The sequence below is a fragment of the Lissotriton vulgaris genome, chromosome 10 (assembly GCF_964263255.1).
Source record: "Lissotriton vulgaris chromosome 10, aLisVul1.2, whole genome shotgun sequence".
NCBI classification, from domain to species: domain Eukaryota; kingdom Metazoa; phylum Chordata; class Amphibia; order Caudata; family Salamandridae; genus Lissotriton; species Lissotriton vulgaris.
The window spans coordinates 811,326,616-811,470,794 of record NC_141698.1 but is presented as its reverse complement, the minus strand read 5'-3'; positions in this window follow the sequence as shown (position 1 = coordinate 811,470,794).

The window sequence follows — 144,179 nt, the reverse complement described above, 5'->3', positions numbered from 1 at the left end:
TCCTGGCAGTTTTTGTTGATCAAAACTGAAGGCCGAATTCAGAGTTCATGGGAACGCTGTGTGTCGGAAAGCTTCTAAAAAGTTATTGTTTCTCTGTGGGTGAGAACATCGTATCAGACAGGCTCTCAAAGAATTGGTCTACAAATTCAGGTGATAGTTCAACCAAATTAGATAGCGCTGTTACTTGGCAGGTGTGAGAATGATTGCTGTCATCGAAGGCAGGACCAGCAATGCTCACAGAACGTTGTACCTGGATGATGTTGCTTTTGTCACTCGCTCCACTGATACCACTTGGCTGTAGTACAGGAGTCTCCACAAATGCCGTCATCAGGATTGGTAGCCGCTGGGGACAACACAATGCGTGAGCCGTTATTGGACTGAGCAAAGTATCGACGTCCATTGGTACTGCTGATGGAAGTGAAAGACAGATGTCCAACACGCATTCATCGCCGCAAAGCATACACCGTAGCACAGGTAAAATGCAATTTTGCCATATCGGTCTGAATGAAAGGAACCAGGTCATGTTTAGATCTCTCAGCCTGGCCAATCCGAGGACGTTAGTTATCCTGTCCCTGTAGCGCATTGCTAGGATTGTCTCTTCCATTCCCATGGGAGCTATGTCTGAGCCGAGGCTTGCCATAACGTAGCAGAAGGATCAAAAATAGAATCCCTGCAACGAGTCCCAAAAATAGTGGAATGCCGCCAAAAATGGAGTGCACAAAATTAGGAAAGATTCCCAAAATTGCCTGGAAGGGTGTTAGCAGTCCCGTAAAGACTGTCTTAAATATGCCTGGGATGCTTGTTGCACTAGACATGTTAAGGAGTTGGCTGAACATTTCTACGAAATGCACGGGGCAATTTGTTGATAAAAGGTCATGAACTTCAGTAGCCGTCCTTGCGACTAGAAGATCATACGTCTCTTTAGATGACGTTATAGGCACTGTTGTCTGTAAAAGTACAGATTTCATTTTGCTTAATGTATCAATTCGTATAGAATAGAGATTCAGACGAGGCCAGAGGGGAGTCACTATGTCTGGAGGCCCGCTCGGAAACAATGCTTGCATACAACATTTGACCATGGACGTTACTTGTATTAGATAACTTTTCCCTGGCGTCAGGCCACAACATCTGTGATCCGTTCTAAGAATGTAACTCCCGTTTGCGAGTTGCATAAAGAAGGGCTCTATCTGAGTTGCAGGTGTGACTAGCTGGTGGCATGAAAGGTTGTTTGAATTTCCATCACATGCTCCGTGTAAATTAATACCCTGACACAAAAGTATACCGCTTAGTGAGTGTTTACAATTTTCACCACTAAGAAATACATTTTTGTCGCCGTCACTATAGCAAGAATGAGTGTATGGTAATTTCCATTCGGATTTTACATATCCCTTACCCAATTGTTCATATTGGCCAGCAGGTATGTACTCAAGGCACTTTTTAAATCGGAAAGTTGTTATCGGAATTGTGATAATTCCGTGTATTATCCATTCAATGACAGGACTCTCTGACATTGTCAATGATAATCTCTCGAGTTTTTCGATGCTCAGGATTGTATAGTCTGCTCCTTTCTGTGCCAAACTGATCTGTTTATCAGTAAGGTTAAAACTGGAAAATAATGACGTTGTGTTGATTAAACGCCAAGGCACATAGCCTGAACGAAGATTTTGCAGCGTCCAGCCTAATTCTATAATAGAGCGTAATTGAGATTGGCCATGTTGTAACATTAGCAAATCTCTGTCTATCACATCAAAGGCAGAGGATACAATATTGTCCAAAGAATATATTCTGGAAGACAGAGTCATTAACCCATTGTCTACCACAGAAAGTGATTTCTCCAAATTAATACGATCAATTTCTCGTATTTTTTCAGCAGTTTCAATTTGCTTTACTTTGCAAGCCTCGTTGTAAGTAGCATAGATACTGGTCGCTATGAAACGCTTTTGACGCTGTTTGCGTGGTCCAAGAATGAAATCGCGCAAATCAGCACCATCTTTTAGTAAAGACAAGTGTTGCTTAATTTCAGCCAGTGTGGATAAAGTTAGCCATTCAAGGTAGAGTTTCCCTACACTGTATGTTGTTATAATCCCTGGATGTTGTCTCTGGGAGTATCTAGGGTCTAATCTGGTCATTTTTAACCCCTGTGTTTTATTCAGGAATCTATCTTGACAGCTATTTGTGTCTGTAGGCCAGATTAACCACTTTTTCCAATCAGGATTTGTCCTGTTGAAATGTAAAATTTGTGACACGTCTAACTCAATATCAGCTGTTGTATTCTCAGGTATTGGCTTTGGAATAGACGGTGTTTTAAGGTCTTTGATCTTAGCTAGGCCAAGACAGGATGTTTGGTGTACAGTGTCATTTAAAAATAACATTTGTTCTGGTATCATGCAGGTTCTAAATAGTGCTTCTATGCCTTGCACCTGCCAATCTTTTGTACCCCAAATTGTTTTCGATTCAATATTATTTTTCCAATAATCAAAACCAAATGTCATCATTTTGTCATAAAATGCTTCTGAATATATCAATTTAGAATTTGTCAGCATTGTTTTCGTTCCTGTTTTATCTAACAGTTTATAATAAAACGTTTCTGCATTACTTGTGTTAAACCCTGAGAAGTATTTGAATTTCTCAAAAAATGCTTTAGAACTGCTTTTAGGTGGTGTAGAACAATGTTCCCATTGATTATACATAAAAACATTTCTAGGCTGTGCAGATTTATGCAAGTAATGATCCCCATAGTGGGTGTAACAGAATAACTGCTCATAACTAGATGAACCTTGTAAATAATCATGATCTGTGAATCTAGCTGACATTACTAAATCAGACATCATGTCATTAATACTGTTAAAGTCCCAATCATCAGAGAATGTACTAGGTGTCACAAAGTCACTTAAGGAAACCTTTAGTTGATGAGGATACTTCAGGATTTCGACCGGACCATATATCTCATAGTCTGTTTTCTCCCATACTACCCCACCAGGTATTGAAATTGCTGTGACATTTACTGTTGACAGTTCTCTTTTCTTCACGTGGGATGATCTGTGTGGTTTCAGGACTAGGTTGATGTTCTGACTTGCTGTGTCCATTCAATTGTAATGAACTTCCCTAAAATTAAAACTAAAATTAGGCATAGTAGGAGTATGAATACCCCTGAGATAATCCAATGCTCAATCAACGGTGAATCCAGATATAGTTCTTTGATTTGTTGAAGGAGTCCTGTTGTATTTTCTTTAGAATACTTTTTTGTTTCTGGCATCACTTCGGGGTCGTTAAAATCTTTAGAGAAGTTGTCGAAGTTGATGAAATAACCAGAGGCAGTTCTGTCAATTGATGGGATTGTTCTTTCAATCTGTCTCTCGGTAGCACTTTCTGATGCCACATTAGTGTAGACTGGTGTTGTTTCTTGACGAACTGTTTCAATCTGTGTTTCAAGAGGCACGAGTTCCATGGCATTATTGCATAGTCCTTCATTGTGCACTGCAGGCTGATCGAATGTGATTAGTCTTTCAGTTTGAACCTCTTGGATTGTTGCAAGTTTGGGTATTCTGTTGTTTCTTGGGAGTCCACTGGGCCTACTGTTGATTATAGGCCACATGCTTGTGGTTTTACCAGATCGATAGACACGACTCTGTTCTCCTTTTTACCAGCAAGGGGCGGTAGCACAACTGATCTTGTTCCGGTGACTGCTAAGACAGGTACTGCTTTTCTGTAAGAAGGCCCAAATTCCTTCTTAACCGCGATCTTTTCTCTGACTAGATCCCCAATCTTTGGAATCCAGACAGGCCTTGCTGGGGCTGTTGCGGGTGGTGCCTCGTCAGTGGTACTTGGCTGTTGCTTTAACTTTATGTTGCTTAATGATTTTCTTGTTTCATTCAGTTCCTGTAAAACAGCCAAACGATCTTTTACATCAAAGTCTGTTGTTTTTTCTTGTACCACTGACATCTGACTATCGAGGTCCTGAACGTTCATTCTAATTCCGAACAATAGTTCGTATGGGCTGAAACCTTTTAGAGAATTTCTTGGCATGTTGTTAAGACTAGTCTGGACACTTATTAAATGTTTGACCCACCCAGCGCCTGAACCTAATACCTTCGCTGTTATAGATTGCTTTATGTCCCGTTTTTTTCTTTCTACCACACTATTCCCTTCCGGGGTATGACGGACAAGAATACCGCAACCCAATTCCCATGCTAGCCATGGCCTCCTTATAAGCTCGAGAGCTGAAAGCAGGACCCTGGTCAGAATGGAACGTGGTAATTGCGTATATGCCGATATGGACTCGCAAATCTTTTATAACCGTTCTAGCGTCAGCCGAGCGCTGGGGACCTCATTTTTTAAGTGCTTTTCGTCTTAACTGTTAATAGGGCGCAGGATGGGGTGTAGGCAGCGTTACGCTCTTTCTGATGGGTAGCCGGTAGCAAGGTTCGCTACTGCGATCCCTATTGCAGTTTTCACAGTTGTTTGCATATATTTGGTGTTCTACACTCATTCCCGGCCACCAGAATACTGATTGTAATTCAGTCAGTGATTCCTTGATCTCTCTGTGCCTTAGACCCAAACCCATGTGTGCGTCTGCTATTAAAAATATTCTCCTGTTCGTGTTTGGAATTACTCTGTCCCCCACTCCAGGGATTCGAGCAAAAGGAACGGAGTTTGCATCGATTATGTATGCATAATTGAGTGGATAGTTTACGGGTAGTGCTGCACAGTCGCCTTTTACGGTCGTTTTTACTGCCAGCATAGTTTCCCCGTCTATGTATTTATCTGTACCCTTTTTTGTGGCTACGGAAGCCGGGTTAGTTGCTTCCGCTATGGCTGTATTAGCCAATGAATTCCCTGCAACGTGAACGCCATCACGTTGAAGACTCTGTGCGTGAATCACGTGAGTCTTTTGTAGTTCTTTGTGTAAAAGAGCTACCTCGTTCCAGAGCTTTTTATGCTTTATTGTGGCACCTGTGTCATCTTTGTAGTCGTTTTCGATCCAACTCTGCAGTTTATTGTTGTAAGAGTTGACGCAAAAATGAGAATCGCACACTATAAGTGTGGGGAATTCGCGTTCTGCATTTTCGAGCGCCATCTTTAAACATCTGATTTCAGTTCTTTGAACCGAACAGTACTTTACTGATTCAGTTTTTGTTATTTTCGGTTTGATTTTACCGCACAGCCAACGACATTTAATAATCGCACATGCTGCATCGTAGGATTTTCTCTCTACGTTGAAATGCTGTACAAAGCTATCTGTATAGATTATACAGGCGTATTGTGGGAGAGGCAGAATTTCGATTGGCAGAGGATATTCTTCTTCATATTCTAAATCATTCAGTTCTTCAAATTGCGGGGCGAAATAGTATTTCACATCTTCCGCTCCTAGAGAATCTATACACTGTATCCATTCCGGATCCAGTGACACTGTAGGCAGGTTTACTGGGCTGAATAGCGCCTCGAAGGCGGATTCCGCTGTAAGGATATTAATCCGTTTGCCGTGTGCTAGTTCTCGTTCATTTGCTAATGCGATTTGCACTGCGTTCACAGTTCTTTCTGTGTGACTGAATGTTTTTTCTGCTTGTGTGTACAAGTGAAATTTAATTGAAATAGGTACCTTTTCTCCCTCATTAGAGGTCAGGTACGTGAATCCGCATCTTCCTGGGATGACTCGGATTACAAGATCGATCGTGTTGTCACGTGTATCTAATTTTGTTTTTGCTAACATGTCTGTTTGCAGTGATCTCAAAATTTCTGTGTGTTTTTGAGTCCAATTGATTTGTTTAAAATCAGGTTTAATTAGTTCGTAGAGAGGTTTAACCCTTTCTGCGTAATTTAGTAAGTAAGTTCTTCCGAAATTCAGAAAACCTAGTATTGATTGTAAATTCTTCAGCGTTTTTGGAGCTTGGAGTACAGCGCACTTCTCTAAGAAGTTGTCCGCTAGGCTTTTCCCTTCACTTGATAATTCGTACCCTAAAAACAGTACTGTCAGATGGGCAATTCGGGACTTTTTAAAGTTGAATTTGTAACCCTCTGCTGCGAACCCAAGTATAATGGTGTTCACTCTTTTCAAGTGAGTATCCAAGTCGTCGTCTGTGAGATAAATATCATCTACGTAAGATAATGCTTCATCATCATAGATTTGTAGTAACTCTGTTACCCTAGCTGAGAATAGTCCTGGGCTGTTCTTGAACCCCTGTGGGAGACGACAGAATTTTTTCTGCGACCCAAATGCAGAGAAAGCGGTCAAATATCTGCTTTCTGGTGCAATGTTTTGACAAAAGAAACCATTAGAAATGTCTAATGTCGTTTTATATTTTTTCCTAACTATGTTATTCATTAGGGCTGCACTATGCGAGTTTTGTACTGCAAAGGTTTTGCAACACGTATTAAGATGTCTGTAGTCCAAAACTAGACGATATGAATTGTCTGGCTTGGAGACAGGAAACAAAGGATTGTTCATTTGAGAGGTGCATGTTTCAATCACCCCCTGGTACTCAAGTTGATCTAAGATCTCCCTGACTTGTTTTTTAGCTTCTTGCTTTATGGGATACTGCCGTTGGGCAGTTGGTTCACTTTTTAGTTGGATTTTGTGAGGAGGAGAATCCTCATCCCATCCTACATGATTTTTATATAATGCAGGTGCCTGGGCTACTGCCCATTTCCTTGCATATGTATATTTTTTATGAATCGGAATGTGATTCGAGAAGGCAGCCATAATCACTTCTTCGCCACGAGGGCACTCCCTGACAAACTCTGGGGGCCAATCTTTTTCAGCTAACAGAATATCATAGCCTTTTGAGAGCTTATCCCAAAATAGACCCTTAATTTTCCTAGTCTTATCACCCTCTATAGGCAATGTTATTTCGTATATTTTATGGGGCTCGCTAAGTCTGGCGTCGGCAGTTTCAACCTGAATGAATTCATTCGTGTCCACTGTCTCCAGATGACTCATCAAGATCTTGCGCGCTATACTGATCTCTGCTGCACTGTCCAACATTGTCAATGCCCACTCCCCGTTTTTCAACTGTGTCCTCAGTATTCTCGGCATGGTTGATTACTCTAATACTGGCTACCTTCTTTTTCTGAAATTGAGATTTTTTATTTTGAGCAGGTTCCTTGTCTTTGGACTTGGTGTGCTCTCCTGGGTCTGACCGTCCTCTTCTTTCCGAATTCTGTGGAGAAGATCGAGAGGGACGTGTATCAATACTTTGATATCTATCAGTTTTTTTTATATTATCCCTATTTCTAAGGTTATATCTTTTCTCAGAGGGCTCCCGTTGGGGAGACTGGCGTTCTCGAGTCGGAGTTCTCTCCCTCCGTCGAGGAGACCTTCCTCTGGACTGGAAAACTTTTTCCTTGGGAGTGGATTGTTTATTTCCATCCCAGCTCTTTTTAGGAGTGTTTAAATTATTTTTAATAAATAATTTTTCAGGATTTTCGAGCAGTTGGGGCTTAACTGGTTTCCCACCCAAGCTGTCTCTACCTAATTCTTCATAGCATTTTTCTATGATTTTGGCAAGCTCAACAGGATCTTTTATATCTGTTTCCTTCAACTTCTGGCGGATCGCCACAGATGCTGCTTCTCCCTTTATGTTGGCTAATAATATAGCCGTGACCTGCTTGAAGTCTTTCAGTAATTTCATACCTAGATTTAAAGCGGGCTCTGGACCGAATTCATTTTGAATCTGTTTTAGCACTTCTGGTATTACCGCCATAGATGGAACACCGTGTGTTTTTGTGTAAATGGAAGCAAAGACTGTACCCCAAGTGTCGCAGTCCTCCACGTGTGGTGCGATTCCCATAGGAAGGCAGATGGTCAAGATTCTGTGTTTCTCAATAGGGGTAGTATCAGGAAATACTGCCTCTATTTGAGTGATTTTCTGGGCTAACCAGAAAGGAATTTGTTCCCGTTTTGCGGGTGTTTTACCAAGACATGACTGTATGTTCTGTGGTGTAATTTTATTTGTGTTCCCCTGGTGAGGGGTCAGCTGGTGTGAATTAACAGCTGGCTGGACTGTTGCAGTCCGCATTACATATTGGACTAATTGCCTATGTATTTTTATTAATGTGTTTAGCTGTGCTAACAGCTCTTCCTTAGACATTTTTGCAATGTCAGGATGTGGTGTGTAGCTGGCTAGAACCGGCCACGTGGCTCCTGGTCTACCTAGTGGACCGAGCCTAGTTATGTGATCATTGTGTTTTAGGGCGCCATTAAACCAGAGCAGGTGCTCTTGAAATTTAAGTGGAATTTCAATCTCCTCGAAAGGAGCATACTCTTCCGGAGGTTTCTCTATTTTGTAATAGTGAAACTCTTGTGTTATAGCGTTTACCGCTGGAAAGTTTATCCATGAATAGAATACCTCTGTCTGCCGATACTCGTGAGCCTCTATCACGAAAATTACTGTACCACCTTGTGGTGTCAGTCCGTTCTCTATAAGTTTTAAAGTTATAGATCTTCTTAAGTGGACCGGGATGATAATAGCATCCGGGTCTGTGTATTCAGGACCTTGCTGAGTCGCATCTGCTGCGGCCCCAGTGGTTCCGTTATTTTCTACTGACATTGTATAAATGCAGGTTTTGCAGAGTAGGTCTCCAAGGAGACAAAGATTAGATGCACAATATTTTGGAACACTGTATCCTTCAACGTTGAATAAACCAGAGCTTTACATAGGAATCTCTTCCTACTAAGGTCGGGCGGATTTTAACCTTTCACCCACTCCAGACGTCTATTGGAGTATTTACGGGAGAAAGGGGTCTGTGAAATATGCACGACTGAGTTACTCTATAAGTCTTGCGTTAGTTTATCGCCTTGCCCCACGTTGGGCGCCATGTAGTGTAGTTCCTAGTTTCCCACTAGGCCCTGCGCATTGGAATAACATAAACAGTAGTATCGACGTGGAACTGCGGATATTCCAGGCCTCCACTGACTATGCTAAACTTAATTGGGTTGTGTTACCAACTAGCTCAGAGGTCACTGGAAACTTTCTTCTCTGCATAGGAAGTGATCAGCTTCCTTGGCACAGACAAGAAGGGATTCAGTTTTCCAACAACCGTGCAACATGACAACTTTGCTCCTCAGATCAAGAGTCGATCTCTAGGGTCGTGTGAAACAATAGACATGTATTTCACTCAGTCAGTCTAATGCAGTTTACTTTCACAAGATGTAGAGAATAGAGAGACGGGCGTTAGTCAATAAAGGGTTAACATTTATTGAACAGTCTTTCTTCTCGTACAAGAGAAATGTATTGCCACAATTGCAATAATTGTTATTATAAAAAGTACGTACAGTAAGATAAGTATTGCGAAATAGAACTGTAAAAGCATTGATATGGTTTCTTAGCCATACAATGGTTTAAAAGTAATAAAACATATATACAGTCATATATACATTTGGCTAACGTACTCAACTGGTGCTTCTAACTAAGCCTACCCCAGTGTGCCTGACCTAAGCCTAACACGTGAGAAGGGGAGTAAGTAAGTAGCTTTAAGTTAAGTTGGTTTTGCCAAGGTTTGTTTCAAGAATTCTCGTCTAAGGGTTTAGTCAACACCATACCTCTGAATAGAATGATGGAGGATTGGTATCTCCTTCAGGGGTCTCTCTCAATATCCCAGTCACCTGCGAGGGTAGACCGGAAGCGCCGGGACTGGATTTCTCTGCACGAGAAAGGCAGCGGCTTCTCTTCAGCGCGTCGAGGAAGGAGGGGTGACAGCGTCCGCGGGCAGCTGGAATCTGCTGGATGTCTTCGCAGAGGACGGCTGTACAGCTCCTTAAGCGTACTGCACCATAGTTCGCGCTGTAGCGGCGATAATGGTAATCAGCAGCTTCACCACCACAGGATAGCAGGCTGCAGCGACAGAGTGCTAGTTTTTACCAACACAGGGTCATGCAGGCAGCTGGCATCAGCAACAGTAGCTTGCAGCTCACAGCTCACAGCTCACAGCTCACATTGCTTAAGGCAACGTTGGTAATATTTATACCTGACAGGTGCCGGGTTTGACGCAAGTTTGCTGGACATAAGACGTCAATTAAAGATGTCACTAGGAAGTGACAGTTATCAGTTGCTCATTAGAGTTCCATTACTAATCAAAACATAGCAAGCGGGGATTTCCAGGTTTGCTAAGTTTTTATCTTGTTGAAGAACTCGGAGTGTTATCTAGGAATATCAGATAGTGACTGCTGCTCTGTCATTGCACTAATTGGTCGCAAAGGAAGTAGCAGAGAGTCATGCTGGAATGTGGCTCTGTTCGTGTGAGGCCAGAGATGACTTTTCAGAAAATCGCACTTGAACGGTTATGCCAATATAGGGAATAAATGGATTTATAGCCGAATAGGGGCATAAGGTCACAGTATCGATCAGGAACCTAGATAAGCACGCAACACTGGGTCCAGATTCTCCAAGCCACAAGTAGTGAGTGAGCTCCTGAACGCGCTTCTGGCACACGCGTGGAATTGATAAAGAAAACGTCTCCTCTCGAAGAAATAAGCAGGAGCCTCGAAGGGGATTTGCAGGACAATATATATATATATATGTCGCCACCAATGCCGGTAGTCCAGGGCTATAACTTCGCGGCCGTCGCTCCTAAAAAAACTGCGTTTTTTGTAATATCCTGCAGCAAACCTTCTGGGTTCAGAAAGTAGTCGGGACACTCTGGGATGCTTCAAAATAACTTTATTTGCAACAGATGGTTAACCATCTGTTGCAAATAAAGTTATTTTGAAGCATCCCGGAGTGTCCCGACTACTTTCTGAACCCAGAAGGTTTTCTGCAGGATATAGATATATATATATATATATATATATATATATATATATATATATATATATATATATTCACTAAGATTTTGTCCACCTTTAAAATGATGTCATTTGAGATCTCATCAGTGATGTCACTGACGATGTCATGAATGATGTAATATGTGACATCATCAGCAGTGGATTGCGGGTGCGCGAAATATAGTTAGTACAACTAACTTTATAGGAGCAATTTCAATGGTTTTTTAAACGCTAATACCTAACTATATATGACCTGAAACCTATGTTTTTTTTTGTGAATTTGCAAGGTTTTTTAAATGCTAATACCTAACTATGTAAGGCTTGAAACGTATGTTTTTTTTCAGTGAATATATATATTTAATATAATATATATATAATTTTTATTTTCAAGTTTTTTCTTTATATGATTACAGGGTCCGCGCACCGTGAACACTCTGAGCTCTTACCCCGACAAATTTTTTAAGTTTCTAAAACATAATATCTACATTTTTAACGTAGATTTTAAAGGTAGACAAAATCTGCTTTAATGTTGAAAATGGTTTTTTTAAACTTTTAACAACAGTATATTACTTTTTTAAGTAGTAACACATCTCGCAAGGGTACATCACACATGCACGCAACGTAAGAGCTCCGTCCGCGCCCCGTAAAAGCTTCGAGCTTTTACCCCCGAAAGTTTTATAAACTTTAAATCGTTATATCTACGTATTCATTGAACAATGTAAAGGTACACATTATCTGGGATAATAAAAAACACGTTAATTTAAACTTTTAAAGACCATATATAACTTTATTTTAGCAATTATAAATCTCGCAAGCGTGCGTACTACATGAAATCATCCTAAGATGACGTTAGCGCTCCGTAAATGGACCGTAAACGCAACGTAAGCTTACGTAAGCTCTCCGTAAACGCTCCGTAAGCTTACGTCCAACCATGTGACCTTAAAACAAAAGATTTAATTGGTTTATAATACTTCCTACTCCAATAGTTGAAAGACCCCTCCCATGTTCATCATTCTTCTTTGACTTTTAGAGAAGCAACACCTTTTTTCTACAGCTCCTAGCTACAGAACAATACTTCCAAATGGCTGAACATCCAGAGTCTGACCATTCTTCTAATGAAGACTTTGTTGAAGAGGACCCTCGCCCAAGTAAGAAGAAGGAGTCCATAGTCTGGAAGTTTTCAGCTTTCCAGAACATCAGAAGAAAGTAAATGCACCGCTGGTCTCCTGCAAGATCTGTGACCCAGTGTTATCTAGAGGAAATCCGAATAAGAAATATTAATTCGGAACCCACAGCATGGAACGGCATGTAAAAAATATACACCCCAACAATTGAAGTAGAGCTGTGGTGCAAAGATCTCAGGAGCAGGACTCTTCTCCTAGTACATCTACAGCAAGAACCGGAGTACCACCAATGCCATGTTTAATGGTGGCGAACATTCAGCCAGAACTGAAAAATTTAATGACGCAATGCATACATTGCAAGAAATTAGTAGCCTTCAAGAGTCCATTGAAGTAATTTTGCAGAAGAACAGGAACCACAGATGCAACAATTGTTTTGTGTAAAAAGTACATTCTTCTACTTCATCGTCAGAAGAGTTTGTTCCTGAAACCCCTAGAACACAGAGAGAGTCCATAGTACGGAAATTTAAAAAAAAACAGAAAGAGAGAAAAAGGTAAATGCGCCTTTTGTCACATGTAAAATCTGTCACACAGTACTTTCAAGAGGGAATCCTCAGAAACAGTACAGCTTTGAAACTTATAGCATGGAATGCCATGTCTGGAATATACACCCTAACAATTGGAGTAAAGCTGTAATAAAAAGATCATCAGACTAGCAGGGCTCTGCTCCCAGCACTTCTTCTGAAGCAACAGCACCACCAATGCAAGCATCAATGGTTGCAAATATCCAACCTGAACTTAAGAATTTCATGATGCAATGCATTCGTTGTCAGAAACTAATAACCTTTGCACAAGAGTCCATTCAAGTTATCCTGCAAAAAAACAGGAAGAACAGGTGTATTACCAGGAGCATTTTTTCTTTTCTCTGAAGATTGTCTTCTGGATGAATCTTCTATCTCAGTCCTCTTGATTGATAACGTTTGCTTATAAACTCTTTGTTTGTGGTTCTTGGTGGGCATAATCTATTATGACTTTGTAGATATTTACAATCTGTTGAAAAGAAAAATATGACATATTATAGGCCACTACTAACATAGCACATAGCAATTACATTAACTAAACAATAGAAACACTAGTTCACATCTCTCTTTGTGTATCTCATATCACTCTCTGCCTGCACCATCTCCCTCTTTGCATGTCTCATCTCACTCTCTCCTTCCACCATCTCTCTGTTTGTATGTGTGTGTCATCTCAATCTCTGCCTACACCATCTGTCTGTTTGTGTGTGTGTGTCTCATCTCACTCTCTGTGTCTAAAACGATTTACCATTCTAAATGTTTTTTGGTTGAAATGTCTGGCTTTAAGTTTTTTGACAAGAAACACACTGAGTGGGTATGTGAATTAAGGAATTATATTTTCATCTTTTTCCATAATGTTAGCTGTGTGTGCTCACAGTTTGTATCTTTTAGCTTACAGGGCACACTTCTTTTTAAAGTGTTTCTCATGCTTGGATTCAATGCTGGTACAGAGATAGTGCTAATAGTTTAATTTGGCTTGTAAATATGCTCCTTTTTTACAAGCGCCTTGCGCAACCTTTAACATGGGTGCAAGCAGTGAATATATGGAGAGGGATAGAATTAGCAGATAGAAAACAATATGAAATGGTGTGGGAGATGCAAAAAGAATTTCACTAATGGCATCAATTGAGATGGAATATAAGATAAAAAGGGGCATATTTACAAGCCCCTTAACATGGGTACAAGCAGTAAATGCATGCAGAGTGATAAAATTGGCACACAGACAAGAATATGAAATGCTGTGAGAGATGCGTAAAGGATTTTACTAATGGCATAAATTGAGATACAAAATACAAAAAAGAGAGGCATATTTACAAGCCTCTTGCGCAATGTTTGACATGGGTGCAAGCAGAAAATGCATGCAGAGTAATAAAATTGGCACACAGACAAGAATATGAAATACCTTGAGAGATGCGTAGGGGAACATGTAAATAAATCTGTTTCTGCATACATGAGAGACTATGGAATGAGTTGTATATACCACAACAACTTGCGTTACAACATGCAAGGCATCTATAGGACAGATGGTGTACATTTCACTGATGAAGGGAATAGAGTCTATATCTGTAACATCAGACTCTGCATTGGTACTTACTTGTAGGTACCAAAAAAACCACAATGAACACACGGCTCTTTTTAGAGCCAACTAACATGTAAACACGCAAATATGATTTTTAACTTTATTTTTTTATTAATTTTTACCGAGGTCCGCCCACCGAGCACTCGCCGCGCACTCCACGTGCACGGACATATCGTGTTTTCTGTTATTTTATTAAAAATAAACATTATTTTTAACATTAGGAGTCCTTGAAGGACCCCCCTGAGAAGGCCTAAGGGGTCAGGGACACTCTACCCTACCCACGTTTTTAAGTTATATTTTTCACTCTCTTCTGAAACCACAAAATGGCGGCGATAGGGTTCGCGCACCGTGCATTTACCGAGCACTCACAGTGCGCGAACCTATTGGAATTTAAAAAAATAAATAAAACTAAATGGAAATGGACATCGTCTCCTATGTAGATACCTTGTATGTTGTAATGCAAGTTATTGTGGTATATTGAATCCATACTGTAGTCTTTCAGGAAAGCAGAAAAAGATTTGTTCACATGATTCCTTCCTTTCTCAATGTGTGGTCAGAATTGGCGTAGGGCGTCATGAGTTCCTACTCTGGTGAACTCACTACTTACTTATTTTGTAAACTTGTGAATCAGAGACAGTCAGTGAAAGAAAGGATGCAGGACATGAAAAACACAAAATTGTACCAATTTGCTACTACCTCATAAATTACATTTAAATAAGTATAATTTTCAAAAAAATATTCTTTACTAAATTAACATATATTTATCAGAATTTTCAAAATCTAAAAGAACTTGTAGCATTTCTTCATCAGGAATTTCATCCGTCAAAGTGTCTGAAAATGATTCGTCAAACTCAACAATGTCTACACATTCCATTAATTCTATATCTAGTGTTTCATCCAAAAAATCTGCCATGGTATCTTCTTCATGTTCTTCATGATTTGTTTCATCTATAGGATCAATATACACCACAGAATAAGTTGCCTCAATAAACGTTGCTGTTATTTCAAAGAAGATGTTGGTTGGCTCCTCATTTTCGTTCATCATTTTATGTTAGTGTACTTTTAAAAGAAAGAGAAACAGCGCTTAGGAAGAGTGAGATAGGGCAGAGAAAAACTATTAAATTCTATTAGAAGAGTCACTACTGTGTCAATCTCACACCAGAAATTGAACACCAAAATTTCAAAACTACCTCAGACACTATAGTCATAAAATGGCCGTGTTTCCCTGGACAGTGTATAGTTTCAAGCAAGAATTAGAAATATAAAGCACTGCATCTGATGTTGCCCTACCCAATCCATACGTATAACAGAAAAACATTAAATAAATAACAGAAAACATTTTTCCTATTAACTTAAAGTGAACAACAGAGTTCTCCTTACAAATTAACAACTCACCTTCTAGAAAATTGTTGAACAGTAAATTCTGTCTCAATCTAACACCTCAGAAGTATACCTCAAACACTAAAATCTCAAAATGGCTGTGTTTACCTCTCATTTTTCATACATATTCAAATACCCAGCCAATCACATTTTATCACACACAAAATCAAAATCAAAGTAACATTTTAATTGGTTCAAATTATCAACACTTTCAAACTCACATAATGTTCAACCTACCCCCAATGTTCTCTACCAATTACCATATTAACTCTCCACAAAACACCTACCTAAACCCAAAGGTGAAAGAGTCATCACTCAATGTTGCACTCAACCAACATCTAAACACTGAAACTTGTTATTTTAATGTATTTCTTTTTTGTCTTTTTGAGCCGAAGTCCGCGCACGGTGCGCGGACCCAGCGATTTTTAAAAATTTTATTTTTTATTTTTTTCACTTTCTTCGGGGTCCTTTACAGACCCCATGACAACACCTAGGGGGCTCAGGAATCTCTACCCTGCCTCCTTCTCAACTATTACACTTCTGTTGACAACCACTATCATCTGCCACAAAAACAAGATAGCGGACAACACTTCCTCGTTTCAAATGACTGGAATGTTGACAGATGTCCAACTGCCAATTAGAATTCCGCGCACGCACGCTAAGGTCTGCGCACGTGCAAGGACAGTGCAAGGACGGAGCAAGCCCGTGCGCGCACCGTGTCCCGCCCATAAATATATAATTTGAAAAAAGTCGATTCTCTCAACAATTACTGAAGGGATTTTCACCAAATATACAAAAGGCACTTCTGCATACCAGGCTTTACCACTTTGCCAAGTTTGGTGTAGTTCCATTCAGCCGTTCGGGCTGTAGCTGTGTCTAAAGGTCCTATGGAAAATTGCATTGGACTCAATTTCACATTCAATTTTCTCAAAAACTACTGGAGGGATTTACACTAAACATAGAAAAGGCACTGCTGCATACGAATCCCTACCATTTTGCCAAATCTGGTGTAATTCAGTTCAGCCGTTCGAGCTGTAGCCTTGTCAGAATGTCCCTATGGAAATTACAATGGGGAAAATAGGTTTTGGGACCCCCTTTTTGTCTCAGCCCCCGCTTGATGAATCTCCCCGAAACTTTCAGGGAAGGAGCGAGTCAAATTTAAGGAAAATTACAGGCAGATCCCTCAATCGGCGCCAAAGTTATTCCCAATAGAATGTTCGGAATTTCCTATGGTAACTAGGTCCTAACTATATATACCTATTGGCGACCGCCAGTAGGTAATATATATATATATATATATATATATATATATATATATATATATATATATATATATATATATATATTCACTAAGATTTTGTCCACCTTTAAAATGATGTCATTTGAGATCTCATCAGTGATGTCACTGACGATGTCATGAATGATGTAATATGTGACATCATCAGCAGTGGATTGCGGGTGCGCGAAATATAGTTAGTACAACTAACTTTATAGGAGCAATTTCAATGGTTTTTTAAACGCTAATACCTAACTATATATGACCTGAAACCTATGTTTTTTTTTGTGAATTTGCAAGGTTTTTTAAATGCTAATACCTAACTATGTAAGGCTTGAAACGTATGTTTTTTTTCAGTGAATATATATATTTAATATAATATATATATAATTTTTATTTTCAAGTTTTTTCTTTATATGATTACAGGGTCCGCGCACCGTGAACACTCTGAGCTCTTACCCCGACAAATTTTTTACGTTTCTAAAACATAATATCTACATTTTTAACGTAGATTTTAAAGGTAGACAAAATCTGCTTTAATGTTGAAAATGGTATATATATATATCCACAACTCCATTCACTGGTCGTTCGAACACAGCAGCGGGTGCCTCCGTCAGGTGGGTGAAACCTTCTTGCCTCGCTAGCATAGTAAACACACGGAGCACTTCGGGACAAGTCAACATGATGGCTTTATTTCGGCAAATGCATTTCGGTTAATTGTACCTTCTTCAGTGCCAAGCCTCTAGTTAGTCCTCTGCTCAGCCCCCAAATTTGACATACTTCTAATCACCTCATTGGCGGGGCTTCAATCAGTTCAAAGCGGCAGTTCCTCCAATAGGAAACAAGAACGGAAGCAGCGTGAACTCCATGTTCCATAATGCACCAATAATTGTTTTTCGTTCTTGTTATTCATAATTTAAACAACATTCCTGTCGCTTTGCTCGATGTGAAGCCCTTGCATTCTTGTCGGATTTGAGCAGGTTCCCCTCGCTTCCCGTTGATGACACCAAACGCAGACGCTTGTGGGTGACCCTCCTATGAACGGAGCACCCCAGGCTTGACTAGTCCGCGCCTTCCGACACCAAGCGCTGGTTTAGCGGGGGTTCAAACATACCAATTTATATCCACAACTCCATTCACCGGTCGTTCGAACACAGCAGCGGGTGCCTCCGTCAGGTGGGTGAAACCTTCTCGCCTCGCTAGCACAGTAAACACACGGAGCACTTCGGGACAAGTCAACATGATGGCTTTATTTCGGCAAATGCATTTCGGTTAATTGTACCTTCTTCAGTGCCAAGCCTCTAGTTAGTCCTCTGCTCAGCCCCCAAATTTGACATACTTCTAATCACCTCATTGGCGGGGCTTCAATCAGTTCAAAGCGGCAGTTCCTCCAATAGGAAACAAGAACGGAAGCAGCGTGAACTCCATGTTCCATAATGCACCAATAATTGTTTTTCGTTCTTGTTATTCATAATTTAAACAACATTCCTGTCGCTTTGCTCGATGTGAAGCCCTTGCATTCTTGTCGGATTTGAGCAGGTTCCCCTCGCTTCCAAAAGGGGTGCTTTTTGTGTGTATATGATTAAACGGCCGATCCCGGTCGTGGAGGAGCCCTGCTACTGAGAGGTGGACCTTGCTGCAGTTATTTGGCAAGCAGCGCGAAGGGCAGGAAGGACGTGTTGCAGGTTTGAACATGCAGCGCAGTGTTTGTTTGACAATTTACGGACCCACTGTGGTATTTTAATTCTGAACATTGACATTTTGAAGGAGCAGCTAACAGTAGCGATATTTGGCACTACTATTACCAGCAGGCTCTGGGTGAGCCTACGCCCACTGGGGCAGGTGATAATGATTTAAATGAGGCCGGTGCTCCACGCAGTGTTTTGAAGCCTCTGAAGAAATGCTGCAAAGCATGAAACGCGTCAGGCTTACAGATTCTGGACATTGTTTTCCTGACCTGCGCGGTTATCCTGCTAAATAAATACGAACATTTACCTACCTGCAAGTCTGGCTCTTCCAAAAGGGGTGCTTTTTGTGTGTATATGATTAAACGGCCGATCCCGGTCGTGGAGAAGCCCTGCTACTGAGAGGTGGACCTTGCTGCAGTTATTTGGCAAGCAGCGCGAAGGGCAGGAAGGACGTGTTGCAGGTTTGAACTTGCAGCGCAGTGTTTGTTTGACAATTTACGGACCCACTGTGGTATTTTAATTCTGAACATTGACATTTTGAAGGAGCAGCTAACTGTAGCGATATTTGGCCCTACTATTACCAGCAGGCTCTGGGTGAGCCCACGCCCACTGGGGCAGGTGATAATGATTTAAATGAGGCCGGTGCTCCACGCAGTGTTTTGAAGCCTCTGAAGAAATGCTGCAAAGCATGAAACGCGTCAGGCTTACAGATTCTGGACATTGTTTTCCTGCACTGCGCGGTTATCCTGCTGAATAAACACGAGCGTTTACCTACCTGCAAGTCTGGCTCTTCCAAAAGGGGTGCTTTTTGTGTGTATATGATTAAACGGCCGATCCCGGTCGTGGAGGAGCCCTGCTACTGAGAGGTGGACCTTGCTGCAGTTATTTGGCAAGCAGCGCGAAGGGCAGGAAGGACGTGTTGCAGGTTTGAACATGCAGCGCAGTGTTTGTTTGACAATTTACGGACCCACTGTGGTATTTTAATTCTGAACATTGACATTGTGAAGGAGCAGCTAAGTGTAGCGATATTTGGCACTACTATTACCAGCAGGCTCTGGGTGAGCCCACGCCCACTGGGGCAGGTGATAATGATTTAAATGAGGCCGGTGCTCCACGCAGAGTTTTGAAGCCTCTGAAGAAATGCTGTAAAGCATGAAACGCGTCAGGCTTACAGATTCTGGACATTGTTTTCCTGCACTGCACTGTTATCCTGCTAAATAAACACAAATGTTTACCTACCTGCAAGTCTGGCTCTTCCAAAAGGGGTGCTTTTTGTGTGTATATATATATCTATATATATCTATATATATATATATATATATATATATATATATATATATATCTATATATATATATATAGATATATATATATATATATATATATATATATATATATATATCCTCCTCCAGTCCTGCCCTCTTAATAAAGGAACAGGTCCGACACATGCACTAGGAGCAATCCAGGAAACTTTATTGGCACCATCAAGAAGACACTGGTAGGTAACACGTGGCAGACGCGTTTCGGCATTTTGCCTTAATCATTGCCCTTATAGTGTTCTCTGCAGTTCTTAGCGTTAGGGGTCCATGCTGCTAGTCACACTCCCATTGGAGCCTGGTTTAATCCAGTTCTCGAGGCATCACCTTTTCACCGCCTCCAGTGTAGTCCTCGCAATGCTTGATGGTCTTTGTGGTCCCCACACCACTGTGTCGATTAAAACCTCCGCCAGCAGAGTTTCATGTGGAAATTCTCGGACTTGGGTCCATTTTCGAGTCCAGGCACTGTCTTTGCCCCAGATATTCAGCTCACGAATTTCAACACATGCTGCTGCGGAATTACTTTCATGGCATCAATCGTCTCCCGGATTTCGTCCCAGTCCAGCACAGATTGTGCTGCTCTCTCCCCGATACCAAAATACAATCCTGGGCGGGGGGGCGCCACTGTGTGCATTCAGCACGCAACACCACGAAAGGATGCCGGCATCAGTGGAGCACCAGACCGAGAGGCGTGCCGGATATGCAGCGCCGACAGCTGCTTAACATCCTCCTCCAGTCCTGCCCTCTTAATAAAGGAACAGGTCCGACACATGCATTAGGAGCAATCCAGGAAACTTTATTGGCACCATCAAGAAGACACTGGTAGGTAACACGTGGCAGACGCGTTTCGGCATTTTGCCTTAATCATTGCCCTTATAGTGTTCTCTGCAGTTCTTAGCGTTAGGGGTCCATGCTGCTAGTCACACTCCCATTGGAGCCTGGTTTAATCCAGTTCTCGAGGCATCACCTTTTCACCGCCTCCATTGTAGTCCTCGCAATGCTTGATGGTCTTTGTGGTCCCCACACCACTGTGTCGATTAAAACCTCCGCCAGCAGAGTTTCATGTGGAAATTCTCGGACTTGGGTCCATTTTTGAGTCCAGGCACTGTCTTTGCCCCAGATATTCAGCTCACGAATTTCAACACATGCTGCTGCGGAATTACTTCCATGGCGTCAATCGTCTCCCAGATTTAGTCCCAGTCCAGCACAGATTGTGCTGCTCTCTCCCCGATACCAAAATACAATCCTGGGCGGGGGGGCGCCACTGTGTGCATTCAGCACGCAACACCACGAAAGGATGCCGGCATCAGTGGAGCACCAGACCGAGAGGCGTGCCGGATATGCAGCGCCGACAGCTGCTTAACATCCTCCTCCAGTCCTGCCCTCTTAATAAAGGAACAGGTCCGACACATGCACTAGGAGCAATCCAGGAAGCTTAATTGGCACCATCAAGAAGACACTGGTAGGTAACACGTGGCAGACGCGTTTCGGCATTTTGCCTTAATCATTGCCCTTATAGTGTTCTCTGCAGTTCTTAGCGTTAGGGGTCCATGCTGCTAGTCACACTCCCATTGGAGCCTGGTTTAATCCAGTTCTCGAGGCATCACCTTTTCACCGCCTCCATTGTAGTCCTCGCAATGCTTGATGGTCTTTGTGGTCCCCACACCACTGTGTCGATTAAAACCTCCGCCAGCAGAGTTTCATGTGGAAATTCTCGGACTTGGGTCCATTTTCGAGTCCAGGCACTGTCTTTGCCCCAGATATTCAGCTCACGAATTTCAACACATGCTGCTGCGGAATTACTTCCATGGCGTCAATCGTCTCCCGGATTTCGTCCCAGTCCAGCACAGATTGTGCTGCTCTCTCCCCGATACCAAAATACAATCCTGGGCGGGGGGGGCGCCACTGTGTGCATTCAGCACGCAACACCACGAAAGGATGCCGGCATCAGTGGAGCACCAGACCGAGAGGCGTGCCGGATATGCAGCGCCGACAGCTGCTTAACATCCTCCTCCAGTCCTGCCCTCTTAATAAAGGAACAGGTCCGACATATGCGCTAGGAGCAATCCAGGAAACTTTATTGGCACCATCAAGAAGACACTGGTAGGTAACACGTGGCAGACGCGTTTCGGCATTTTGCCTTAATCATTGCCCTTATAGTGTTCTCTGCAGTTCTTAGCGTTAGGGGTCCATGCTGCTAGTCACACTCCCATTGGAGCCTGGTTTAATCCAGTTCTCGAGGCATCACCTTTTCACCGCCTCCATTGTAGTCCTCGCAATGCTTGATGGTCTTTGTGGTCCCCACACCACTGTGTCGATTAAAACCTCCGCCAGCAGAGTTTCATGTGGAAATTCTCGGACTTGGGTCCATTTTCGAGTCCAGGCACTGTCTTTGCCCCAGATATTCAGCTCACGAATTTCAACACATGCTGCTGCGGAATTACTTCCATGGCGTCAATCGTTTCCCGGATTTCGTCCCAGTCCAGCACAGATTGTGTTGCTCTCTCCCCGATACCAAAATACAATCCTGGGCGGGGGGGCGCCACTGTGTGCATTCAGCACGCAACACCACGAAAGGATGCCGGCATCAGTGGAGCACCAGACCGAGAGGCGTTCCGGATATGCAGCGCCGACAGCTGCTTAACATCCTCCTCCAGTCCTGCCCTCTTAATAAAGGAACAGGTCCGACACATGCACTAGGAGCAATCCAGGAAACTTTATTGGCACCATCAAGAAGACACTGGTAGGTAACACGTGGCAGACGCGTTTCGGCATTTTGCCTTAATCATTGCCCTTATAGTGTTCTCTGCAGTTCTTAGCGTTAGGGGTCCATGCTGCTAGTCACACTCCCATTGGAGCCTGGTTTAATCCAGTTCTCGAGGCATCACCTTTTCACCGCCTCCATTGTAGTCCTCGCAATGCTTGATGGTCTTTGTGGTCCCCACACCACTGTGTCGATTAAAACCTCCGCCAGCAGAGTTTCATGTGGAAATTCTCGGACTTGGGTCCATTTTTGAGTCCAGGCACTGTCTTTGCCCCAGATATTCAGCTCACGAATTTCAACACATGCTGCTGCGGAATTACTTCCATGGCGTCAATCGTCTCCCAGATTTCGTCCCAGTCCAGCACAGATTGTGCTGCTCTCTCCCCGATACCAAAATACAATCCTGGGCGGGGGGGCGCCACTGTGTGCATTCAGCACGCAACACCACGAAAGGATGCCGGCATCAGTGGAGCACCAGACCGAGAGGCGTGCCGGATATGCAGCGCCGACAGCTGCTTAACATCCTCCTCCAGTCCTGCCCTCTTAATAAAGGAACAGGTCCGACGTATGCACTAGGAGCAATCCAGGAAACTTTATTGGCACCATCAAGAAGACACTGGTAGGTAACACGTGGCAGACGCGTTTTGGCATTTTGCCTTAATCATTGCCCTTATAGTGTTCTCTGCAGTTCTTAGCGTTAGGGGTCCATGCTGCTAGTCACACTCCCATTGGAGCCTGGTTTAATCCAGTTCTCGAGGCATCACCTTTTCACCGCCTCCATTGTAGTCCTCGCAATGCTTGATGGTCTTTGTGGTCCCCACACCACTGTGTCGATTAAAACCTCCGCCAGCAGAGTTTCATGTGGAAATTCTCGGACTTGGGTCCATTTTCGAGTCCAGGCACTGTCTTTGCCCCAGATATTCAGCTCACGAATTTCAACACATGCTGCTGCGGAATTACTTCCATGGCGTCAATCGTCTCCCGGATTTCGTCCCAGTCCAGCATAGATTGTGCTGCTCTCTCCCCGATATCCTGGGCGGGGGGGGCGCCACTGTGTGCATTCAGCACGCAACACCACGAAAGGATGCCGGCATCAGTGGAGCACCAGACCGAGAGGCGTGCCGGATATGCAGCGCCGACAGCTGCTTAACATCCTCCTCCAGTCCTGCCCTCTTAATAAAGGAACAGGTCCGACATATGCACTAGGAGCAATCCAGGAAACTTTATTGGCACCATCAAGAAGACACTGGTAGGTAACACGTGGCAGACGCGTTTCGGCATTTTGCCTTAATCATTGCCCTTATAGTGTTCTCTGCAGTTCTTAGCGTTAGGGGTCCATGCTGCTAGTCACACTCCCATTGGAGCCTGGTTTAATCCAGTTCTCGAGGCATCACCTTTTCACCGCCTCCATTGTAGTCCTCGCAATGCTTGATGGTCTTTGTGGTCCCCACACCACTGTGTCGATTAAAACCTCCGCCAGCAGAGTTTCATGTGGAAATTCTCGGACTTGGGTCCATTTTCGAGTCCAGGCACTGTCTTTGCCCCAGATATTCAGCTCACGAATTTCAACACATGCTGCTGCGGAATTACTTCCATGGCGTCAATCGTCTCCCGGATTTCGTCCCAGTCCAGCACAGATTGTGCTGCTCTCTCCCCGATACCAAAATACAATCCTGGGCGGGGGGGGCGCCACTGTGTGCATTCAGCACGCAACACCACGAAAGGATGCCGGCATCAGTGGAGCACCAGACCGAGAGGCGTGCCGGATATGCAGCGCCGACAGCTGCTTAACATCCTCCTCCAGTCCTGCCCTCTTAATAAAGGAACAGGTCCGACATATGCGCTAGGAGCAATCCAGGAAACTTTATTGGCACCATCAAGAAGACACTGGTAGGTAACACGTGGCAGAGGCGTTTCGGCATTTTGCCTTAATCATTGCCCTTATAGTGTTCTCTGCAGTTCTTAGCGTTAGGGGTCCATGCTGCTAGTCACACTCCCATTGGAGCCTGGTTTAATCCAGTTCTCGAGGCATCACCTTTTCACCGCCTCCATTGTAGTCCTCGCAATGCTTGATGGTCTTTGTGGTCCCCACACCACTGTGTCGATTAAAACCTCCGCCAGCAGAGTTTCATGTGGAAATTCTCGGACTTGGGTCCATTTTCGAGTCCAGGCACTGTCTTTGCCCCAGATATTCAGCTCACGAATTTCAACACATGCTGCTGCGGAATTACTTCCATGGCGTCAATCGTTTCCCGGATTTCGTCCCAGTCCAGCACAGATTGTGCTGCTCTCTCCCCGATACCAAAATACAATCCTGGGTGGGGGGGCGCCACTGTGTGCATTCAGCACGCAACACCACGAAAGGATGCCGGCATCAGTGGAGCACCAGACCGAGAGGCGTTCCGGATATGCAGCGCCGACAGCTGCTTAACATCCTCCTCCAGTCCTGCCCTCTTAATAAAGGAACAGGTCCGACACATGCACTAGGAGCAATCCAGGAAACTTTATTGGCACCATCAAGAAGACACTGGTAGGTAACACGTGGCAGACGCGTTTCGGCATTTTGCCTTAATCATTGCCCTTATAGTGTTCTCTACAGTTCTTAGCGTTAGGGGTCCATGCTGCTAGTCACACTCCCATTGGAGCCTGGTTTAATCCAGTTCTCGAGGCATCACCTTTTCACCGCCTCCATTGTAGTCCTCGCAATGCTTGATGGTCTTTGTGGTCCCCACACCACTGTGTCGATTAAAACCTCCGCCAGCAGAGTTTCATGTGGAAATTCTCGGACTTGGGTCCATTTTTGAGTCCAGGCACTGTCTTTGCCCCAGATATTCAGCTCACGAATTTCAACACATGCTGCTGCGGAATTACTTCCATGGCGTCAATCGTCTCCCAGATTTCGTCCCAGTCCAGCACAGATTGTGCTGCTCTCTCCCCGATACCAAAATACAATCCTGGGCGGGGGGGCGCCACTGTGTGCATTCAGCACGCAACACCACGAAAGGATGCCGGCATCAGTGGAGCACCAGACCGAGAGTCGTGCCGGATATGCAGCGCCGACAGCTGCTTAACATCCTCCTCCAGTCCTGCCCTCTTAATAAAGGAACAGGTCCGACGTATGCACTAGGAGCAATCCAGGAAACTTTATTGGCACCATCAAGAAGACACTGGTAGGTAACACGTGGCAGACGCGTTTTGGCATTTTGCCTTAATCATTGCCCTTATAGTGTTCTCTGCAGTTCTTAGCGTTAGGGGTCCATGCTGCTAGTCACACTCCCATTGGAGCCTGGTTTAATCCAGTTCTCGAGGCATCACCTTTTCACCGCCTCCATTGTAGTCCTCGCAATGCTTGATGGTCTTTGTGGTCCCCACACCACTGTGTCGATTAAAACCTCCGCCAGCAGAGTTTCATGTGGAAATTCTCGGACTTGGGTCCATTTTCGAGTCCAGGCACTGTCTTTGCCCCAGATATTCAGCTCACGAATTTCAACACATGCTGCTGCGGAATTACTTCCATGGCGTCAATCGTCTCCCGGATTTCGTCCCAGTCCAGCACAGATTGTGCTGCTCTCTCCCCGATACCAAAATACAATCCTGGGCGGGGGGGGCGCCACTGTGTGCATTCAGCACGCAACACCACGAAAGGATGCCGGCATCAGTGGAGCACCAGACCGAGAGGCGTGCCGGATATGCAGCGCCGACAGCTGCTTAACATCCTCCTCCAGTCCTGCCCTCTTAATAAAGGAACAGGTCCGACATATGCACTAGGAGCAATCCAGGAAACTTTATTGGCACCATCAAGAAGACACTGGTAGGTAACACGTGGCAGACGCGTTTCGGCATTTTGCCTTAATCATTGCCCTTATAGTGTTCTCTGCAGTTCTTAGCGTTAGGGGTCCATGCTGCTAGTCACACTCCCATTGGAGCCTGGTTTAATCCAGTTCTCGAGGCATCACCTTTTCACCGCCTCCATTGTAGTCCTCGCAATGCTTGATGGTCTTTGTGGTCCCCACACCACTGTGTCGATTAAAACCTCCGCCAGCAGAGTTTTGACGTAAATAATTAATTTACTCTCTTAATTTCTATGCAGGTAAGTACTTAATCAATAATAACTCAGATCGGATGAAAAAAGACAGAGTCCGTGGTGTTAGAGTTTCTAAGGGTTTTATTCCTCATAAAGGAATGGTCAAGACCAGGATATCATGTTCTGAACACCACAGGGGTGTCAGAAGGGATAGAGCGCTTCCGTTTATTAACAATACATAGCTTATATACTTGATTTATACCATAAGAAGTAATGTAAGAGGCGTAACAGCTGAGAGAAGACAGGATAACAGTATACACGTGGTACTAGTACGTAATCAAGAGGCGTGAACTAGGCGTGAATCAGAGGTGTGTGCTAGAAACGTCACTGATAGGTGACGCAAGTGGGTGGCACCAAGGGGTGGTGCTAACAGAATTGTTGCGATGTCAGCAGAAATCGGAAGCTTGGATGCGCGCGCAGCTGCATGACGTGTGATTGACGGGGTGCAGGGGACTTGACATTTACACTGACGGAAAGAGACAGAAGTCTGGCATGTCAGATCAACTTGTACTTCTATCATATCTGATATCTGATGTTTAGGAACCATACTATCTGGGCGAAAAGGTCTCTAGGGCAGGAGCTATTCTATGCTAACTGTGGATGCGTGTATAAGCGCCTAAGTGTCTGAATGTGAAGCGTGGGGGCACGGGGCCTTCCATGGAGGCATGGTAACAGAGGCTATGAATTACTTGCATTGAGACAGGTCGGCCCTTTGGCTCTGCAGCTGGAGAGGATGTTTACTGGAGCTAGTAGGCAGGAATGCATTCTCGAGGAACGGGACAGATAACTCGAAGGTTATAGTCAGTCTTGGCAGAAAGCAGGCTGAGCTGAGCGCGAGGGGCCGCGCTGAAAGTAAGTCAGAGTTCACGGGTACAGAGGTAGCCTGGGCAGAGGCTGTCAGAGTCAAGAGCCAGGAAAGAGGCTCGATGGCAGAAAGTCAGGGCCTACTCTGTCAGAGCAGGAAAAACATGTAAAGTGTATTACAAAAAGACGGTGGCATAGCATACTTAGGAACGGGCTATATAATCCATTCAGGGTGGATCTGAAAGAGGACAAGTTAACGTTGGACGCAAATGTATTTACGTCTTCATAACTGGTACAGAAGGGAAGTTACATGCACTTAAAGCTGGTACATGGAGTCGGTGGGGTACGCGCTAGGGAACATAACATGACCAAAAATTTATATTTCCTCATTCCCTCCTTGTTCCCTACGGACCCTTCATGATATATCGATCCTCATAAATCTATCAGATTGTTCTTGTAACATCATTTGTTCTTCCTTCTTTTGTTTACGTTTTGAGAGAAAACTGGAATGTTCAATACATGACGTGGCACACAGTCCACAAATCGCTGGCCCACACTGTAGGCACAGGCAGCAACTGAATACTAGGACTAGGCCAATGCCTAGGAAGGATAGGATCTTCCATCCCCAAGCGGTTAACGTTGTCCAGAACCAACCGGACCAAGTCCAGGTGCCTGGATTCTGATGTATCTGATTTGCAATTTTATGGAGACGGGTGATAGCTTGATATACAGATGGTGCGTTTTGTGGTATGAAAACACAGCAACTTGACCCGATGACCTTACAGGCTCCACCTCTATCTGCCAAGATGACGTCAATAACAAGACGATTCTGAAGGACAACAACCCGCATGGCGGACTGCTCTTCGGTTAAGTTACCTAAGGCGGAGGCAGTTTCATTCACTACTGCTTCAAGTGTTCTAGTTAATCTGCGTATTAATTTACTATTCTGAACAGGTCCTAAGAAGAAAAAGAATCCTTTATTAAAGTCGGTGTACTGTTCCCATGCCGTTTCTGTGTAGTCGACAAGTGGGATATCTCTTCTGTGTCTATTCTTTACTAGATTAGTATTTCTGTGGTAATCAGGAGGAGCTAGAAAAACAGGTGGCAGAAGGAATGCAATGTAACAGGTACCATCCCAATCTGGAGGTAGACGAATGTATGCGGTATGACCACAAACAAAGTAAGAATGACTAATAGCTTTGAAGGACGATTTTCCATGATCACTGAATTCGACCACAGTAGTGCATTTACTATGACCTAAGTGTACTGAACCTTTCTTCTTGATGCATAATTCACCAGTGACTGGCAGTACTGACATAATTGGTAGAACTGGTGCAGCTTCGGACTCGACAGTAAGAATCATAAGGCTAATTGTATAATTACCTAATCCATATACTTCATTTTCTAGATCAGTTCCTATTCTAGTGGGGAGTCCCTCCTTATCTGGGTAACAGACGTCGAGCAGGACCAAGTTCAGGTTTCCCCAAACCCAACCCCCATCGAAAACAGCAATATCGGGATCTAAAGAATTAATTATTTTAAACCATGCTCCGCAGGAGCCATTGTGAGTGAATGGGTACGGAAAGAGGGGCAGAGCTCCCTTGTAATTCTGGTAGGGAGGGAGTCGGCCACATATCCAGCAGTCTGTAGCATTGTTAGTTTGATGGGAATGGTGTAGCATACTAATGAATGTATTGTTGCGCAGCGCAAGTCTGTAGGAAAGCTCGTGTGGAGGTAACTTGCTAAAAGTGTGTTCAGCAGAGACATTATAGGCAGAATGTTCACGCTTGAAAATAGGATAATAGATGGGTAATACGATGCTGACAATAATAATTAGAATACTGAGAATAAACATGATTAATAGTGTCACTATACAGTGACTACGAAGTGATTTACAATATGTACGTTTCTTGGCCTCTCTCTCTCTCTCTCTATCTCGATCTAGGGGATACATGTCAGAGACTATTTAACCGATTCACCTAGGGGAGGACTTAAACAATTAAACTGTCTGACTTGCTAGATCGGAGTTTCATGCGATAATTTTCTTGAGGAGTCTTTTCTCGTTCAGATTCTGTAAAGTCTTTTTGTTCGACACAGTCTTTGGTGGGGGTGGACGAGTCTCGGTCAGGTTTCAGTCCAGAGAATTTTTTTATATGACTCGTGTGGACCCACCCCTTTCTTCCTTCGATTTTCACGGCCGTCCTTGTTGTAAGAAGTACGGTTTTCGGAGACTTCCAGCGGGGCTCCAGCGGACTTTTCCTGTCGAAGTTGCGGACGAACACAAGGTCACCAGGACGGACGTCGTGTGGCTTTACATCAGTGTTGTCAGGGAAGGCTGCGGCAACCTGTGAACGACATGATTGGAGTGCAGACATCAAGGAGGCAAGGTAATCTGTCAACATATTAGAATCAACATCAGTAATCTTTTTCGGAATGGGCGTCCCCCACATATTCGGTGGTCTGCCAAAGACCACCTCGTACGGGGATAGCCCTGATCTCGAATGGGCGACCATCCTCATGTAGAATAGTGCCACTGGCAGGGCGACTATCCAGTCGACCCCTTTCTCCTGACATATTTTGGCAAGGCGGATCTTTAATGTCTGGTTATGCCTTTCTACAAGGCCTGCTGCTTCGGGATGTCGGACACAATGGAACTTCCACTGGTATCCCAGTAATAAGGAAACTTCTTTCATTAATGCAGATGAGAATGGCTGACCGTTATCTGAGTACACGACACGAGGCAAGCCGTATCGTGGGAAGAATTCACGAACCAGCTGCTTAGCAGTGGTCGGAGCAGTGTAATCTGGGACTGGGTATGCTTCGGTCCAGCGGGACAGAGCACAGACAATTACGAGAACATATTTAAATCCTCGACAACGGTCCATCTGGATATAATCCATCTGGAGGACTTCAAAAGGGTGATCGGGAGGATGAAATCCACCTTGCTCTACAGGGACGCTTTTACCTGGATTGAACTGACAACAGATCATGCAAGTACGCACTTTCTGTTTTGCGGCTGCTCGTAAGTGTTTATTGTTCCAGAGATTTTGCAAACTGTCTAACATTGCTTTCTCTCCTAGATGTGCAGGACTATGTGCTGTATTTATCATGACTTGAACCATAGAATCAGGGAGAAACCATGTAGATTTTCCCTTCGTCATCCACCCTTGATCTGTCTGGATCCCTCCTAGTTCGATCCATTTCTTTATTTCTTCTGGAGTAGCATGTGTCTGAATGTCAATAACATCTAGTGTGGGATCCCTGACTGTCATACAGTTTGTCGGATCTGTTGTCTTTGTCGTATCAGTTGTCTGAGTGTGAGTCAGTGCTGTATGTTTTGCTGTCTGGTCTGCCAGGTCGTTACCCTGGGAAACAGAGTCTGTGACTTTAATATGTGCTTTACACTTCATAACGGATATGGCTGAAGGCAGATGTATTGCTTCTAACAGTGCTTGAATGAGAGGACCGTGTTGTATCTTGGCACCATGAGAGGTCAGAAAACCTCGTTCTTGCCACAGCATGCCGAAGTCGTGTACGACTCCGAACGCATAACGGGAATCTGTGTATATGTTGACATTTCTGTTCTTGGCTAGAATACAGGCTCGGGTCAGAGCTGTGAGCTCTGCTGCTTGAGCAGACAGTGTATCAATACGATGTGTCTCTTTAACTTCAGTTTCAGTGGTCACGGCATACGCGGCCACTAATTCTCCTGTACTTGTTCTCATACATGAACCATCCACATAAAGTGTCAGGTCTGGATTTGTCAATGGAACATCTGTTAAATCTCGTCGGGGCTTTGTTACTGCATTAATGATCTCTATGCAATCATGCGGAGCTGGATCTGTCATAACTGTAGGTAACAGTGTTGCTGGGTTCAGGATGCTGCAGCGTCTGATTTCTATGTGTGGCTGGAATAGCGTTAATTCGTAACCTGTCAGTCGTGCTATAGTCAAGTGTTGAGTTTGAGTTCTGTTTAACAGAACCTCTACAGAGTGTGGAACTTGTACTGTTAACTGATGACCTAGAACAATTGAATCGCTCTGTCTGATTGCTAACGCTGTTGCTGCTACTGACTTTAAGCACGCAGGGAGTGCCTGGGCTACTGAGTCCAATGTACTTGAAAAATAAGCGCAAGGCTTATGTGAACCTGCTTGATCTTGAGTGAGGACAGACAATGCTGTACCGTCACGTTCTGTAACAAAAAGTGTAAACGGTTTGCTGTAACATGGTGTCGCTAAAACTGGTGCTTGGCATAATGCTTTCTTTAATTCCTCAAAGGCTTGTGTGTGTTCCTGAGTCCAAGGGAGGGCAGGCGAAGTTGCTGCCTCCTGCGTCGTTAACTGGATGAGTGGTTTAGCTAGAAATGCATATTGAGGAATCCATTGTCTGCAGTACGAGGTGAGGCCTATAAAGGCCCGCACTTCCTTTTGTGTCTGGGGTCGTGGCATATTTACAATTAACTGAATGCGATCGGGAGTGAGCTGTCTCCCCACTTTGGACAGCAAGTGACCCAAGTACACAACTTGCTGAACACAGAATTGTAGCTTCGAAGGAGACACCTTGTGTCCCTTGTCGGCCAGGAAATGTAAAACTGTCAATGATGCTTGTTCACATTCGGGCTCACTTCGTGCGGTGATCAGTAGATCATCGACGTATTGCAGTAAAGCGGTGTCAACTGGCATTTGAACACAATCTAGTTGTCTTTTCAGTGCTTGACTATAGATGCTGGGGCTTTCTGTGAATCCTTGAGGTGCGCGGGAAAATTTGAAACTTCGTCCATTTAAACTAAATCCGAAGAGATATTGGCTCTCCGGGTCAATAGGTACACTGAAGAAAGCGTTCTTGAGGTCAATTACAGTAAAGAACGTTGCTTCTGAATCAATAGCAGTCAATAGGGAAGAGATATCGGGGACCACAGGGTACTGCGGTACAATGCATTTATTCAGCTCTCGAAGATCAATCACCAGCCGATATACTGGCGGTGCATTGGGGTCTGTACGTTTAAGAATTGGAATGATGGGTGAATTACAGATATTGGAGTCGGTCTCTACGACCACTCCCTGGGCAATAAGCTCTTCAATGATTTTCAGTAAAGCCACTACAGCATCGGGTGGTAACTTGTATTGTCTGATTCTGGGTAGAACAACTCCTGTCTTGAGTGTAACACGGTATGGAGTGATATGCATACAACCTACGTCGGCTGGGCCTTTTGCCCATAAGTGATCTGGTACATTTTTCAATCTGACATCAAAATCACGTAAAACATAATGACCCTTGAAATCCCGTAGAAAGAGTCTGACTCCCTCCGGGGAACAGCATATTATAGCTCCTAGAGCCTTCAGTGTTTTAATTCCTAACAGATTTTCTGGGCATGATTTCGTAAGTAACAAATCTGTAACTCGGGATAATGGACCCACGGCCAACGGTACTGGTTCCGATACTTCATTTACAATAGGCTGTCCTGAAAAACCAAGGGAAACATTCTGTGAGCCTGAGAGGGGTGCCCCTGGGACTTCATTGTGACTGATGGTAGTGCGACTTGCCCCTGTGTCAATTAAAAACTTTCTGTCTTTTCCCAATACGTGACTGTGTACATAAGGACCTTCTTGATCTACAGGAATTTCAATAAGAGGCAAACCACCTTCCCTCTCTAGGCTGTTTCATGTGTATCGGGGGTAATCTGGATATGCAGATTGGGCATACTGGTACATCTGTTGTGAGACTTGCTGAGTCGCGGCAATGGGCTGTGGCTGTGGTACTGCTACTGTCTGTGCTGTGTGAGATGGAGCATGCATAGGCTGTGTATTCTGTGTTGGCTGTACATTCTGTGAGGTCTGTTGATGATCATGTTCATGTCTAGGCGGATGCGGTCTTTCTTTAGTTTTACCTGTTGAGATGTTATGTTTCAGGACTGGGCATTCATGTACATAGTGACCTGGCTGCTTGCAGTAATTACATGTCCCTTTAACGGGGGCTGTAGGGTGATTGGTCTGGGCCCCACCTTTTCTTTGACCGTCGGCTGGGACCGACTGAGCTACCAGCATTTTCATTTTTGTGTCCTTCATACGCTTCTGTTCCTGATCTTGTTCTTCTCTAATTCTGTTCTGATGATATTGTAACATTTTCAACATCTGGGATGGCGTATTTGCCTGCCAAGTACTTTCAACCTTGTACACTCTATTTTTAACTAATGGTAGGGAATTCTCGACTAATTTTGATACAAAAAGGTGTGGATATGACTCGCTGCTGGGTTGTAGGCCACTATTTATAATGAAACATTTCTCGAATCTTGAATAGAAGTCACTAGTATCTTCATCTTGTTTCTGTTTACAGGACGAGATGGCGTCCCAATCTTCCTTTCTAGTTGTCAATAATCTTGGTAAAACCTGTACTATTAATCCAGGCAATGCTTTAGTCCTATCCCCAAGGCCTACCCCTGGGATTCGTTTGCTTTCTTCGTCTTCTATTTCTGCCCATGCTATCTTAGACTCTCCCACCTCCCAATCCTTTTCCTTTAATTTCTCGTAAATGCCCGTGGGCAACAGTACTTTCAACATTTTCATAATATCATCATACGTGTAATCTCCCATCAGTAACATGTCTTTGAGCTCTCTGTGAAAACCTGCAGGGTCTTTATCGTGACACGGGACTAATTTCTTCATTTCTAACAGTTCTAACTTAGTCAGTGGTGTGTGGACATATACACGCCTCAAGACTTGATCCGCACCCATAACTGGGTGTACTTCTCGTAAGGGGTTCTGACTTTCAATGCCACTCCGGCATTGCATGTGATACGTTTTTCTTTCTGGAGGCGGGGCGGGAACATATTCAGAACTTATGAAGGTGTTATATTTACGTCGTTGTTCTAGAATTATTTGTATTAACTTGGTACTGAAACCTCTCCATCTATCCATGAGTAGTGCTTCTAATGTTTCGTGTAAGGGACCTGGATCGGAATGGTTGTTTCTGAACTTGATGAGGAGGTGCTGAATCATGTATACCCCTGCTAATTTCTGCTCGTCTGGGGAAAGGTTCAAGAATGTCTGTGCTAACGTATCGTCATTATATATGTCTGGGTTTTCGGCCCATAACACGGCTGACCGGGCTAGTTCCTGTTCATCCATAGAATTGAGTACATGGTACCCCATTCGGTCTCGAAGCCTTTTATCAGTTTCCTGGAACTGATGTTCAGAAGAATTTGGGTTTGTTAAAGCAGAGAGAAAAACTCTCTTGTTTTCCGGACGGATGCCTTTCCTAAGGTAGTTTCCCTTACCTACATACGCTATAGTATCTGTAGACCTTCCTTGTTCTGTAAGTTCTTCTTCCTCCTCGGAGGAAGCTTTATCATTCCCTTCCTGGTGTGCAATTAATACTGCCTTTCTAATTTTCTGGGACATACTGGCTATGCAAGCCCCCTTGTCATGTTTTCCTTCGGCTATATTTTGACCCCACTTTGTTAGTCCATCTAATTCACTTTGATCTGTCTCGGGCCTGTCTCGTTCTCTTATTAGACAATTTATGAAAAATCGTAATATCTGGGCTTGAATGTCAACTTTCTGTTTATGCATGGCATCTTTGACACTGTCAGGGTCTTTCCCTGTCTGTATAAACTCGTATATTCTATCGAGACGCTCCTTCATTCCTACATAGCATAGCAAGATATCAGTGGCAGATCTTAACCGTAAGGATGCCAATATCATTAGATCGTTTCTTCCGGGTACTGGATCATATCTACAAACTGACATGTTTTCCTTTAATGCGTCAAGGCGGGGGGACTGGAACGTGAAAGGATTCTGCGTGTCCCTTAAATTGAATCTGTGTGTTAATGGCGGGGTCTGAGGACCCGCAGTCGCACCTCCTGAGGCGGATGCTTGGGCATTATCTCTCCGCGGAGTCTGGATCTGAACTTGAATTTGTCGTTTAGTAGGATCAGGTAGGACCTGTTTCGGTAAGTCAATCTTGAGTGCGGGAAGTGGCGGAGCTGGCGGAACAGGGGAAGTCTGTCGCGGTACTGGCGGAACATGATCTGGGGGCGTAGTGCCACCCCCATCCCTGTCAGTAGGCAGGGCACGAACAGGCAGATTGGCGTAAGCTGGGGCTACATCCTCTAAATATGAATTTAAGAATACGTCTTTAGTAGTTTTATGCATTACTTTAGTTGGAACTAATGGTGTCGGTAAGTTTTTCGGTATTTCTGCTAGGGCTTCAGATGTGCCATCTGCTGCAAGATACATACCGTTTACAAGATTATTTCGGGCACGGTCTATTTGTTCTGTTTTTACTCGGATCCCTTCAGTAACTAATTCGTTTTCTTGGTCTTTCTCTGATTCTTTAAGTCTGTCTTCTCTACGGAGTGCTTTGTCAGCACGCTTACGTGATTCCTTACGCCAGAATTCTATGGCGTCCTTCTGAGATTGTCTAGCTTTCTTTTTCCATAATGCTTCTTCTACCCTCATGATGCATTCGGCATCCCATGTTCCGGTGACAGGCCATCTGTGTCTTTCGTCTAGGTGTTTGGTGTAATCGGCCCATAAATCTAGATATAATATGGCATCTATGCCATGCTTCTGGTACATAAAATTGCCGGGAGTGTCCCTAGGTGGAATAGGAATTTCTTCCTCCAGTATCCCTTTCCTAGTTCCTATCTGCTTTAACTTGTTGAAAAACGGCATTTTGCTTACTTATTACTGAATGCTCAATCCCTATTCCTTAATACTCTTGACAGCTAGGTTATACGAGAAACACAATAATACACGTTAAACAGTCACATTCATACCACAACATTAATCACATAAGAACATTGAAGACATAGATAACTACCCCCCTATACTGGATGTACTGCTAAACAGTACCGATACACTGGTGTAACAGTGCAGAAATTCGGAATACTAGATATACTGCTAAACAGTACAGATACACTGCCTAAAAACAGTGCAGACCGGACTTGCGTACCCAAACCCGTCTAGATACGACCCAGCAATGGTACTCACCGGGAAGCACGGAAACAGAAGGCCTCGGAAAACTCGACTGGACTCGACTCGGTACTTCGGAAAACTTCGGAAGACTTCGGAAAACTTCGGAAAACTTCGGAAAACTTCGGAAACCTGGTGGGCCTCTTGACACCTCGGACCTTGCTTCTTTCGGCTAGGCTCTGGTCGGGATCCTCCGCACTCCTCACCGCCTCGTCTGGGCACTGATCGCAGTCTTCGTCACCTCCGTGGGTCAGAGGGAGATGCAGGAAATCCTGCCAGTACGCGTATGTTCCATCTAACTGATGGCAGGGGACATAGCTTGCAACGCACCAACCGGCGCGTGAGGTGGGGGAGGGGTCCCTATTCGGGCGCCAAAATGACGTAAATAATTAATTTACTCTCTTAATTTCTATGCAGGTAAGTACTTAATCAATAATAACTCAGATCGGATGAAAAAAGACAGAGTCCGTGGTGTTAGAGTTTCTAAGGGTTTTATTCCTCATAAAGGAATGGTCAAGACCAGGATATCATGTTCTGAACACCACAGGGGTGTCAGAAGGGATAGAGCGCTTCCGTTTATTAACAATACATAGCTTATATACTTGATTTATACCATAAGAAGTAATGTAAGAGGCGTAACAGCTGAGAGAAGACAGGATAACAGTATACACGTGGTACTAGTACGTAATCAAGAGGCGTGAACTAGGCGTGAATCAGAGGTGTGTGCTAGAAACGTCACTGATAGGTGACGCAAGTGGGTGGCACCAAGGGGTGGTGCTAACAGAATTGTTGCGATGTCAGCAGAAATCGGAAGCTTGGATGCGCGCGCAGCTGCATGACGTGTGATTGACGGGGTGCAGGGGACTTGACATTTACACTGACGGAAAGAGACAGAAGTCTGGCATGTCAGATCAACTTGTACTTCTATCATATCTGATATCTGATGTTTAGGAACCATACTATCTGGGCGAAAAGGTCTCTAGGGCAGGAGCTATTCTATGCTAACTGTGGATGCGTGTATAAGCGCCTAAGTGTCTGAATGTGAAGCGTGGGGGCACGGGGCCTTCCATGGAGGCATGGTAACAGAGGCTATGAATTACTTGCATTGAGACAGGTCGGCCCTTTGGCTCTGCAGCTGGAGAGGATGTTTACTGGAGCTAGTAGGCAGGAATGCATTCTCGAGGAACGGGACAGATAACTCGAAGGTTATAGTCAGTCTTGGCAGAAAGCAGGCTGAGCTGAGCGCGAGGGGCCGCGCTGAAAGTAAGTCAGAGTTCACGGGTACAGAGGTAGCCTGGGCAGAGGCTGTCAGAGTCAAGAGCCAGGAAAGAGGCTCGATGGCAGAAAGTCAGGGCCTACTCTGTCAGAGCAGGAAAAACATGTAAAGTGTATTACAAAAAGACGGTGGCATAGCATACTTAGGAACGGGCTATATAATCCATTCAGGGTGGATCTGAAAGAGGACAAGTTAACGTTGGACGCAAATGTATTTACATCTTCATAACTGGTACAGAAGGGAAGTTACATGCACTTAAAGCTGGTACATGGAGTCGGTGGGGTACGCGCTAGGGAACATAACATGACCAAAAATTTATATTTCCTCAGTTTCATGTGGAAATTCTCGGACTTGGGTCCATTTTCGAGTCCAGGCACTGTCTTTGCCCCAGATATTCAGCTCACGAATTTCAACACATGCTGCTGCGGAATTACTTCCATGGCGTCAATCGTCTCCCGGATTTCGTCCCAGTCCAGCACAGATTGTGCTGCTCTCTCCCCGATACCAAAATACAATCCTGGGCGGGGGGGCGCCACTGTGTGCATTCAGCACGCAACACCACAAAAGGATGCCGGCATCAGTGGAGCACCAGACCGAGAGGCGTGCCGGATATGCAGCGCCGACAGCTGCTTAACATCCTCCTCCAGTCCTGCCCTCTTAATAAAGGAACAGGTCCGACACATGCACTAGGAGCAATCCAGGAAACTTTATTGGCACCATCAAGAAGACACTGGTAGGTAACACGTGGCAGACGCGTTTCGGCATTTTGCCTTAATCATTGCCCTTATAGTGTTCTCTGCAGTTCTTAGCGTTAGGGGTCCATGCTGCTAGTCACACTCCCATTGGAGCCTGGTTTAATCCAGTTCTCGAGGCATCACCTTTTCACCGCCTCCATTGTAGTCCTCGCAATGCTTGATGGTCTTTGTGGTCCCCACACCACTGTGTCGATTAAAACCTACGCCAGCAGAGTTTCATGTGGAAATTCTCGGACTTGGGTCCATTTCTCGAGTCCAGGCACTGTCTTTGCCCCAGTTATTCAGCTCACGAATTTCAACACATGCTGCTGCGGAATTACTTCCATGGCGTCAATCGTCTCCCGGATTTCGTCCCAGTCCAGCACAGATTGTGCTGCTCTCTCCCTGATACCAAATACATATATATATATATAGATATATATATATTCCTCACAAATGTTCCCATCGCAGAGGGAACGCTTCCTGTTGGTGCCCGCGTTCGAGACCGGGAACGTGTCTCCTTTCAATTCGGAAACAAAAAACTTACGCGGCACACTTCTCGGCAGTAGTTATTTTCTTTTATTTCAGGTCAAATCGCAAAAACTCCTACGCGTTTCGAACAAACATTCTTGGTCACAGCAGTGTTCTATGTTAGTCCCTTTTCAATTTCCACATTTTATACTCAATCTCATTACATTAGTAGAACAATGCATTGTGGGCCATGTAGTTATCATATATTTTACATGTCATTTTGTTTCATTTTTCTTTCATTTTTCAGGGTAATGGTGGGGTCGCATATCATTAAGTGGTGCACTATTACACGTTTACTCTTAAGTAGAATATATTACGTGTTACACTGAATAACAAAAATTATCTTTGTGTATCTTAACATACTAATGCCTTTCACTAAATGATGTCACCTTTGTTCCTCGGGCTGAGTGCCCTTTTTCCCACCTTTTTACCCTTAAGTTGTTTTGTGTAATTGACCTTGTTCTACTTTATACTACTATTATTGCTAGAATTGCCTTCTGAACCAAACTGTACATAACACCATATTAATAAAGTTTTTCATTGTCATTTCTACAAGTGGACATGCATCTCCTCATCTGCATTCAATCCCAAAGGATGTTTTGTTTTAAACTTAATTATCAGTTTAGACTCCAGTCTTCTTAGTTTGAGTAGTCTATCTCCCCCTCGTTCCTGTTTGGGGATTGTTGCAAGGCCTAGATACTTTATATCTTGCCAAGTCTTTCCAGCATGGGTTCTAATATGTTTGGCCATGGCATATGCATTGTCCAGATTTTGAATTGCCCGGATATGTTCTAGTATCCTCTTTTTTAATGGACACTTTGTACTGCCTATATATTCTTTCCCACAGTAACATTTCAACATATAGACTACAAATGTTGTCTCACACGTTATTTTGGTCTTGATCACAAAGTCCTTGCCTGAGGGATCTTTTAAGGTAGTTGTATTTTGTCCAATTTTACATGCTTTGCATGTCATGCATTTTGTGAATCCATTACTTCTTTTTTGAAGCCAATCTGCAGATTTCTTTGTTGTTGAAAAATGACTTTGCACCAAATGGTCTGAAAGATTTGGCGCTCTTCGATATGAGATTAGTGGCCCAGTTCCAATTTCAGGTCCTATGTCTGGCTCTTTTTTAAGTATATGCCAGTACTTCGATAATATTTTCTGAATTTTGTAACTTTCTTTTGTGTAAGTTGCGATCATTCGTGGTTGTTCTTCTTTTCCTTGCTTAGTTTGCATATGCTTATCATAGTCTATTGTACTGTCATCTTGGATTTCCTTATTCAATGTTTCTATTCTTGATTTCAATCTTGCTTTTTGTTCCCCCTGAATGATGTCAATGTGTTTGTATCCACGTTCTGTAAAACGATCTTTTGTATCTTTGAATATCTTTTCCATTTCCTCATTTGTTGAGCAGTTTCTTCTCATACGGAGAAATTCTCCATATGGTATGCTCTTTTTTAGTTTATGGGGATGAAAACTTGATCCATGGAGGATGCTGATTGTTGCAGTCTGTTTCCTGTGTGTGGTTGTCTCTATTTTGTTGTTTGCTATAAAGACCTTTATGTCCAAAAATTTGATTTCCTTGGGACTGATATTGGATGTAAATTTTAATTCATCTTCATTGTTGTTAAGGATATTGAAGAAGGTCTCAAATTCTGTTGATGTTCCTTTCCATAGAAGAAACAGATCATCTATGAAGCGCACCCATAGTGCTACCTTGGCCATATGTTGGTCGTTTTCCTCTCTCCAAGCTATGCTCCTCTCCCACCACCCCATCATGAGGTTAGCATAGCTTGGAGAGAAGGAAACTCCCATGGCAGTTCCACACTTTTGCTGGTACATTTTCTGGTTGAAAAGGAATACATTATTATATAGACACATCCTGATCATATCAATTATCATTTTTGAATGTTCTCTCTCTGTGATTGACCTTTGTTTCAGGAAGAATTCGATGGCACTGATTCCCTTTTCATGGCTTATGGAGGTGTAGAGTGACACCACATCTATTGTTACTAAGAGATAGGATGTATGCCAATCTGTGTACATTAACAATTTCAAAAAATCCCCAGTGTCCTTGATGTAGGATGTTAATGTTGGTACTATGGGGGCAATAAAATGGTCTACATAATTTGCAACATTTTCATATAATCCACCACAATTTGAGATTATAGGCCTCCCGGGGGGTCTGTTGAGTGTTTTATGCACTTTTGGTAAAAAGTACATAGTCGGTGTAACTGGATTTTCCACCATTAGATATTTCTTTTCATTTTCCGTGATTAAACCTTTCTGTAGCCAATGATTCAATTGTATTTCCAGCTCCGTTATGAATTCAGGAATAGGGTTCTTTGTTAATAATTCATAGTTCTATTTTTCTTTTATTTTTTATTTTTTCATTCAATTGGCGAAGGGCTTCATCGATAAATGCTGTTTGTCCATTACAATGATGTTTCCACCCTTATCCGCAGGTTTAATTTCAATCATGGTGTTGTTTTTTAAGGATTGGATTACTGCTCGTTCTTTTTTTGTTAGATTTTCTTTCATATTTGAGTGAATATTGTTTTTGCATTTCCTCTAAATCACTCATTACCAAATCATAAAATTGGTCAATTTTGTTGCCAGGATGTAGAATTGGATAGAATTTCGACTTTGCTTTAAAGGTGGTTTTTATGTGTTTATCAGTTGTAATTTCCATTTGATTCAAAATTTGGGTATCTGTTATTTGGGAACCTGTCACTTGATTTGCAAGGTCATAGGCGATGCGTATATGTGGTACATTTTCAATGTTGTATATATCACAGCCTGATTCAGTGACTTGATCTTGGATAGGTTGTGATATTGGTTGTTCCATCTCTCCTGCACCTGCATTTGTCTGATTTCCTCGAGATATTTCTCAGTTTTCTACTGATTCAGAGTTTGTTGTTTTTTTGGCAAAGAACTTTTTTAACTTAAGTTTTCTTATATATTTGTAAAGGTCTATCTTTGTATCGACTTGCTCATGGTGGATTTCCGGACAAAATGAGAGACCTTTGTTTAATAGTTTGATTTCTTCCTTGGAAAGATTATATCTTGACAAATTTATCACCAGGTATGGTGTTCCTTTTTGTTTTGTAATTAGCTTTTCCCTGGTCTGGATCTCAGATTGTATCGCCCTCCTTTGTCGGTTCCCTCGTCTTGTTTTGCGTTTTGTTTTCCTGAATATTGGGAGCCTCTTCCTCTCGCTCTTTGTCTCCGATATCCTCGTCCACTTGGATTGTAACGTGGTGTCTGCTGCTCGTGATAGAGCAGCTCCATCTCCTCTAAAAAAGAAAACCTACGTATACCAGTCGCTCTTTGTTCACCCTCGCTGAAATCAGAATCAGATCCGCTAGTTGGTGGATTTGTACCTTTTTTCGTGGTGTCCCATTGTTTTTTACTAAGTCAAATTTGTGTGCAAAGGTCAATATTGTTCCAAATTTATAGTCATCTTCATCTCTATGAAATTTTTGTTCCTTTCTTTTTTGAACTTCGTCATCATGTTTGTCCAAATTTTTATCCAATTCCATTCTGTGTTTTTTTATTATTGCACTATCTTCTTTTAATGCTGTTATTTCTGCTTCCGTTTCGGTTATTTTTTGAAGTAGTTCTTCCACTTCTTTTCTTGCATATTTTATGATTATTTTCATCATGCGTTTAGAACAGTCCATATTATTATTGCCCCACTCTTCCAACATTTCAGGCTTAGTATCTGGGTGATTGGGGAAAGTGAATATCCGGAGACCTCTAGGTACCATATTGCATTCCAGATATTTTTCTAGAGTGATTATCTCCCATCCTTGTGATATTTCTTTTCTCATTAGTTTTTCCAATTTTAAAAATAATTGCTTTGATGTAGTGATATTTTGTGGTGCTGTCTTTTCACCTCCTTCTGCGCCAGTTGTTTGTTTAATGTTGCCTCTTTGAAACATTGTCTCTGCTTTTGCTAATCTTCGCGTCATCCTTTCTTTCATTTTTGGTGTTTATTTTTTATTTTTCAGTGTGTATAATTTGGGCAGTACGGCACTCACAGCACAGTTGTAGTACTTGATTTCTTTTTCTATTTGATTATTACGTGGAATGTAATAATAAGAACACTGTTCCTTTAAGATGTTGTCGATACGGGTATATGATCACCCGGTTTGCGTGACCTGATATTCTGCCAAGAAGGGTTGTATAAATCAATTCGTACACTCTATTTGCTTCTTTTATAAAGCTCCTTAGCCATTTGTTTTAACATTCAACCCCACTCGGCTTTGCTTATGTTGTCAATGTTCACAATGTTCACACACAGCCACTTACCCGGGAGACTCCCAAACGTGTTCGCATCCTCCGACTGAGCACGTTGACGCTCGACCAGGGTGTCCGTGAGTTGTTCTTTTCAGGATCACTCCTTCCTGCTGGATCCCGTATTTGATTTTGATCTTTCAGGCTCCGTGCTTGATCCCAGAGTTTTCTGTGGAATCCTATGAGCGAAAGCCGGGTTCTCCTCTGTATATTTACATTCCTCACAAATGTTCCCGTCGCAGAGGGAACGCTTCCTGTTGCTGCCCGCGTTCGAGACCGGGAACGTGTCTCCTTTCAATTCGGAAACAAAAAACTTACGCAGCACACTTCTCAGCAGTAGTTATTTTCTTTTATTTCAGGTCAAATCGCAAAAACTCCTACGCGTTTCGAACAAACGTTCTTGGTCACGGCAGTGTTCTACGTTAGTCCCTTTTCAATTTCCACATTTTATACTCAATCTCATTACATTAGTAGAACAATGCATTGTGGGCCATGTAGTTATCATATATTTTACATGTCATTTTGTTTAATTTTTCTTTCATTTTTCAGGGTAATGGTGGGGTCGCATATCATTAAGTGGTGCACTATTACACATTTACTCTTAAGTAGAATATATTACGTGTTACACTGAATAACAAAAATTATCTTCGTGTATCTTAACATACTAGTGCCTTTCACTAAATGATGTCACCTTTGTTCCTCGGGCTGAATGCCCTTTTCCCCACCTTTTTACCCTTAAGTTGTGTGTAATTGACCTTGTTCTACTTTATACTACTATTATTGCTAGAATTGCCTTCTGAACCAAACTGTACATAACACCATATTAATAAAGTTTTTCATTGTCATTTCTACAAGTGGACATGCATCTCCTCATCTGCATTCAATCCCAAAGGATGTTTTGTTTTGAACTTAATTATCAGTTTAGACTCCAGTCTTCTTAGTTTGAGTAGTCTATCTCCCCCTCGTTCCTGTTTGGGGATTGTTGCAAGCCTAGATACTTTATATCTTGCCAAGTCTTTCCAGCATGGGTTCTAATATGTTTGGCCATGGCATATGCATTGTCCAGATTTTGAATTGCCCGGATATGTTCTAGTATCCTCTTTTTTAATGGACACTTTGTACTGCCTATATATTCTTTCCCACAGTAACATTTCAACATATAGACTACAAATGTTGTCTCACACGTTATTTTGGTCTTGATCACAAAGTCCTTGCCTGAGGGATCTTTTAAGGTAGTTGTATTTTGTCCAATTTTACATGCTTTGCATGTCATGCATTTTGTGAATCCATTACTTCTTTTTTGAAGCCAATCTGCAGATTTCTTTGTTGTTGAAAAATGACTTTGCACCAAATGGTCTGAAAGATTTGGCGCTCTTCGATATGAGATTAGTGGTCCAGTTCCAATTTCAGGTCCTATGTCTGGCTCTTTTTTAAGTATATGCCAGTACTTCGATAATATTTTCTGAATTTTGTAACTTTCTTTTGTGTAAGTTGCGATCATTCGCGGTTGTTCTCCTTTTCCTTGCTTAGTTTGCATATGCTTATCATAGTCTATTGTACTGTCATCTTGGATTTCCTTATTCAATGTTTCTATTCTTGATTTCAATCTTGCTTTTTGTTCCCCCTGAATGATGTCAATGTGTTTGTATCCACGTTCTGTAAAACGATCTTTTGTATCTTTGAATTTCTTTTCCATTTCCTCATTTGTTGAGCAGTTTCTTCTCATACGGAGAAATTCTCCATATGGTATGCTCTTTTTTAGTTTATGGGGATGAAAACTTGATCCATGGAGGATGCTGATTGTTGCAGTCTGTTTCCTGTGTGTGGTTGTCTCTATTTTGTTGTTTGCTATAAAGACCTTTATGTCCAAAAATTCGATTTCCTTGGGACTGATATTGTATATATATATATGAACAAGAGTACATCCGTACTCGAAACATTACATTTTTGAAAGGCACGAAATAAACAACTTGCCTGGACAACGTGGGGTCTGCCTCTTCTTTCGCCGCTCGTGTGTGTGGAGGTTTGAAGACATCGTTTATATATATATATATATATATATATATATATATATATATATATATATATATATATATATATATATATATATATATATATATATATATATACCAAGGTGTATTGAAGAATGAGTGGGTGTATAAGTGTCTGAATGCTGAATGAATGATTTAGTAGGTGCATGACTGATTGTATAAGTGAGTGATGAAACGTGTCTTACTGAATGCATAGGTTAGTGATTAAACTGTGTAAATCTGTCAGTTGGTGTGTAAGTGGCTGCATGGGTTGGTGAGTAGCTACACGAGTGTCTATCTGGGTTAATGATTGGTTTTCTAAGTATCTGTATGTGTGCCTGCGTGTCCGTGTGGGTGGGTGGGGGGTGTGTGACTGTGTATAGATGTGTGAGTGGGTGATTCACCGGGTGTATGGATTCAAGAGTGTATCTGTGAAGGGATGTATGGATGGATGAGTGTGTGCATGGGTGTTTTAGTGAATAAATGGATGTCTCAGTGGTACATGTGTGAGTAACTAAATATGTGAAAGGCAGTTTATGTGAGTGTTGGAGTATTTGAATGACTATATGTGAGAGTGAGTGATAGTGAGAGTGGCTGTATGGATTAGTGTGTGCTTGTATCAGTGATTGTATAAGAGAGTAAGTATGTGTTAGTATCTGTATGAATAAGTGAGGTGGTGTGTGTATAACTGTATAGGTGAGTAAATGGGAGTGTGATTGATTCTTTGCATGACTGACTGGCAGTGTGAGTAAATCTATAGATGAGTGGCGGTGTGTGAGTGTCTGTATAGGTGAATGAGAGCAAATGATAATTGTTGTATTGGTGAGCGACTGCAGGTATGAGTGACTGTATGGGTGAATGAGTGGATCTGTGTCTAGACCTAGGAATCAGTGAGTGGGTATGTAGTAACTGGTATTGGTGTGTCTGTGGTTTCAAAAATGGTAGTCTGTATTTTAAAGTGGGTGTATCAAATGTTATATTAGGGTGTGAGGAGGTTCATCAGATTATCATGTGAATGATGTAATCAGTGATGTCATTAGTGATGTCATTTGAGATGTCAACAGTGGTATCATCAGTCATGTCACCGACCATGTCATGAATGATGTAATATGTGATGTCATCAGCAGTGCATTGCGGGGGGCGAGTTGTAGTTAGCTTAACTAACAATCACAGCTGAATTTCTCTGGTTTTGTATGAGTGAAATGTCCAACTAACTCTAACGTCCCTGAAACCTGTGTTTTTTTCTGTGAATTTCTAAAGTTTTTTAAATTCTAATTTCTAATTATAACGTCCGTGAAACTTATCATTTTTTCAGTGAATTTCAAAGGTTTTTTAAATGCTAATTTCTAACTATGCCTACAGAGGTAGGAGACATGCAGAAAAAACCAACAGAGCTGCAGATAGAGGCCTTGTTGCAAAGTCATCCTGTGCCCCCAAACTTTTGCTCACTAGTGCTGGTTAGACTGACTCTGATTAACCATGCCTGGAGCCAGTGCTATACTGAAAGACACTTAGAGTACTGTAAAACACCTACATACACTAGGGTACACTATGGGTTGGGTACCCCTGTGATTGGCTTGACCTCCCCTGTAAGCCCCTAGTACATAATAGAGCAGAGGGATTAAAACTACCTCTAAGTCAGAGGTCCAGAAGTAGGCAAGAGAAGTGCAGAAAAAAGCATTGGAGGTGCCGAAAGAGGCAAGGGAGGTGCAGAAAGAAGCAAGTAAAATGCAGAAAGAAGCAAGTGAAGTGCAGAAAGAACCAGGAGAGGCGTAAAAACAGGCAAGATGGGTGCAGAAAAAGGTAGGAGAGGTTCACAAAGAGGTAAGAGAGGTACAGAAAGAAACAAGAGGGGTACAAAAAGAAGCAAGAGAAGTACTGAAAGAGGCAAGAGGATTGCTGAAAGAAGCAACAAAGGTGTAGAAAGAAGCAAGAGAAGTGCAGAAAGAGGCAAGTGAGGTGAAGAAAGAAGCAAGAGCTGTGCAGAAAGAACCAAAAAGAGGTGCAAAAAGTGGCAAGAGTATAGAAAAATGTAGGAGAGGTTCACAAAGAGTATAGGCAGGTACAGAAAGAGGCAGGAGGGGTGAAGAATGAAGCAACAGAGGTGTAGAAAGACTAACAAAGGGTACAGAAAGAGCAAGAGAAGTGCAGAAAGAAGCAACAGAGGTACAGAAAGAGGCAAGAGAGGTGCAGAAAAAAGCAAGTAAAGTGCAGAAAGAAGCAACAGAGGTGCCGAAAGAGGCAAGAGAGGTGCAGAAAAAGCAAGTGAAGTGCAGAAAGAAGCAAGAGCAGTGCAGTAAAAACCGACAGAGGTGCAAAAAGAGGCAAGAGTGGTGCAGAAAAAGGTAGGAAAGGTGCACAAAGAGGCAAGAGAGGCACAGAAAGAGGCAGGAGGGGTGCAGAAAGAAGGAAGAGAAGTATAGAAAGAGGCAAGAGAATTGCTGAAAGAAGCAACAGAGGTATAGAAAGAAGCAATAGAAGTGCAGAAAGAGGCATGTGAGGTATAGAAAGAAGCAAGAGCAGTGCAGAATGAACCAACAGAGGTGCTGTAAGAGGTGCGATGGGGGCAGAGAGTTCAAGAGAAGTGCCGGAAGAAGTAACAGATGTATAGCAGTGAGTAGAAGATTAGCAGAAAGAAACCAGAACAGTGCAGAAAGAACCAACAGAGGTGCAGAACAAGGTAGCACAAAGAGCCAAGACAGATACAGAAAGAGGCAGGAGGGGTGCAGAAAGAAGGAAGAGAAGTGCAGAAAGAAGATACAGAGGTGTTGAAAGAGGTGCAAAGGGTACAGAAGGAGAAGTGCAGACAAAAGCAACAGAGGTACAGAAAGAGGCAAGAGAAGTACAGTAAGAGAAAAGAGGGGTGCAGAAGAGGCAAGAGGCAAGAGGGATGCAGAAAGAAGAAAGTGAAGTGCAGAAAGAGGTAACAGGGGTGCAGAAAGACACAAGAGAGGTACAGAAACAAGAAAGAGAAGTGCAGCAAGAGGCAAGTGAGGTGCAGAAAGGGTCAATAGAGGTGCAGAAAATGGCAAGAGAATAGCATAAAGAGGCAAGAGGGATGCAGTAAAGGGAAAAAGGGTACAGAAAGAAGCAAGAGAAGTACAGAAAGAAGCAAGAGAAGTGCAGAAAGAAGCAAGAGGGGTACAGAAAGAGGGAAGACACGTACAGGAAGAGACTACAGGGGGCAGAAAAAGACATCAGGGGTGCAGAAAGAAGCAAGAGAAGTGTAGAAAGAGGCAATAGAAGTGCAGAAAAAAGCAACAGAGGTGCAGAAAGATAGAAGAGGGGTGCAGAAAGAGGAGAGAGAAAGCAGAAAGAAGCAAAAGATGTGCAGAAAGAGGCACAAGGGGTGCAGAGAGAGGCAAAAGGGTTACAGAAAGAGGCCGTAGAGGTACACAAAGAGGCAAAAGAGGTATAGAAAGAGGGAAGAAGGGTGCAGAAAGAAGCAATAGAAGTGCAGAAAGAAGCAACAGAGGTGCGTAAAGAGTCAAGAGGGGTGCAGAAAAAGGAAAGAGAACTTCAGAAAGAAGCAACAGAGGTGCCGAAAGAGGCCAGAAAGGTACAAAAAGAGGGAACACGGGGACAGAAAGAGGTAAGAGGGATACATAAATTTATCAGAGCTGTGCAGAAAGATGCAAGAGCAGTGCAGAAAGAAGCAAGAGAAGTGCATAAAGAAGCAAGAGAGATGTAGAAATTGGGAAGAGGGGTGCAGAAGGAGGCATGAGGGATGCAGAAATCTGCAAAAGAGGTGCATAAAAAAGAAAGAGCAGTGGAGAAAGAACCAACAGAGGTGTAAAAAGAGGCAAAAAAGTGTAGAAAAAGGCAGGAGAGGTACAGAAAGAGGCAAGGGAGGTGCAGAAACAAGCAAGGGGAGTGCAGAAAGAGGCAAGATAATTGCTGAAAGAAGCAACAGAGGTGCCAAAAGAGGCAAGAAAGGTAGAGAAAGAGGGAACAGGGATACAGAAAGAGATAAGAGGGATACAGATATTTGCAAGAGAGTTGCAAATTCTCATTCTCCTGAGGCGGAAGCCGGGAGACACACACTGCCCCAGCACACTCTGAACTTCACATCAGTTCGTTTTTTAAAAATTGTTTTTTCTTGTGTTAATTTATTTCTTTAGCCTTGGTGGCACTTTTAAAATATCCCTTACTTGACTGACTGCGCCGATTGAGGGCTCAGTCCAGCCTCGATCTTAGGAGGCAAGTACAAAAACGCGGCGGCCATCTTAGGGAGGGATCTCCCAGGTTGCTGAGCAGGGTGCAGTCTAGCTTCTGAGGCGCAAGGCACTCGGCGCTAGCATTTAACCAGGAATTCGTTTTTGCTCGCGAGACACGTTCATTCTCCTGAGGCGGAAGCCGGGAGACACACACTGCCCCAGCACACTCTGAACTTCACACCAGTTCGTTTGTTAAAAATTGTTATTTCTTGTGTTACTTTATTTCTTTAGCCTTGGTGGCACTTTTAAAATATCCCTTACTTGACTGACTGCGCCGATTGAGGGCTCAGTCCAGCCTCGATCTTACGAGGCAAGTACAAGAACGCGGCGGCCATCTTAGGGAGGGATCTCCCAGGTTGCTGAGCAGGGTGCAGTCTAGCTTCTGAAGCGCAAGGCACTCGGTGCTAGTATTTAACCATACGTACTTTCTCCGCGCAGCGGACACGCTTTGCGGATGCGCCAACATCGCACCAAAGGAGCGCCTAAGGAAAGCCCGTCTGTGCCCGTCCGGGTCAGACCGGGACCAGGGGCCACAATGCTATCCTCCACAACACAGGTCAGACCTGTTATTACATACAGCCGGAATGAGCTGATGGCTCTAATACTCTTGTTTCTCCTAACTGTATCTTGTTGGGTACTCATACTTGTGCCCCTAACCTCTGCACTGGATGCAGATATAATCTCTTCCCTGAAAATTTACACCGCATGGGGGTCGGCGCTGATAAATACCGTTTGGCTTTACTCAACTGCCGCTCCTTACCTAAACACGCGACTGAGCTCGCTATGTTAGTGGAGGAACGAGATCTAGATGTACTCTTCCTCATGGAAACGTGGACAAATGATAGCTCCCAACTGGATATTGTACGGGCTCTACCTCCCAATTATGCTATGCACAGACAAGATCGTCTTCATGATCGGGGGGGGAGGGATTGCCATTGTTTATAGGAATGCCCTTGGGTGTCGATTTGAAAATCTTTCTATTTCTGGAGCTGAAAGTCGGGAATTCTACTCTATAGACCCCCCGGCCCATACGGTCAATTCTGTGAAGATCTTTCTTGCACAGCTATTAACTATTCTAGCATCTACCCCAAATTCACCATCTTGGGAGACTTTAACATCCACGCAGAGGAAGTTGATGCACCGGCCTCTATAAAATTGACCACCGGTTTGGAAGTTCTTCATCTGAAACAATTAGTCACGGACTCAACACATTCTGCAGGACATATCCTTGATCATTGTTACACCAACGTCGAGTCCCTTAGTTATGACAATGTGATTAGGATCCCGTGGTCTGATCACTCACTACTACTGTTTTCCATGTCCTCTCAGAATTAACCCGTACATGCTAAACTCATGAAAAAGTCCTGTCGGATTTGGTCTAAACTCCCTATTGAAACTTGGGATACTAATCTTAAGAACACTCTACCCAAAATCTCCTCTGACCCTTTGCAAGCTGATATGTCCCTCAACCTGTGGGTGGAGGCCTCCTTGGATCTTTCCCTTCCGGAGATGGAACTATCCCATAGAAGTGGCAAGAACAAGAAGGCCTGGTACACGCCTGATTTGAAACTATTGAAGCTTGCTTGCAAGCAACAGGAAAGACAGTGGAGAAAACATTACTCTGAAAGTGATAGGGCCAATTATAAACTTGCCCTGAAAAAGTATAAGGAGGAGATTAAAATCACCCAATCTAACTACTTTCAGACCAAGATTAGCATGGCTGCCAATTCCCCAAGAGAAATCTTCAAAATTTTTAAATCTTTGGTCACCCCTCCTGCCCCAATTGAAGACCCAGGACTTGCCCAGGTACGTTGCGAGGAACTTGCCAAATTCTTCCACAAAGTAGCTACCATATATTCATCTTTTCATAACTTTCCTACTGGACCCTCCCCGGTACCCCACACGGCTCTAATCCAACTTAATGAATTTGCTCCTATAGACCTCCCCACTACTCTGTGCCTTTTAAGGAACTTAAAATCAGGCTCCCCGAATGACCCTGCACCCCCACCATATTAAATCTGGTATCAGACACTGTGGCTCCAGTCATTCAGGAGGTGATCAATGCCTCTTTGACTTCAGGCCAGGTGCCGCCAACCTGGAAACAGGCTAAAGTTAAGGCCCTGCTGAAGAAACCCAACCTTAACCCTGAAGACTGGGCAAACTATCGCCCCATCTCTCTTTTGCTCACTGTTAGCAAACTCACAGAGAAGTATGTCAATTCTTTATTGGCTACTTTTCTGGAGGATAACAACCTTTTTCATACTGCGCAGACAGGGTTTAGGAGAAATCAAGGCACTGAAACAGCGCTTATTGCAGTGGTTGAGGAAGCGAGGAAGATCGTAGACAGTGGGAATCATGCGGCCATACTATTATTAGATCTCAGCGCGGCCTTCGTCACCGTGAACCACTCCATTCTGCTTCACAGGCTGGAGGAAGTTGGTGTCTCGGGCAGCGCACTACAGTGGCTGTACTCCTTTCTGTCTGATAGGTCCTTTGTGGTCATTGAAAATGATGCTTCCTCCCCCCAAATGTATCTTAACTGCGGTGTACCCCAGGGCTCATCCCTCAGCCCCACCTTATTTAATATCTATATGAGGCCTTTGGCTGAGGTGGTGCTTCCCTGGGGAGTACAACTTGTCACATACGCAGATGACACGCAATTGATTATCTCACTATCTACCCATGATGCCCCCTTTGAAAGACTCTCCAGCTGCCTTAATAAAGTTCGGCAATGGATGGATGAATCCTTCCTTAAACTTAATGGGTCAAAAACTGAGGTGATGATGCTGGGATATAAGGCACCTACCACAGTGGAGGGTTGGTGGCCGGACAAGCTGGGCCAACGACACAAGCCTAAGACCCAAATTAAGAGTCTTGGGGTATAGATGGACCCAGCTCTTAATTTTTCAGTGCAAGCCCGGAAGGTAGCTGCCACATGCTACGCACTTATGAGGCTTCTGAGGAAAATCATCATCCTTCTTCCCTTTGAAGCCAGAAGGATTCTAGTACAGGCGCTGATTTTATCACGCCTAGATTACTCCAATGCGTTATATCTAGGCTCCCCCCAAGGGACAATTAAGATACTGCAGATTGTTCAGAATTGTGCAGCACGTATGCTGCTGAACATCCCGCGAAGGACATCTGCCAAACCTGCACTCCGCCAGTTGCACTGGCTTCCAGTGCAGCAGAGGATCGAATTTAAAACCCTGGTCACGGTCCATAAAGTAATTCACAAAAAAGCACCCTTACTGATACAATCATTATTTTGCTCTTACCTTCCTATGCGGGAATTAAGATCCTCTAATAAGAATCTCCTCTCAATTCCAAAAATGAGAAAAGTGCGTATGGGTGGCCAACGCTTCTCCATACAGGCCTCAAGACTCTGGAACAATCTTCCACTCTATCTCAGAATGGAAAGCAACCATCTTAGTTTCAGGAAGTCGTTGAAAACCCTGCTGTTTGTCTGAACTTGGTGAATGAACGTTGTCTAAAGCGCTGGGATGCCTTCGGGTAGCCATGTGCGATACAAATATGTAATCATTCATTCATTCATACAGAAGTGCAAAAAGAAGCAAGAGAGGTGGAGAAATAGGGAAAAGGGGTGCAGAAGGAGGTATGAGGAATGCAGAAATTTGCAAAAGAGGTGCAGAAAGAAGCAAAAGCAGTGCAGAAGAAAACAACAGAGGTACAAAAAGAGGCAAGAGGCATGCAGAAAGAGGTAGGAGTGGTACACAAAGAGGCATGAGGGGTATAGAAATAGGCAGGAGGGGTGCAAAAAGAAGGAAGAGAAGTGTAGAAAAAAGCAAAAGAGGCTGTAAGGGACTCGAAGGGTGCAGAAAGAGGCAATACAAGTGCAGAAAGAAGCAAAAGAGATACTGAAAGAGGAAAGAGAGGGGCAGTAACAGGCAGGAAATGTACAGAAAGGGGGAACAGGGAACAGAAAGAGGCAGGAGGGGTACACAAAGAGGGGTGCAGAAAGAAGCAAGAGGGATGCAGAAAGAAGCAAGTGAGGTGCAGAAAGAGGCAACAGATGTACAGAAAGACACAAGAGAGGTGGAGAAACAAGCAAGGGAAGTGAAGAAAAGTTCAAGAGAATATCTGAAAGAAGCAGCAGAGGTGTAGAACGAAGAAAGAGAAGTGCAGAAAGAGGCAAGTGAGGTGCAGAAAGAAGCAAGAGCAGTGCAGAAAGAACCAACTGAGGTACACAAAGAGGCAGGAAGGGTGAAGAAAGGGGTAGGAGAGGTGCACAAAAGGCAAGAAGGCTACAGAAAGAGGCAGAAGGGGAGCAGAAAGAAGGAAGAGAAGTGCAGAAAGATGCAAGAGAGGTGCTGAAAGAGGGATGAATGGTACAGAAAGAGGCAAGAGAAGTGCAGAAAGAAGCAACAGGGATACAGAAAGAGATGACAGATTTGCAGAAACAGGCAGGAAAGTTACAGTAAGAGGGAACAGGGGTACAGCAAGAGGCAAGAGAGGTGCAGAAAGAGGAAAGAAGGGTGCAGAAAGAGGCAAGAGGGGTACAGGAGGAAGCAAGTGAGATGCGGAATGAGACAACAGAGGTGCAGAAGCAAGCAAGAGAAGTGCAGAAAGAGGCAAGAGAATTGCTGAAAGAAGCAACAGAGGTGTGGAATGAAGAAAGGGAAGTGCTGAAAGAGCCATGTGAGGTGCAGAAAGAGGCAGGAGAGGTGCAGAAAAGGGCAAGAGAATAGCAGAAAGAGGCAAGAGGGGTGTAAAAAATGGAAGAATGTAGCAGAAAGAAGGAAGAAAGGTACAGAAAGAAGCAACAGAGGTGCAGAAAGAAGCAAGAGAAGCACAGAAATAAGCAATAGAGGTGTTGAAAGAGGGAAGACAACTGCAGAAAGAGACAACAGGAGTGCAGAAATAGAAAACAGGGGTACAGAAAGAAGCAAGAAAAGGGCAGAAAGAGGCAATAGAAGTGCAGAAAGAAGCAAGAGAGGTGCAGATAGAGACACAGGGGGTACACAAAGAGGCAGGAGCTGTGCAAAAAAAACCAAGAGATGTGCAGAATGAGGCACTAGAGGTGAAGAAAGAGGCAAGAGATATGCAGAAAAAAGGAAGAATGGTCTTGCAAGAGAAGTGCAGAAAGAGGCAAGTGAGGTACAGGAGGAGGCAAACGACCTGCAGAATGAGGCAAGAGATTTGCAGAAACAGGGGAGGTGCACAAAGAGGCGAAAGGAGTACATAAAGAGGGAAGAGGAGTGCAGAAAAAGGCAATAAAAGTTCAGAAAGAAGCAACAGAGGTGCTTAAAGAGGCAAGAGAGGTGCAGAAACAGGCAAGAAATGTACAGAAAGAGGGAACAGGGGTGCAGAAAGAGGTAAGAGGATACACAAATTTGCAAGCGAGGTTCAGAAAGAGGCAAGAGCAGTATAGAAAGAAGCAAGAGAAGTACAGAAAGAAGCAAGAGAGGTGCAGAAGGAGGCAAGAGAACTGCAGAAAGAGGCAACAGAGGTGCAGAAAAAAGCAAGAGAAGTACAGAGAGAAGAAACAGAGGCGCAGAAAGAGGCAAGAGGGGTGCAGAAAGAGTTAACAGAAGTGTCGAAAGAAGCAAGTGAGGTGCATAAAGAGGCAACAGAGGTGCAGAAAGAAGCAAGAAGCAAGAGAGGTGCAGAATCAAGCAAGAGAAGTGCTGAAAGTGGCAAGAAAATTACTGAAAGAAGCAACAGAGGTGTGAAAAGAAGCAAGAGAAGCACAGAAAGAGCCAAGTGAGGTGCAGAAAGAGGCAAGAGAGGTATAGAAAATGACAAGAGATTAGCAGAAAGAGGCAAGAGGGATGGGCAAAAGAGAAGAAGGGAGCAGAAAGAAGCAAGAGAGGTGCAGAAAGAGGCAGGGGAGGTGCAGAAAGAGGCTAAAGGGTTACAGAAAGAGGGGTGCAGAAAATTGCAAGAGAAGTGCAGAAAGATGCAACAGAGATGATTAAAAGGCAAGAGAGTTGCAGAAACAAGCAAAAGGAGTGCAGAAAGAGGGGTCAGGAATGCAAAGAGAGGTGCAGACATTCATAACAGAGCTGCAAAAAGAAGCAGGAGCAGTGCAGAAAGAACTAAAAGAGGTGCAGAAAGAGTTAAGAGTGGTACGGAAAGATGCAACAAAAGTGCAAAAAGAAGCAACAGAGGTGCTTAAAGAGGCAAGAGAGGTGCAGAAACAGGCAGGAAATGTACATAAAGAGGGAAAAGGGGTGCAGAAAGTGGCAAGAGCAGTGTAGAAAGAAGCAAGAGAAGTGCAGAAAGAAGCAAGAGAGGTGCAGAAGGAGGCAAGAGAACTGCATAAAGAGGCAAGAGAGAGGGGACAGGGGTGCAGACAGAGGCAAGAGAAGTACAAAAAGTGGAGCAGGGGTGCAGAAAAAGACAAGAGGGGTGCATACATTTTCAAGAGGGTTGTAGAAAGAAGCAAGAGCAGTACTAAAGAACCAACAGACATGCAGAAAAATGCAAGGGGGGTGCAAAAAGAGGCAAAAGAAGTGCAGAAAGAAGGAACAGAGGTGCAGAAAGAGGCAAGAGGGGTGCACAAAGAGCGATGAAAGGTACAGAAAGAGGCAAGAGGGGTTCAGAAAGAAGCACCAAATGTGCAGAAAGAAGCACAAGAAGCACAGAAAGAAGAAACAGGCGCAGAAAGAGGCAAGAGGGGTGCAGAAAGAGTTAACAGAAGTGCAGAAAGAAGCAAGTGAGGTGCATAAAGAGGCAACAAAGGTGAAGAAAGAAGCAAAAGAGGTACAGAATCAAGCAAGAGAAGTGCAGAAAGTGGCAAGAGAATTACTGAAAGAAGCAACAGAGGTGTGAAAAGAAGCAAGAGAAGTGCAGAAAGAGCCAAGTGAGGTGCAGAAAGAGGCAAGAGAAGTTCAGAAAATGACAAGAGAATAAGCAGAAAGAGGCAAGAGGGATGCAAAAAAGGGAAGAAGGGAGCAGAAAGAAGCAAGAGAGGTGCAGAAAAAGGCTAAAGGGTTACAGAAAGAGTGGTGCAGAAAGAGGCAAGAGAAGTGCAGAAAGAAGCAACAGAGATGATTATAGAGGCAAGAGAGTTGCAGAAACAGGCAAAAGGAGTGCAGAAAGAGGGATCAGGTATGCAGATAGAGTCAAGAGAGGTGCAGAAATGTATAACAGAGCTGCGAAAAGAAGCAGGAGTAGTACAGAAAGAACCAAAAGCGGTGCAGAAAGAGCTAAGAGTGGTACAGAAAGATGCAAGAAAAGTGCAGAAAGAGGCAAAAGAGGTGCAGAAAGGCAAGAAAGCTGCAGAAAAAGGCAAAAGAGATACTGAAAGAGGCAGGGGAGGTGCACAAAGAGGCAAAAGGAGTACAGGAAGAGGGAAGAGGAGGCAGAAAGAGGCCACAGAAGTGCTGAAAGAAGCAACAGAGGTGCTTAAAGAGGCAAGAGAGGTTCAGAAACAGGTTAGAAATGTACAGAAAGAGGGAAAAGTGGTAGAGAAGGAGGTAAGAGGATACACACATTTGTAAGAGAGGTGCACAAAGAGAAAAGAACAGTATAGAAAGGAGAAAGAGAAGTGCAGAAAGAAGCAAGAGAGGTGGAGAAATAGGGAAGAGGGGTACAGAAAGAACAAGGGAGGACCAGAAAGAGACAACAGAGGTGCAGAAACAAGCAGGAAAAGGGCAGATAGAGGCGAAATAATAGCTGAAAGAAGCAACAGAGGTGCAGAATGAGGCAAGAGAACTCCAGAAAGAGGCAAAAAAGTATCAGAAACAGGAAAAAGAGGTGCAGAAAGAGGGGACAGGGGTTCAGACAGAGGCAAGAGAAGTACAGAAAGTGGAAAGGAAAGAGGGGTGCAGAAAAAGGCAAGAGGGGTGCAGAAACAGGCAAAAGGAGTGCAGAAAGAGGGATCAGGTATGCAGACAGAGGCAAGAGAGGTGTAGAAATGTATAACAGAGCTGCAAAAAGAAGCAGGAGCAGTGCAGAAAGAACCAAAAGAGGTGCAGAAAGAGCTAAGAGTGGAACAGAAAGATCAAGAAAAGTGCAGAAAGAAGCAAAAGAGGTGCAGAAAGAGGCAAGAAAACTGCAGAAAAAGGCAAGAGTGGTGCAGAAAGATGCAGGGGAGGTGCACAAAGAGGCAAAAGGAGTACAGGAAGAGGGAAGAGGGGTCCAGAAAGAGGCAACAAAAGTGCGGAAAGAAGCAACAGAGGTGCAGAAAGAGGCAAGAGGGGTGCAGAAAGACTTAACAGAAGTGCAGAAAGAAGCAAGTGAGGTGCATAAAGAGGCAACAGAGGTGCAGAAAGAATCAAATCAAGAGAGGTGCAGAATCAAGCAAGAGAAGTGCAGAAAGTGGCAAGAGAATTACTGAAAGAAGCAACAGAGGTGTCAAAAGAAATAAGAGAAGTGCGGAAAGAGCCAAGTGAGGTGCAGAAATATGCAAGAGAAGTGCAGAAAATGACAAGAGAATAAGCAGAAAGAGGCAAGAGGGATGCAAAAAGGGAACAAGGGAGCAGAAAGAAGCAAGAGAGATGCAGAAAGAGGCAGGAGAGGTGCAGAAAGAGGCTAAAGGGTTACAGAAAGAGTGGTGCAGAAAGAAGCAAGAGCAGTGCAGAAAGAACCAACTGAGGTACACAAAGAGGCAGGAAGGGTGAAGAAAGGGGTAGGAGAGGTGCACAAAAAGGCAAGAAGGCTACAGAAAGAGGCAGAAGGGGAGCAGAAAGAAGGAAGAGAAGTGCAGAAAGATGCAATAGAGGTGCTGAAAGAGGGGTGAAGGGTACAGAAAGAGGCAAGAGAAGTGCAGAAAGAAGCAACAGGGATACAGAAAGAGATGACAGATTTGCAGAAACAGGCAGGAAAGGTACAGTAAGAGGGAACAGGGGTACAGCAAGAGGCAAGATAGGTGCAGAAAGAGGAAAGAAGGGTGCAGAAAGAGGCAAGAGGGGTACAGGAGGAAGCAAGTGAGATGCGGAATGAGACAACAGAGGTGCAGAAGCAAGCAAGAGAAGTGCGGAAAGAGGCAAGAGAATTGCTGAAAGAAGCAACAGAGGTGTGGAATGAAGAAAGAGAAGTGCTGAAAGAGCCATGTGAGGTGCAGAAAGAGGCAAGAGAGGTGCAGAAAAGGGCAAGAGAATAGCAGAAAGAGGCAAGAGGGGTGTAAAAAATGGAAGAATGTAGCAGAAAGAAGGAAGAAAGGTACAGAAAGAAGCAACAGAGGTGCAGAAAGAAGCAAGAGAAGCACAGAAATAAGCAATAGAGGTGTTGAAAGAGGGAAGACAACTGCAGAAAGAGACAACAGGAGTGCAGAAATAGAAAACAGGGGTACAGAAAGAAGCAAGAAAAGGGCAGAAAGAGGCAATAGAAGTGCAGAAAGAAGCAAGAGAGGTGCAGATAGAGACACAGGGGGTACACAAAGAGGCAGGAGCTGTGCAAAAAGAACCAAGAGATGTGCAGAATGAGGCACTAGAGGTGATGAAAGAGGCAAGAGATATGCAGAAAAAAGGAAGAATGGTCTTGCAAGAGAAGTGCAGAAAGAGGCAAGTGAGGTACAGGAGGAGGCAAACGACCTGCAGAATGAGGCAAGAGATTTGCAGAAACAGGGGAGGTGCACAAAGAGGCAAAAGGAGTACATAAAGAGGGAAGAGGAGTGCAGAAAAAGGCAATAAAAGTTCAGAAAGAAGCAACAGAGGTGCTTAAAGAGGCACGAGAGGTGCAGAAACAGGCAAGAAATGTACAGAAAGAGGGAACAGGGGTGCAGAAAGAGGTAAGAGGATACACAAATTTGCAAGCGAGGTTCAGAAAGAGGCAAGAGCAGTATAGAAAGAAGCAAGAGAAGTACAGAAAGAAGCAAGAGAGGTGCAGAAGGAGGCAAGAGAACTGCAGAAAGAGGCAACAGAGGTGCAGAAAGAAGCAAGAGAAGTACAGAGAGAAGAAACAGAGGCGCAGAAAGAGGCAAGAGGGGTACAGAAAGAGTTAACAGAAGTGTCGAAAGAAGCAAGTGAGGTGCATAAAGAGGCAACAGAGGTGCAGAAAGAAGCAAGAGAGGTGCAGAATCAAGCAAGAGAAGTGCTGAAAGTGGCAAGAAAATTACTGAAAGAAGCAACAGAGGTGTGAAAAGAAGCAAGAGAAGCACAGAAAGAGCCAAGTGAGGTGCAGAAAGAGGCAAGAGAGGTATAGAAAATGACAAGAGATTAGCAGAAAGAGGCAAGAGGGATGGACAAAAGAGAAGAAGGGAGCACAAAGAAGCAAGAGAGGTGCAGAAAGAGGCAGGAGAGGTGCAGAAAGAGGCTAAAGGGTTACAGAAAGAGGGGTGCAGAAAGATGCAAGAGAAGTGCAGAAAGATGCAACAGAGATGATTAAAAGGCAAGAGAGTTGCAGAAACAGGCAAAAGGAGTGCAGACAGAGGCAAGAGAGGTGCAGACATTCATAACAGAGCTGCAAAAAGAAGCAGGAGCAGTGCGGAGAGAACTACAAGAGGTGCAGAAAGAGTTAAGAGTGGTACGGAAAGATGCAACAAAAGTGCAAAAAGAAGCAACAGAGGTGCTTAAAGAGGCAAGAGAGGTGCGGAAACAGGCAGGAAATGTACATAAAGAGGGAAAAGGGGTGCAGAAAGTGGTAAGAGGATACACAAATTTGAAGCGAGGTGCAGAAAGAGGCAAGAGCAGTGTAGAAAGAAGCAAGAGAAGTGCAGAAAGAAGCAAGAGAGGTGCAGAAGGAGGCAAGAGAACTGCATAAAGAGGCAAGAGAGAGGGGACAGGGGTGCAGACAGAGGCGAGAGAGGTACAAAAAGTGGAACAGGGGTGCAGAAAAAGACAAGAGGAATGCATACATTTTCAAGAGGGTTGTAGAAAGAAGCAAGAGCAGTACTAAAGAACCAACAGACATGCAGAAAAATGCAAGGGGGGTGCAAAAAGAGGCAAAAGAAGTGCAGAAAGAAGGAACAGAGGTGCAGAAAGAGGCAAGAGGGGTGCACAAAGAGCGATGAAAGGTACAGAAAGAGGCAAGAGGGGTTCAGAAAGAAGCACCAAAGGTGCAGAAAGAAGCACAAGAAGCACAGAAAGAAGAAACAGGCGCAAAAAGAGGCAAGAGGGGTGCAGAAAGAGTTAACAGAAGTGCAGAAAGAAGCAAGTGAGGTGCATAAAGAGGCAACAAAGGTGAAGAAAGAAGCAAAAGAGGTACAGAATCAAGCAAGAGAAGTGCAGAAAGTGGCAAGAGAATTACTGAAAGAAGCAACAGAGGTGTGAAAAGAATCAAGAGAAGTACAGAAAGAGCCAAGTGAGGTGCAGAAAGAGGCAAGAAAAGTTCAGAAAATGACAAGAGAATAAGCAGAAAGAGGCAAGAGGGATGCAAAAAAGGGAGGAAGGGAGCAGAAAGAAGCAAGAGAGGTGCAGAAAAAGGCTAAAGGGTTACAGAAAGAGTGGTGCAGAAAGAGGCAAGAGAAGTGCAGAAAGAAGCAACAGAGATGATTATAGAGGCAAGAGAGTTGCAGAAACAGGCAAAAGGAGTGCAGAAAGAGGGATCAGGTATGCAGACAGAGTCAAGAGAGGTGCAGAAATGTATAACAGAGCTGCGAAAAGAAGCAGGAGTAGTACAGAAAGAACCAAAAGCGGTGCAGAAAGAGCTAAGAGTGGTACAGAAAGATGCAAGAAAAGTGCAGAAAGAGGCAAAAGAGGTGCAGAAAGGCAAGAAAGCTGCAGAAAAAGGCAAAAGAGATACTGAAAGAGGCAGGGGAGGTGCCCAAAGAGGCAAAAGGAGTACAGGAAGAGGGAAGAGGAGGCAGAAAGAGGCCACAGAAGTGCTGAAAGAAGCAACAGAGGTGCTTAAAGAGGCAAGAGAGGTTCAGAAACAGGTTAGAAATGTACAGAAAGAGGGAAAAGTGGTAGAGAAGGAGGTAAGAGAATACACACATTTGTAAGAGAGGTGCACAAAGAGAAAAGAGCAGTATAGAAAGAAGAAAGAGAAGTGCAGAAAGAAGCAAGAGAGGTGGAGAAATAGGGAAGAGGGGTACAGAAAGAACAAGGGAGGACCAGAAAGAGACAACAGAGGTGCAGAAACAAGCAGGAAAAGGGCAGATAGAGGCGAAATAATAGCTGAAAGAAGCAACAGAGGTGCAGAATGAGGCAAGAGAACTCCAGAAAGAGGCAAAAAAGTATCAGAAACAGGAAAAAGAGGTGCAGAAAGAGGGGACAGGGGTTCAGACAGAGGCAAGAGAGGTACAGAAAGTGGAAAGGAAAGAGGGGTGCAGAAAAAGGCAAGAGGGGTGCAGAAACAGGCAAAAGGAGTGCAGAAAGAGGGATCAGGTATGCAGACAGAGGCAAGAGAGGTGTAGAAATGTATAACAGAGCTGCAAAAAGAAGCAGGAGCAGTGCAGAAAGAACCAAAAGAGGTGCAGAAAGAGCTAAGAGTGGAACAGAAAGATCAAGAAAAGTACAGAAAGAAGCAAAAGAGGTGCAGAAAGAGGCAAGAAAACTGCAGAAAAAGGCAAGAGTGGTGCAGAATGATGCAGGGGAGGTGCACAAAGAGGCAAAAGGAGTACAGAAAGGGGGAAGAGGGGTCCAGAAAGAGGCAACAAAAGTGCAGAAAGAAGCAACAGAGGTGCAGAAAGAGGCAAGAGGGGTACAGAAAGACTTAACAGAAGTGCAGAAAGAAGCAAGTGAGGTGCATAAAGAGGCAACAGGGGTGCAGAAAGAATCAAATCAAGAGAGGTGCAGAATCAAGCAAGAAAAGTGCAGAAAGTGGCAAGAGAATTACTGAAAGAAGCAACAGAGGTGTCAAAAGAAATAAGAGAAGTGCATAAAGAGCCAAGTGAGGTGCAGAAATATGCAAGAGAAGTGCAGAAAATGACAAGAGAATAAGCAGAAAGAGGCAAGAGGGATGCAAAAAATGGAACAAGGGAGCAGAAAGAAGCAAGAGAGATGCAGAAAGAGGCAGGAGAGGTGCAGAAAGAGGCTAAAGGGTTACAGAAAGAGTGGTGCGGAAAGAGGCAAGAGAAGTGCAGAAAGAAGCAACAGAGATGATTAAAGAGGCAAGAGAGTTGCAGAAACAGGCAAAAGGAGTGCAGAAAGAGGGATCAGGTATGCATACAGAGGCAAGAGAGGTGCAGCAATGTATAACAGAGCTTCAAAAAGAAGCAGGAGCAGTGCAGAAAGAACCAAAAGAGGTGCAGAAAGAGCTAAGAGTGGTACAGAAAGATCAAGAAAAGTGCTGAAAGAAGCAAAAGAGGTGCAGAAAGAGGCATGAAAACTGCAGAAAAAGGCAAGAGTGGTGCAGAAAGATGCAGGGGAGGTGCACAAAGAGGCAAAAGGAGTACAGAAAGAGGGAAAAGGGGTCCTGAAAGAGACAACAAAAGTGCAGAAAGAAGCAACAGAGGTGCTTAAAGAGGCAAGTGAGGCACAGAAACAGGGAAGAAATGTACAGAAAGAGGGAAAAGGGGTGCAGAAAGAGGTAAGAGGATACAAAAATTTGCAAGAGAGGTGCAGAAAAAGACATGAGCAGTGTAGAAAGAAGCAAGAGAAGTGTAGAAAGAAGCAAGAGAGGTGGAGAAATAGGGAAGATGGGTACAGAATGAGCAAGTGAGGACCAGAAAGACACAACAGAGGTGCAGAAACAAGCAAGAGAAGTGCAGAAACAGTCAAACTAATTGCTGAAAGAAGCAACAGAGGTGTAAAAAGAAGCAAGAGAAGTGCAAAAAGAGGCAAGTGAGGTACAGAAAGAGTCAATAGAGGTGCAGAAAATGGGAAGAGAACTGCCGAAAGAGGCAAGAGGGACGCAAAAAAGGGAAGACGAGAGCAAAAAGAAGCAAGAAAGGTGCAGAAAGAGGAAAGACAAGTGCAGAAAGAAGAAACAGAGGTGCAGAAGGAGGCAAGAGAACTGCAGAAAGAGGCAAAAAAGTATCAGAAACAGGAACAAGAGGTGCAGAAAGAGGGTACAGGGGTTCAAACAGAGGCAAGAGAGGTACAGAAAGTCGAAAGAGGGGTGCAGAAAATGGCAAGAGGGGTGCAAAAACAGGCAAAAGGAGTACAGAAAAAGGGATCAGGTATGCAGACAGAGGCAAGAGAGGTGCAGAAATATATAACAGAGCTGCAAAAAGAAGCAAGACCAGTGCAGAAAGAACCAAAAGAGGTGCAGAAAGAGCTAAAAGTGGTACAGAAAGATCAAGAAAAGTGCAGAATGAAGCAAAAGAGGTGCAGAAAGAGGCAAGAAAACTGCAGAAAAAGGCAAGAGTGGTGCAGAATGATGCAGGGGAGGTGCACAAAGAGGCAAAAGGAGTACAGAAAGAGGGAAGAGGGGTCCAGAAAGAGGCAACAAAAGTGCAGAAAGAAGCAACAGAGGTGCAGAAAGAGGCAAGAGGGGTACAGTAAGACTTAACAGAAGTGCAGAAAGAAGCAAGTGAGGTGCATAAAGGGGCAACAGGGGTGCAGAAAGAATCAAATCAAGAGAGGTGCAGAATCAAGCAAGAAAAGTGCAGAAAGTGGCAAGAGAATTACTGAAAGAAGCAACAGAGGTGTCAAAAGAAATAAGAGAAGTGCATAAAGAGCCAAGTGAGGTGCAGAAATATGCAAGAGAAGTGCAGAAAGTGACAAGAGAATAAGCAGAAAGAGGCAAGAGGGATGCAAAAAAGGGAACAAGGGAGCAGAAAGAAGCAAGAGAGGTGCAGAAAAAGGCTAAAGGGTTACAGAAAGAGTGGTGCAGAAAGAGGCAAGAGAAGTGCAGAAAGAAGCAACAGAGATGATTATAGAGGCAAGAGAGTTGCAGAAACAGGCAAAAGGAGTGCAGAAAGAGGGATCAGGTATGCAGACAGAGTCAAGAGAGGTGCAGAAATGTATAACAGAGCTGCGAAAAGAAGCAGGAGTAGTACAGAAAGAACCAAAAGCGGTGCAGAAAGAGCTAAGAGTGGTACAGAAAGATGCAAGAAAAGTGCAGAAAGAGGCAAAAGAGGTGCAGAAAGGCAAGAAAGCTGCAGAAAAAGGCAAAAGAGATACTGAAAGAGGCAGGGGAGGTGCACAAAGAGGCAAAAGGAGTACAGAAAGAGGGAAGAGGAGGCAGAAAGAGGCCACAGAAGTGCTGAAAGAAGCAACAGAGATGCTTAAAGAGGCAAGAGAGGTTCAGAAACAGGTTAGAAATGTACAGAAAGAGGGAAAAGTGGTAGAGAAGGAGGTAAGAGGATACACACATTTGTAAGAGAGGTGCACAAAGAGAAAAGAGCAGTATAGAAAGAAGAAAGAGAAGTGCAGAAAGAAGCAAGAGAGGTGGAGAAATAGGGAAGAGGGGTACAGAAAGAACAAGGGAGGACCAGAAAGAGACAACAGAGGTGCAGAAACAAGCAGGAAAAGGGCAGATAGAGGCGAAATAATAGCTGAAAGAAGCAACAGAGGTGCAGAATGAGGTAAGAGAACTCCAGAAAGAGGCAAAAAAGTATCAGAAACAGGAAAAAGAGGTGCAGAAAGAGGGGACAGGGGTTCAGACAGAGGCAAGAGAGGTACAGAAAGTGGAAAGGAAAGAGGGGTGCAGAAAAAGGCAAGAGGGGTGCAGAAACAGGCAAAAGGAGTGCAGAAAGAGGGATCAGGTATGCAGACAGAGGCAAGAGAGGTGTAGAAATGTATAACAGAGCTGCAAAAAGAAGCAGGAGCAGTGCAGAAAGAACCAAAAGAGGTGCAGAAAGAGCTAAGAGTGGAACAGAAAGATCAAGAAAAGTACAGAAAGAAGCAAAAGAGGTGCAGAAAGAGGCAAGAAAACTGCAGAAAAAGGCAAGAGTGGTGCAGAATGATGCAGAGGAGGTGCACAAAGAGGCAAAAGGAGTACAGAAAGAGGGAAGAGGGGTCCAGAAAGAGGCAACAAAAGTGCAGAAAGAAGCAACAGAGGTGCAGAAAGAGGCAAGAGGGGTACAGAAAGACTTAACAGAAGTGCAGAAAGAAGCAAGTGAGGTGCATAAAGAGGCAACAGGGGTGCAGAAAGAATCAAATCAAGAGAGGTGCAGAATCAAGCAAGAAAAGTGCAGAAAGTGGCAAGAGAATTACTGAAAGAAGCAACAGAGGTGTCAAAAGAAATAAGAGAAGTGCATAAAGAGCCAAGTGAGGTGCAGAAATATGCAAGAGAAGTGCAGAAAATGACAAGAGAATAAGCAGAAAGAGGCAAGAGGGATGCAAAAAAAGGGAACAAGGGAGCAGAAAGAAGCAAGAGAGATGCAGAAAGAGGCAGGAGAGGTGCAGAAAGAGGCTAAAGGGTTACAGAAAGAGTGGTGCGGAAAGAGGCAAGAGAAGTGCAGAAAGAAGCAACAGAGATGATTAAAGAGGCAAGAGAGTTGCAGAAACAGGCAAAAGGAGTGCAGAAAGAGGGATCAGGTATGCATACAGAGGCAAGAGAGGTGCAGCAATGTATAACAGAGCTTCAAAAAGAAGCAGGAGCAGTGCAGAAAGAACCAAAAGAGGTGCAGAAAGAGCTAAGAGTGGTACAGAAAGATCAAGAAAAGTGCTGAAAGAAGCAAAAGAGGTGCAGAAAGAGGCATGAAAACTGCAGAAAAAGGCAAGAGTGGTGCAGAAAGATGCAGGGGAGGTGCACAAAGAGGCAAAAGGAGTACAGAAAGAGGGAAAAGGGGTCCTGAAAGAGACAACAAAAGTGCAGAAAGAAGCAACAGAGGTGCTTAAAGAGGCAAGTGAGGCGCAGAAACAGGGAAGAAATGTACAGAAAGAGGGAAAAGGGGTGCAGAAAGAGGTAAGAGGATACAAAAATTTGCAAGAGAGGTGCAGAAAAAGACATGAGCAGTGTAGAAAGAAGCAAGAGAAGTGTAGAAAGAAGCAAGAGAGGTGGAGAAATAGGGAAGAGGGGTACAGAAAGAGCAAGTGAGGACCAGAAAGACACAACAGAGATGCAGAAACAAGCAAGAGAAGTGCAGAAACAGTCAAACTAATTGCTGAAAGAAGCAACAGAGGTGTAAAAAGAAGCAAGAGAAATGCAAAAAGAGGCAAGCGAGGTACAGAAAGAGTCAATAGAGGTGCAGAAAATGGGAAGAGAACTGCCGAAAGAGGCAAGAGGGACGCAAAAAAGGGAAGACGAGAGCAAAAAGAAGCAAGAAAGGTGCAGAAAGAGGAAAGACAAGTGCAGAAAGAAGAAACAGAGGTGCAGAAGGAGGCAAGAGAACTGCAGAAAGAGGCAAAAAAGTATCAGAAACAGGAACAAGAGGTGCAGAAAGAGTGTACAGGGGTTCAAACAGAGGCAAGAGAGGTACAGAAAGTCAAAAGAGGGGTGCAGAAAATGGCAAGAGGGGTGCAAAAACAGGCAAAAGGAGTACAGAAAAAGGGATCAGGTATGCAGACAGAGGCAAGAGAGGTGCAGAAATGTATAACAGAGCTGCAAAACGAAGCAGGACCAGTGCAGAAAGAACCAAAAGAGGTGCAGAAAGAGCTAAAAGTGGTACAGAAAGATCAAGAAAAGTGCAGAATGAAGCAAAAGAGGTGCAGAAAGAGGCAAGAAAACTGCAGAAAAAGGCGAGAGTGGTGCAGAAAGATGCAGGGGAGGTGCACAAAGAGGCAAAAGGAGTACAGAAAGAGGGAAGAGTGGTCCAGAAAGAGGCAACAAAAGTGCAGAAAGAAGCAACAGAGGTGCTTAAAGAGGCAAGTGAGGTGCAGAAACAGGGAAGAAATGTACAGAAAGAGGGAAAAGGGGTGCAGAAAGAGGTAAGAGGATACACAAATTTGCAAGAGAGGTGCAGAAAGAGACATGAGCAGTGCAGAGAGAAGCAAGAGAAGTGCAGAAAGAAGCGAGAGGTGCAGAAACAGGCAAAATAATTGCTGAAAGAAGCAACAGAGGTGTAAAAAGAAGCAAGAGAAATTCAGAAAGAGGCAAGTGAGGTACAGAAAGAGTCAATAGAGGTGCAGAAAATGGGAAGAGAACTGCAGAAAGAGGCAAGAGGGACGCAAAAAAGGGAAGACGAGAGCAAAAAGAAGCAAGAGAGGTGCAGAAAGAGGAAATACGAGTGCAGAAAGAAGAAACAGAGGCAAGAGAACTGCAGAAAGAGGCAAAAAAGTAGCAGAAACAGGAAAAAGAGGTGCATAGAGAGGGTACAGGGGTGCAGACAGAGGCAAGAGACGTACAAGAAGTGGAAAGAGGGGCGCAGAAAATGGTAAGAGGGGTGCACAAATTTGCAAGAGGGTTGTAGAAAGAAGCAGGAGCAGTTCTAAAGAACCAACATGCTAAAAAATGCAAGGGGGTGCAGAAAGAGGCAAGAGAAGTACAAAAAGAAGGAACAGAGGCGCTCAAAGAGGCAAGAGGGTGCAGAAAGAGAGAACAGAGGTGTAGAAAGAGGAAAGAGAGTTGCACAAAGAGGGAAGAAAGCTGCAGAAAGAGACAAGAGGGGTACAGAAAGAATCAACAGAGGTGCAGAAAGAAGCAAGAGAAGTGCAGAAAGAAGTAGCAGAGGTGCAGAAAGAGGCAAAGTGATGCAGAAAGAGCCAACAGAAGTACAGAAAGAAGAAAGAAGAAAAAAAGGTGCAGAAAGAGGCAAGAGAAGTGCAGAAAAAGGAAAGAGAGGTGCAGAAACAGGCAGGAAATGTGCAGAAAGTGGGAACAGGGGTACAGAAAGAGGCAAACAAGGTGCAGAAAGAGAGAAGAAGGGTACAGAAGTAGGCAAGAGGGGTACAGAAAGAAGCAAGTGAGGTGCAGAAAGAGGCAACTGAGATGCACAATGGAGCAAGAGAGGTGCAGAAAGTAGAAGAGATGAGCAGTACAGAAAAAGAAAGAAAGCTGCAAAAAGAAGCAACAGAAATGCAGAACGAAGCAAGAGTGGTTTCACGCCATTAGTACCAATTCAATACCTACATTTAGCAATAAGTAATAGGTAACCATTCTAGATTTGCACAGGGCCATCCACCAAGCTGTAACAATTGTTGCTGCCTTTTTGGTAAAGTTTCAGCAGTTTGAGCTTGAAACAAGGTTGTTTTTGTTCAAATCTGTAGATTATGCAGTAGATGATGGATTATGTGGCAAATGCGGAAAATGTATAATTGTGCAAAAGTCGGCGCAGCCAAACAGTCACATAATTCCAGTGGCCTTGCTCATACCTCTGACTAGGTCTAGAAGTGCTCCTTAGTGGTTCCTTCTTCTTTTTTGTCTTATTGAGTTTATAGTTTAGCTTCAATGGAAATGAGGAAGACTAAACCTGAGGTTACAACTCCACAACACAGACTAGCATACCACACAATGACTCTCCATAACACAAAATCCCACTCTACATAGTTCCTACATACTAAATACCACATACTTTCTATCCACATAATTTCAATGCACAACATACCACAAAATTCCACTACACACAACCTACATCCACTCCACTCCAAGAAACATTATTAAAACACTTCTACATTTACAACGCCAATAGCTCTAACTCCCGCAAATGCGAAACCAATTACATTGCAAATGCTACTTCGACTGGTAGTCGTCTTTGCAGAGTGGTGGAGAAAGGGGGCTGGGCCTCCAACCAGTGCTCAGGAATTCCAATGCGCAGGACTTACAGGAGGTACCAGGAGTGCTTCTTGGCCCCCAAAGTCCCTCAGGAGAAAAGTGGACTTCATCCCCAACCCCTAGTGTGCCAGGAGGCACATTTGCAGAGTGGTGGGTGGAGAAAGGGTTTGAAGACCTTGTAGCAATCCCACTGTGTGGAACTTACTGGAGGTAACAGGAGGGATAGTTGGCCTCCAAGGGCAACCTTGAGGGCCAACTACCCTTCCTATTATTTCAGTAAGTCCCAAACAGCAGCATTGCTAAGTACTCATAGCAAGCCACACCCCCTTTAACCACCAGTCTACAAACGTGCTCCCCAGTGCACTCTTGGATGGAGAGTAAAGTCTCCTTCACTGCTGAGGGTGGTAAGGGGCCAACTAGCATACCTGTTGCCTCCAGTAAGATCCTCACAGTGGGATTGCTGAGAGGTGGACACAGGCCACGCCTCCTTTCTCCACCACTCTGCAAACGCGCCTTCTGGTGTGCTCTTGGTTGGAGGATGAAGTCCCCTTTCCTCATGAGGGTCCCTGGGGCCCCCCTCCTAAGGCCAATTATGGCCTCAGGGGCCCCATTCCACTCGACCCGCCTTCCTATGTTTAAAACATTTTTTTTAACCTAGGAAGGGGGCTGGGTAGCCCTAATACCCTGGGCCACTTCTGGCCCCGGGGACCCCATCCCCCGGGGCCGGCCCTAAAGTTGGGGACAATGGGTGGAGCCCCAATGCCCCCTCGGTACCTGCCGGCTCCCCGCCTCCTGCGGGAACCAACATTGCTTTTGGGCAAGGGGCGCTGCTAACATGTATCACCCCTAACTTTCAAGACAGGAGCTGACATGAGCTGGTCATTAGTTTGGACAATTTCATGAACATTCGTCAAACGGCGCCAAAGATATTGACAAATCAAAAAACACTTTCCCCATGGATAAAAGTTCCTAACTATAACTACCTACTGGCGACCGCCAGTAGGTAATATATATATATATATTCACTGAAAAAACCATAGGTTTCATAGACGTTATAGTTAGAAATTAGCATTTAAAAAACCTTAGAAATCCACTGAAAAAACCATAGGTTTCATGGACGTTATAGTTAGTTGGAGATTTCACTCATACTAAATCCATAGAAATTCAGCCTTTATAGTTAGTACATCTAACTATAACTCGCGCCCCACAATGCACTGCTGATGACGTCACATATTACATCACTCATGACATGCTCAGTGACATCACTGATGACATCACTGATGACATCTCAAATTACATCACTGATGACATCACTGATGACATCATCCAGTGAATGTGTGTTTCTGTAAAGTATAAAACTATGTTTTATATATATATGTCAAGGTGTATTGAAGTATGAGTGGGTGTATGAGTGGCCGAATGGATGATTTAGTAGGTGTGTGACTGACTCTATTAGTTAGTGATTAAATGTGTCTTACTGAATGCATGGGTTAGTGAGTAAACTGTGAATGTCTTTATTAGTCTGTTAGTTGGTGTGTAAGCGGCTGCATGGCTTGGTGAGTAACTAAATGAGTGTCTAAATGGGTTATTTATTTGTTGTCTGAGTATCTGTATTGGTGCCTGAGTGTCTTTGTGTGTGGGTCGGGGTGTGCATAGATATGTGAGTGGTTGTTTCACTGGGTGTATGGGTTCAAGAGTGTATATGGAAACATCTGTATGGGTGGGTGAGTGTGTGTATGGGTATGTTTGAGTGTGTATGGGTATGAGTGAATGGATGTCTCAGTGGTGCATGTGTGAGTAACTACATATGTTTTAAAGCAGTATAAGTGAGTGTTTGAATATATAAATTACTATATGTGAGAGTGAGTCATTGCAAGAATATCTGTATGGATGCGGGTGTATTTTTATGAGTGATTGTTTGAGAAAGTAAGTATGTGTTAGTATCTGTATAAATAAGTTTGGTGGTTTTTGTATAAATATATAAGCAAGGAAATGGCTGTGTGATAGTTTCTTTGCATGACTGACCAGGTGTATGAGTAACTCTTTGGGTGAGTGGCAGTGTGCGAGTGTCTATATGGGTGTATTAGTGAACATATCAGTGGTTGTATAGATAAATGACTGTGTGTATGAGGGACTGTATGCGTTAGTGGGTGGATATGTGTGTAGACATGAATCACTGAGAAGCTATGTACTAAATGCTATTGGTCTGTCTATGGTTTTGATATTGGTGGTCTGTATTTTAGAGTGGGTGTATGAAAGGTTTTATTAGGGTATGAGGAGGTGCATCACATGATCATGTGGATGATGTCATCAGTGATGTCTTCAGTGATGTCCTTTGAGATGTCATGAGTGATGTCACTGAGCATGTCATGAGTGATGTAATATGTGACGTCATTAGCAGTGCATCGCGGGGGCGCGAGTTATAGTAAAGTGTACTAGCTATAACGGCCGAATTTCTATGGTTTTGTACAAGTGAAATCTCCAACTAACTATAATGTCCCTGAAACCTATGTTTTTTTCAGTGAATTTCTAAGGTTTTTTAAATGCTAATTTCAAATTATAACGTCTGTGAAATCTATGGTTTTTTTCAGTGAATTTCAAAGGTTTTTTAAATAAAAATTTCTAACTATAATGTCCCTGAAACCTATGTTTTTTCAGTGAATTTCAAAGGGTTTTTAAATGCTAATTTCTTACTATGCCTACGAAGGTAGGACATGTGAAGAAAGAGGAAGAAAAGTGTAGAAAGAAGCAAGACAAATGCAGAAAGAGGCAACAGAAGTCCAGAAAGACAAAGAAAAGAACAGGAAAAAGAAGAGATGTGCAGAAAGAACCAACTGAGGAGCAGAAAGTCTTCCTGTGCCCCCAACATTTTGCTGATGGGTACTGCTGGTAACTGACTCTGACTAACCAGGCCTAAAGCCAGTGCTATGTTAAAAGACACCTAGAATACAATGAAAACACATACATAAACTAGGGAACACTATGCTTTTGGGTACCCCTGTGATTAGCATGACCTCCTCTGTATTTGCCATAATTTAAGGCTTGGGTCATTGCATGAGTACATGGGTAGTGACTGGATGATTAGAGTACTGCAAGGGGAGTGCATGGGGAATTTATAAGTGCTTGGGTTTTGGTGCAGTGATTGGATAAAGATATGGGACTGCCTGGGTTATTGGAGGACTGCATAGGTAGTACCAGGGAGATTACTGGACTGCATAGGTTGTACTCAATGGATTGCAGAAATGCATGTGTTATTGACAGGGTCATTGCATGAGTACATGAGTACATGGGTAGTGACTGGATGATTAGAGTGCTGCAAGGACAGTGCATGGTGATTTTATAACTGCTTGGGTTTTGGCGGAGTGATTGGATAAGTACATAGTGCTGGCTGGATGATTGGAGGAGTGCATGGGTAGTGACAGAGGGATTTCTGGAGTGCATGGGTACTACCTGGGTAATTCGAGGAGTGGAGCACTAGTGTGTAGGTGGTTAGAGGTCTGCATGGGAAATGCTTAGGGGATTGTAGCAATGCATGTGTTAGTGCCTAGGCCATTCCATGAGTACATGGGTACTGCCTGGAAGATTAGAGCACTGCAAGGAGAGTGCATGGTGAATTTATAAGTGCTTGTGTTTTGGTGGAGTGTCACATCAGTCCCGCCCCCTCCCTTCACCACTGTACAAATGCTTCCCCTGGCAGGTTTTAGGTTGGGGATTAATTATCCTTGAATTCTGAGGGTCCCTGGGGGCCAACTAGCCCACCAGGTACCTCCAGTAAACGCCACTGAGCTGCATTGCAGAGAGCTGGTCCAAGGCCATGCCCCTCTGTGGCTCTTACTGGAGGCACTGGTAGCAGAGGCACAGCTAGGAGCTCATGGGCTGGCTCGCAGAGGAAGAGCTACGGGCCTGACGGCTCGCAGAGGGACAGCTCCATGCCAGAGCTGCTAGCCGATGGGCTGACTCTCAGAGGGAGAGCAACAGGCTGAAAAGCCTGCTAGCAGAGACACAGCTACGAGCTAACGGGCTGGCTCGAAGAGGTAGAGCTGCGGGCCCGACAGCTCCAAGACGCAGAGCTGAGAGTCAACGGATTGGTTTCTAAAGGCTTTGCTGCAAGCTGGTGATGTGGGGAGAGGGAACGTGGAAGGGGTATCTCACAGAGACAGAGCTGCGGTATATTTTCAGTGTTGCCTCAGGACTAGAAACACCCTGACCCCCTAGGCTGGGTGCGCAAATCTGGACAAAATGTTTTTTTTAAAATGAAGCGGGGGCTCCCCCACTTCATTTAAATGAGCGAAAGGGCGGGCCAGGTCCCGGGGGCAATCCTATAATTATATTGCGGAGGCCTGAGGGGCTCCCGTAACCCTGGCGATAGCCACTCCCCGGGGATCGCCACCCACCCGGGGCTTGTTTAGGAATTAGTGGGGGCCTCTGAGGCCCTCCTAAGCCCTGGGGACTGCCACCCCTGGGGATTTAATAAAAAATGCAGGGGGGCCTCACGGGCCCCTGAAGCCCCAGGGACCGCCACCTTCCCGGGGCTTTGACAATAGAGGGAGGGGGCCATGGGCCCCCCTCCTGGAGCCCTTGATGGCCCTGGGGACTGCCACCCTCCAGGTCCGGCTCATGCAATGTTCCAAGGTACCTCCCCTGGGTTACTGCTGATTGCTCCCGCCCTGTCATAGCAAACCCTGCTTCAATGAAGCAAAGCAGGATTGATTTTGGGCAAGGGGAGCTGCATGTTAGCGGCTCCCCTTGCCCAAAAGCAATGCCGGTTCCCGCAGGAGGCGGGGAGCTGGTAGGACCGTGGGGGCATTGGGGCTTCCCCCACGGTCCCCAATGGCCCCCAAAGGCCCCGGGGGATGGGGTTCCTGGGGCCAGAAGTGGACAAGGGAAGGGGGACCACACGGCCCCCCTTCCTAATGATTAATAAAAACATTCAAGAATTGGGCATGCCCTGGGGGATTGGGTCCTCGGGCGAATATAAATTAATGGAATTAGACTTTTTTTTAGAAATGTTTGGAGTGGCGATCCTAATGCGGCGCTCAGCATGGCCCCCTATTGTGAACACACTGGGTGCGCGGTTCTCAGTGTGACCCCCTAGTATGAACGCGCTGAGTGTGCGGCTCTCAGCGCAGCCCCCTAGTGTGAATGCGCTGGGTGTGCGGCTCTCAGCACGGCTCCCGAGTACTTCACAGGTCTTTAAAAGACCATTTACCTGTTAATGAGGATTTGTTATGTTTTTAGCCCTTCTTAGAGCCCCTGCACCTCCACTTTGCCTATGACTGGAAGAATTAGCCCGCCCCCAAAATTTTTATCAGCCACCCCCGAAAATTGGCTCTAGTTGCTCCACTGACTGGCGTACGCTGGCTCTGCTCACTCTGCTTACACTTACAGAATTCCGTAGATTCTATCCGCCGTATGTCAATGATCCAGCGTGTGGGGCTGGGAATATCTTGCAGACAGGATTCTGGGACTTTTATTACAGGTGCTCCACGGACCCAACAGTTCGGTTTAGGGGGTCCAGTGAAAGGGACTCTGGGGATTCAACAGTCAGAATTCCTTGACCCAGAGATCAATGACTTGGGAGTGTATCCACTCAATAAGAATGCAGTATACCACGAAGAGAATTCCAAGCTCCTGGACGCGGTTTTCCAGGCATCCGTGCGGAATTCCCTCCAGCCAGTGGCCCAGATTTTAGTGGGTGGGAACCCAGGGTACTAGCACAAAGGCTGTGGGGATCCCCTAGCAAAGAAGGCAGGTGCCTCGGGAACCGGCGCAGTGCCTACTCATGCTCCTTGTGTATCTTTGGCTCTCCCGAGGCTTTGTTTGCAATCCTGACACTCCGCCGGGGTTGCCACAGGTTGGCAGCCAATTAGAGCCAAGCTTGTGCTCGGTGGTTAGGCTCCTCCAACATATGTACTTATCCAATCACTTTGCCAATCCCCACGCACTTATAAATTCACCATACACTCTCCTTGCAGTACTCTAATCATCCAGTGTGTACCCATGTAGTCATAGAATGACCCTGACAAAGTTACATAACCAAGGTCTTCCCCACTGCCAGAGGTAACATGGTTGCGTGCACAGTCAACAGCACAATGTTAATGTCCCTTCTGGTTATTCCTGCTGCCTGAGGTGACATTGAAAGTGAGACCTTACGCCTCTTTGCGTAGTGAATCTCAACTTATTTTTTTATCTTTTAAACTACTATTTAATCACTGTTCCTACCTGCATGCCTCTGACCGCTTTCAATTCCGCTTTGCTCGCCGGTCCACCTTGGTATTTCCCGCTTGTTGTGAAGGGAGTAGGCGGTAACAATAGTTTCTGGGCAGGAGGCGGGGGAGGTGGTGACGTACACTCAGCAGCTCACCTGTTGTTAGCATCACCACTGTGGTGAGCGTTCTAGGGCCCACCCCCATTGTGGTATGATGTGGGAAACCACATTTCCCTGTTGCTAAATGGTGGCTGCGGTGTCCTGTAAATGTAAATTAAACATTGCAATGTTTTCTTTGTATTTCCCTTTCATTGTTAATTTTTCTTTAAATGTTCTCCTTTTTTCCTGCTGGATGTAACTATAGGGGACTACATATCCCAGAATCCCCACACAGCAGTAACTTTGTGTGTGGTTGCCTATGGGTGTGGTCATGTCACAGAATCCCCACACAGCAGTCACTTTGGGTGTGGTTGCCTATGTGTGTGGTCTGCCTATAAAAGGAGCCACACCCATTGGGCATGGCTCACTACTCTGGATCCTGTGTGGAAGCAGCCTCTCTCTCTTCTGCTGACTCGTGAGTTCATTCCAATTTACTTTGAGTCTGCAGGTAAGCCTCTGTTGTTTGAAGGCAACAGAGTACCTTCATTTCCTTGTTGGAATTTGGTGCGCTTTGGAGCTCATTTGCTGCATTCAGTGTTTTGGCAGCAAACTATCGTGCGCTTTGAGGTTCATTTTGCAAACTACATTTTGGCAAGAATACAACTGTGCTCTCTGGAGTTTATTTTGACTATTCTTCGGAGGCGAAAAGTAACAAAGGGGCTGGGCAGCCAAAAAATCATGTAGCGATTGTAGCTAAAGAAACAATAGCCCCGATAGCCCATCCTACCCCCTCACTCCCAAACCTAGCGACGCATGTTTCCTTGAATGCACCTAACGCCCGCGCTGTGAATGAAGCATTAGTTCCGTCACAAAGTCCTGGTCCCCTGGGGAAAATCCATGTGGCACCCATTATTCAAAAGCCAACATCGGATAGGGCTGTTTTCGAAGAAACTCCTAGGAGAAATAAACCTGTGCTTCTTCCCCCTCAATCCAGCCCGTATGTTGTAGTTCTAACGGAGGTGCCAGAACTAAATGATTCCACCCACGAGTCATATTCCTGCTTAAAAAATAAAGTAGCACATTGGCTCAATTTAAACAGGCCACTTCCTCCTCACATGCGAAGCACAATCCTGATGGTGCGCAGGGCTCCCTGGGTGGGATATTCACCTAAATCAATCAGGGGGGACTGTGTTTTGGTGAATTTTAGTGACACCCGTGTTGTGGACTTCATATGTTCATGGGACCAACACAATTTTAATCTAAATCAAGGTACTATGATAGAAACCAGATCGCTCTCGTTCTTTTTCCCACCACCAGCCCATTGAGAGAATGCAGGTACATGGTCACAGGTGGGTTTTGGACAAAATAGGGTGGGTGGCTACAGGCAGGACCTTTCACGTTTCGAGAATTACCTACCTCTCCAAAATAGGTTCAGCGTGCTAGAAATGGTGGACTGACTGAACAACCCCAAAACCAACATTGAATCCTTAACAAGTGGGGGTACAGAGGAGCAGGAATCTATTCTCAAAATGCAATTTAGACCAATTAATATGGCTAGATCCCCAAGGAAACCCCATTACTAGTTTCTAACAGAGGAGATAACATTTGTAGTAACTACTTAGATGGAGGGCTGGGGTGGGGTGAATCCTCCACTGAGATCTGTCCGATTAACGAATTAAGACCCGTTGCTACCTACCAACCCCCACGGAATGGGCATTGCAAATTGACACATTTAGACATGACTCAAGAGGCAGAAATTTCATGTATATCATGGAATATTGCGGGCCTGTTGAGTAAGTTAAACGACCCCACTTTCCTGAACTTTGTCTGGGATTTTTCCATAATCTGCCTCCAGGAGACGTGGGTGCTAGAGCCCGTACACATAAATGGGTATTGTACCTTTCATACCCCTGCAGAAATAGTAGTCAGGGGCCGAAATAAAGGGGGGCTGTGTTGTTTGATCTCAAACACCTCAAAAATAAATGTGGAGAAATTTACTTCCGCATCAAAGTATTATCAGATGCTGGAACTCACCACCGAGGGTCACGAGACCATAAGTATCGTGAACTTTTATAATAACATCCCACAGGGTGAGCTTTGTTCTGTTGTTGAGGGTCTTACTCAAACTCTGCTTAACTCAAATAGAGAAGGCACTTCAGGAAATAGGGTAATATGGATGGGGGACTTTAATTGCATGTTCTGCCCGGTTGCTGTCTCTAATATCTGCCGACTAGCAAACAATAAAGGCGAACCATGCACCCATTTTTCACACTCTCCCATGGGCAACCTCTTAAACAACTCGATGGCTGAAATGGACCTGTCATTTGGGAATGAACTTTGTGACCCTCAGGTTAATTTTAAACCCACTTTTAATGGCAGGGGTAGTAATACGCTGATTGACTACGTCCTGGCTTCAAGCAGTTTCACTCAATCCTTGGTGGACTTTAAAACTGAAGAAATTGCTATCAGCGACCATTATCCACTAAGCTTCTCACTAGAAGTTATGAAGTTGAAAAACACAAGTAGTGGAGTAGTAAATAGCCTCTATTCTTATAGGCTAAATTTAGCCAAGAAAAATGGGTACGCCCTAAAGTGGAGCAAAATTGATCCTGTCCCTTTTCTCCAGAATATAATTAGTAAGAGAGCAGCGGACTTTCAGACTTGCCTTACAGCACCTAGCAAGCCTGAAGACGTGATGCTGGCGTTTTCAAATATCTATGAGGAGATAAAACATTCTCTGGAAAGGACAGAGACTAGGAGACAGAACAATAAAAATAAAGGATGGTTCAATTCGGAATGCTCCAAAGCACATGCAGCTCTAAAACTAGCACTTAAGAAAGAACCTAAAAATTCGGATGACATCCGTACTGCAAGAAGTGCTTACTACTCCGCGGTAAAGAAAAGGAAAAAAACTTTAAAACAGGAGGCCTGGGAGGCTCTGCATAAAGCTAGCACCCAGAAAGACAATATTAGCTTCTGGAAGGCAGTTAACGCCCCATTCTTCCAGGAGAAGAAGGATAATGGTATCAACTTAGTAATAGAAGAAGCAACCTGGGTCAATCACTTTACTAGTCTATATGACATGGACCCTCTACCAGGGGGAGTTAAAGTGAGTAGTGGAGGAGAGGTAGAAAGTATTCCATTGGCTGCATTCCCTCTGGATTTACATTTTGAACTCTCTGAGATCGAAGTGGCAATAGCCAAGAGCTCGGGCGGTAAAGCCCCAGGGCCGAACGGGGTTCCAGTTGACATTTATAAATCAAATGATAAATGATGGGCCCCTCTCCTGAACAATGTTTTAAACTGCTCCAACAACATAGGCTTCATAACAACTTGGCAGGAAGCCATAGTGATACCAATTTTTAAAAAGGGGGACCGCCAAGATCCAAAATGCTACAGGCCCATTTCTTTATCAGATTCTTTAATGAAGGTGGCGGGAAGGGTGGTTTTAAACAGGCTACAGTCATGGGCTGCGGATATGGGTGTCCTCTCCACTTACCAGTACGGCTTTAAAGAAGGTTTGGGCACAGTGGAGCAGGGCTTAAATTTAGCAATCTTGACTGGTAAATATGTTGTGGTAAAGGGGGACAAGCTTTTCATGACTTTCGTCGACTTAAGCTCTGCTTTTGACTGCGTCTGTCATGAAATTTTATGGGAAAAGCTCTCAAATCTGGAAATTGATCCTACTAATATACATTTTATAAAGCAATTATACCGGGACGCAGGAGCAAAAGTCAGCTTCAGTATAAAGGGGGAATGTACTTCTAAATTCCTAATTAAAAAAGGCGTTAGACAGGGGTGCATTTTGGCTCCATTTTTATTTAATTTATATATTAACAACATAGCATCCCATTTGATTGAAAACAAGCAGGATTACCCACGGGTCAAAGGGAAGCCAGTCCCAATCCTACTTTACGCAGATGATGCGGTCATAATGGCGCACACGCAAATGGGTCTTCAGAAGTCACTCAACTCTTTTTCTGATTTTATGGGCGCTCGAGTCCTAAAAATTAACAGCAGTAAGACATTTTGCATGTCCTGCCCAAGGAAAAATAAGGTCCGGTGCAATATCTTTTTGGAGGGCTTAAAGATTGAACCAACCAAAACCTTCTCTTATTTTGGCATAAACTTCGACAATAATGGGTGCTGGGCCACCGCGGCAACGGCAATGAAACTAGCATTTTCCCGAGCCATTGGTGCAGTACGAAATTTTGCTACAAAACTAGGAGGCAGACCAGTAAAAATCCTTAATGACATTTGCAAGGCAAAGTGCGTGTCCACTGTAACCTATGGGGCAGGCGTATGGGGCATTACGGATATCAGAAAAATTCAGGCGTGTGAAAATTCATTTTTAAGGTACCTACTGGCGGTACCAAAGTCAATGTCGACATATGTCTGTCACAAGGAATTGGGTATTGTTTACGTTTCGGACCTTATAAAGGTGAGCTCGGTCTTGTTGCGGCATAGGGTCTGGGTCTCAAAAGAAACAGGATTAAACAGGGACATTATTAATGATTGTATGTCCCACGAAGGGGGCATGAAAATAGAGTGGTTAAGGGTGAGACGCTTCTTAATTGCTATAGGCCACCAGGATTACTTTGATAACCCATCTAGCATGGTAGGTGTCTCCAGGCAGAAACTAAAAGAAGCCTGTCTTACCCTCCTAGAAGATTGCAGGTGGCAACTGGAGGGCAAGAAATCAACTGTCACCCACAATCATATGTTGCTAGATGGCCCTGGCCTACAGAAATATTTATCACTGACTTTAAGCAATTTTACCCGGATGCTACTCACTCGTTTTTGAGGGGGTACCTTTTTTAGACTTGTGTCTTTTCCGGAGGTAAACACCTGGTCAGAAACACTGCCCCTCTGTCCCTGTGATGATGCATCACAACAGACGACCTTACATTGCATTTTCTTCTGCAAATGTTATACCTTAATTAGAAAAAGGTACATTGTCAACCTACTTAAAAATTGGGGCCTAGGACAATGCAGACCGGCCCTGCTAAGACTGCAAATGTTGGACGATGAGCTACCCTTTTTAGTGTTTCCCTGTTTTTAAAATGTGTTTTAAGATTTAGACTATCAATGAACTTGAGTTCTTGATCTTAGTCACGTAATTAGTGGCTGTCCGGTTTTCATATCTCTCCTTTTATAGCACATAATGCTTAATCCATGTTAATTGAAATAATCATGTATTTATTGAACCAGCTGAAATTTGTATTTGTTTTTTTAACATGTGCTTTTATGGTTTCTAAATTGTTACCGAATAAAGCTACTTTTTGACTTTGACTATTCTATGATTACACTCACACTGTTGATTGTGCGTTTTGGAGTTCACTAAAACATTGTGTTGTCAAGCATTAGGTCCAGTATAAAGATTTTTGCATATTGAGTTGGTGAACATAGGGACTAGTGCTCTGGGTCCATTTGGCACAGTGTATGTGGAACTTTTGGATTAGCCCTTTGGTACTTTTGGTATGTTGATGTTTCAAGCAATTGGGCAAGCTTGCACAGGGGCTCATTTGTGCACTGTGTCATAATTATGAGCATATGCTCTGTATATTATTGAACTTTACTGTTAGGAAGGTGTGATTGTAACACATTCCTTGGAAGTGTATTTTCTGTATAACTTGTATCACTGGCTCGTGATAAAGTAGAGACTTATTAACAATAAGACTCCGCGTAGCAGGGTCTGGTAGCTGAGAACTATTTATACTGATTTTTATTGTTTGTATGTTTATCTGTTTGTTTTACAGGTCTCCCTCCCAGCTGTTCCCTTCCTCAAACCCTACACCCCACTTGGTCACTCTAACTTTCAGTGCTGTAATAGCATCCTGAATTGGAGGTACCAAGAGGTGGTCCCATAGAGCAACGTACAGACTCTGAGGAAGTGGCGCTCTGACAGAATAGTGAGCCCACAAATTGAATTCCTTTATTATGGCCACTTTAGATGACCTGTTGAAAGTAATCACTCAAATGCAAAGCGATATGGTTGAATCCAAAAACGCAACTGCCGCTTTGGCTGATAAGGTAGCTCAACTACAAACTAAGGTAGGAGTTAGTGAGCAAACTCCTTTGCGCGGGGTTTGGAACAAAACTCCACTACCTCCAGATTCGACACCTACGAACATAGCTGTAACCATTCCTATTCCGATACCATTAGCTGCTCCAAAGCATTTTTCTGGGGATTCAAATAAGGTTCAAATATTTCATACATTTCACTTGTAGACCAAGCGCGTTCCCTGATCCTCAATCCAAGATAGCATTTTTAATCTCATATTTGTCTGGAGATGCTGCTACCTGGGCAATTCCATTGGTTCGAAAAGACAGCCCATTGTTATATAACTGGAAACTCTTTGTACAAGAATTTGAAAATGTTTTTGAGAGGAGAGCGGTGAAGCTTTCAGCAGATCGAGAACTGATAGAGTTAAAGCAAGGAAACAAAGATTTGGATGTCTATTTATCACAATTTAACTGATTAGTCGCAGAAACAGCATGGCCTGAAGAGAAACGGTCAGCACTGTTTTATCAGGGACTAAAAGATCATTTAAAAGATATTTTGGGGTAGATCGCTCCACAACCCACAAATTGCTCTGATCTCATTAACTTAACAGTTCGTTTGGATCACCTCCCATCCGGACGAAAGGGAGACCGGAAAAAAACAGAGAAAATAATGTGGCGTTTTGACAAAACTAGGTCCTTTTCTAGTCCTAGCCCTACAAACAATGCACCAGAGCCTATTGAGATTGGGACATTGCGTCAACCATTAACAAAAGAGGAAAAAGAGTTACGTAGGAAAAGTGGACAATGTTTATATTGTGGTCGCAAAGGACACTTTGTAAAAGAATGTTCAGTAAAACCAAAAAGGTAATGGACCACATTCCTCTCAAAGTGTTGCCAGTTTGGAACAGTCAGGAAAACTGACACACCCAAGAAGTAAGGAAGGGTTACACTTGGGTGTTGTTACCATCCCTTCACGAACTATGAGTACCATGTTAAATATTCCAAAGACAGCACATTTCCGAATTGAAGTAGAAATTTGTTTTCAGATGAAAAAACACACAATGAGTGCTTTAATAGACTCTGGCTCGACAGGAAATTTTGATGGATGACTCCACAGCAAAAAAACTGCAGATTCCATACAAGAAGAAGCTAACCCCTGAAGTTGTGCAAGCAGTAGATGGCAGTATACTGTCAGGAGGCCCTGTGTCGTTGCAAGCAACATTAATACAGTTAATTTGCCATGATCATATCAAAGACGAAAAACATTCAGAGGAAATCATATGCGACATAATTCAGGCACCACAGTATGGTCTTATTTTAGGAACACCATGGCTAACGCTTCATAATCCTCACATCGATTGGGCCAAAAGAATCATGCATTTTACCTCATCCTTTTGCCATGAACACTTTATAAAGGAAAAGATCCCCATGCCATCTATTCTACACGTAGCAACTGCGGCAGAAAAAGACACTGAATTACCCTGGCAGTGTGCAACGTTTGCAGATGTATTTGATGAGCAAGAAGCAGACGTTTTACAGCCTCATCAACAGTATGAATGTCAAATTGATTTAGTACCGGGCTCCATTGTCCCAAGTTGCCGGATTTATGCTCTCACTGAGCAGGATAATCAATATCTGAGAAAATACCTGGACCGTTACTTAGCTAACGGATTCATTCGACCCTCTAAATCCCCTGAAGCGTCGCCACTTTTTTTTATTCCAAAAGTAAATGCTGATCTGAGGGCTTGTATAGATTACAGGGCATTGAATAAGATCACTGTTAAAAACAGATACCCTTTACCTCTGATTCCAGTTCTTCTGGATCAAGTTAAAAAAGCTGTAATCTATACAAATTTAGATCTACGAAGAGCATACCATTTGGTGCGCATCCGTTCTGGTGACGAATGGAAGACAGCTTTTAAAATCAGATATGGTTTATATGAATACACTGTGATGCCCTTTGGACATGGTAATGCACCTGCCGCATTTCAATCCTTTTTAAGCGACATCCTAAGAGACTACCTGGATTATTCGTAATCGTCTATATAGATGATGTACTCATTTATTCCAATAGCGTACCAGAACATGAGCAGCATGTAAAGACAATTTTATGGATGTATGACGTTACAACGCATGCTTTTACCACGCATGCCTTTACAACGTGGTTTTTACATCGCAAACCTTTACAACACATAGCGCTTAGAGGTGCTGGATAGTAAAAAGTTTAATTTTCTATTCCAACTCCAGTCCCCGTGGACACTAGGGAAGGTGTTGGATAGAAAATTAAACTTATTCCCTATCCTAGAGCGCCCCCAGCGCAATGCGTTGTAATGGTTTGCGTTGTAATGCCTGCGTTGTAATGGTAGTGCATTGTAAAAGTTTCGTTGTAAAGGTTGTTCACCCAATTTTGTGAGCTCTACGAAAGAATCATCTCTATTGTGAAATAACTAAGTGTGAGTTCCATGTCACCACTGTTGAATTTCTAGGGGTAACGCTATCTCCTTTGAGAATGCAAATGGCGGAACGGAAAATTAAAGCAGTTACAGACTGGCCTACACCTACTTCAGTAAAAGATGTACAATGTTTCCTAGGTTTCGCCAATTTTTACCAAAGGTTTACTGACCAATTTTCCAATACTGTGGCACCTATCACAAAACTACTAAGAAAGAAAGAGGTGTTTCACTGGTCAAAAGAAACAGACACAGCCTTTGCCACTCTTAAAAAGGCTTTTACTTCAGCTCCTGTTCTGACACATCCAAATACGGAACAACCATCCATCTTAGAGGCGGAAGCCTCCAATATTGCTATAGGAGCAGTACTTTCTCAAAGGAATCCCGCTACTGGACAATTACATCCCGTAGCATACATGTCCCGCAAGTTTAAATGACAGTAAACAAAACTTGCTGAAAAAGAATTATTAGCAATACGAGACGCTTTTAAAGAGTGGCGTCACTATTTGAAAGGGGCAAGACATACAATAACTGTTTTCACAGACCATCGTAATCTGCAATTCATAAGTTCAGTAAAACTTCTTACACCTAGGCAATTGCGATGGATGCTCTTTTTGCAGAGTTTGATTTTGTAGTAACTTTTAGACCTGGATCTGACAACCGAAAAGCTGATGCCCTCTCACAACAAGACTCTTCGCTTCTGCCCAATACTGGACCTCCTCAAGCCATTATAACGCCCTCGAAGGTGATTTGTGTGACAGAAACAGAACTATTTTTTGATCAGGTTCGAGATGCTTTTAAGATAACAGAGTGGCAAAAATGGCTCAAGGATAACCCCAAGCATGCAATCAAACAGGGATTACCTTTACATGGGGAATGTTTATACATTCCCACCCTAAAATTACAGAAAAAGGTTTTTCAATGGTTGCATGATAATCCTGTAGCCTTACACCCCGGAGTTCCAAAAACTGTAGAGTTGGTAAAGAGATACTTTTGGTGGCCAACTTTTGGCAAGGACATCACAACTCTGGTGACTGCCTGTGATACATGTGCTAGAAATAAAGCAGATCACTCAAGACCTAGAGGGCTATTGCAACCACTTCAGACTCCCACAAAACCATGGAAACATATCACTCTCAATTTCATTGTTGGTCTCCTGAAGGTGCAACGTTGTACAATCATTCTGGTTGTAGTGGACGCAATTTTCATCACTTGTACAGGTTTACCTACGTCTGGCCAATTAGCGACCCTTTTGTTGCAACATGTGGTACGTTTACACGGGCTTCCAAAATTCCTCCTTTCCAATAGGGGATCACAGTTCACCTCCCAATTTTGGCAGGCGGGGTTTAAGGCACTTAAAGTTTTATCCACATTGTCCACTAGTCATCACCCACAAACTGATGGTCAAAGGGAGCGTTTGAATCAGACGCTAAAACAATATCTCTGTTGCTATGCTGATGACGCAGTCAACTCTTGGGTGAATCTTATTTGGTTAGCAGAATCAGCCTATAATAATGCTTATCATTCATCCACAGGTACTACTCCTTTTCTTGGTCTATATGGTCATCATCCACATACCTTGCCGATCACCATACCAACTACAATGGACAGTACTCCTGCCGTACAGACTACATTGCAGGACATTCAATGAACTCAATCACAAATATATAGACATCTGGAGAAAACCAAGAAAAAATATAAACAGCAATATGACAAACGTCATTGTCTTGGTCCAATATATCAACCGGGTGAGAAGGTGTGGCTCTCCACCAAACATTTTGCCTTCAAACATAAGCACATGTTTCATCCTAAGGTCATAGGCCCTTATTGTGTGATTAAACAGGTGAATCCGGTCACTTACACGTTGACCTTAACACACACTTTATGTACAGGGCTGGACTGGCCATAGCGGGCACTGGGCAATCTCCTGGTGCGCTACATGGGTGGGGGCCAGTTTTGGGCCCCTAGGGGCTGTTTTTGTTATAGGGCCGTTTTTGCAGCATAGCTGCAAAATCAGCCCTGTACCAAAATCAGCCAAAAACCGGCCCGGCAAAAAGCTTGGCAGCACCTCCAATCCCCCACCGGAGTGGGGAAGGCGGGGCCGACCAAGCACTTTGCCAGGGCCGGTTGTGGTTCCCAGTCTGGCCCTGTTTACGTATTCACCCTGTATTTCACACTTCCTTGTTAAGGAAGGCCCCTGACCACTGTCGCCCTTGTCTTTCCCCACTGTTGGTACGCGGAGACTGGGAGTATAAGGTAAAAGCCATCCTAGATGCTAAACGTCTAAACAACTCTCTGTGGTATTTAGTATCCTAGAAAGGTTATAATCCGGAAAATGACTCTTAAGAGCCTGCTCGGGATGTACATGCACCTCGTCTTCTTCGATGCTTTCATCTCCTCCATCCTTCAAATCCAGGCCCTAGAACATGCTTGGGAGGGGGGAGTACTGTTAGCATCGCCTCTGTGGCATACACCACCAACTGATCCGAAAAGCCAAGAAAACAGCATTCAAGGATCGACTTGACAACAATGCCCACAACAGCAAGGAACTTTTCAACATCGTCAAGGAATTTTCCAATCCCTCGGCCAACTCCAACGACATCACCCCCTCTCAAACCCTCTGCGACTCCCTAGCCTCTTTCTTCCACAACAAGATTGCAGACATCCACAACAGCTTTAACAACCAACCCGGAATCCAATCCACCCCACCACCTGCTGATCACCTTCCCCCCGTGAACATCCTTAACGCCTGGAACCCAATCTCCACTGAAGAAACCATCCGCCTGATGAGTTCCATCCACTCAGGATCCCCCACAGACCCATGTCCTCACCACATCTTCAACAAAGCAGACTCCGTCATAGCACCGCACCTCCGAGACGTCATCAACTTCTCCTTCAACTCCGCTACCTTCCCAGAAGACTGGAAACACGCTGAACTCACTGCCCTTCTGAAAAAACCCACAGCGGACCCCACCGAACTCAAAAATTACCGCCCCATCTCACTTCTTCCATTCCCGGCCAAAGTCATCGAGAAAGCCGTCAACAACCAGCTCGCCGCCTTCCTCGAAGCCAATAAATCCCTCGACCCCTCACAATCTGGCTTCCGAGCAAAACACAGCACTGAGACCGCCCTCATCGCAGCAACAGACGACATTCGAACTCTACTGGACCATGGAGACACAGTCGCCCTCATCCTCCTCGACCTCTCTGCAGCATTCGATACAGTCTGCCACAGCACCCTTCTACAACGCCTCAATAACATCGGAATTCAAGGAAAAGCACTTGAATGGATCACCTCGTTCCTCACCGGAAGAACCCAGAGAGTCCGCCTTCCTCCTTTCAAGTCCGAGGCCTCTGAAGTCATCTGCGGCGTACCCCAAGGATCCTCACTCAGTCCCACACTCTTCAACGTTTACATGAGCCCCCTCGCGGCCATCGCCCGCCAACACAACCTCAACATCATCTCTTACGCGGACGACACTCAACTGATCCTTTCCCTCACCAATGATCCCAACACCGCCAAAACTAACCTACACGAAGGAATGAAAGTAGTTGCCGAATGGATGAAACAAAGCCGTCTGAAACTGAACTCAGACAAAACAGAAGTCCTCATCTTAGGTACATCCCCCTCCGCTTGGGACGACTCCTGGTGGCCGGAAGCCCTCGGAAAAGCACCCATCCCGACAGACCACGCACGGAACCTTGGAGTCATCCTGGATTCTTCACTCTCAATGAACAGACAAGTCAGCGCCGTATCCTCTTCCTGTTTCAACATTCTTCGCATGCTCAGAAAAACATTTCGCTGGATCCCCTCCGAAACTAGGAAAACAGTCACCCACGCTCTGGTCACGAGCCGACTGGACTACGGAAACACCCTCTACGCAGGTACCACCGCTAAACTCCAGAAGAAACTCCAACGAATCCAAAACGCCTCAGCCAGGCTCATATTAGACATCCCACGCAACTAACACATCTCTGGTCACCTTAAAGACCTCCACTGGCTACCCGTCAATAAGAGAATCACTTTCCGACTGCTTACCCACGCACACAAATCACTCTACGATATCGGACCAGATTGCCTCAACTCTCGACTGTCCTTCTACACCCCCTCCCGCCAACTTCGTTCTTCCAGCCAAGCCCTCGCCACTGTACCCCGCATCAACAAGACCACCATGGGAGGCAGATCCTTTTCATACCTGGCTGCTAAAACATGGAACTCACTCCCCGCTTACCTTCGCCTCACCCAGAACCACCTAGCGTTCAGAAAGCAGCTTTAAAACGTGGATATTTGACAAATAATTCCTCCTCCCCTTCTCAAGCGCCTTGAAACCCTCTGGGTATGTAGTGCGCTATACAAATTTGTTGACTTGACTTGACTTGTGGCATGCGTTCTAGGGTCCTCTAGTCTACCAAGGGTCCCACCCAAAGGACGGGCCTCTTGGTAGACTCCATTTTTTCTAGTATCTCATGCCAGGCAGCCATCCCTTTGCTTTGGTCCGATCATTTTTTGGTCAGCTTCAAAGTGAAGTTAGATCCGCAGCGTACGATCCCATCTATCTTACCTACCAAATCGGGGTCTAGAAACTGGAAGAATTTAGATATAGACAAACTCTGGGCGTAGTTCGCGAAGTAGCGCTATGCGTACCTATGTGAAGTGCACTTTGCACTACGCGAGCTACGCGAATTGCGAAGTGCACGGTGCACAATGCTGTTTGCACTGATTGCACAGTGCCAGATGCTTGTCCGCACTGTGCAATCAGTGCAAACTGCATCTTGCACAGTGCAAGCGGTCGTTTTCCGCCGCTCGAGTAGATTTCTACTTGAGCAGCAGGTTTCTCAACGCGGACTGGTAGTTTCTCATTGCGAGCAGTCGCGAGCATACGCAACCACTCGCAATGAGAAACCTGACCTCCCCGCGTTGAGAATCTCGCCAGGAGGTTTATTTTCGAAGCTCTCGATCAGCAACTTGATGTTGCTGATCGCGAACGAGGAAAAAGTCTCGCCGGGATGTCATTTTGCTTGCTCGGGGTCGTCAACTTGACGTTGAGGACTGCGAGCAAGCAAAAAATACCGCTGCGCTACGCGTGTTTGCACTGTGCAACGTGCTATTCGCATAGTGCGAAGTTGCGCACACCTTGCAAACTATGCGAGCGCAGCGTAGTGCTTTGCCCAGGGTTAATATAGACTCTTTTATTTAACATCACACGAATAACACTCCTGCCATCACTTCTATCAACTTAGCCAACTCGGACACCATCAATTCCTGTACTTTGTCATCCATTGATGTGTGCCTTTTAATTTCCAATCAAAAAAGTGAACAATCATTGACCTCCTGCCCCCTGGTTTTCGGAAAGGTTAAAAACAGAGAAAACCAAATGCAAAGGGCTGGGAAGACGTTGGAGGAAGGATTACGCGCCTGAATCCAGATGTATATACAAACTGGCTAAAAGGGACTACCACTCTCTCTGCAAAGCTACCTGAGCTGAATATGTAAACAATACCTTTACATATAACAGCCCCAAGGTCTTGTTTAAATTAGTCAAAGATCTTTTGGGAGCAGCATACCAACCTACTTCCGCCATGTTCAATAAAGCTGAATGCGAGGACGTACCCAAGTTCTTTATTGGCAAAGTGGAGAAAATCTATGCAGAACTGAATGTAGTAACAACTAATGCAGGACATCAAACGAGGACCCCTCTCCCCACATCAGGCTGCGTTGCTCCACCGGCAAATCAGATCACCATGCCTACAAATATGCTAGAAAACTGGCAGCCTTTGGGCACCCTGTCTTTCAGCCGCATCCTAAATAGCCTTAAATCCGACTCACCCAGAGATCTTCTCCCCATCACCGTTTTTCAAATATTGGAACCATCGTCTCTCAAAATCATTATGGAGTTGCTTAATGCATCTCTGCAAGAAGCAGCCATTTCATCGGCATGGAAGCATGCCATGGTACGCCCACTCTTGAAAAAAGCTGGTGCTCATCCGACGGAATTATCTAATTTGCAAACGATCTCTTTACTTCCAGCTTTCTGAAAAAATCTAGAAAAACACATAAACCAACAACTGATGTAATTTGTTGACTCCTCCAAAAAGTTGCACGCATTACAATCTGGTTTTAGAGCTGGGTTCTCTACAGAAACATCGCTTTTCGGAGTTACAGAAACTCTCCGTCAACGTCTTGATATGGGTGAAACTGTGGCACTCGTACTGCTTGATTTGAGAGCTGCCTTCAACACTGTGATAACAAAGGGGATGATGGACGGAGCACTGGAGCAAATCAAACACTCACCCCAGTCAACTGATCTGGGTTTAATCCATCACCCTTCTTTAGCTCACTCCACCACCCCAGTTCAGACATGGCCATATGCAAATCAGTCTGACCCTGTTCCTCATGGGAACAGTCCAGCCCAAACTACCAAGCCATGTCTTCCCTGAACCAGAAACAAGCATCTGGGACCGGTTTTGGATTCATAATCCTCATCAGCCAGGCTATCTTGAATCCAGTGGTAGAGTGAGCAAAGGACCAACGTCTGGGCATACCCTGCCAACTTAGGGCAAACAAAGCGATACCAAAGGGGATGATGGACGGAGCGCTTGAGCAAATCAAACACTCACCCCCAGTCAACTGATCTGGGTTTAATCCATCACCATTCTTTAGCTCACTCCACCACCCCAGTTCAGACATGGCCATATGCAAATCAGTCTGACCCTGTTTCTCATGGGAACAGTTCAGCCCGAACTACCAAGCCATGTCTTCCCTGGACTGGAAACAAGCATCCTGGGACCGGTTTTGGATTCATAATCCTCATCAGCCAGGCTATCTTGAAACCAGTAGTAGAGTGAGCAAGGGACCCACATCTGGGCATACCCTGCCAACTTAGGGCGAACAAAGCGATACCTGTGTCACATACCGCCCTACTTAAAGCTCTTCAATCTGTGATCATTGTCGGGACGGCACTCAAATGGCTCACTGACTTTCTGGCCAACTGGACTTTTCAGGTCTTTTCATCGTCAGCAAGCTCTAAATCCCATGCTTCTCCTTATGGAGTACAGCAGGGTTATAGCCTCAGCCAATTATTATTTAATATCTACGTTAGACCCCTGGCTACATTAGCGGAAGTGGCTGGGCTATGTATCTATTCGTACACTGATGATACCCAGCTAATTTTCTCTCTCTCCACCAATGAGGCATCTAAGGTATCTTCTCTTCAGGCAGCCCTGCAAAATGTAGCTGGTTGGATGCATGACAACATGCTAAAACTCAATAGTGGAAAAGCAGAAGTATTAATTCTCGGTAAAGACAACAACTTTTGGGGCCCCCGACACTGACCTCAAATGGGTGATCTTCCCCAGCCGATGCAATTGGTCCGCAATCTAGGCATAATCATTGACGACCAGCTATCAATGAGGCAGCAAGCAGTCAGGGCTGCCTCAATCTGCTTCACCGTCCTAAAATGACTCAAAAAAATCATCTGGATGTTGGTCCCTCACAAAGAACTGTGGTCGAGGCCAGTGGCAGCTGGTGAGACTTGAAAGTGGTGAGGCGTACAATTTAGTGAATGAGTGGGTTGTGGGGAGCGAGCGAGCGCAGCGAGCGAGCCTGACAGCCACAAGAGCGGTTCGGGGAAGTTCTCCCCCTGAGTAAGTTTAGAAAAAAGAGTGGGCAAATGGTGCATTTTCAAGCATATTTGAGAGAAAGCAAGAAGGTTAATAAAGAAATTGTTAAATTCTAGTTTTGACATCAATAATGTTCACTGATATTACTGCAAATAATCTCTGTGATGACCTGACATTTCTCACATGTGACTTTTTGTTTTGATCTAAAAGAAACTTTTATATGGATGTTGCATGAAACAAACAGTGTTTCCCTGAAATATGTCTATAAAAGCCTCTCACAGCACCTACATTCAAAATAAATCAAAGGAAAATCGTATTTAAAACAGTTTGTTTAAGAATTATTCAATGTCATCAGGGCAAGAATTTCTGCAGAACAGATTTAGCTCTATAAGGAGCCCCATGAAATTCTGGGGACCTGGGCCAGAGCTGAGCCCACTTTGTCAATGCCTTCAAAATGTCTCTGACAAGGCCTGCTGTTTTTGTTTATGTACTGATGCATGGCTTGCATTTTATTTCTTGCATTTGGAAGCCCCTGTTTTCATCAAACCACTTTACGTAGGCTGCAAGGCATTTTCAGGCCTTAACAAACACATCTGAGGGTCACCTCTTCTTTTTCCTTCCAAATGACTCTCATCTTCCTTTCCATCCTCTGCATGCATCTTTACTGTCAACACAACTTTCCCTAAACCACGCTTATGTTTGCCTTAATCACCATTGACTTTCTTCAAATTGCCACAACCCATTTTAAAGATAAAAACCTCATCTTTATTAGAAAGTGATACCCCTGCAACTTAACACTACCTACTCTAACTTATATATAAACGCCACCAAACATTTGCATGAACTCACATGCCCACCTTAACCCGCTAAATTTCACATCTAACTTCAGTTACTTTAATCTCCCACAAAGAAACTGAAGTGCATGCATCAAATGCACTGGCGATTTAATGCAAATAAGACATATTGGGTAGCAATATATGGTGACTTAGCACCCTTATCACATCATTTACATACTCAAAGCGGGGAGGCTAAAACTAGGTATATACTAAATTATCCTTGTTTCCAATAAAGACAAAGCTATTTTTTCAAGCATATTTTTATGCAAAATGTTAATTTGATTATATGCTTTCCAGCAAAATAAGGCAGAAAAGTTAGGATGTTTAATCTATTTTGCTGAAAAAGAAAACAATGCAAAAAGTCAATGAGTTTTTTTTCTCTCCTAAAAAGCCTTCTTTCAACCTCAGTTGTTGGAAAAAAAAGTATCATAAATTGTAGAATATTTGCACCGTTTTTCCAGAATTTCAAGCAATGTGATAAAGAAAAGTCACATATTTTTACGTCGTCCCTAAGTCAAATCCATCTTTCCTGGTTTCTATGCCAGCAACGCAAGGTCTGATTCACAACATATTTCCAGGATTTAGGCCAGACATACATGTGGAAAAGATTCAACCTCTACACCGAAATTTGTGTGACTGTAATCCAGAGAGTGGATTTAAATGTACTTTTCCACAGTTGTAACAAACAGGGAAGGGGTACTGGGGGCTGCCAAGGGCAAGTCAAGGGAGTTGCTCAATGCAAAAATGTAACTTTGCAGCTGCTGCCATATTTTCACTGTGCTCCTACTACACTTCCAGGAACTTCTAATGTTACCCCAAGATGAGATGAGAGTAAGTGGTGCTGGGACTGTGGGAAAGTTAGGTTGTAGGGAGCATGAAGGAAGGAACCACTTCAAACCAGAAAAACAAAAAGGAAAGAATAAAATAGATGTACAGATTTACATTGACAATAACACTCACATGCAGATCTTCTGCATTATCATTTCACATAAAGAGCAAAAATCAAAAAGGTACCTGTATATAGCGTATCAAGTGGTGATCATAACGTGGTGATCTTAGGCATGGCTTGCTTTCGAATTTTTGGGGTCCAGGCAGAAAGAGGAGATATGACACCCCTGTAATTTGCATATGCTGTGACATAAGATAAAACCCAACAGGAAGTTCATTAGAGGAAGTGGCATCACTCTACCGTTTAGCCACTTAGGCATTGTGTAAATATCTTTACAAGAAGTACCTTCCCTTATAGATATTGCAATGAGAGAAGGTTAAGGTGCCTCAGAATGAAGAAATACCAAAATGCTGACGTAATTGTTAAATAATTTATTTTTATGTACGGACCCAGGACTTCCCTCTCCAACTCTTCAGCTCAAACAGCCAAGTGAAACGGCATTCTGGAACTATCTCAAAACATGACATAACACATTGTAATATAGGGTAATGTTAAATATGCTTCACTGGCACGCCTCAGGCACTGCATTAATGTGGCCGAATTTCCTGATTACACAACCTTCCTCTGCCACTAATATTCTGAGGCAGTACCACAGATAACTTGCGCCTCATCAAAAACTGGTTTGCTGAACCCCATTTGCACACCAGCATTCATATTTCTATGAATTATATTCTTAAATATTGTTAAAGTTACATGATCCATCTTGATTGTTACACATCCACATATTACATTTTTCTTCAGTTGGTGCACATTTAAGAAGAAATCCTGTTTTCAGCATATGGTAGGACATTTGGTGCACATTCCAACAAGTATTTCCCAGTTGTATAATGTTCATAGTACAGCCCTCAGTTTCTTCAACAAACAATAAGGGACAAAGATTGGCCTATCTTGTGAAATGTAATATGATGTGTACTCCTATTCTCATCACATGCAAGAGAGAGGCCCTTTTTAGTATTTCAGGCGATCTGGTCAATCCTTGTCAAATGTTCCTATAATACTAAAACAGCAACGTTTTAATGTAACACATACCTCATAAATTTAAAGTAAACATGTCTAAAATGTCAGTAATATTGTTTTAATCTTCGCACAACCCACTCCCCTGCAATGCGTCGTCTAACCTCTTTTCTTTACATGGTTTGCAGGCTAGATAATTCATCCCACCTACAGGCCTAAATTAAACCGTAATGAGCGCAATAATACCCATGCAATGTTGAATCCATGTGAAGTTTTATGACACAAAACAGATGCATGCACTTACCCGACATTGCAGGTGATGGCTGTGTTTCTCCTGCCTTCATCGGGTCGTCAGGCCCCACTTCACAGACAGGCCTTCTCCCTGACCTTGCTGTCATTAATCATTGTTAATGCAGGTCAAAGGGAGCGCGAGCTAAGCCTCCCAATCCTAACATGCCTTGTATTGATGAAGCAGTAGATATGGAATCCACCTCGGGACCTCACTGGGAGAAGTGTGGCTCAGGGGTTAGAGGCGGCAGACCCGGAAGCGAAGATCGGCCCTGGACCAGGGTTCAATTCCCCGCCTCAGCGGGTCTTGGGCTAAAAATTCCACGGACTTGATAATTCTCACTCCGGTGCCATCTCGACTCACGGGTTCACACTCTGCGACTCTGGGCAATAGCTTGCTTAATCTCCACAACGGCCCCTCGCGGCGGGTTGCCTGTCTTTCACCCTGCCGGGGTTATCTCACAGGGGAATACCAGGACGGGTTCCCTAAGCAAGCGCCGGGAAACCCACTGCGGGTAGCTGTGCGCTATATAAGCTCAAATACATTTACATTCACTGCCGCAATTTACATAAAAATACTAAACTGGGGCTACTACAGCACATGTATCCAGCCTCAGTCCTTGCCAACCCCTGGAGAATACATCACAGGCAGGCTTTCTAATTATACTCACACACCTAACCTTTAACACCCGGTCAAGCATGCAAACATACTTACACATGCACACAGTCGCACGCACACAAAGACACTGACACTACTGCTCACGAGGCCTAGCAGTCGGAGATACCGACTGAAGGCCAGTAGTTGGATTTATAACTTCCCTTCTCTGGAAGTCTGGGATAAAACAGCTCAGTTGAAGTGTTTTATGGGCTTACAATAACATAGTTTAGCCAAACTCCATGATAGCTCTTACTCTTCTCCAGTGTCTGTTCAGAATCAATAACTTTCGTTACTCGGCGCGCTCAGTAAAGCGTGGGAATGTGCGTGTGATCTGGATTTTGCGCAGTGGATTCTAATCCCACCCTTCTCCTTCTTGTCACAGAGGGGGGTGGCATTGTTAATCCCACCCCACTCTGTGACCAGATGGAGAAGGGTGGGGAGGCTAGCTCCAGTCCTTGATTGACTGGAAGCCCCCTGTGCTGCAGGGCTTCTGACTTAAGCGCTCGGTGCCAACTTTACCAAAATGTCATCAAGGGGTGGAGCTTAGCCGAGGAGGCTATAGATTTTCTGAGCTGATGACATCACGGACCTTGGGGCTGAGAAATCGTACACTCTGCAATCAATTGCAGCCCCAGGGAATAGGCTGTGAATGGCCGTAAGTATTTAATCATGCCACATGCAGTGCATCAACTGTTCTTAGGATTAAGGTGTCGTCTTGATTGTTTTGTGTGTTTCTTTTTTTTAAAAGCTCAAAACAACTTGTGACAGAAAACTAAAGGGGGTGTAGCCCCATAGCCCATATAAAGGAACCGCGATTACTTCTAGGCTGGACTATGGCAAAGTCCTGTATTTAGGAGCCAACAAGGAGGTGGTACAAAAATTGCAGATAGTACAGAATTCAGTGGCAAGACTGCTTTGCAAGGTACCTAGAAAGGCCTCTATCTCAGGTTCCCTCCACAACCTCCACTGGCTTAGGATGGAGAACCGCATACAATTTAAGTCCCTGTGTTACATGCATAAAGTTGAACTTGGCACAGGACCACAGTATCTGAGTGCCTTAGTCCATCCCTACCTTCCAACACGTCTTCTATGATCTTCCACTCAGGCCAAATTTCTAGTCCCTAGAATCAGACGGTCACGTATGGGTGGCCGGTCCTTTTCTTATCTGGCACCCTCACTATGGAATTCACTCCCCACGCTACTTTGGCATGAAACCATCTATAAGAACTTCCACAAGTGTCTCAAAACGTGGTTGTTTAACCAATAATGTTTACCCTCTCTTTCTGTTTTGGTCCGATGGTGCCGGCAAACCTCCGGGTAGCAGTGCACTGTATAAAAATGTAATTCATAATAATAATAATAATAATAATAATAACAATAATAATTGTTGCATCCGGTGTCTACAGCACAAAAGTCAATCATAATGGGTCCATGAGTTGTGATGCACAGAGTTAGTTTCACTAGAAGAGGGCAACCCAATATTCCCCAAGGAACTGGGTAATATAAACCTATTAGAAAAATGCACTTTGAGGAATTATTTCACACAATTATTCGTTTTTCATCAAGTCATATATATGTACCATTGATTGAAAGGAACATAAGAAGCACGGTATCTCTTGTTCAAATATATATCACACTTTAGACAATGTATGTCAAGAGTTATTACAAAAAATATTACAAATACAAGGCAACAGAAAACACTACCATCTTCAATACATCTTTTTGTAGTGCATTATACCGTTGGTACAATATGTATCAGACAAATATATACATAAAGTGCTCCTGAAACATCAGTCAGCTGATTAATCAATAATTTGTACAAATCCTGTTGTTGGTGATTGCAAACCAAACGGTATAGGGGCGTCGACGTTTCGGTCTTTATCGCAAAATTCACACCAAGACCATCCTCAGGACTATACGTTTCACACAATATCTACAAAAATATACAATATATACACATTTAGTACACTAGATCCTACTACTCATGTCCAATATACTGGATTGTCTGCTAACATTAAACTAACCGTCACCACACCCGGTGTGACAATACAAAAACACCACAAATGACATACCCCCATGGGGTGTATGATACTCACTGAACTGATATAGATCAGACAAGCTTTCTAGATCAAACTAAGGCTTCTCACCGAAGACCACTATTGTTCAAAAGTACACCTGTATATAGATAAAGTCAAGAAGTGCCCATTCAGAATATCACTAGACCATCTTGTTTCTATAAATTAATTGGAGCGTAGCTTACCTCCCACAATAGCGTCAAGATATTACAATGAGTCGGGATAAGTCCGCTGTTATATTAATGGGCATACCATCTCACCTAAAAGACAGAAACGAAAACGCCTGCTGTCAGATTTATGCAAAGCCAACTACGGTTAACAAAGATTGCCTCTGAACTAAACTGTGGCCAAACACTGGTACTCACTCGGATGCCCGGCTATCGGCGGGATTACTCCTCGTCTCTCTTAGTCAGCGTCAAGGCTCGGCGGCTACAGGAGTTAGCATTTCACATAACCACGTGGTGTTCGGGCATGCGCATATGATTAACAGCGCGCGTGAAAATGCGGCGGCCATCTTATAAGGGTTAAAATGAATCTACAAAGACCATTGGCTAGAGGTAGTCGGTAAGAAAGAGTTGCCATTTACGTAACCAGAGTGAACACATAAATATACCCAAATTGAAATGAATATAACGCAAATAATGAACACATTTCCTAAAAGTGCATTATGAGTCTAAGGTATTGAATGGAGAAACAAGTTAGAGATGACCAATCTGTTGCTGAGGAGTTTCTTAAGAAGTTAGAAACACAGATAGCTGATTTCCTTAAGAATAACATTTTGTAGAAAACTGAGAAATTGCAGAAAGATTTAAAGTACTATTCAAAGGAACGCACTTATCCCTATCTTAAAAAAGAGTTCTTTCAGCAAGGTCAGGGCCAAACACACTGGGCCCCAAAACATATTACTTTTTCTGAAACGGCATCATCCAGCTCAGACGAAAGTACAAATCGAGGAAGCAGTTCCAACCAAGGGTTTGGGAGGGGACAAGGTCGTGGTCCTTTTTTATTGAGAGGCCAAACACCACCGCGAGGGCGAGCACGAACAGCCCGGAGAGGCTGGTACAGGAACCAGTACACCCCAGGATTCCGTCAAACGAGAAACAACTACTACGAATGGTAGATAGAATGGAAATACATACAGTTAATGGAGAGGATAATCCCTCACTGGAGATAGTACCTATTTTCAATCTCTCCAGTCACGAGTTAAGTAGACAGGAATTAGAACTCCTAAGCTATGGATTGTCCTATGTACCTACAAATAGGAATGACCACTTTACAACACAAATGGAAATCCATAGGTTTTTTCGTACATTACGTTTGAAACATTTTTTCAATAAGACCCCTTTTCAAGAACCATTTTCAAGCATATTTGAGAGAAAGCAAGAAGGTTAATAAAGAAATTGTTAAATTCTAGTTTTGACATCAATAATGTTCACTGATATTACTGCAAATAATCTCTGTGATGACCTGACATTTCTCACATGTGACTTTTTGTTTTGATCTAAAAGAAACTTTTATATGGATGTTGCATGAAACAAACAGTGTTTCCCTGAAATATGTCTATAAAAGCCTCTCACAGCACCTACATTCAAAATAAATCAAAGGAAAATCGTATTTAAAACAGTTTGTTTAAGAATTATTCAATGTCATCAGGGCAAGAATTTCTGCAGAACAGATTTAGCTCTATAAGGAGCCCCATGAAATTCTGGGGACCTGGGCCAGAGCTGAGCCCACTTTGTCAATGCCTTCAAAATGTCTCTGACAAGGCCTGGTGTTTTTGTTTATGTCCTGATGCATGGCTTGCATTTTATTTCTTGCATTTGGAAGCCCCTGTTTTCATCAAACCACTTTACGTAGGCTGCAAGGCATTTTCAGGCCTTAACAAACACATCTGAGGGTCACCTCTTCTTTTTCCTTCCAAATGACTCTCATCTTCCTTTCCATCCTCTGCATGCATCTTTACTGTCAACACAACTTTCCCTAAACCACGCTTATGTTTGCCTTAATCACCATTGACTTTCTTCAAATTGCCACAACCCATTTTAAAGATAAAAACCTCATCTTTATTAGAAAGTGATACCCCTGCAACTTAACACTACCTACTCTAACTTATATATAAACGCCACCAAACATTTGCATGAACTCACATGCCCACCTTAACCCGCTAAATTTCACATCTAACTTCAGTTACTTTAATCTCCCACAAAGAAACTGAAGTGCATGCATCAAATGCACTGGCGATTTATTGCAAATAAGACATATTGGGTAGCAAAATATGGTGACTTAGCACCCTTATCACATCATTTACATACTCAAAGCGGGGAGGCTAAAACTAGGTATATACTAAATTATCCCTGTTTCCAATAAAGACAAAGCTATTTTTTCAAGCATATTTTTATGCAAAATGTTAATTTGATGATATGCTTTCCAGCAAAATAAGGCAGAAAAGTTAGGATGTTTAATCTATTTTGCTGAAAAAGAAAACAATGCAAAAAGTCAATGAGTTTTTTTTCTCTCCTAAAAAGCCTTCTTTCAACCTCAGTTGTTGGAAAAAAAAGTATCATAAATTGTAGAATATTTGCACCGTTTTTCCAGAATTTCAAGCAATGTGATAAAGAAAAGTCACATATTTTTACGTCGTCCCTAAGTCAAATCCATCTTTCCTGGTTTCTATGCCAGCAACGCAAGGTCTGATTCACAACATATTTCCAGGATTTAGGCCAGACATACATGTGGAAAAGGTTCAACCTCTACACCGAAATTTGTGTGACTGTAATCCAGAGAGTGGATTTAAATGTACTTTTCCACAGTTGTAACAAACAGGGAAGGGGTACTGGGGGCTGCCAAGGGCAAGTCAAGGGAGTTGCTCAATGCAAAAATGTAACTTTGCAGCTGCTGCCATATTTTCACTGTGCTCCTACTACACTTCCAGGAACTTCTAATGTTACCCCAAGATGAGATGAGAGTAAGTGGTGCTGGGACTGTGGGAAAGTTAGGTTGTAGGGAGCATGAAGGAAGGAACCACTTCAAACCAGAAAAACAAAAAGGAAAGAATAAAATAGATGTACAGATTTACATTGACAATAACACTCACATGCAGATCTTCTGCATTATCATTTCACATAAAGAGCAAAAATCAAAAAGGTACCTGTATATAGCGTATCAAGTGGTGATCATAACGTGGTGATCTTAGGCATGGCTTGCTTTCGAATTTTTGGGGTCCAGGCAGAAAGAGGAGATATGACACCCCTGTAATTTGCATATGCTGTGACATAAGATAAAACCCAACAGGAAGTTCATTAGAGGAAGTGGCATCACTCTACCGTTTAGCCACTTAGGCATTGTGTAAATACCTTTACAAGAAGTACCTTCCCTTATAGATATTGCAATGAGAGAAGGTTAAGGTGCCTCAGAATGAAGAAATACCAAAATGCTGACGTAATTGTTAAATAATTTATTTTTATGTACGGACCCAGGACTTCCCTCTCCAACTCTTCAGCTCAAACAGCCAAGTGAAACGGCATTCTGGAACTATCTCAAAACATGACATAACACATTGTAATATAGGGTAATGTTAAATATGCTTCACTGGCACGCCTCAGGCACTGCATTAATGTGGCCGAATTTCCTGATTACACAACCTTCCTCTGCCACTAATATTCTGAAGCAGTACCACAGATAACTTGCGCCTCATCAAAAACTGGTTTGCTGAACCCCATTTGCACACCAGCATTCATATTTCTATGAATTATATTCTTAAATATTGTTAAAGTTACATGATCCATCTTGATTGTTACACATCCACATATTACATTTTTCTTCAGTTGGTGCACATTTAAGAAGAAAATCCTGTTTTCAGCATATGGTAAGACATTTGGTGCACATTCCAACAAGTATTTCCCAGTTGTATAATGTTCATAGTACAGCCCTCAGTTTCTTCAACAAACAATAAGGGACAAAGATTGGCCTATCTGGTGAAATGTAATATGATGTGTACTCCTATTCTCATCACATGCAAGAGAGAGGCCCTTTTTAGTATTTCAGGCGATCTGGTCAATCCTTGTCAAATGTTCCTATAATACTAAAACAGCAACGTTTTAATGTAACACATACCTCATAAGTTTAAAGTAAACATGTCTAAAATGTCAGTAATATTGTTTTAAACTTCGCACAACCCACTCCCCTGTAATGCGTCGTCTAACCTCTTTTCTTTACATGGTTTGCAGGCTAGATAATTCATCCCACCTACAGGCCTAAATTAAACCGTAATGAGCGCCATAATACCCATGCAATGTTGAATCCATGTGAAGTTTTATGACACAAAACAGATGCATGCACTTACCCGACATTGCAGGTGATGGCTGTGTTTCTCCTGCCTTCATCGGGTCGTCAGGCCCCACTTCACAGACAGGCCTTCTCCCTGACCTTGCTGTCATTAATCGTTGTTAATGCAGGTCAGAGGGAGCGCGAGCTAAGCCTCCCAATCCTAACATGCCTTGTATTGATGAAGCAGTAGATATGGAATCCACCTCAGGACCTCACTGCCGCAATTTACATAAAAATACTAAACTGGGGCTACTACAGCACATGTATCCAGCCTCAGTCCTTGCCAACCCCTGGAGAATACATCACAGGCAGGCTTTCTAATTATACTCACACACCTAACCTTTAACACCCGGTCAAGCATGCAAACATACTTACACATGCACACAGTTGCACGCACACAAAGACAGTAACACTGACACTACTGCTCACGAGGCCTAGCAGTCGGAGATACCGACTGAAGGCCAGTAGTGGGATTTATAACTTCCCTTCTCTGGAAGTCTTGGATAAAACAGCTCAGTTGAAGTGTGTGATGGGCTTACAATAACATAGTTTAGCCAAACTCCATGATAGCTCTTACTCTTCTCCAGTGTCTGTTCAGAATCAATAACTTTCGTTACTCGGCGCGCTCAGTAAAGCGTGGGAATTTGCGTGCGATCTGGATTTTGCGCAGTGGATTCTAATCCCACCCTTCTCCTTCTTGTCACAGAGGGGGTGGCATTGTTAATCCCACTCCACTCTGTGACCAGATGGAGAAGGGTGGGGAGGCTAGCTCCAGTCCTTGATTGACGGGAAGCCCCCTGTGCTGCAGGGCTTCTGACTTAAGCGCTCGGTGCCAACTTTACCAAAATGTCATCAAGGGGTGGAGCTTAGCCGAGGAGGCTATAGATTTTCTGAGCTGATGACATCACGGACCTTGGGGCTGAGAAATCGTACACTCTGCAATCAATTGCAGCCCCAGGGAATAGGCTGTGAATGGCCGTAAGTATTTAATCATGCCACATGCAGTGCATCAACTGTTTTTAGGATTAAGGTGTCGTCTTGATTGTTTTGTGTGTTTCTTTTTTTTAAAGGCTCAAAACAACTTGTTACAGAAAACTAAAGGGGGTGTAGCCCCATAGCCCATACAAAGGAACCGCAATTACTTCTAGGCTGGACTATGGCAAAGTCCTGTATTTAAGAGCCAACAAGGAGGTGGTACAAAAATTGCAGATAGTACAGAATTCAGTGGCAAGACTGCTTTGCCAGGTACCTAGAAAGGCCTCTATCTCAGGTTCCCTCCACAACCTCCACTGGCTTAGGATGGAGAACCGCATACAATTTAAGTCCCTGTGTTACATGCATAAAGTTGAACTTGGCACAGGACCACAGTATCTGAGTGCCTTAGTCCATCCCTACCTCCCAACACGTCTTCTATGATCTTCCACTCAGGCCAAATTTCTAGTCCCTAGAATCAGACGGTCACGTATGGGTGGCCAGTCCTTTTCTTATCTGGCACCCTCACTATGGAATTCCCTCCCCACGCTACTTTGGCATGAAACCATCTATAAGAACTTCCACAAGGGTCTCAAAACGTGGTTGTTTAACCAATAATGTTTACCCTCTGTTTCTGTTTTGGTCCGATGGTGCCGGCAAACCTCCGGGTAGCAGTGCGCCATATAAAAATGTAATTCATAATAATAATAATAATAATAATAATAACAATAATAATTGTTGCACCCGGTGTCTACAGCACAAAAGTCAATCATAAAGGGTCCATGAGTTGTGATGCACAGAGTTAGTTTCACTAGAAGAGGGCAACCCAATAGTCCCCAAGGAACTGGGTAATATAAACTTATTAGAAAAATGCACTTTGAGGAATTATTTCACACAATTATTCGTTTTTCATCAAGTCATATATATGTACCATTGATTGAAAGGAACATAAGAAGCATGGTATCTCTTGTTCAAATTTATATCACACTTTAGACAATGTATGTCAAGAGTTATTACAAAAAATATTACAAATACAAGGCAACAGAAAACACTACCATCTTCAATACATCTTTTTGTAGTGCATTATACCGTTGGTACAATATGTATCAGACATATATATACATAAAGTGCTCCTGAAACATCAGTCAGCTGATTAATCAATAATTTGTACAAATCCTGTTGTTGGTGATTGCAAACCAAACGGTATAGGGGCGTCGACGTTTCGGTCTTTATCGCAAAATTCACACCAAGACCATCCTCAGGACTATACGTTGCACACAATATCTACAAAAATATACAATATATACACATTTAGTACACTAGATCCTACTACTCATGTCCAATATACTTGATTGTCTGCTAACATTAAACTAACCGTCACCACACCTGGTGTGACAATACAAAAACACCACAAATGACATACCCCCATCGGGTGTATGATACTCACTGAACTGATATAGATCAGACAAGCCTTCTAGATCAAACCAAGGCTTCTCACGGAAGACCACTATTGTTCAAAAGTACACCTGTATATAGATAAAGTCAAGAAGTGCCCATTCAGAATATCACTAGACCATCTTGTTTCTATAAATTAATTGGAGCGTAGCTTACCTCCCACAATAGTGTCAAGGTATTACACTAAGTCGGGATAAGTCCACTGTTATATTAATGGGCATACCATCTCACCTAAAAGACAGAAACGAAAGCGTCTGCTGTCAGATTTATGCAAAGCCAACTACGGTTAACAATGATTGCCTCTGAACTAAACTGTGGCCAAACACTGGTACTCACTCGGATGCCCGGCTATCGGCAGGATTACTCCTCATCTCTCTTAGTCAGCGTCAAGGCTCGGCGGCTACAGGAGTTAGCATTTCACATAACCACGTGGTGTTCGGGCATGCGCATATGATTAACAGCGCGCGTGAAAATGCGGCGGCCATCTTAGAAGGGTGAAAATGAATCTACAAAGACCATTGGCTAGAGGTAGTCGGTAAGAAAGAGTTGCCATTTACGTAACCAGAGTGAACACATAAATATACCCAAATTGAAATGAATATAACGCAAATAATAAACACATTTCCTAAAACCTTTCTTACCGACTACCTCTAGCCAATGGTCTTTGTAGAAAAAATGAAATATGTATGGAATACATTGTCAAAATATGTAGGTTTCAGGGACATTATAGTTAGTTGTCTACTGGACTCTTAAATTAATGAATCAAGACTGAATTTGAATTGTGAGCTCTGCTGACCGCAGTGTAGGCCGGAGGCAGCGGTCAGCAAGGACCAACAGGGACGTGGCATTGAGTTGAACTGCACAGTTAGTGGCACCTAAAGCACTCAGCGTGTGAACAGCCAGCGATGATGCGTGGTCGGGGCAGGCTGCACTGGTAGCAATGTATGTTGCCTATTGGACTGCGTCATCTGCAATTGCAACTCGATCTGAATTGTGAGCCCTGCTGTCCACAGCGTACATTAAATACTCGGAAATAAGTCCTTGAGAATACGCCCCATAATTATTTTTTTTCGTCCGGATTCGCGCACCAAGCAGCTTATAACATTTTTTAAACCAAGTCCTGTGCACACGTCTGGGTTAGTTTTTCAAAACGTATATTAATAACATTTGTATATTTGAAACAAGAATGAAGACAGGGTCGACACCAATGAATATTATTCTTTCGAAATATATTGAGGATTTTCTTCAAAGTGTAACCTCAAAGCAAAAACCAGCCCAGATGTTTAATAAATAGTAATACTTTTTTGGCCCTGGGGGTTTTTGTTGGATCCCCTGAGCAGGCCTAGGGGGACAGGTTGTTTGTACCCTGCCCACATTTCTTGTTTTTTTCATCCTTTTTCTTGTGATTTGCATGTAGCTACAACAAAGTCCTAATAAACACAAGAGCTTGTTTCATAGTCACCCTATAACCCAACATTGGGGACTTATCACAGAGTTATTGGCACTTTAGCGCAGCAAAAGTGACAAAATAATTATTGCCCCATTTTCAAGTTGGTGCACACTGCCACATTGCCCACAGGCTGACGTACCCACACAGCGAACAATCAACATCCTTCCACAGACAACGCTGCTAGCTGTGCTGCTGTGCTGCACCTGGTGGCCTCTGGTACCTTCCAAATAAAATCTGCCAGAGTCGGAGGAATCTCACAGCCAGCCCTTTTAAACTTCCTCACACGTCTTGGATGCATGTCCACAAAAGCAACGTAAGGCCCCTATATCCGCTCCCCCCGCTCATCCCAATTCGTAGTATTCCTGCACAACCAACCCCAATCCCAGCCGTTGCTTGATGCCTCTGTGCTTCAGATCCAAGATTGTAGTCACTGAAATGGGGGTGCACTAGGTCATGAAGTCTAGTAGTCAATAGTGGTGGAAAAACAGTACTTTATTAGAAAAACATAAATAAACAACACAAAAACATCAAACAACGAGTGACATTCCCAACGTGGGACATCAACTTGTGGACCGAAATAACTGTAGATCGTCCTGGAAATCCCAAAACTCTGTATTCAGAACCCTGTTGGATAAATGAAGACAATGGTCAAACATTAGTATGGTCACAAAAGTAATATGGTATAATTTATTGCACTTGGACAAACTGGAATGCTTACAGGTATGATAAATCCTGCACAAAATGACAGTAACAGAGGTTTGTGTGGTTGTAACCTTCGTAGGAGGAAAAGGAACGTTGCAACCACATGAACTTCTGTTATGGTCTCATTATGCAGGATTTATCATACCCGTAAGCATCAAGGTTTGTTTCAGCTTGATACACCTGCATGCTCACTTCAAACACTGCGCAGGAACAGCTGGAGACCAAGCAAGGTAACCACACCATAGCAGGCTTCCTGCACGTGTTGGGGGCAATTGACTGCACACATGTACTACTTGTGCCCCTTGCCGACACAGCACACAATCACCACAACAGAAAGCACACGCATTCCAACAATGTGCAGGTAAAACTGGACCACTGGGGCCTGTACACTAATGTCGTCGCAAACTTCTTAGGCAGTGTGCATGATTCCTACATCTTTCGCAAGCATCCCAGCCCTGGTCCCCAGACCAGTCCGCCGCCCAACGATGACTGTCCGACCCTGCACACCCAGACCTCAATGCTCACCTGCCGCCACCGGTGTCTCTCCAAGAGGACCCACCACGTGCCGGAGCAACCTCCTCAGCTGTCGCTGGATTCCGCGGCACAGGCTCCCGGCACATCCTGCTGCACCGCGCCGAGGAGTCATGTCTGTACAACCAGCTGCCTTTGGCATACACATGGTCCAGCCAAGCTCACAATTCAAATTGTGTATTTATTGCCAGTATGTTGTATCGAGGCCTACATATCATCACAGGCTGTACACCCGCTCAGCTCTGGTGGCACTAACTCAGTGCAGCTCAAGTCATCGCCAAGTGGCAGGAGGCTTGTGTTGGCCAAAATGCCTCGGCTGCCACCAACTCTGTGCACCTCAAGTCATCGCCGAATGGCAGGAGGCCAGTGTCGGCAAAGTGCTTCGGCTGCCACCAACTCTGTGCACCTCAAGTAATCGTCATGTTGCGGGAGGCCCGTGTCGGCCAAAGTGCCTTGGTTGCCACCAACTTAATAACCACAGGGATGCGCCCAGATATCGAGTAGAAATGGCATCAAGCACGTGCGCCTTGCCCTTTTAATTGGCAGGGTCACATGTCCTAGGACGCCTGTGCTGCATGGGTGTGGTGTGGGTGTAAACCAGCCGTGAGGGAGTGGCTGTGGCATGCTGACAACTAGACCTGTGATCAGCAGATCACTACAGGGAAGACCTGGGACATGTATCGTTGTAGTTCCCTTCCTGTAAGCGTAAGCTGAGTGGGCTGGCATGCGCATCCTTCACCACTTTACCAATATGGCGGTTTGAATCCGCACACCTACTGAGATAGGTACACAGATGGGTGACTCCATTTTGGTAAAAAATAATAATATAAATATTAATATTTAAGAAAACAGAAGACATTATATTATTTTAATAAGAAACAAAAAAATGACAAAAACTATTTTTAGGATATTAAAATTACAAAATATCACACAAAAAAATCAAAATTACTGAAAAAAACATAGGGTTAATAACATTATTATTCAAATTTAGCATTTAAAAACCCTTCGAAATTCAGTGAAAACAACATGGGTTTCAGGCACATTATAGTTAGAAATTAGCATTTAAAAACCTTAGAAATTCACTGAAAAAAACATGTTTCATTGACGTTATAATTAGTTGGGCATTTCACTCGTACAAACCCAGAGAAATTCCCCTGTTATAGTTAGTTCGGCTAACTATAACTCGTGCCCCGCAATGCACTGCTGATGACATCACATATTACATCATTCATGACATGCTCAGTGATATAACTGATGACATCTCAAATGACATCACTGATGACCTCACTGATGACATCAGCCACGTGAAAATCTGATCCACCTCCTCACACTCTAATATAACCTTTGACACACCCACTGTAAAATAGACTACCATTTTTGAAACCATCGACAGACCAATACCAGTTACTACATACGCACTCACTGATTCCTAGGTCTACGCATACCTCCACTCATTCACCCATACAATCACTCATACATGCGGTCACTCATCAATAAAACACTATCATAAGCCATCATACACCTATACCGACACACACCACCACTCATCCAGAGTTACTCACAAAGTCATGCAAAGAATCAATCACATCATTTACTGATCTATACAGTTATACACACACCACATCACTTATTCATACAGATATTTACTCTCTTATGCAATCACTGATACAAGTGCACACTCATCCATACAGCCACTCTCATAATGACTGACTCTCATGTATAGTCATTTACATACTTCAACTCTCACATACACTGCCTTTTACGAATGTAGTTACTTGGACATGTACCATTGAGAAATCCATTCACTCACCAACATACCCATACACACACTCACCCACCCATACAGCTGTTTTCACATGCACTCCTGAACCCATACACACAGTGAATCAACTACTCAAATATCTATGCACAGAGTCACACACCTCCCACCCACCCACACATACACTCAGGTACCCATACAAGGCAACCAAGCAATAACCCATATAGACACTCATGTAGCTACTAACCAACCCATGCATCAGCTTATATAACAACAGACAGACTGATACAGACATTCACACAGTTTAGTCACTAACCCATGCATTCAATAAGACACATGTAATCTCTCACTTAAAGAGTCAGTCACGCACCTATTAAATCCTCCATCCAGACACTTATACACCCACTCATTCTTCAATACCCCTTGGCATATATATATAATACATATTTAAACTTTAAAGAAAAAAACAGTCTCTGGATGATGTTATCAGTGATGTCATTTGAGATGTCATCAGTGATGTCATCAGTGATGTCACTGACTATGTCATGAATGATGTAATATGCGAGGGTGCGAGTTATAGTTAGCTGAGGGGAATTTATCTGCTTTTGTACGAGTGAAATGTCCAACTAACTATAACGTCAATGAAAGCTATGTTTTTTAAGTGAATATATATATATATATATATAGGTCATGTGATCAAGGCAGGGATCTGCCGAAACGCGTCGTGGCTGATGTGGTTGCACTGTAAAGCAAAATAAAAAAAGAAGCACTGAATTGGGTCTACCTCGTCTCTTGCGTGTTCTGGCTGTCGGTTTCATTTGGGAGACTGAGACGAGTTCTTGCAGCATATATATATATATATATATATATATATATATATATATATATATATATATATATATATATATATATATATATATATATATATATATATATATATATATATATATATATATATATATATATATATGTATACAAATATTCTATACCGAAACTATAGCCATATCAAACACAGGTATGCTTCACAGACGTATATGTTCACAATTGTTTCAAATATTGTTTTTCAAATTTTGTTGGCAAACGAAATTGGCCAAGCTAATGGAATCATCATAACCCAAAACCCAGGTAGGTTTTAAGAAGGTCCATACCATATTTAACTAATGTACATCTTCAATAAAATTCAGAACATACTTTACTTCTCATCCATATGTATTTTGCATACCCTGAAAGCCTGGCTCAATTGTACCGCGCAATTGCTCGATAATACCAACATGGAAAAACACATACATATTCATCTCCCCATTGCAAAATATTTGAACTATTTGTGTTATTTATTAGGCAATGCCTATGTTTCCTTCACTCACACAGGTCACACTTTGTAATACAGTAAAGAAACCCGTTGGACATCACTGCACTGATGTTCATTTTTAACACAGAGAGATGTGAACCATGGTTGGCGGAAGTGCCTCCGGGCACAAACTAGTTCAACAATAAAAGAAATACTATCTTCCGCAGTAACACGACCCCTCTTGGAGTTAAACAGGAACAAAATATTCAGTAGTAATCTTTCATTTTCTTACAAACTTATCCCCTTTTCTCGAGTTCCAAGGCTGCTGCTCTTTAAGTGACTCCCACATCACTCAGGCACATCTTCCTTTGCTATTGTGTCTTAGAATGTATTCAAGCGTAGAATGAAACCAGTGATAATGCTTCACTTAAAAGTCATATTATTCATAGCGGCTTGAAAGGCTGAATAACTCAGATTTTAGCCCGGAATTACCAAGTAGTGACGATGCTGTTAAATATTCTTCTTTACTGTATCCTGGTTTAGAACTAACAAGGGGTACCAAAGGTCTGTGAAAAGGCAAACACAATATAATACACTACTATAGGTATTATTATTATTAATAATAATATTAACAATAACAATGACATGAATAATAAGAGTAAAACAGCAATAATATTAATAATAGTGACAACAATAATATCAATGCTAATAATAACTATGCTAATATTTATTATTATCAATATTATTGTTATTGTTATTGCTGTTATTATTCTTATGATTTCTACAAATAATATTACTATGCATGTACTAATATTATTATTATTTATAGTATTAATACTTTTGATTATTATTGTTGTTGTTTTTGTTGGAACCATTGTTGTTGATGTTACTCAAGGTAAATCGAGGGCTCCCAATTAAAGATAATGTTCTTATTGGCTTACATGTGTGATGAGGTAATATGTCTGCAATAAAAAATATATATTATTATTCTGTGATAATATATCGAAGGCGAATGAAGAAATCTACTTCGTACATCACTGTTGAGCACATGCAGGTCCACTCTCCTTCTGACTTTGGGAGGGCACATGGGAGCAGGCGCAAGGGAAGTTTGTGTCAATCTAAAAGTCCTTCTACTTTCAGTGCACTAAGAAGCATCCACTGATCATCTTCCATAATAGCATAGGGTGACCAGATTCTCAAAACAAAAACCGGAATATGTCATAGACATAGAAGTAGGCCTACAGTTTTCAGCAACCTTCGACTTGTACTAGAAGGGAGACCCTTCCTATAAAAAACCTATGCTTCACAAGCACATATTTGCACTGTATTGCAAAGGTGTGTGCACTGGTGCAAGGCAGCCTAATGTGTTCCACAACTAGGGATAAAGCAGCAGAGCCAGATCTCAGAGGTTTTGCACTGTTGTAATGTCTCCATTTCATGCAACACATCAACTTTAGGTACTACTTTGTGGGAAATCTCAGCAGATTTGTTTCTCCAGGCCAGATCTCTTACATATAATGGCAATCAGTATGGATGACATGGGACTCCTGTACCTTGTAGCCCACATCTTTTGTAATATTTCCAACACACTAATTTGTAAGCCTATTTGATAAATGCTCTCTATATAACATAAAGGGCCACTATGATTATGTGGCAGGGTCACATCACCTGGTGATGGCTGATGCCAGCTTTACATGTGGGGTGTACGGCTGAGTGCAGAGCCACCACTGGCAGCTGAAGAAGCCTCTGTGACACATTTAACCCTCATAGGAGAGCCCCTGCAGCTTCTTTGTTGACAAAAAAATACCCTGCAAAAAGCAGAGTTGCTTTGACCTATCCATGTAGCCCAGAGGGATCCATTCCTCATGGTGTTGCCAAGTTCCTAATTATGGTGCATTGTTTTCTTAGTATCACCATATTTCTTTGACCCTGGTGGCTAAGTAAAGTAACTACAGATAGCAAGAAAATGTTAAAAAATTATAGCATATGTTTTTGTTTAAAGTAAATGTAAAATGTGATGACATTAATGATGTCTGTCTCTGGGAAAGATGGAAAATATTACTTGTGCCCAAAAAAGTTTAATCAAATGGCCGGTATTTTTTGGGGAGGGATGGAAACACCACACAGGCCTAACAACAAAGAGAACATGTCCCACTGCTTTTTAAATTCTTACATTGCAACTCCAGTGCTGGTTTGTAAGCTGGAAGGGCACGTCTCCTGTGGCTGGAGCAGGTCTGACATGGAGGCAGAGTCCTGACTTGCTGGTGCTGTCAGAGCTTGGGAGTCAAGTCAAATATAGATTTATTTGATTGTTAAAAAAGCAACCATAAAAGCATACATGGTAAAATTTTATCACGTTTCAATTCATTTTACAAGATCATCATATTTTAAAAGAAAACATATAAAAATATATGCAACAATTCATTGGTGGGAGATTTCCCTTCAGAGTAACCTCACAGTAGATAAAGTGCACTACATGATCATAGTTTTTCTGTAATATGTCACTTTTTTCAGAAAGACTGTGATTATTGCAACACCTCTTTCGTAATCCAAATATTGTATACATAACAGGGCCGGACGACATTGGCGCAGACCCATCTGTCTCAATAGAGGCAATAAGATCCTGCGCCTAATAGATCTATACAATTTACAAAATGAAAGGACGTGCATAGTACATTGGGGGGACACATCATCACAGGGACAAGGGTGTAGATCACGCAACCAGTCATTAGTGGTTGGGAAACTAACCAATCTATGAAAGATTCCCAACCTGAAACGGGATAATAAAAATCTATCATAATTGCCAGGAACATACACCAGATAGGGTTGAATATTAAAAGTTGTTAATAACAATTGGTGTTACAGGACAGTTGGTTTTAAAACCTCTGTTGTTGTTCTTAAAGTATCCAACAGAGTCAGGCCCTCTTTCCTCAAATCTCTTCTAGAAACGGCTGAGATAGTAAGAGGATTAAGAAAGTATTCAGGTTTGAGAAGATCCTTGAAAAACCTAAACACATAACTCAGCCATGGAATCCTCATTACTCTCTCCAATTTCATGATATCTGACATGATATCCCTATTCAGCTTGGTTTCCTCTTTGGTCCACAGCCTGTGCCATAAAAGCACAGGCTCAAGCTTAATCAGATCAGATATAAATGGAAGGCCAATTTCTGTATGGCAGTTATAACTTGAGGTGCTATTTGGTATGGCTATAATATATTTCAGGAAAGAGTTTTCAACTACCTGAATGGGGGTCGAGTCTACAAAGCCCCATACCCCACTCCCATAGATAGCAGCAGATACACATTTGGCTTTATAAATATTAAGTAGCTCAACAGGCGGTCTTGTACCCAATTTTTTGGCAAAAGTCTTAAGGGCAGCAGTAGAACGTACCATCGCCAATTTTTTAGCTGCTACTGCCTGGGCCCATGATTCATTCTGAGCAAATAATATACCTAAATAGGAAAATTGCTTGGTTGCCTCAAGCTTCTGTCCTGCAATAAAAATGGCCCTTTTGGTCTTAAAATTCTTACCACAGCGCATGATGAATGTTTTAGATGAGTTTACCCTTAACCCCAGATCTTTCATGAAAAGGGTAAAACTATCCACCACGCGCTGAAGACCCATTTGAGTATGAGATATTAAAACAGCATCGTCTGCGTACAAAAGTGCCGGGATTGGACGGCCTGCTACAAATGGAGAATCTAAACTATCTCTGCACAAGGCTACCTCCAAACCATTTATATACAAATTAAAAAGGAATGGAGCGAGGACACATCCCTGCCTGACTCCACTTCTATTTGGGATTTTGGCCGTGCTTTCCCCCTTCAGGACGTAGCGTACGCGAGCTGACGCGCCACTATAAAAACGTTTAAAAAAATAAATAATATTATCATCAACCTCTAGTTGTCCTAACAGAGTCCACAATTTAGAATGAACCACACAATCAAATGTGGCTGAGAGGTCCACAAAGGCCAATAACAGGTTCCCTCTCTTGGCCCTTGTGTACTTTCCCACCAGCATTAAAAGATTTAGGCCCTGCTCCACTGTCCCCAGGCCAGACCGAAAGCCATATTGTAAGTCAGATAAAATAGAATTGTCATCGACCCAATCCAAAAGCCGGTCCAAAATTATCCGCCGAGCTATCTTCATAAAAGAGACCAACAGGGAGATTGGTATATAACATCCCGGATCATGTCTATCCCCTTTTTTGAAGATAGGCACGATTATGGACTCCACCCAGGTAGACAAAAATCCTGCAGTACAACTTGCATTAAGCACCTGGACCAGAAGGGGAGCCCACAGGGGTATAATAGCCTTAAAAATATCTATGGGGACACCGTCCGGGCCAGGAGCCTTACCACCCTGACTGGCGTGAAGTGCCTTTTCAACGTCATCCAGAGTAAACATCAAATTCCTTGATCTAGGGTAGGGTGTAGGTATACTAAGGGAAGATGATAATTCCTCTCCCTCATATACCTGGGCAAAGTCCCCAATCCAGTCTGCTTCTGGGATTGCTATCTCTATTTAGGGTCCGGTCTCTTCCACTAAAAAGGGGTTCTAATAACCTTCCAGAAGCCTGCACTATCATTATTTACAGAAGCTGCGTGCAAGGCTTCCCATGCCTCTGCTTTTAACATATTCTTCCTGTCTTTGACAGCTAACTTATATTCTTTCCTAAGTCTCCTTTCCTCCATAACATTTCTTCGGTTTTTACGCAGTTCTTTCTTTAGGAGTGCGTATGCTTGGGTACAATTAGAATTAAACCATCCTCCCTGATCTCTTAAGAGAATTCCTAATTTCATTTGTGATGGCTAAGAAGGATGCAATGAGCGTTTCAGGGCTAGAATCTTCCCCCAAGCATATCGCAAACTCAGATGTACATTTGCTGATTACTGTATTAAGTATTTTAGTTTGATCGACCATGGCCCATCGTAACGAATACCCATTTCTACTACCAATAGATACGCTTTCTCGCACTCTATCTATTTCAATATTACTCTTTAAGAAGTTCTACATTGGCAGTAAGATGGCCATACAGAGCGGGAAGTGATCGCTTAGTGCGTTGTCTGAGACTTTAAAAGAATAAATTCTATGGGCATGATTGTTAGTCACGAAAGCAAAATCAATAGTAGAGCAGCAGCCCCTACCATTAAATATTGGAGGTAAGGAGGATGGTAGTACACATAGTTCATTAACAAATCCAAGATCAAAGTTACCAAGTACTTAATTCATTCACCCAAAGGAGTGTGATTAAAATGAGATCGACACAGGCCCTTTTCCAATGACACACCACATCTATTATCTTCAGTCATTCTACATAAAGTACAATTAAAATCTCCCACCAAAAGAATCATCATATCTTTCCTATTGTTTTTAACCTGGGTGGACAATACTTTAGACATGGTATTAATGACAAATGATACTTCAACCAGGGGAATATTATTATAAAAATTAACCAAGGCAATCGATGTGTCAGAGTCCAGTGCAATTATTAAAAACTGAAAATAAGTATCTTTGATGGGCTCTATAACCCCATTGAAGTTCAACTTGTTTGAAAGATAAACACTCAACCCTCCCTTAGCTTTCCCATGCATAACCTTGACAGCCAGAGTGTAATAGGTGTTATACCCATTAAGATGGACCACTTCCTTACTCCAAGTTTCCTGGAGACAAATCAAGTCTTGGGACTGGATAAAGTCCTGCCAAAGTGGGTTATCAATGTTTGCCTTAATCCCAGCAATGTTCCAGGAGATGATATGACATAGAGGGATTGAAGAGGGGAATGGAACAAGAGAAGCGGACCTAACACCTTCTGACATTGACCCTGCCACATTGGTGTATACTAACTCAAGTCCAACTTCCAAGGCCTTCATCCCCTTATTGGTACCCTCAATCCCTGGAGCACTGACATTCTCCTCCCACTCATTCATAGTATCCCCGTGATTGCAAATAGAGTTGTGATAGACTACTCTGCCAGGTAAATTAGCGAGGTTCTCCAGTTGCAGTCAATCATTATTCTCTAGACCACTCAAAATCTCAAAGGGATTTGATGTCGAGACACAGTATCTTACTTGGTTGGGACCCAAGTGATTTTCTACTTAACAATGGGGTCCTGAAAACCTTCCAAAATGTGTGGGACGATAAAAGAAACCCAAGGGTAGACTGTTAATAAACTCAGTGTTAACTGCCCCATTAAAGCCTCCCTAGATAATATTTCGTACCAGATGCGGAGACCTAAACGTTAGGATTACACAATCTCTATTCAGAGATTTAGTAGATGTACCTACCCAGCTAACCCTTCTAACCATTTTAAATTCAGAGAACAGGGAGTTTTTGAATCCAGTCCTAGAGGATAAAAAATGAAGGGATTTGTTCCTCAGTGTCGACCAGTGTTCAAAAACATTGGGAGGTAAAACTGGAACATTAGCTAACACAACCATGTATGGCGTAGCTTCTGGAGGCAGATTTACAGTTGGTAAGAATATGGTTGCATTGCCCCTTTGGCTCGACTGATCTCTTCCCATATCACATTTGGTATTGCTATTATCGTTATCCTCCCCGATTTGGGCCTGTTAGATCTGCCAAACTGGTTCCAATGTTATCCCCTGGGATTATAGGTTCTGGTCTGTTATTAGCCTCCCTGTTTTTATGTTGAACTATATTAATCATATCCCCAGATATTCCTTTAGGTTTTCCTCTTATATTGGCTGGGGGTGTTAGTCATCTTTTCCTCTATATTAGCCACCCGGGTTTCAATAGTAGTAATTTTTGAACAAATAGGCTCTAAGAGTGTTGATAGCAAAGTATCCATTCTTCTCCATAAATACTCGTCATCTTCTGGCTTACCTAAACTAGTTTGATCAAAAGCACTATCTGTCTGGCCCTTGCCCTTATTCCCTTTCCCTACATGTGGATTTTACAGCAGCTTTACGTTGGTGAAGACTACCATTCCCTTTAGAGTTGTTTACAGGCAGTTCTTCCTTATTAGTATGATTTTGTTTACGTTTCGCTTTTTGCCCTCTAGTTGTTACATGCGGGCTTGCGTTATTCAAGCTTGACGATGGTGCAGGATTAGGGTTTAAAGGGAGATCACCCCCCATCTGCCCTGGAGAGTCATCAATTAAAAGGGAGGGCTGAACAATTACATTTGATGGCACCATTGTAGGTGTCAAGGAGAGTCTGCTAGGCAAGGGAAGGGGTTCGAAGGACAGACTGTGCTGTATAAGTGTATAAGGGCAGTCTCAAGATTCAAAGGGATGGGCTGGGCACATGGGAGCCCAACAAAAGAAGACACTGACATTGAATCTGGGGAATTTATCGTAACCGTAGATACATTCACAGATGGCAGAGGAGGAAGCATACCAGTAGGAAGAGAAAGGCGCCTTTCTGTGTTCTCTATAGCAGACGCAACCACCGCTATAGTTTTTTGCAGCATTTCTATCTATTGCTGTTAAGCTCAGGAGTGGAGTGGTTAAGGCTGCTTTTTGTTTGGTGAGTGGGAGAGGCTGAGGAGGCATATTTTTACCCATCTTCCTCAACACAGAAGACTTAGGGGTCTAGATTATCAACAGCTCAATATGACGGACCCAACAAAGGTTAAAATATACAGTTGATATTGAAAGTAATCAGTCACCGGAGGTGGTATGGACCCTAAATATGGATTCAAGTGGCAAATGTCAAGGATTTGGTGAATAATAGTTACTACCTAGTTAGTAGACCGAATCAAATCCTCTCTGTCCCACCAGGAGGTATGGCCCAGCCCGGCCTCTTACGGCCATGGATGGCCACAGACGGCCCACCCTTTGCCCGGGCTTAGTCCGGCGACGCCCGCGCGAGTCCCCCGACGCGGGCACTCCGGTGTCCTTTTGTGCGTCACCTGGCACGAAATCGGCATGTGTGCGGCGTTAGCCGCAGGGAGCCCTGGGAGTTGTGGTCTCCCCCCTTGGCGGCCACGCACAGATTGCAGGAGGCAGCGGCAGCGGGGGAGACCAACAGAGAGCAGTTTAGCGCGTCCTCGCGCCCCTCAAAGCCCCAAGCGCCACCAGGTATCCACGGGGAAAAGAAACAGCAACAGGCAGTCCCAGGAAGTCCCAGGTAGGTCTGACTTCTTGGCAGAGAGCACCCCCTCTGCTGCAACTCCGACGTCCTTTTGTGCGCCACCTGGTGCTAAATCGGCGTGTGGGCGTCTTCAGCCGCGGGGAGCCCTGGGAGTTGTGGTCTCCGTCCTCTGCTTGGGAGGAATCTTGCAGGTTGGCAGGTTGGCTTCAATCAAAGCCCCTTTTGCTTCTGGATGCTGTTTAATTCTGCTGCAGTCCACACGCTCGCTTCAAAGGGTAGAGCAGGTTCACACTGGTGGCTGGATGGATCTTGGTGCAGGTGGTAACCTCCGACTCCAGTGAGCAGAGCGGGGTTCTGTGGGCGGTTTGGAAATGGTGTTGTTCCGATGGCTGGCACAATTAAATTCTTGCTGCTTGTAGAAAGAGTGGGGAAATCGCAAGAGGATGCACTTCCCATTAATCAAACAAAAAACAGGACATTTCTGTTCTCAACTAGGCCACTATCCAGAAAACAGGACATTTATTAAATTTGGAGAACATTTCGGGACACTTCTCCAAATCCGGGATCATCGGGGAAAACCGGGACATCTGGTCACCCTATTATAGCACCAAACTCTGAGTTGTCCTTTACAAATAACACAAGAGCACAAGATGTAGAACTATCATCTCAGACTGAAATTCCCACCCCTTGTCCATGGAATGCTCCTAAATAACAAGCAGGTCCCAAATTTATTGGGGTCTTTCCCGCATGTGATTCCCTGATTCTGGACCCTATTCCATGCACATTTTTCTTGTAATGTCAACAGGTGGAAAATGTGGGCAAATAAGCATTTGGTTTTACCGTCTGTGTTACAACCACAGTAAAACATGTAATCCTGATGGGGCCCATAGTCCTGAAGGTAATCTGACCACTTTTTCTTATTCCTCTACACACATTTCCTTCATGCCAGTTTACATGGCCTGAGGATTTACAGTAAACCTGGTGTTTCTCCTAGAGAGGGCATCTGCTACAAGCAGGAGAAACCTCTGAGATAATAAGCATTACCATAGCCTTTCGTTCTCAGTTGCCAATCTTTGCCAATACCCAAGCTGTCATGAAAGAAATCTAGAAAGTAAGGAAAACAATTGCTTTATATACTTCAAAGATTGCTGCCTCCTTGTGTTATCCAATGTCTTGTTATATTCCACATAGGTACCTAATATAGGCTCAGGTAACATTATAACACTTCACCTATATTCTCCCCTACATTACATACATTATGGTTCTTAGGGCCGACCTTTTACCTAGATACAACACTGCACACAGAACGCAGGATTTTCCCTTGTAAAAGCCTCATACATTATGCATTAGGATTCTTGGAAGCACAGCAGGATTACCATCTTCTATATAATACCTATATGCAAAGTTAATTTCCGGCGTCATCCTAAGTCCGACAAAGTAATACAGCGTATATGTCCCCGGGGAGACATATATACATCACATCTTGCTAAAACAGGCAGAAGAGGTCAGGATTTCCCAGCCGACACACTGACCAGAGGCGCTTTGGTTCCTGCATGCAGATGATACTCCAGCTCGCAGTGGTCTAGCATCCCTTGCGGGGTATCCAACCTGAGACCAGGATGGGTTCCACCAGTCTCTTAATCCAGGTAATGAGGTAGACTTTATCCGAGAGGGATTCTTGGCTTAACACCTACACACATGCTAAGTACACTTAGATACATCTAGTTAGGGAGGCATCGCAGGTGTACGCACTTTTATCATCATGTATTTTATATACTCATATGTAATCATGATTATTGCAAGATGATAGAACTCTATCATCCTTTTACTTTCATAGTGCTTCTAATCATTTATATCTGTTACTGTCTTGTGGTTTTTGCAGCTCATCTATTTTATACTAGAATAACAACTGTTTAATAAATGCTTTTTGGATAACGTCCAGACTGTTTATTCTGTGTATCTCTCTGAGACTAAGTGAGCGAAAGTGACTGAGAGAAAAGTAGTACACTGTTTCCACGGACCTGAGGGATCAGGGTTGTCATCTTCGATGCTTGCCAAGAACTATTCTCTCCTTGGTAAGAGAAGATTCTTGTGGCACTGTGAGCCAGCTGATATAGAAGGCCAACATACCCGGTGGGGGTGTTTAGAATTTGTCTGACACCAGTCATACAGTGTACGTTGTCTGAACGTGCAGATCCTGTATATGTTTTCATAGGAACTACATGACATGGCACCGCCAACGTTGGTTGGGTGCCTATTTAACAGTCAAAACTGAGTAGCTCAGTTGTGCTATTCTCAGAGACCCCCTACTCACATTCCTTTTAGAGACGTGTGGAGTGGGAGGGTGCAAAATCCACCGCAGCTGAGTAGGAAAATCCTATTTATTGGTTGATGGTTAATCAAGCTTAAAGGACACGTTGTTCCTAAATTGTGCATAACACCTTATCTTCATTCCCTTGGAAAACTCTTCTGTACTAAAACAATGACTGAGGAAAGTGATAACGTAGTACAGGAGATTCACCTCTCAGCCAGAGAAGAAGATGCAGATGCAATCCACATTGCAGAAAATGTTAGGAATGGAGTCACCATAAAACTAGGTGCACATGGTTTAACAGCCAGTGGTAGACAAGTAACATTTGTGATTGAGGTGCACAAATCAAATAGGACAGAGGTATTCTATTTATGGGTTACATTCCCAGTTGCGAATGTAATAACAGACATTTCATTGCTACACAGAAGAGGAAATACCGGACAAATATTATCCGTATGAGTACATTGAAGTTCCACTAACTTACCAGGAACACATATACTGGTTTAAAGGTGCCCTCCCCCACACAAGAAATAGAGTAAGACTCAGCCCTCTCGGAAGAGACGGAGCAAAATGGCTGGTATTAGCGGCCTACACACCACATCCTGACATTGAAACGATGCCAGGAGGTGACTTACTCACACTCCATAAAGAACTGATAAAACTGTACAGAAATATGACACAGTTCGTGAGAAGGACACTCACGTTTCAGCCAGCAACGGCTACAATAACAAGTTCAGTTCAGAATTCAACAACTAAAATAACACCACAAACGTTGCTTGCAGTAATGGGTACAATGCCCACAAAACGATAATAAATACCATTCTGGGTAGCTCAAAAAATAACACAGCTAGAAGCAGTATTCCAGAATACAAGCCCATTTGAAAAACACAGAATGTTAACTACCTGCTTGCCCATGGGGATAACACCACAAATAGAGGATTGTACCTCTTGGGGTACAGTTTTCGCTGCCATGTATACCACAACTCATAGTATCCTGTTGTTAGCAGTAATGCCAGATGTATTAAGACAAATACAGAATGAATACGCAGCAGAACCTGCTCTAAACTTAGGGATGAAATTACTTGGTCATTTTGCCCAGGTATCAGCTATAATATTGGCAAATATTAAGGGGGAAGCAGCATCAGTGGCAATCCATCAAGGGGGTTCAGTCCTTTACAATAGGAACATGAAATACCCAAAATAATTGAGACTGCATATGCAGATTTAGGCAGAGACAGTTTGGAGGAAAAAGCAGTAAAACCTCAGCTGAAGGGTGGTCCAGAAAAGGACACCTTCAAGCAGGCACCTGCTTCTACTAAATAAAAGTGGGACAATAGCGAAAAACAAAAGAATATAGAAAATAGATCTCAATCCAGAGGTAGGTCTCCTCCACAGGAGCCCTCCAAAAGGAGGTATAAACTTAGGAATAGGGACAATATTAGAAAACCTGACAGGTATCAGGATACTGATACCTATTCCTCTCGTTCTTTTCAGGGTTCAGAGGTAAGGACGGTCAGACAGATAAGAAGAGCGTACAAAGTCCAGAGAAAAGCAACATGCTCCAGACAACACTTCCAAAAAAGAAGAAAAACCTAAAGCAAAACCTCCATTCAAAATGAAGAAAGTTGCAGGTCTAAAGATCAGACATGCTCAGAATTCTGAGGACTCAACTACTGAATGGGGAATGGGCTCTGACAATGCTAGACAGTGCGGCAGAAGTAACAATAGTTTGCCAGAACCTGATGGAATTTCTGGTGACAGGGGACTTGAATATCATTACCTCCAATACATTCTCTGATGATTGGGATTATGAAACTGTGAATAATATGTTGTCTGATTTAGAGCAATCTGCTGCCTTTTCTAAAAATGAAATGTTGGAAGATGCATCAGATTTCAACACAATGTATGCCTACCAACATTATGGTCATCATTTTTTGCACAAATCTGCTAATCACAGAAATGTTTTCACATATCGCCAATGGGAACGTTGCCAACACCGTAGAAAAGCAGTTCAAAAACATTTGCACATATATTTTCATATTTTCAGGGTTTAACATGCCTGACCCAGCCTCATATTCCTATAAGGTTAAACCGGTATCAGCACAGAAAAATATATTGACAAACACCAAACAGATTTACTCTGCTTCCTTTATTACCCAGTCGTCTAAACAAGGTTTCAACTTATGGAAAGACACAATAGACACAAAATCAGTCTGGGGATCTAGAGACTGACATGTCCAGGGAACAGAAGCGCTATTTAGAGCATGCCTCATTCCTCAGCACATTTTGTTTCTGAATGATACTGTGCAACAAATTAAGGGGCATATTATCAAGCACGGTGTTAACATTATCGCCGTTTTAGCGGCAGAAAACTGCTGCTAAAGCGGTGATAATGTGCTTGATAATACGCCGTAGAGAATTCCCATAGAAGCCCATGTTCACACCAGAACATTGGCTTCTATGGGAATTCACAAGGGCGTATTGTGAATATCCTCATAGCTATTTTTTTATTAAAGTAAGGCTTAGTGATGCAGTTTGGACTCCATATGTATGTGTATATTTTATAGTTTTGTCTAGTGTGAACACGGCCCAAGTGTGAACACTTTACATGAGCACCAGACTACATTACAGTAGGTCAGATTAGTATTGTTATAAACACTGTAGATTAAGTAATTTGCCCAGAATCAAAGGATATTGAGCCAACACCAGGACACAACCCTGGTTCCCCAGATCCAAAATTGGCAACTCTGGTTGTTGGGCACATATATATTAATCAATTTATGTGTGGAAGTCATACACAAGTGATATGCTTGTCTATCATGTATAGTGATAACATTCTCTGTTGAAATGGCTTTATGAAGTTATAAAACAAACTGCAGCAACAAATACTGGAAGGTTTACACAGAGTTTTGCTTGAGAATTATTGTAAAGGTTTGTTTAAAAACTTTATGTAGGGACGAAACGCATACATGGCCGATTCCCGGTGGAGCTGCACTGACAGCTATAGGGGAGATTGGCTCCGGCACACCGCCATGGCTGTCACCTACCCAGCTGGACTTCTGACATCTGTCTAGTTTCTTCCCTGCTGCTGCTTCTGCTCTTTTATTGTTTTCCTGTTGAGTCCTAGCCATTTGGCTGATACCCGGTGGAGCTACCTGATAGCTAAAGAGGAGATGGACTGTGGACTTCCCCCTCGGTCGTCACCTAGCCAGCCAGACTTGGGGCAGACCCTCCTTCGTCTCACCATTCTTTCTAACTCCTACCCCATTGTACCCCACCCACTTACCCCTCTAAACTCCATTTATTTTGCCTTCTAAACTCTTGAAATGTTTTTCTAGTAACTGGTGTAACATGTAACTGAAGTAATTTTATAATTTCTGTTGAACCTTATGTAAAGCGCTCTGATATCTCCGGGTCTAGCCAGCGCTATATAAAACTTAAAATTTTTTTTTTTTTAAATTTGTCAAGACCATTATCGCCGCTTTAGCGGCAGTTTTCTGCCACTAAAGCGGCGATAATGTTAACGCTGTTTCTTGATAATATGCCTCTACCTGTCTTGGAATAGCCAGAAATAAGGATTTGAACGCACCTCGGATTCCAACACCATCACATACTGAGGGTAATCATATATCACAAGAAGGAATTGTGCTAGATGACATCATGCAATATAATAGATTAGACCCCAATTGGAAGGGATGGTTGGTTTGGCCTGCAGAATTAATAGATGTCAGGAAAGATTCAAAGGTACAACCAAAGGGTTTAGTATCCACAGGCCAGACCCACGCTATGTACAAAGAGAACATCCCGGGGTAGTGACATCATACAGTGTTGGGAAGTTATGCCTCGACTGGCTAAAAACCTCAACACTCACATAGGTGAAGCAACAATTATCCTTACTTACAGAGGATGTGGACCTACTGGATTTTTAATTGGGTCCCAGAAAGCCACGTCAAAAATGTTTCTATTATGCTGTCTATAATGAAATCTGGAAAATCTCCCAACCAGAAGCTGCGGAGAGGTTACGAGAAATAGATAGGATTAACTTAGAGAAAGCCTTGGCCGAAGTTGACAATGGTATGACTATGTTAACTTCCAGGGTATATTCACTGGGCAACATTGTATCTTCTGCTATTGGTGTACTAGAACAAGATTTGTCCATACTACAGCACGGGCAAATCACAATTGCGATCTATTATGTTACTGAGCTGGAAGCTACGATCTTTGTGCGCAGGCTATGAGCCCTGGCATTTTATCAACAGTATGTCTCTGTTTGCAGCATATAATCTGACAGAAAAACAGATAAACATGGCACAAAGGGGAGCAAAATATTCAATGCTGCCTTTTGAAAAGCTGGACAGATTAGCTTTTAACAGTGGCAGAATCTCAGTCAATAGAATGGTTAATCCATGGCCATATCACTCTACGTGCCACAACTTTCCAATTTCAGTATTGCCTAGAACAACAGCAGGCAGGCAGAATTGAAGAAATGGGCAGAGAATTTATTAAGGAATCTTGGGAATTGCCATACAGATTTCAATGCAGGAGTGGGGATCTAGAAGTGTTTCTAAGTGGTATTAACTGTGGGAACGCTTTGAGCGGATCTCTCATTTGGCAGGATATTATGCTGCACAATGCCTGTAATGGTTCAGTAGCTAACTCTTCCTGCCACTCGAGGGGTGACCCAGCAGCCGTGATTATTCCAGTATTCAGGCTAATTTAGAATGGGAGTTACTTGGTGCTGAATGATCAAGGTTGTTGTGGGATGCTTTCGGGCATCGCATATCTGGTAACCGTGAGCTCCAGGGTTACTTGCTGTATGCAAGTATTGTTTCCACCAACAACATACAGTCAGGGAGGTGCCGTTAGGCCTTCACTAAATGTTTCTTTATTACGGTTTGATACTTTGAGCAGAATGAAAGCCATGCTTCTACAGAAGACCGTGCACTTAACCTCCGCTCAAGAGACTTTTGACCTCCAGATCACAAGGTCTTCAGCTGAAATACACGCACTCATACGTACCAACTGCCCCTTCCATTTCGCAGAAATGGTAAATCGTATCTTTAACATGTCTGATATGACGGGTATCGTTCTCCTATTTAAGAACATAGGTTCAAGACTGTTAGGCACCTTTCAGATGGTTCTCAGAATTATACCAAACTTTATACACTCCGTATTCAGAAGCATTTTTGTAGGACTTCAGCGAATCCTGTTTCTAATAGAAGGTATCCTTATTGTCATTTTGCTGCTACGCAATGGACATCCCAGTTACCAACGAGATGGAAAAAGAACTCAAAGAGCGTAAATACTGTGATCTCATGGTACAACATCTGGGCACATCTCACCTTTTGGTTCCTGTCATTTAGACCAGTCTGGATGGGGTTCATCTCACCTGTCCTCCGATGCCTGTTTTGCCGAGAAGAATGCATGTTGGATCTCTGTCTGACACTCTCATCAGACGTTGATGCTTTACTGGACCAGATAATGGCCCATGTTCTGCAGTGTCCCCAGTGTATTCCAATGTTGATGACGGAATGGATACCAACACCTTCGTTGACACCCAGGCCTTGGGCGGCGCACAGGCTGCCCCAGCATCGACTGCAGGAAGTACAGAAGATCATCTGTGCTCAATTGACCATACCTGCGAGGTGTTACAGGGATCGTGGTCTGCAAAAGCAGGCAACAGTAATGTTGCATCTACCGGCCAGGACACATAAACAATTGGCTCATTGTGTGCTGAAAGAAATTGGGCATTTTTTAAACAAACAAAAATTGAAACTCAAAAACAAATTGACACCTATTATGTACATGCATGGCTTTCAGACGCTTGTAGTAGTTCAAATTATACATATGGACATAATAGAGATATATTTGAGGGATCACTGACAAAATATATAATACAGAAATATAGAATACCGAAAATATCAAAGATAAAATATAGAAAGCAAAAATATCAAAGTCCTATCTACAAACAGTAAGTACAAAAATATCAAAAAAAATATATAGTTAGTCAAAATATCAATTTTTTTTAAATGTCTTAAAAGTAATTTAAAATTAATGAAATAATAACTATAATTAACTAAAACATACTTAAAAATACTAAAATAACTTTCAGATTATTAAATAATTAATTTAAGTTAAAAAAATAAACATACGATTTGATTTTTTAACACATATATATATTAACATAATATTAATAAAAAATATACAATATTTTTACCGTAGGACAGCGGGAGGGAAACAATTACTATTACCACTCCAGCGACTGCAACAGTAGGGTAAACGTTGGATAGCGTAGGGGTAAAAATTACTAATCATAATCCAGTGAGTGCAACAGTAGGGAAAGCGTTGGATAGCGTAGGGGTAAAAATTACTATTCCCACTCCAGTGAGTGCAACAGTAGGGAACGCGTTGAGCAGCGTGAGGGTAAAAATTACTATTCCCACTCCAGTGAGTGCAACAGTAGGGAAAGCGTTGGATAGCGTAGGGGTAAAAATTACTATTCCCACTCCAGTGAGTGCAACAGTAGGGAACGCGTTGGATAGTGGGGAGGGGGGTAAAAATTACTATTCCTACTCCAGAGAGTGCAACAGTAGGGAAAGCATTGGATAGCGGGAGGGTAAACATTACTATGACCACTCCAGAGAGTGCAACAGTAGAGAAAGCGTTGGATAGCTTAGGTGTAAAAATGACTATTCCCACTCCAGAGAGTGCAACAGTAGGGAAAACGTTGGATAGCGTAAGGGTAAAAATTCCTATTCCCACTCCAGAGAATGCAACAGTAGGGAAAGCGTTGGATAGCGTAGGGGTAAAAATTACTATTACCACTCCACAGGGTGCAACAGTAGAGAAAGCGTTGGATAGAGTAGGGGTAAAAATTACTATTCCCTCTCCAGAGAGTGCAACAGTAGGGAAAGCATTGGATAGCGAAGGGGTAAACATTACAATTCCCACTCCAGAGAGTGTAACAGTAGCGAAAGTGTTGGATAGCATAGAGGTAAAAATTACTATTCCCACTCCAGAGGGTGCAACAGTGGAGAAAGTGTTTGATACCGTAGAGGTAAAAATTACTATTCCCACTCCAGAAAGTGCAACAGTAGGGAAACCGTTGGATAGCGTAGGGATACAAATTACTATTCCCAATCCAGAGAGTGCAACAGTAGGGAAAGCATTGGATAGCGTAGGAGTAAAAATTACTATTCCCACTCCAGTGAGTACAACAGTAAGGAAAGTTTTGGATAGCGAAGGGATAAAATTACTATTCCCACTCCAGAGAGTGCAACAGCAGGGAAAGCGTTGGATAGCGTAGGAGTAAAAATTACTATTCCCACTCCAGAGAGTGCAACAGTAGGGAAAGCGTTGGATAGCATAGAGATAAAAATGACTATTCCCACTCAAGTGAGTTTAACAGTAGGGAAAGTAAAGATTTATTATAGTAATAAAAATAAATATCAATACCAATAAAAAATTAATAAAAATAAATTACCAATTTTAAATTATGTAATAATTAACCAATTAAAAATACAAATAAATATTAGCTATTACAATTATTTTCCTATTAATACAAATTAATTACCAATTAACAATTAATTAACAATACATTGAAAATAAATACGAATAAATAAAAATGATTTATTTAATTACAATTAAATTACTTCCCACCCTATTTCCCTATAAACACACAACCCGTTACGGAAAATAAATTAATAAAATTAACATAATTGTCAATTAATCAATTAATACAAATTAATTACCAATTAAAAATTAATTAATTACAAATTAAAAATTCATTACCAATTAATTCAAAATAAGTACCAATAAATAAATTAACATATTTAATTAATTACAAATAAATTCCTTCCTACCCTATTCCCCTATAAACCCACAACCCGCTATGGAAAATAAATTAATAAAATTAATCAATTAATACAAATTAATTACCAATTAAAAATGTATTTCCAATAGAAAATTAATTATTTTCACATTAATAATTAATTAACAATTTATTCAAAATAAGTACCAATAAATAAATTAACATATTTAATTAATTACAATGAAATTACTTCCCACCCTATTCCCCTATAAACCCACAACCCACTACAGAATTAAATTACGCAAAAATTAAATAACATAACATAAGAAAAACTTTAAAAAATTCGATATTATTAAAAATTCAATACATTTTAATACCTATTTTATATACTTCGATATTTTAACTTTCTATATTTTAAAAATCGATATTACATTACTTACCTTCAATTCGATATTTTTCACCACTATATTCTGTCCATTCAATATTTTGTCCATTCTATATTTTGACTTCAATATTAGTGCTATTCTATATTTTGGAATCGATATTATGTCTGTATACCATATTTGAGCTATGGCATGAGTGACAATTTCCTTTTCCCATTTTTAAAAGATTTTGTTTGAACATTTTATTAGCATGACTATTTGTTTTACTATAGTTATTTGCTTACCAGTGCCTAGTCAGCCTAGTAGTACGTTTAGAATTTGTATTATGTCGTCCAATCGGATGAGGAGTGGGGATTTTATCCCATATAGGTACCATAATATAGAATCAGTAACATCATAACCCTTTACCTATATTCTCCCCTACATCACATACATAACAGTTCTTTGGGACTGACCTTTTACCTAGATACAACACTGCACACAGAATGCAGGATTTTCCCTGATAAAAGCCTCATACCTTACGCATGAGGATTCTTGGAAGCACAGCAGGACTACCATCTCCTTTATAATATCTATGTATAAAGTTAATTCCCAACGACATCCTATGCCCAACAAATTAATACAGCGTAGTTGAACCCCCGGGCAGACCTATGGGTATATATATATACATCACATCTTGCTTAGACAGGCAGAGGAGACCTGACTTCCCAGCCAACACACTAGTCAGAGACGCTGAGGTTCCTGCAATCAGATACTTTAGCTCGCAGTGGTCTAACATCTCTTGCACGGTGTCCAACCCGAGACCAGGATAGAGTCCCACAATCTCTCAATCCAGGTAATGGGATTGACTTTATCCTAGAGGGAACACCTGTACACATGCTAGGTACACTTTGGTACATCTAGTTAGGGAGGCATCATAGGAGTACGCACTTTTATCATCATGTATTTTATATACTCGTATGTTTTCATTATTATTGCAAGATGGTAGAACTTTATCATCCTTTTATTTTCATAGTGCTTCTAATCATTTATATCTGTTACTTTCTAGTGGTTGTTGCAGCTCATCTATTTTACACTTGAATAACGACTGTTCAATAAATGTTTATTGAAAATCATCCAGACTGTTTGTTCTGTGTTTCTCTCTGAGACTAAGTGAGCACGAGTGACTGAGCGAAAAGTAGTATACAGTTTCGACGGTCCTGAGGGATCAAGGTTGTCATGTTCGATCGTTGCCAAGAACTATTCTCTCCTTGGTAAGAGGAGATTCTAGTGGCACTGTGAGGTAGCTGATACAGAAGGCCAAAATATCCGGTGGGGGTGTTTAGAATCAGTCTGACACCAGTCCTACAGTGTATGTTGTCAGAACGTGCAGATCCTGTATACGTTTTTATAGGAATTACACAACAGTGCCAATTTACTTTGATACTAGGACTTATTTGGAATCATCTTTTTGTTTACCTACCCTACTTTTGATAACTTTTTTCTTACTATGTCAATCTATACAAGTCAAATGATGGCTTCAGATTCAAATGTACATTTTTCAACTGCTTAGTGTGCCCATTCAATTTTTTCTTATTTTTTAAAATCATTCTGCTTTGTGCCCAGGTAGCACATACAATTTATTTCAAGGTATGCATTAAATGCGACTAATTGTACTGTAATATTAGCTAAATATAGTTGTTTGTTTTGTATCATATGTTCCCTGCAAAATGGCCATATATTATTGATTCTCTTTCTCTTGACAAAGTAGTTTGTAATCCAGTACTCAGGAGGTATTCTACTGGCATTAACTTATAATTGGTATTTTGCTCGTATCTTCAGCAAATAAAAAAAGCATGACTTTTTTTAATCTCTATTTATGTTAAGATTATATTAAGTTCTTCGATCTTGGATAACATATTTCAACTACTTCTTTATCAGTGACAAATGTTCATGGGTGACCCCCCGTGCCCCCACAGCCGGTCGCTCCTCCCCACTGCTCTGCCGCCTGCCTGCTTGCCGCTGCCTGGCGCCTGCCTACCGCTGAGTGTGCTGAGTGACGTCGCTGCCTTCTGCCTGCAGCCTGCCTGCCTCGTAGGTACCGCCTGCCGCTCTCTGCTTGCCGCTGCTGCCCCTTCCTCACCCGCTGACTGCCGCCGCTGACCCGGTCACTTGACCCCCGCTCTCCCGCCGCCGCCCCAGTCTCCTCCTCCTGTTCCCGCCTCCGCCTCCAGTCCCGCCTCCCCTCCCTGCCCATTGGCCACCCCGCCTGACCCTCCCTCCCGGCTCCTTATTTAAAGGGACTGTGGCGGACTGGTCAGTGTGACCCCCTGTGCCCCCACAGCCGGTCGCTCCTCCCCACTGCTCTGCCGCCTGCCTGCTTGCCGCTGCCTGGCGCCTGCCTACCGCTGAGTGTGCTGAGTGACGTCGCTGCATTCTGCCTGCAGCCTGCCTGCCTCGTAGGTACCGCCTGCCGCTCTCTGCTTGCCGCTGCTGCCCCTTCCTCACCCGCTGACCACCGCCGCTGACCCGGTCACTTGACCCCCGTTCTCCCGCCGCCGCCCCAGTCTCCCCCTCCTGCTCCCGCCTCCGCCTCCAGTCCCGCCTCCCCTCCCTGCCCATTGGCCACCCCGCCTGACCCTCCCTCACGGCTCCTTATTTATGACGCCCCCTCAGCGACCGCGCAGCGGACGCGCGCAGCAGGAGCGCCGTTTGAGCGCCGAAGGTGCGCCAAAGGTAAGCCCGTCTGCGCCCGTCCGCGCCTGGACCGCGCCCAGCACCAGACCCCCTGGCCCCCGCGCCCGCCAGCTCCCCCGCAGGACCTACAACTTCGCCACACTCATCGCACTCAACACCGCCCGAGCCCCCGGATGCTACCAAGCATCCCCGCGACACACCCATGGACCCTTCGTCTGCCGATCCTGCAACTTCTGCTGTCACCGAACCTGCACCGCACCTGCCAAGACTGGAAGCAACAACCACCTCAAGTGCATCATGCTCAACACCCGCTCCATCCACCGCCACGCTGTGGAACTCTAGAACCTCCTCGACACCACATCCCCAGACGTCGCCTTCCTCACGGAAACCTGGATGAATGCCTCCTCAGCCCCCGACATCGCCATAGCCATCCCGGATGGCTACAAGATCATCAGGTGGGACCGCATCAACCAGACCGGAGGAGGCATCGCCATCGTACACAAGAGTGCCATTCGCATCTCGACTGACTCCAGCATCACATTCAGCGCCGTGGAATACCTCCACTTCCAGATCCACACCGACCCCAAGACGACCCTCAGAGGCAACTTCATCTACAGACCCCCGGGACCGCGTTCACAGTTCTGCGATGACATCACGGACTTCATCAGCCCACACGCCCTCCCCTCCACCGATTACATCCTCCTCGGGGACCTCAACTTCCACCTGGAGAACAACAACGACCGCAACACCACCACCCTGCTGGACAACCTCGCCAACCTCGGACTCAAGCAGCTGGTCAACACCCCCACCCACTACGCCGGCCACACGCTCGATCCTATCTTCTCCTCCAGCAAGCACATCTCCTTCAGTCACTCCACCGTACTCAACTGGACAGACCACAGCTGCGTCCATTTCAGCTTCGCAAAGAACACGGTCCACCACCACCCGAAGCAAGTTCCCCACAGGAACTGGAGCAAGATCACCGCCGACCAGCTCGCCACCTCCCTCAGCCAGAACCCACCCGTCAGAACAACGGACCCTAACACAGCCGCCTGCAACCTCACGCAGTGGCTGACCACAAGTGCCGACGACCTCGCCCCACTGAAGGACCCACTCACCAGACCCAGAAGCAAGAAGGCTCCCTGGTTCACAGACGAACTCAAGGACTCCAAGAAGGCCTGTCGCACCCTCGAGAAGACCTGGCTCCTCAACAAGACCACCGACAACATGATCGCCCTCAAACTCGCCACCCGCAGACATCACCAGCTCATCCGCACCACAAAGAAGAAATCTCTGAAGGAACGACTGGACAAGAACGCCCATGACAGCAAGGAGCTCTTCAACATCGTCAAGGAATTCTCCAACCCCAGCACCGGCAACAACGACATCACCCCCTCACAGGACCTCTGCGACTCCCTCGCCTCGTACTTCCACCGCAAGATCTCCGACATCCACAACAGTTTCAGCGCTCAACCCCCGCACCCACCGGTCGAACCTACGCACCCAGCCGCCATCCTCCAGACATGGACCGAGGTGACCCCCGAAGACACGACAAACATGATGAACACCATCCACTCCGGATCGCCGACCGACCCGTGCCCCCACCACATCTTCAACAAAGCGGCCCCCACCATCGCACCCCATCTCCGAGACATCATCAACACCTCCTTCAACACAGCCACCTTCCCTGAGAGCTGGAAGCATGCCGAGCTCAGCGCACTACTGAAGAAACCAACAGCGGACCCGACCGACCTCAAAAACTTCCGCCCCATCTCGCTCCTTCCCTTCCCGGCCAAAGTCATCGAAAAGGTCGTCAACAAGCAACTGGCCGCCTTCCTCGAGACGAACGGATCCCTCGACCCATCACAGTCCGGATTCAGAGCCAATCACAGCACCGAGACCGCCCTCATCGCAGCCACTGACGACATCCGAGCCCTGCTCGACAACGGTGAAACAGCGGCACTCATCCTCCTAGACCTCTCCGCTGCATTCGATACTGTTTGCCACCGCACCCTAGTCCAACGACTCAACGACACCGGCATCCAGGGGAAGGCCCTGGACTGGATCACCTCATTCCTCTCCGGAAGAACACAAAGAGTACGCCTCCCGCCGTTCCGCTCGGAGGCCACCAAAGTCATCTGCGGCGTCCCACAAGGATCTTCGCTCAGCCCCACTCTCTTCAACATCTACATGAAACCACTAGCTGCCATCGCTCGCAACCACAACCTGAACATCATTTCCTACACCGATGACACCCAGCTGATCCTCTCCCTCACCAAAGACCCCAACACCGCCAAAGCGAACCTTCACGAAGGGATGAAAGACGTCGCCGAATGGATGAACAGCAGCCGCCTAAACTTGAACACGGACAAGACAGAAGTCCTCATCCTGGGAACATCCCCCTCCGCATGGGACGACTCCTGGTGGCCCCCAGCCCTAGGCACCGCACCCAAGCCAACAGACCACGCACGCAACTTGGGCATCATCCTGGACTCCTCCCTATCGATGACCAGGCAAGTCAACGCCGTCTCCTCATCTTGCTTCCACACACTCCGCATGCTCCACAAGATCTTCCAATGGATTCCCACCGAGACAAGGAAGACGGTCACCCAGGCCCTCATCACCAGCAGACTGGACTATTGGAAACACCCTCTACGCCGGAACAACAGCCAAGCTTCAGAAGAGACTCCAGCGCATCCAGAACGCCTCCGCCCGACTCATCCTGGACGTCCCCCGACGCAGCCACATCTCGAACCACCTGAGAGACCTACACTGGCTCCCTGTCAACAAGAGGATCACGTTCAGACTCCTCACCCACGCACACAAATCCCTCCACGACCTGGGCCCTAGGTACCTCAACGACCGCCTGACCTTCTACACGCCCACCCGCCAGCTGCGATCGGCGAACCTCGCCCTCGCTGTCGTGCCTCGCATCCAGAGAGCCACCGCCGGAGGAAGATCCTTCTCCTACCTAGCGGCTAAGACATGGAACTCCCTGCCCGTCCACTTGCGACTGACCCAGGACCACCTCGCCTTCAGGAAACAGCTCAAGACCTGGCTGTTCGAGTAGTAGCAGACCCCCCTCCCCACGCGCCTTGAGACCCTTCCGGGTGAGTAGTGCGCGATATAAATGCCATGATTGATTGATTGATTGATTGGGTAATGGTATAGGGCCAGATCAGCAATGCTTGTCATGTGAGTATACCCCATCTCCAACTGGGAGATGTTACATCTACTCTCAGTAAGGAGTAAGGTAATAAGATCTCTATCATAATCATATGGGGCAGAAAAACTCAGCTAAATCCCGTTTGAATATTTTACATGAAATATTTTGTCCTGGCTAAGAATGGACAAGTTTTCAAATGTTGATGCTAGTCGCATTTTGAACAACATTTACCACTTCTCCGGTGCGTGCATTTAATTACTTTGCAATTACTTCAGTATCACTCAACTCATGATATTTTACTGACATCTGTCTACTAATTTGGGTCTCTTGTAAAGACATTATTTAAGCCTGTGCTTCCTCAGAACAGGTGCATACATTCTGACTCCTAAAAATTTGTAAACCCTCTTAGTGCCCTTTTCTGCCAATGTAGTTTTCTCTCATTTGCAAATCTTATAATTCTATCAAACATCAACAAATGAAGGATAGGGCTTTGGAAATGTTAAATGTTAACAGTTTTTTTCTTCAAAATTTAGTTACCAGTTGCTTTATGCATTTTTCTTCTGCCTGCTATGGTTCTCCTCAGCCACTTTGCTGTCCTCAGTTCATGAATCTACATCTGCTTACTGCTTATCTTTCTTAAAAGCTTGTAAAATCCGCCAACACTTAGGGAAATGCAGGGATATTTGGTAATAAAACCTACAGCCATTTTCAACTTTGCTGGATAGAGCGGATAAACTTATCTTTTATTTTCCCAAGGCAGTACTTGTTCGCAGTTCCTGCTGCTTTGATTAGAATAGGCATATAAGATCTAATTTTAATGCTAATTCATCCACTATTTGATGTTCTTTAGTTAACATTTCCTTACATGTCCGTAGGAACGGCTCCGAACGGGATTTAGATTTTCCTAACCCGTGTCAGAACCTATGTTTCCGACCTACAGATTAAGATGGGAAGGTAACCGTTCGATCTTTCCGACTTTGTTTCTGACCAGCATTTGAAGACTCCATCCGAGTCAGTCGGATGCAAATCGTACAGGTCTATGGACCGCGCTTTCGACCAACGTATTATAATGGCGGATTTGGACATCTTTTCCGAAACGGTTGTCAGAAACTGAATTTGAGGGCCCATAGCATGCCCCCCTTCATCTGGAGGCCTCTGGTTGTGGACCCCTCTCTCCAGCCATGCACAGCGTGACAGGGACCATGGGGTGTCTGCCACAGGGTGCAATGTTCTTCGCAACCACCCCTTATTTCAATGGGAGCCTGTGTTGTCGGTTGGAACACAGGCTCCCATTGAAGTAAATGAACTCCCCGATCATGAATCCGTCAGAAACGATTACGACAAGGAGTCAGTCGGAATGCTTTCCGATCGAAATTGTAATGAGGACCTAAGTTGTGGATCACCATTCCAGCAAGGTTGTATGACTGTTAGCTTCTATCAATGAAAATCTCTTGGCAAAACTCCAGGTGCTACAAAATAGCGCGGCCAGATTGGTCCTCAACCTTCCGCCCCGAACACCCTCTCTAACTTGCCTTAAAACCCTACATTGGCTCCCGGTCAAAAAGCACATTAAATTCAAATTATGCTGTCTAGTTCATAAATCCACCCATGGCCAAGGACCATTATATCTGGAAAACAAACTCAAACTCTATAGCAGTGCCCGAACTCTCATATCATCCAACCAGCTATTACTGACGGTTCCCAAAGTCCGAACTGTCAGAAATGGTAACAGGGCCTTTAGTAAAACTGCTCCTGAGGCCTGGAATTCACTCCCTTCCTGTCTTAGGACAGAATCAAACCACTTGATATTTCGTAAAAAACTGAAAACCTGGCTCTTCTAACAACCTTCCACCTTTTCAGTTTTCTGTTCCATGGACCTGCTAGCGCTCTGAGACCTTAGGGTGATTTATGCGCTATATAAACCATAATTTACATTTACATTTACATTTACATTTACATTTACATTGAATTCCATTGTAACGTATGCCTTTATCAAGCATGTGTTACAATTCGAATGCAAGTACAACGCAAACCTTTACCACACATATTTTTTCAATGACTAAGCCTTTAGCCTTTACCATGCATGTCTTTACAAAGACAAAGAAATTCATTGTAGAAGCATGTATAATTAAAGCAAATGCATGATACAGGCTTCCCTGACCTCTACCTTAAACCCTAATCCTGATCCCTGGCGCCCAACATTTTAAAAAAAACACCCTTCCCTAAACCCTGAACCCTAAAACCCTACCCCAACATCTCCCTTTGGCCCCCAGCCCTACCCCTGCCCTAATCCCTTTAGCCCTACCCCTGCACAACCCCCCAGCCCACAGCCCTTTCCCTACTCTAAACCCTAAAAGACTACCCCTGCATGACCCCACCTGCTCCCAGCTCATTCCTTACTCTAAACTCATAAATACTACCCCTGAGCGACCCCCACCGTCCCCGCCCTTTCCCTACCCTAACCCATAAAACACTACCCCTGCGACGCCACCCTGGCTTCCAGCCCTTTTCCTACCTCAAACACTGCGCAAGCATGACCCCCAGCCCTATCCTTACCCTAAACCCTAAAACACTACCCCTGTGCTACCTTCCCTGCCCCCCAGCCTCTAAAATAGTAGCCCCGAAGCCTAATCCTCATTACCTCTGATGGAGCGAGTTTCAGAAATTATTTTATTCTGGCTCGTGAAATTAATTCTCTGTAACATGAACTAATATATTAATGAATTGTTGCATGATTTGTTGTATTAATCAATCTAGATTAAAAGTTTTACTTTACATCACACGTGGGATTAATATTAATGTGCTCATGTTGCATTTGCGAGTCTGTTTTGTAACACATAATTAATATTGTTTTGTTCGTCCTATTGTCTTTGTCAACATTAATGCGGCTGATTATCTGGTGGCATGTGCTTTTATTATGTGTGCTTATGTGTTTGTCTATGTTGTGTCTGTTTATCCATGTTGTGTTTGTCTATCTTTTTACTCTTTCAGAATATATGAAGTTTCCAGCTGGATTTTATGAAGATTGGTAGATATTAAATGTGCTGCTTTATTTGTGCGCTTCTGCTAGGTGACATATATTAATGGGTTAAATATTAGCAATGGAGGGTGGGTAACAGAAGGGTTTATTTTGCTTGAATTATTCACTTTTTTTGTGTTTGTTTAAATACTAGCTCGAGAGAAAGGCTTGAGGCCTAGTTCTGGTGGAAGTTGGTTGGCCTGACTGAAAGGAGCTGAGCACAGCAGTGTTGAAGCTTTTTAATAAAATATTTCCTTGGAAATGTACTGAAGCTCAAACAAAAGACTTTGTGTAAATCGTGCTCCAAAAGTAAATACGTCAAGGCCAGGGAAGCAAGTAGAGGCAGTTTGGCTAAAGTCCTGGAGGAAACTGTGAACATTTAGTTTAATGTTGGAAACTCTCGGAAGCTGGTGTCGCTTCATGTCAATGGACAATGACATAATGATGTCATGAAATTCTGATGCGGTGGCCTTTCGATGGTCTGATGGATGACAACCATTTAGGTTGCTGGTTTTATTAAAAATATCATTTTAAGTTAGATTAGTGGGTCAGAAAAAGTATAAGAACCTAGATTTTTGAGGGGAGCGGGGCTGACTGTTCCTGAGGGCGAGGTGCTGTCCGTTTTTTCTTGGACACGTAAGGCAATGCAAAGCAAATTTTGAATGTCTTTTTCTTACAGGGCCAGAAAGCTTAATTTAGGGAATTAGAGTCTATTTGCTTTAATTCATCAGTTTTGAGCAATTTTGATGTGTCAGACCTTTGTGCCAATAAACTAATTCATGATACTGATTTAATGAAGATGTTTGCTATTAATAAAGAATTAATAAAGATTTTGAAAACTGAAACTTAACTTTGAAATCTTAAAATAAAAGACTTAAAACGTCAAGCAGGTCTTGATTAATTTAGTCGTTACCATTAGCACATATCCATTGACCATAGTGGTCTAATTAAATGTTTTCCTTATGTTTAGAAATGTTATACAGCAGTCTGTAAATAATGTATATATTATTATTCAATTGGTGTGATTAATTAGGCCACATGATTCAGCTCCAAGATTTTCTGTCTTAGTTGTATGGGCCTTGGTATTAATTAGTGCGGTGAGTATTAGGTAGTGAATGGTGGTGTATGTAAGACAGAATTTCTATAGCTACGCTGGATCAAATCATTTGGTAGCAGAGTCCGGTTGCTATGGTAACTGACATGTTACATGTTAATTACATAGGGTACATGTCTAAAATATGTTGTTAAGTTTGTTCACTTGTTGTATGTAGTCGAATGGATTTTTCCAGCAGTGTGAAAAATTCCTGGTTGTTTGCCGGCAAAGAGTAGTGTGACTAGAAGAGTTACACAGTGCATTTATTCTGTTTCAAAAATTGTGGTATAGAATATATCGCAGAGTGTTGTGGATGTACAACACAAGTTTAGAGACCTTAGATGTGACTGGTCGAATGTAATAGTGAGGATTGTCTATGAAATCGTAGCATTAAGCATAGGGACCTGGTGAGCCCGTTTTAAAACTTTTGTGAAAAGAGTAATAGGATTTATCCAAGCTTGAGTGCAGGGTAAGATAGCGTTGTCTATTCTTATTAACATTTGACGTTTTCTGTGGTTGGTTCAAGTCCTGCCAAGATTTTGTGTGTGTATGATTAGGGTTTCCGTTTGAACGCGTGAATGATCGTATAGAAATAGCGTTGTCTATTTCATGCGAAGTAGAATTCTGAATGTTTGTAAAATTATCACTTTATTTAGCGAAACAGACAAGTGGTTTGTTTATTTGTGGTTACTAATTGAAATTCATTGGAAAAACATTGTTTAAAATGGCGCTGTGAAAAGTTTTTGTGAAGGAGGGGTGAGTTTACGGAGTAACACACAGTGAAGCTGCAGCAGCAGTGTACGTCATTTCGGTCCGCGCTGTGATTGGCGAACATACGTCATAGCAAGCGCACTGATTGGTTCACGTGACAGTGACGAGCTGACACCAGATTGGTCAGTTCTGAATACTGTATTTCTATTGGTTGAGTAAGGTGGTGACGTAGCTTAACCTGATTGGCTTGTTGGTGTCTTTCGCGCACGGATTGGCTAGAATAGCGGAACACCAAGAGAACATTTTGAAGCTTTCGGAATAAGTGATTTTGATTTTAAAACATGAGTAATTGGAACGATAGTGAGAAAAAGAAGCCTTCATTGTTTCAGAAAATGAAAAATTTGTTTAAACCTGACAAGAAAATTGAAACGCGTGGTGGTAAATTACTTCATAAGTACAAAACACCCGCAGCCTATATGGAAGGTGAATATGGTTATCATACTGTAATTTGGTTTGAAAATTGGATGCATTATACACAAAAGGATGGCGTATTAGCATGGCCGGAAGATGGGTCATTTAATATGAAAGTCTTGAGGAACTTGAGAGAAAAAATGATGGATCTTGTGCCGAAGCCTAGACCTACACAATTTGAGGCATTGGTTGAATGGGAAGTTGAGATGATGGAACTAGAACGTGAAAGCAAATGCTTAGCACCTAGAAATTCAAAGCAGATTCTAAATAGAGAAACACATGAAGACAAAGTGAGACGCTGGAGAAAAGCAGATATGTATGATGGTCTGTATCCAGTAAGAATAATGATCACTGACGATCTAGAACAAAAGAAAGCTCAGAAGAGCCTTGATGAGGAATTAGATGATGCAGTTTTAAAAGACATTTATGATACTAAACGCAAACCGCCACCTTATCAAATAGATTCTCAATCTACCCCGAGAGTTTCTACAGGAACTTCTCCAAGTGCACCTCCTAGGGAAGTTGAAGAAGGTTCACCCAGATTTTAAAAATTACCTGAAAGAGTAGGGTCAATAAATAATTGTAGTACACCCAGAGAAAATAGAATTCCTCAACAGGGAAATAATTTTACGGGAAGTCAGGAAAGAATACTTGCTGACATGCCAGAAATTTCCAGTTATAATAAAGCGAAGGAAGACTTAATTCAACAAATAACAAAAAGAATGGAAGCGGTGACAGTACCAGTAACTATTAGTCCTGTTGTACCAGTCTTTGATCAAGGAGAGAATAGACATTCTGCTTTGACAGTTCCATTGAATGCAGAAATTCAAAAAGTGGCTGAAAGATTTTATTCGGAACTTTCAGAAATTCATAGAGAAAAATCTATGATGCAAAATCTAACCTTAAATGGGAGTCTGTCAGGGTCCCAGACACCATCTGTTGCAGAATCAGATCCAGGTCCGTCATAGAGAAGCCTAAACAGGATAGACTTATTACAAACTGCATTGTCTCCAGAAGCTCTTGATTATAAAAAGCTTTATGTTGCAAAATTAAAGGCTGATTTAGAAGAACTAATTATTGGCACAATTGGTACTGACAGTTTGAAATTGTATCAGGATGATGAACTTCTTTTAATCTGTAAGAGTATTCAGTGGAAAACGAAAAACAGGTATGAGCAACTGGAAGAAATGGCTGCTGAATTAGAAATTGATTTGAGTAAACAGAAACATTTGCAGAAGCACTACAGAGTGGATTTTTCTGAGAAGGATATTGATAATCTCAATATTGCTGGAAGAATGACCCATATAAAAGAATTAATAAGTTTTCTCAGAAAACTAGGTGAGATAGGTAAATGGAGAATAAAATGGTCAAAGAATAAAGAACAGGACAAAAGGGTCAGAAGCGAAGTGGTCTCAGAATTTCCAATGAGGGAAATAGCAGGAGGAGGTTATGTGCATGTTCCTTGGTCAAGACAGGATATTCTGTTGTTTACCAATGATTTCCCTCGTCTGAGAGAGAAGCCAGTCGAATGGTATCGACAGATAGACAGAATTATTAAGGTGTCAAAAGTTCTGTGGATTGAACTGGATGGATTCTTTGACATTGTTGTCCCATCAGATCTTTGGACAGAATGCAAAATTTCTGTGGATTGGCCAAAAGAGGTACCTGCCCGAGACACAATTACAGGTGCCCCATCAAAAGATGTTATGGACATTTATAATAAAGTAATTTATTGGCTGAAAGGAAAAATTCCTCCGAAAGAGGTGGACTGGGTTAAGATTGACAGAACAAATCAGGAGCCAAAAGAATCAGTACATTCATTTTATGAAAGGTTGCTGTTAGTCTTCAAACAGTACAGTGGCTATGAAAAATTAAGTGAAAAGGACATGAGCCACTTTATTTACAGGTTTGTTTACGGCCTGAGACCTGAAATTGGTGAAATGATTAAAAATGGAATTGTGTGCTGGCAGTCACTTTCAGTTGATGACATCCTGAGAAAGGCGAAATATTGCAGTGACGAGATAGATGCAAAGCAAAAGAACCTGAAGGAGAAAGCAATGTGGGCACAAGTGAAGGTAGCAGAGCATCAGCAACAGCAGTTGGCTTCTATGCAACAGAATTAAGGCAAATTTAAGAATAATTTTAATAATAAGCCTAAATTTAATGTAAATGTTGAAGAGCTAAAACAGAAGCTCCCATGTTTTAATTGCGGTGAAATTGGACACTGGAAACGCGAGTGTAAAAACCCGCCCAGAAATGTTAAAAATAATTCATTGAATCCACAGGTGCAGTGTGAGTTAAATCAGCAACAACAGCAACAGCTACAGCAACAGTTAAACGAGTTAAGTCAGCAGCGACAGCTACAGCGACAGGTAGCGAATCAGCAGAGCCAGATTCAGCAGAACCATATACAGCAGAGCCAAATTCAGCAGAGCCAGATTCCACAAGCACCATTTCCTAACTGTGTAAATGCTCAGAGGTTTACACCTGAAACAGGTTTCTGTGGAAGTAATCAGGTAAATAATGTCTCAAGAGTGAATATGTCAAATGCTTCCCAACAGTTTTGGCTGAAAAATAAGGAAGAGAGTGATTCATCAGAAGATTATTCATGACGGTGCCTGAGAGAGGAAGAAGAGTGTGTGCTTGGACCCACTCTTGAGGTAGATCAGTCTGGTCCATTTGTTAATGGCAAAGTGAATGATGTTTATATCACTTTTCTTGTGGACACAGGTGCTACCCGTTCTAATGTTAAATCAACAGAAATAGAAAACCTTACTCTCTCTGGTGAGTCCATCCAAGTTGTAGGTGTAGCTAATCAGCAAATTAAAACAAGTCTGACAGGGCCTGTAAAAGTTGAGATTGGAAATTACAAAGATAAACACAGGTTTCTGGTTTGTGACAGCAGTCCTGTGAATCTGTTGGGTCATGATATATTGTGCAAAATGAATTGCAAGATATATTGCTCACCAGATGGCATTGAGTTGCAAACATCAGAAGAAGATGGGCTTTATAAATTGACAATGTTGATGTTCGAAGAGGAAAGAAAATTATTATTTCCTGTCTTTGATAAAAATGATTTGCCAGAAGAGCTCAAAAAGCCAGTTAAACCAGAAATGTGGGACCTAACTGGAAATGATATGGGTCTTATGAAAAATGTAGATCCAGTAAAAATTACTGTAAAGCAAGGAATAGATTTCCCAAATGTTCCTCAATACAAAATGAAAGCTGAAACAATTGAAGGTGTCATTCCAGTGATTGAAAAATTCATTAGTCAAGGTGTACTAAAAAGAGATTGAGAGTAGCCCATGTAATTCACCTATTATGGGTATCAAAAAGCCAAATGGAACATATAGAATTGTTCAGGATTTAAGGAAAATTAACCAAATTGTTGTTCCATGTTGCCCAATTGTTCCAAGTCCTGCTGTAATTCTTTATCAGATTCCGCATGACGCAGAATGGTACACGGTCATTGACCTGTGTAATGCCTTCTTTACAGTTCCACTGCATCCAGAGAGCCAGCAAATTTTTGCATTTAGGTTCCAGAATCGCATTTTAGCATGGTGTTGTATCCCACAGGGGTATACTGAGAGTCCATCTATCTTTAATCGGTTATTAAAGAAGTCCCTGGAAGATCTGATATTGCCTGGAAATTCTACATTGGTTCAGTATATTGATGACTTGCTTGTGGCAGCAAAGACGCGAGAGAATTGTGTAACTGACACCATTACTCTTTTAAATCTATTGGCAGATGAGGGACATAAAGTGTCACCTGCGAAATTGCAGTTTTGTAAACAAGAAGTAAAGTATCTTGGTCACAGAATTGCAAAAGGAATCAGACAAGTGACAATTGAAAGAATTAAAATGATTCGAGCAATACAGCCTCCGACAACACAAAGACAGGTCAGAATGTTTTTGGGAATGGTTGGATACTGTCGACAATGGATTAGTGGATTTTCGGTAATTGCGAAACCACTGCAAAGACTAACAAAAGCAGACATAAAAGATCCAATCAGATTGTCAAAAATTGAACTAGAAGCTTTTGAACAATTAAAAAGAAGCTTATGTGAAGCTCCAGCTTTGGGTATGCCAGACTATGAAAAAGAGTTTGAACTGTACTGCAGCAAAAGGGAAGGATGTGCATTGTCAGTCCTGATCCAGAGGCATGGAAAATTGAGAAAGCCAATTGCTTATTTTTCAGCTGTTTTGGATCCTGTTGCAAAGGCTTTGCCAGGTTGCTTAAAAGCAGTGGCTGCAACAAGTGTAAGTCTTGAACAGAGTGAGGGTATCATTATGGGATTTCCTGTAAAAGTATATGTACGTCATTCGGTTGAAATTCTTCTTACCAGAAGCAAAACTCAGCATTTAACCAGTAGCAGACTGACAAAATATGAGAAAACAATTCTGGGATCAGATAATGTTTCTATTGCAAGATGTGTGAATTTAAATCCTTCCACATTATTGCCAGATGGAGTCGTTACAGAAGTAAATAATGAAAATGACATTGATCACGAATGCCTGGATGTTGTAGATTACTGCACTAAACCTCAACAGGACATAAAAGATGTTCCTTTACCTGAATCTGACTTGGTATATTTTGTTGATGGTTCCTGTTTAAGAACTGATGAAGGAATTCTGAGAGCAGCATATTCAGTATGTACAGTTTCAGATGTTGTAGAGGGTTCACCTCTTGATGGAATTCATTCTGCTCAGATTGCAGAGCTAATTGGTTTAATTTGAGCTTGTGAAAAAGCAGCTGGTAAAAAAGTAACCATAGTGACTGATAGTCAGTATGGATATGGCGTAGTTCATGACTATGGACAGCTCTGGTCTCAAAGAGGTTATTTGACCTCTGCGGGTACGCCAATCAGAAATGCAAAATTGATCAAAAGATTGATTGATGGCATTCAGTTACCAGAACAAATTGCTGTTGTAAAGTGTGCAGCTCATAAAAAAACTGAGGATTACATCACAAAAGGTAACGCTTACGCAGATGAGATTGCAAGGTGCTGCGCTAAGAACAATTATTCAATCAATCAGGAAAAAGACAAAAGTCACAT